The 144,179-nt window shown below is 40.6% G+C and overlaps 6 protein-coding genes and 1 pseudogene across 11 annotated transcripts; 3 read left to right on the forward strand and 4 right to left on the reverse strand.

Moving 5' to 3' along the window:
• Positions 1 to 19,368: 19,368 nt before the first annotated feature.
• On the reverse strand, positions 19,369 to 44,657 carry LOC306882405 (E3 SUMO-protein ligase RanBP2-like). The gene is made up of 9 exons (XM_079437002.1): positions 44,021 to 44,657; positions 39,420 to 39,515; positions 39,106 to 39,339; positions 38,387 to 38,546; positions 33,936 to 34,022; positions 33,282 to 33,415; positions 32,932 to 33,205; positions 32,520 to 32,851; positions 19,369 to 20,375 (listed from the first exon to the last, which is right to left on the reverse strand). Exons 1-9 carry the CDS (start codon positions 44,588 to 44,590, stop codon positions 20,067 to 20,069), a joined length of 2,196 nt encoding a protein of 731 aa, XP_079293128.1. The 5' UTR covers positions 44,591 to 44,657; the 3' UTR covers positions 19,369 to 20,066.
• A 16,949-nt stretch (positions 44,658 to 61,606) lies between these two features.
• LOC306882766 (heat shock protein 30-like) lies at positions 61,607 to 62,176 on the reverse strand (the record flags this gene model as incomplete). The annotated part of the gene is made up of 1 exon (XM_079437639.1): positions 61,607 to 62,176. The coding sequence occupies one exon, from the start codon at positions 62,174 to 62,176 to the stop codon at positions 61,607 to 61,609; it is 570 nt and encodes a 189-aa protein (XP_079293765.1).
• A 2,327-nt stretch (positions 62,177 to 64,503) lies between these two features.
• LOC306882701 (transmembrane protein 14A-like) lies at positions 64,504 to 66,424 on the forward strand. Of its 2 annotated transcripts, XR_013785282.1 has the most exons (6): positions 64,504 to 64,570; positions 64,651 to 64,740; positions 65,041 to 65,142; positions 65,227 to 65,314; positions 65,464 to 65,614; positions 65,727 to 66,424. XR_013785282.1 is itself a non-coding variant. In XM_079437533.1 (5 exons), the coding sequence occupies exons 2-5, from the start codon at positions 64,665 to 64,667 to the stop codon at positions 65,758 to 65,760; spliced, it is 300 nt and encodes a 99-aa protein (XP_079293659.1). In that variant the 5' UTR covers positions 64,504 to 64,570; positions 64,651 to 64,664; the 3' UTR covers positions 65,761 to 66,424. The 2 variants fall into 2 exon arrangements, 1 of the variants encoding a protein (XP_079293659.1); XM_079437533.1 differs by lacking the exon at positions 65,464 to 65,614.
• LOC306882700 (glutathione S-transferase 3-like) lies at positions 65,552 to 68,539 on the reverse strand. 2 transcript variants are annotated; one of them, XM_079437532.1, is made up of 7 exons: positions 68,283 to 68,539; positions 67,443 to 67,681; positions 67,183 to 67,234; positions 66,967 to 67,099; positions 66,721 to 66,862; positions 66,476 to 66,601; positions 65,552 to 66,116 (listed from the first exon to the last, which is right to left on the reverse strand). In XM_079437532.1, the coding sequence occupies exons 2-7, from the start codon at positions 67,527 to 67,529 to the stop codon at positions 65,985 to 65,987; spliced, it is 672 nt and encodes a 223-aa protein (XP_079293658.1). In that variant the 5' UTR covers positions 67,530 to 67,681; positions 68,283 to 68,539; the 3' UTR covers positions 65,552 to 65,984. The 2 variants fall into 2 exon arrangements, with proteins under 2 accessions (XP_079293658.1, XP_079293657.1); XM_079437531.1 differs by having other exon boundaries at positions 65,567 to 66,116; positions 67,443 to 67,697; positions 68,283 to 68,535.
• A 596-nt stretch (positions 68,540 to 69,135) lies between these two features.
• On the forward strand, positions 69,136 to 74,754 carry LOC306882142 (DNA polymerase eta-like; annotated as a pseudogene). The gene is made up of 5 exons (XR_013785902.1): positions 69,136 to 69,323; positions 69,731 to 69,953; positions 71,900 to 71,965; positions 72,770 to 72,933; positions 73,615 to 74,754. The product of XR_013785902.1 is annotated as a DNA polymerase eta-like (transcript).
• Positions 74,755 to 81,881: 7,127 nt separating this feature from the next.
• LOC306882061 (GTP-binding protein 2-like) lies at positions 81,882 to 107,357 on the reverse strand. 2 transcript variants are annotated; one of them, XM_079436506.1, is made up of 13 exons: positions 107,018 to 107,343; positions 103,963 to 104,042; positions 103,380 to 103,406; positions 102,849 to 103,033; positions 101,728 to 101,836; positions 101,443 to 101,640; positions 100,304 to 100,478; positions 87,850 to 88,069; positions 86,899 to 87,034; positions 85,854 to 85,912; positions 84,695 to 84,866; positions 84,387 to 84,551; positions 81,882 to 82,958 (listed from the first exon to the last, which is right to left on the reverse strand). In XM_079436506.1, exons 4-13 carry the CDS (start codon positions 102,980 to 102,982, stop codon positions 82,776 to 82,778), a joined length of 1,551 nt encoding a protein of 516 aa, XP_079292632.1. In that variant the 5' UTR covers positions 102,983 to 103,033; positions 103,380 to 103,406; positions 103,963 to 104,042; positions 107,018 to 107,343; the 3' UTR covers positions 81,882 to 82,775. The 2 variants fall into 2 exon arrangements, with proteins under 2 accessions (XP_079292632.1, XP_079292631.1); XM_079436505.1 differs by lacking the exon at positions 103,963 to 104,042 and having other exon boundaries at positions 107,018 to 107,357.
• Positions 107,358 to 107,363: 6 nt separating this feature from the next.
• Positions 107,364 to 115,434, forward strand: LOC306882065 (otoraplin-like). Of its 2 annotated transcripts, XM_079436510.1 has the most exons (7): positions 107,364 to 107,581; positions 109,160 to 109,589; positions 109,860 to 110,092; positions 112,145 to 112,278; positions 113,866 to 114,005; positions 114,088 to 114,198; positions 114,283 to 115,434. In XM_079436510.1, exons 4-7 carry the CDS (start codon positions 112,149 to 112,151, stop codon positions 114,304 to 114,306), a joined length of 405 nt encoding a protein of 134 aa, XP_079292636.1. In that variant the 5' UTR covers positions 107,364 to 107,581; positions 109,160 to 109,589; positions 109,860 to 110,092; positions 112,145 to 112,148; the 3' UTR covers positions 114,307 to 115,434. The 2 variants fall into 2 exon arrangements, with proteins under 2 accessions (XP_079292636.1, XP_079292637.1); XM_079436511.1 differs by lacking the exons at positions 107,364 to 107,581; positions 109,160 to 109,589; positions 109,860 to 110,092 and having other exon boundaries at positions 112,099 to 112,278.
• Positions 115,435 to 144,179: the final 28,745 nt, after the last annotated feature.

The following is a 144,179-nucleotide window of genomic DNA, read 5'->3' on the forward strand; positions in this document are numbered from 1 at the left end:
CATCCACCAAAGAGACCCGCAACCCGGATAGGAGGAAACGCCAGGGGGGCTGGCGCCACCTACTCAAGAACACCTAGACTGGTGTCGGATTCCACATCTCTCTAGTGTTCCCATAGATTCCTTCGGCAGACTAGTGCCTGTGTGGGAGGGCCTAGTTTTATCTAACTTATTACAAAGACATTTTAAGACACGCATTTTAGAGGATACCCACTACATGGACAATGGCGGACAGTACCTTTAAGTCAAGTCACCTTTATTTATATAGCGCTTTTAACAATACAGATTGTGTCAAAGCACTTAACAGTATCAAACTGGAGTGTCAGTAATGTATAAAAATAAGATTAAACACTCAATTTTCAGTTAAAGGCATTTCATTATTGAATTCAGAGATGTCATTGTCTAGATCAGTTTAGTTTAAATAGTATCTGCTAAATCAAATTGACGATAATCACTAGAAATGAAGTGTCCCCAACTGAGCAAGCCAGAGGCGACAGCGGGAAGGAACCAAAACTCCCTCTGTGACAGAATGGAGAAACATAAACCTTGGGAGAAACCAGGCTCAGTCGGGGGGCCAGTTCTCCTCTGGCCAGGAGATAATTGTTTATTTATTGTTTACATATTGTTTTAATTAAAAATTTAAATGTATAAATGTATTTATTTATTTCTATTTTATATTGTTGCAATTTCTAACAATAATAGTATTATGTAGTTAGATATTTTATGAAATTTTTAGTTATTTTGTTTTATTTTTAGTTTTATTGTATTTAAGTCGAGGTCTTCACTGGGGATATGTCCCCGGGGCTCATCTAGGTGTCCCGGCCTCCGCAGACAATCAGGGAGACATCATCTCCTGGCACCGATCCACCATCTGATCCGGATATGGACTGAGAAACAGAATAAGAAAGAAACAGACAAACATTAGCGTAGATGCCATTCTTCTTACAATGTAATGATTATATCGTGTGTTATGGGGAATGTTCCCGGTTCCAGTTGATCTAATTAATGCAGCCTAACAATCCTTTAATGGATTTGAGTAATAGAAGCGTATTAGTGTGTTATGTGTAAGCCAGGTTAAAGAAATGTGTCTTTAATCTAGATTTAAACTGACAGAGTGTGTCTACCTCCCGAACAGTGTTAGGTAGATTGTTCCAGAGTTTGGGTGCTAAATAGGAAAAGGATCTGCCGCCCGCAGTCGATTTTAATATTCTAGGCATTATGAAACGGCCAGAGTTTTGAGAAGTTTTAAGGGACAAGTCTCTTCCCCGGGAGCCGTAGGCTAAGGGGGGCGACTATATGACACTGTCACACAGGACACATGTTTTAACCTGCTCAGTATATTATAATGAGTTTATGTATATTTGAGTTTAAATAGGTTTTCATGTTGTCTTAGCTATTTTATTCCTCTTAACCATTTTAATGTGTGTATGTCTTTAAATGAGTTTGGGTCTTTAGGAAATTGACAGCATAAAGGAGGCAGCATGTAAAACGATCATGGTCATTTGCTTATGACCATTTGGGTGATCACTTGCATTCTGGAAGAGTGGAGTTACCTTTGTGGACTTTCCTTTCCAACACTTTTGGATTATCACTTCTCTGGACTTTTCTATATACACCAGTGGACACTTAGCACATTCATATTGGGACTTACAGGACGCTAGGATTCTTAAGGACTGTTTTATGGTATGGAACTAAAAGGCTAAAAGTGCTTTTAACAGTCTAAGTTTTATTGTGTTGTTTTAAGTCTCTTGTGAATATTGTAAATACATATTTGATTTTCACTTTTAACGTTGTTGTCTGTCTCATCTATTTAAACTCAAAACTCTCACACAGTTTAATCTAACCCCATTTTAAATATATGTAATTCGGCCAATAAGGCCAATCGTTACAACATGTGAATAATCAGATAACCCACTACCCCTGCCAAAATAAGTAGTGTACAACAGAGTTTACAGTTCTTCTCAAGCATTCCTGTCATTCCTGTATCTCAAACAGTAAAGCATAGCGGTAGCAGGACCTGGGTCATGGGTTCAAGTCCCAGAGAATGCATGAACTGATAAAATATATACCTTCAATGTAATATATGTTGCTTTGAATAAAAGCATCTGCCAAATTCATACATTTAAATTGAATAATATGTCCTTTATTTTCCAGGAAATAAACTTCCTGAGATGATAAATATATCCGAATGCATCCGAATAGTAAATACAATAAGCAGTATACAGTGTACACTGTACAGTATTAATTAAGTAGTCAATTAAAAGAATTAACAAAATAGACACAACCATTGCTTTTGGAATGATAAGAGTTATTATAAATGTATTTTAATACTTTTAATTAAATATGACAACAGTTATAATTATTATCTTTTATAAAACAATGCAGACAATAAAACATTTAATATCACTTAAATGCATGTCATTTGGATATACTTTATATTCTGTTCTCAAAATTTTAGTTTTGCCACAATGATAGGATGATGCAAAGCAGGAATCATATGAACACTGGTCATCTCAGAAACACATTTTTCTGAGATGACTTTCTAGATTGATAAAAACACATTTGAGGTCCGTACTATCAAGTTTACATGTATTTATACACACAAATCTTTAGTGATACAATAATTTAAAATAATGTGTGTACAGTTTATTATTGATCAATATATTAAGATAAGTTTCTTGCTAATTGTTTTCTTTCATCAGCTCCTGTGATTCTGGATCCAAACACTGCTCATCCATGGCACAGCCTGTCTGCTGATCTGACCAGTGTGCGGGGCAGCTGGAACTGTCAACTGCTTCCTGACAATCCAGAGAGATTTGACATCTATCCCTCTGTTCTGGGTTCAGACGGTTTTAACTCAGGAACACACTGCTGGGATGTGGAGGTTAATGAGTGTCCATACTGGTGTCTTGGAATAAGTACTGCATCAAACCAAAGAAAGGGATTTGTTTTCTTTAGGACTGGTGTCTGGAGTGTGTGTAGTGGTTACAAATTAGAAAAAAAAGAAATTAAATGTCATTAATGTGTGACCTATGTTGTGTATTAACTAAGTCTGATCTTTGTGGATAAAGATTAATATTTCCTGCCAAGATTGGTATGGACAATCGATTACTTCTGTCTTTGGGATTCGTTCACCTGCTGGGGGAGGGGGCGCGCTGCTCAAACAATACAGACTCAGAAGATGAAGCAGCAGCTCCGTGCCCTGTGTCTTGATTAATTGTAATATTTTCCCTCACCAGGTATGAAGTGTATAAACTGTCGTTGAAATTCGTTTTATGTATGTCAGTGCTGTGAAGATGGCAAATGTCATACACTAAAGAGTGTAAATAGTCCGTAAATAGATGTTTAAAAAGTTCGGGTCAACCAAATGAGTACCACGCGCTCCATGTGCTAATGGCGGATTACGTGATTACAGAAATGTGAAAATGGAGTGAATTTACGGATATATAATGTGTTTTGACAGTTAATATAAAATATAAGAGTTATAAGTTTCAAGTGAATGTGTTAAAAATATAAATCAGTTGTTTCATGAGAAAGTGTAATGAATGTGTTTGTGCAAATAGTATGCAAACAGATATAATTCATTTTGCTAACATATGCTACAATTCCAGAGCTCATATAAGTAGTTTAAGAGAGTTGAAGACATGGAACATGGTACATACATTAAAATGTTAAACAGAGTTTCATATATGGGTATTGTATGCCATAAATGCATTAGTATTCATAATGTACATTGCATTCCAAGTGTTTACTACAATTATATGTTTAATTGGTTGAAAACATAACCTGATGAGAATATGTATTTGAGTAATTTCAGATTGTTCTGTAGATTGGGACTTCTGTTAAGGCAATGTTCCTGTGTTTTATGTTCATTGATACATGAATATGCAGAACTAATTGCATTAATGAAAAAAAACAATACAGACTCAGAAGATGAAGCAGCAGCTCCGTGCCCTGTGTCTTTATTAATTGTAATATTTTCCCTCACCAGGCGGTGAGGGTGCTACATTTTGGAGGCCCCAGCGAGGATGAATGCAGTGCGAGTTGGCTTCAAGTGACGACAGCCCGCTTCCAGTGCCATTCAGCCTACTACTCAGCCCAGGTGACCAGTGGAGTGAAGACGTTCTGTGTCCGTGTCGAGCCGGGAAAGAAAGTGCAAGCAATCTGAGGTTGATCTTCAATACCAGGAGTGCTGCAGGTTTCCAGCCAGCTAAGGACATTTCCTCTATCACTTTGCACACATCAAGAGACTGAGTAATTCATGGATCACATTGAGGATTTGACGATTGAGGTGATTGGAGCAGTATATGCTCTCTCACAAGAAAAATTGACTGAACTTTGTACATTCCTAGGGATCGAGTGTGAACATGCCAGTAGCAAAAGCCGGTCATTTCTTGTTTCTGTAATTGTGAGATATATAGAACGAGAGGCATTGGGGGAATTGGAAGATGCCGGTATGTCTGAGCTCTTGTGTCTAAAAGGCAAAATCTGTGAAATGCAGGAGGTTAATGAAAACAGTGATTCAGAACAACACATAACACAGACCACTAAGGAAGTGAATGTAAATCCAGTAGTAGAAAGTACAGAACAGGATAAACTGCAAGAAGAAATTGATGCTTTACAGTTAACTTTGCAGAAGTTAATAGAGCAAAAACAGAGAGCAGTTAACTACACACCATCACACATAGTCACACAACAGAACCTAAGCACTATACAAAGTCCTTCCCCTTTGCAGAGTGTAAATGTACTGCCAGATACTAGCTCCCAGTTGCAGTTAGTGACACACAGACCAGTTGTGCCCCCCTGGAACAGAGAATTCAAGATATCAGGACAGATAGGTGAACCTGGACAAAGAGATAAGCTCACCTTCTCAAGTTTGGCACATCAGATCGAACATGGATTGAGTAGGGGAGTTTCAGAGCTTGAAATAGTGGACGCAGTGATAAGGGCAATCGCACCTGGCATGCAACTGCGTAGTTACTTGGAGGGGAAACCAAATCTGACCCTGCCTGTGCTGAGACGAATATTGAGAGCGCATTACCAAGAAAGAGGTGCAACTGAATTGTACAAACAGCTTACCTCTGAGGCTCAAAGTAGTAAAGAGACCCCACAAAGTTTCCTTGTTCGGTGTCTTGACTTGCGGCAAAATATCCTGTTTGCATCCCAGGAGGTGGAATCCAACTTGAAGTACGACCCAGTTTTAGTCCAGAGCATGTTTCTTCACACTGTCCTCACTGGCCTACAAAATGACAATATCAGAAGTGATCTGCAACCGTACTTGACTAAAATCGATGTGAGTGATGAACTTCTCTTTGATAAATTTAATATTGCTTGTGCCAATGAAACAGAGCGGCAAAGCAAGAAGAAGCTCCAGGCTCAACAGCAACATCCCAAGCTGCATTCAGTACAGGTCAGTGAAGTCGCTGTTGAAAAGAAGGAAAAGATGTCTTGCCATAAAAGCACACAGAAACGTGAGCCTGACATTTTGAGTGAGTTAAAGGAAATGCGAACAGAAATGGCCTTACTGAAGGATCTTAGTGTAGAGGTTTCTCAAATTAAGGAGTCCATTAGACAACCACAGATCCTGCCTACACAGTGCTCTACTCATGTGAGAGATCAGACCGTCATGTCACCACCCCAATCTGCATGCTCACCTCAAAGTTATGTGCAGCCGTATGGCAGAAGAGGGGAAGCATTCCAGTGGCAACAATGGTTTCCGGCGCAGCGCTACCACCCACAATCAACGCGTGTGAGGAAATGTTTGGCATGTCAGCAAAGTGGGTTGGATGTGTACTGTACTCACTGTTATCAGTGTGGCAGTAGCGACCATTTTCTGGCTGGCTGTAGAGCACGGGGTCCAGCTATGTACAGGGAGCAGTCGTTAAACGAGACAGGGTCACGACTGCGGGACGAGGAGTGACCAGTTATGCCATGATGTCCCCACCCAGCTGCGCACAGTGTGGTATCACAGGTTCCGGCCGTAGACTACGACAATGTGCCGCCTGTAAACAAAAACTCTATTGTTCGAAAGCATGTCAAGCTAATCACTGGACAGTCCATAAGAAACAATGTAACCAGACAGCAAGACACAGAGAGAAATGGGAATCAGATAATTCTGCACGCGCTGCCTTTGTAGGAAAACAATGTCTAGTGCCGTGTTACATCCATGGGCTCCTAGTCCATGCATTATGGGATACAGGATCTCAGGTTTGTATAGTGGATGAAATGTGGAAGAAGGAGCACTTACCGAATATCAGACTGAGAAATGTGGCTGATGTAATTGATGCGCCTGAAGGACTCCGTTTAGTGGCGGCAAATGGACAGGATATACCTTATACGGGGTGGATGGAAGTGAGTTTCGGTTTGGCATTAGAAGAAAAGGAAATGAAAGAACTTGTCATACCTGTGTTGGTGATGAAGGGCAGGCAGCTTTGTCATCCTATTATCGGATACAATGTGATTGAGCGAATGCTAAATGACAATGAATCATCTCGGCCAGTCACCAGTGAATTTCTGAGAACAGTTCTCCCTAGTGAGGAACGAGAGAAGGTGCATGCTTTTATTGATCGAATTCATGCAGAAACCCCATGTGAATATCTGGTCAAAACGACAAAGGGAAATGTCCAAGTGCCGAAACACATCGGTACAAATTGAATGCAGAGTGCAGTCTCGCCGACCAAAGGAAGATATATTGCTTATCTTTGAGCCTGATGTTAACCCACAATGGACAGAGGGGTTGGAGTTTTGTGAGACAATAGTGACCCTGCAGAAGCATACTTCTCCACACATAATTGTCAGTGTACAAAACCCCACAGATCATGACCTAATGTTAGTGGGCAAGACGGTCATAGGGACAGTACAACCAGTACAGTCTGTGTATCCAACAGCTGCTTTTGAGAATCATGGCTTACCTTCTCTGAGGATCAGTCAAATAAAAGCTGAAGCCAACCATACCTCTGATACTACATGGGTTCCGCCAGTCAACTTGAGCCATCTCAGAGAGCCTGAGAGACAAATTGTTCAACAAATGTTAAAAGAGGAAGCAGCTTCATTTTCCAAATCTGAGACTGACATCGGTTGCATTGAAAGGCTGCAACTAGCTATCTCACTGAAAGACACTACTCTTGTTGCACGCACTTACCAGTCAGTACCTAAACCCCTCTACCAAGAAATGAAAGATTATTTGCATGATCTCATTGCACAAGGATGGATACAAAAATCAAACTCACCTGTAGTATGTGTCAGGAAGAAGGATGGCACCTTACGCCTGTGTATTGATTACAGAGAATTGAACCGGAAAACACATCCTGACAGACAACCCATCCCCCGTGTACAAGACATAATGGACAGTCTGGGAGGGAACTCCTGGTTTTCACTTCTTGACCAAGGAAAAGCGTAGCATCAGGGCTTCATGACCAAGGAAAGTAGACCATTAACAGCCTTTGTAACACCATGGGGTTTGTACGAGTGGATCCGGGTACCTTTCGGCCTGATGAATGCTCCTTCAGCTTTTCAGCACTGCATGGAAGAATGCCTGGGTGAGCTAAGGGATACTATCTGCGTTCCCTATCTAGATGACACATTAGTTTTCAGCAAAACCTTTGAAAGTCATGTAGAGGATGTGAGAAAAGTTTTGCAAAGATTAAGGCAGTATGGGATAAAGTTAAAGCCTAGTAAATGTGAGATGTTTAAGTGTGAAGTGCAGTACCTTGGAAGGATTGTGTCTGAGGAAGGAAGTAAGATGGATCCAGCCGACACAGCTGCTGTGAGAGACCTGAAAGAGAAAAGACCTAGTACAGTCGGGCAACTGAGATCAGTCATGGGCCTGCTGAGCTACTATCGACAGTATATAAAAGATTTCTCAAAAATCGCAGGACCTTTGTACAACCTGCTGAAACAAACTGAGACTAACAAAGAGGAGTACAAAGAGACAAGGAATCAAAAGTGGAAGGGAAAAAATAGGGGATTGCCCTCTCAAACGCCAATTGTGTGGACAGACAAGCACCAAGAGATACTGGAGGGTCTGATCGACTGTCTGGTTGAGCCTCCTGTTCTCGCATTTCCCCATTTCTTACAGCCATTCGTACTTCATACTGATGCATCCAATCAGGGACTTGGAGCTGTTTTGTATCAAAAACAAGACGGAAAGCTTAGAGTCATCGCTTATGGGTCCCGAACTTTGACAGCTGCAGAAAAGAAGTACCACCTCCACTCAGGCAAGCTGGAGTTCCTGGCCCTAAAGTGGGCTGTCACTGAAAAGTTCAAGGATTATTTGTATTATGCACCCACATTTACTGTGTACAGTGATAATAATCCGCTCACCTACGTCTTGACTAGTGCAAAGCTAAACGCAACGGGATACAGATGGGTGGCAGAACTTGCGGATTTCCATTTTAACATCAAATACAGGCCAGGCAAAGAAAATGTGGATGCAGACAGCCTATCTAGAATGCCCCTGGATATTGAGACAATAATGAAAGAATGCACAGAAGAATTACCATCTGATTGTGTCAAGGCAGCCATCCAATCGGTAGAAGCACCACATGCCAACCTCTCCTGGATTGCAATGATTTCTCTTGATGACACTTTGACATCCGAGCATGTATGTGAGCCAATGCCTGTGGATGAGATCAGACAAGCACAGCGCAATGATGACCACATTGGACCCGTTTTACAGTTTAAATTGTCCAACAACAAGCCAACGGGACATCTGCTTAAGACCTTGAGTGAACAAAGTAAATGCTTACTGCGCAGTTGGGACAAACTTATCCTGGGAAATGATGATATCCTTCGTAGAAAGACGAACACCCAGACACAGCTGGTATTACCTGCGAAGTACAAGCAACAAGTGCTAAAAGAATTGCATGACAACATGGGACACCAAGGCCTAGATCGGACAATGTCTTTGATCAGAGAAAGGTTCTATTGGCCGAAAATGCACCATGATGTTGATCAGTACGTGACCAAATGTTGTACTTGCCTGAAACAAAAGAAACCATGTAAAGAGACCAGAGCACCACTTCAAAATATTGTCACTACTCACCCATTCAAACTGGTTTCCATTGATTTCTTACATTTGGACAAATGTAATGGGGGGTATGAATATATATTGATCATAGTTGATCACTTCACAAGATTCTCGCAAGCATATGCCACCACTTCTAAATCTGCCAAAACAGTTGTTGATCGGTTATTTAATGACTATGCTCTCAAATTTGGGTTTCCTCAAAGAATCCATCATGATCAGGGAGCAGAGTTTGAAAACCAACTGGTTGCTCAGTTGAAGAAGAGCTGTGGTGTTGTGGGATCGAGGACCACCCCGTATCACCCCCAAGGAAACGGTCAGGTTGAACGTTTCAACCGAACGTTACTCCAGATGTTGAAGACCTTGACCGAAAAGCAGAAAACCAACTGGAAAGAGTCACTAAGCAAACTTATATTTGCGTACAACAGCACACGATGTGAAGTAACTGGATTTTCACCATTTTACTTGCTGTTTGGAAGGTCCCCAAGGTTACCTGTGGATCTGCTGTTTGGCTTGACCTCAGAGACAGAAACTGTGGACTACAAGGAGTACGTAAAGAGATGGAGACAAGAAATGCAAGAAGCCTTTGAAATTACCAGACAGACAGCGAAAAAGTCAGCAGAAAGGAATAAGAAGAATTATGATGGGAAGGTGAGGAGTTCCATATTGTGTCCTGGAGATCGTGTCCTTTAAAAGGGACAAAAATTTGACACCAAGAGGTGGGACTGGGAAACTTCGCAACCACTGGGAGGATGTTGTACACACAGTAGTGCGTCAAGTGGGAAAAGAAGGTCCGATTTACGAAGTGAAACCGGAACAAGGAAAGGGAAGATCCCGTGTTCTTCACCGTAATCTCTTATTGCCTTGTGATTACCTACCATTGGAGGTTGAACTCAGGAAGGAGTCAAAATCAAAGAAAACAGTGAACGAACCAAGGCTAGAAGACCAAGATGAATCTAACCCAGAAGAAGAAGAGGATGAAGAGGATGATTATTACTACATACCTACGGTTCAGCATCAGCAACCTGTGGAAGAAAACAACGAGTTAGATAACTCATACCTACCTGATGTCCAGCCCAGTGAACCTAAAAAGGAAAGAAGAGAAGTTGATCAAGAGAAGACAAATGAATATGAACCAACAGTCCAAATTGAAAATGAAAACTTAACTCGACAGGAAGTAGATGCGATGAATACACAACAACCTGAAGTAGGACCTGATGATGTAACAGATGCTCATACAGCTCCAAACGAAAGGAACAGTGAAGGAGAACAGGGGTACCGATGGCCTAGAAGAGAAAGGAGACCACCAAAAACATTTACATATGACTACTTAGGTACTCCAGCATGCTAGTGTAGTGCATCCAAACACAATATCATTTCACCCCACACCATATGAAATGCAGAACCTCACACCATGGACTTACCCAGTGCCACGGTATCAGCCAGTATATTTAAGTGCATACTGAAAAGACTCAAAAAGGGGTCATAGTTGTAAGAAGACAAAAGGCTATGCAATATCCAGTATGTTCCTTTAGTGAAGAGCTGTAAATACAGCTAACATACAGGGTATACATAAATTAGAAGTTACATATTACACAGCTTCAACTTGAACAAGTAAGAAAAAAAATCAAAGAGTAATGTCGGGACGACATTTATTTTGACGGGGAGAGTGTAGTGGTTACAAATTAGAAAAAAAAGAAATTAAATGTCATTAATGTGTGACCTATGTTGTGTATTAACTAGGGGTGGCACGGTTCGCGGAAAAAAACCGAACCGCACGGTTCTCCACACACGGTTCGGCACGCGCTAGGACCGCGGTTCAACTGAATTCTGACAACGCATGTGGTTTGTTATAAATAACACGTACAACAAATAGGGTTCGGCTAATGTATGTTTCTGTTAATGGATGCGCATTCTGGCTTCCCAGTACATTATAACAACAGCGATGAGAAAGAAAAAAAAAAAAAATAAGTGGACAAATCATTCACTCTTGTTCAATGCGAGTGCGTATGCTGGAATATGAGCATTTATTCCGTCATCACCCGGGTGCTGATAGCGCGCGCACAGGTGAGACCTGAACAGCACACGTTGATATCGGTGTTTAGACTAAAGTCATGTAAGCTTTGCCAGCTCAAATATTTAAGAGCCAGAGGACGCGAGCTCGCGCGCGCAGTGAGAAGATTTGTGCGTGCGCTCATCAGAAGCGCACAAACCTGCGCCTCAGAACGTGCGCAAATATGAAGCTCTCTCTGAAGTATTGTGTTTTAATGGATAAATTCACACAAAATTCTGTCAAAATGCCCGTCTTGGTAAGTATCCTATAGCAGACATAGCCGGCTGGGCGTACAGTATCAGTGCTTTCTCTTAAAGTGACAGTTAATATTAAATAAACAGCAACAACAAAGAAATCACTCACTGCTCTTGATTGAATCGCTTTTGTAACTTTAATAAAGAGTAATCTTTAATTTATACAGTCAAATATGCAATGCTGTTTTACCTTTGATTACTTTAATCATACTTCAATTTCTGTACCTAAAAAACCCCCTGAAAATCACTGATTATTTTATTTGTATCTTTACTCTATTGTATTTTTATTTGTGCTGTTGCTTGTAGTTAAAGGTCTGCTTTTATTTGTGTACACTCACAATGAAAACAAAACAGATTTTATATATATAACATGTAATAATATTTAGCATTTTCACATCAAAATAAAAGAAACTGAGCAAAGTAGATGTCTTTTTTTTCCCTGTTGTACCGAAATTGTATCGAACCGTGACCCCCGAACCGAGGTACGTACCGAACCGTGACATCTGTGTACCGTGCCACCCCTAGTATTAACTAAGTCTGATCTTTGTGGATAACGATTAATATTTCCTGCCAAGATTGGTATGGACAATCGATTACTTCTGTCTTTGGGATTCGTTCACCTGCTGGGGGAGGGGGCGCGCTGCTCAAACAATACAGACTCAGAAGATGAAGCAGCAGCTCCGTGCCCTGTGTCTTTATTAATTGTAATATTTTCCCTCACCAGGTATGAAGTGTATAAACTGTCGTTGAAATTCGTTTTATGTATGCCAGTGCTGTGAAGATGGCAAATGTCATACACTAAAGAGTGTAAATAGTCCGTAAATAGATGTTTAAAAAGTTTGGGTCAACCAAATGAGTACCACGCGCTCCATGTGCTAATGGCGGATTACGTGATTACAGAAATGTGAAAATGGAATGAATTTACGGATATATAATGTGTTTTGACAGTTAATATAAAATATAAGAGTTATAAGTTTCAAGTGAATGTGTTAAAAATATAAATCAGTTGTTTCATGAGAAAGTGTAATGAATGTGTTTGTGCAAATAGTATGCAAACAGATATAATTCATTTTGCTAACATATGCTACAATTCCAGAGCTCATATAAGTAGTTTAAGAGAGTTGAAGACATGGAACATGGTACATACATTAAAATGTTAAACAGAGTTTCATATATGGGTATTGTATGCCATAAATGCATTAGTATTCATAATGTACATTGCATTCCAAGTGTTTACTACAATTATATTTTTAATTGGTTGAAAACATAACCTGATGAGAATATGTATTTGAGTAATTTCAGATTGTTCTGTAGATTGTGACTTCTGCTAAGGCGATGTTCCTGTGTTTTATGTTCATTGATACATGAATATGCAGAACTAATTGCATTAATGAAAAAAAACAATACAGACTCAGAAGATGAAGCAGCAGCTCCGTGCCCTGTGTCTTTATTAATTGTAATATTTTCCCTCACCAGGCGGTGAGGGTGCTACATGTGCAGTACAGGCTCTTTGAAGCAGCTGGTTTTCCTGTAGAGCAAAGGATTGAGCGTGTTAGAGTTGATCTGGACTATGACAGAGGAAATGTGTCATTCTCTGATCCTGTAACTAACACAAATCTACATACAGTCAGGTCCATAAATATTGGGACATCGACACAATTCTAACATTTTTGGCTCTATACCCCACCACAATGGATTTCAAATGAAACGAACAAGATGTGCTTTAACTGCAGACTGTCAGCTTTAATTTGAGGGTATTTACATCCAAATCAGGTGAACGGTGTAGGAATTACAACAGTTTGCATATGTGCCTCCCACTTGTTAAGGGACCAAAAGTAATGGGACAGAATAATAATCATAAATCAAACTTTCACTTTTTAATACTTGGTTGCAAATCCTTTGCAGTCAATTACAGCCTGAAGTCTGGAACGCATAGACATCACCAGACGCTGGGTTTCATCCCTGGTGATGCTCTGCCAGGCCTCTACTGCAACCATCTTCACTTCCTGCTTGTTCTTGGGGCATTTTCCCCTCAGTTTTGTCTTCAGCAAGTGAAATGCATGCTCAATCGGATTCAGGTCAGGTGATTGACTTGGCCATTGCATAACAGTCTACTTCTTTCCCTTCAAAAACTCTTTGGTTGCTTTTGCAGTATGCTCTGGGTCATTGTCCATCTGCACTGTGAAGCACCGTCCAGTGAGTTCTGAAGCATTTGGCTGAATATGAGCAGATAATATTGCCCGAAACACTTCAAAATTCACCCTGCTGCTTTTGTCAGCAGTCACATCATCAATAAATACAAGAGAACCAGTTCCACTGGCAGCCATACATGCCCACACCATGACACTACCACCACCATGCTTCACTGATGAGGTGGTATGCTTAGGATCATGAGCAGTTCCTTTCCTTCTCCATACTCTTCTCTTCCCATCACTCTGGTACAAGTTGATCTTGGTCTCATCTGTCCATAGGATGTTGTTCCAGAACTGTGAAGGCTTTTTTAGATGTCGTTTGGCAAACTCTAATCTGGCCTTCCTGTTTTTGAGGCTCACCAATGGTTTACATCTTGTGGTGAAGCCTCTGTATTCACTCTGGTGAAGTCTTCTCTTGATTGTTGACTTTGACACACATACACCTACCTCCTGGAGAGTGTTCTTGATCTGGCCAACTGTTGTGAAGGGTGTTTTCTTCACCAGGGAAAGAATTCTTCGGTCATCCACCACAGTTGTTTTCTGTGGTCTTCCGGGTCTTTTGGTGTTGCTGAGCTCACCGGTGCGTTCCTTCTTTTTAAGAATGTTCCAAACAGTTGTTTTGGCCACGCCTAATGTTTTTGCTATCTCTCTGATGGGTTTGTTTTGTTTTTTCAGCCTAATGACGGCTTGCTTCACTGATAGTGACAGCTCTTTGGATCTCATCTTGACAGTTGACAGCAACAGTTTCCAAATGCAAATAGCACACTTGAAATGAACTCTGGACCTTTTATCTGCTCATTGTAATTGGGATAATGAGGGAATAACACACACCTGGCCATGGAACAGCTGAGAAGCCATTTGTCCCATTACTTTTGGTCCCTTAACAAGTGGGAGGCACATATGCAAACTGTTGTAATTCCTACACCGTTCACCTGATTTGGATGTATTATTAAATTAAAGCTGACAGTCTGCAGTTAAAGCACATCTTGTTCCTTTCATTTGAAATCCATTGTGGTGGTGTATAGAGCCAAAAATGTTAGAATTGTGTCGATGTCCCAATATTTATGGACCTGACTGTACATTCACAACCACCTTAACTGACACTGTCTTTCCGTTCTTCTGTTGTTACAGAATTTTTCCTCTGAGGATCTTACCATCCAATAGTTTGTAATTGTTACACCTGTAAGTCTGTATCTTCCTGTGTTCACTGGAAGTGCAGTTAAAAACTCAAGGGGGTGAGGAATGGGTCAATTGTTACAGTCAGAAATAAGAAATAAAGTAAAAACAAAGAACTGTAATAACCTTGCCCTGCAATATAATAACTGCACCAGCTTCCTCTTCATGTTCAGCTAGCAGCTGCAACTTCTATCAGCCAGATAACCACTGCATGTTCATTGAAATATTACTTTTGGACATTCATTTTATACTTGAGGTGGATATGCTTCCTTGCTGAGTCTACTTCTGCTCAAGGGTTTTCTTTCCTCATGCTGTAATTATCTTTTTTTTTTTTTTACCTTGTCACTGGGGACTCACATTTAATTTCTTTAAATCTGTGACATTAACACAAACATCACTGCAGCTGATGATCTGCTAAAAAAATAATAATTATATATATATATATATATATATATACGGGTACGGAAAGTATTCAGACCCCCTTAAATTTTTCACTCTTTGTTATATTGCAGCCATTTGCTAAAATCATTTAAGTTCATTTTTTTTCCTCATTAATGTACACACAGCACCCCATATTGACAGAAAAACAAAGAATTGTTGACATTTTTGAAGATTTATTAAAAAAGAAAAACTGAAATATCACATGGTCCTAAGTATTCAGACCCTTTGCTGTGACACTCATATATTTAACTCAGGTGCTGTCCATTTCTTCGGATCATCCTTGAGATGGTTCTACACCTTCATTTGAGTCCAGTTGTGTTTGATTATACTGACTGGACTTGATTAGGAAAGCCACACACCTGTCTATATAAGACCTTACAGCTCACAGTGCATGTCAGAGCAAATGAGAATCATGAGGTCAAAGAAACTGCCTGAAGAGCTCAGAGACAGAATTGTGGCAAGGCACAGATCTGGCCAAGGTTACAAAAATATTTCTGCTGCACTTAAGGTTCCTAAGAGCACAGTGGCCTCCATAATCCTTAAATGGATGACGTTTGGGACGACCAGAACCCTTCTTAGAGCTGGCCGTCCGGCCAAACTGAGCTATCGATGAGCCTTGGTGAGAAAGGTAAAGAAGAACCCAAAGATCACTGTGGCTGAGCTCCAGAGATGCAGTCGGGAGATGGGAGAAAGTTGTAGAAAGTCAACCATCACTGCAGCCCTCCACCAGTCGGGGCTCTATGGCAGAGTGGCCCGACAGAAGCCTCTCCTCAGTGCAAGACACAAAAAAACACCTGAAGGACCACAAGATGGTGAGAAATAAGATTCTCTGGTCTGATGAGACCAAGATAGAACTTTTTGGCCTTAATTCTAAGCGGTATGTGTGGAGAAAACCAGGCACTGCTCATCACCTGTCCAATACAGTCCCAACAGTGAAGCATGGTGGTGGCAGCATCATGCTGTGGGGGTGTTTTTCAGCTGCAGGGACAGGACGACTGGTTACAATCGAGGGAAAGATGAATGCGGCCAAGTACAGGGATATCCTGGAAGAAAACCTTCTCCAGAGTGCTCAGGACCTCATACTGGGCCGAAGGTTTACCTTCCAACAAGACAATGACCCTAAGCACACAGCTAAAATAACGAAGGAGTGGCTTCACAACAACTCCGTGACTGTTCTTGAATGGCCCAGCCAGAGCCCTGACTTAAACCCAATTGAGTATCTCCGGAGAGACCTAAAAATGGCTGTCCACCAACGTTTACCATCCAACCTGACAGAACTGGAGAGGATCTGCAAGGAGGAATGGCAGAGGATCCCCAAATCCAGGTGTGAAAAACTTGTTGCATCTTTCCCAAAAAGACTCATGGCTGTATTAGATCAAAAGGGTGCTTCTACTAAATACTGAGCAAAGGGTCTGAATACTTAGGACCATGTGATATTTCAGTTTTTCTTTTTTAATAAATCTCCAAAAATGTCAACAATTCTGTGTTTTTCTGTCAATATGGGGTGCTGTGTGTACATTAATGAGGAAAAAAAAATGAACTTAAATGATTTTAGCAAATGGCTGCAATATAACAAAGAGTGAAAACTTTAAGGGGGTCTGAATACTTTCCGTACCCACTGTATATATATATATATATACTATATATATATATATATATATCTACATCAGTAGAACCCATGTGCACTTTTATTAGAGAAAATGTTATTAGAGAAAATATTTTATTAAATATTAATTAATAAAATAAATACAAATTAAAGATTGACTTGACTAGAAATGAGCATGGACAAGGGAACAACTCATCAACAGCAGTTACACAGAACAAAGCAAGACAGGAAGCAGTGGGAACAAGAGGGCTATTTAGATAAAAACATACTAATGATTAACCAGGTATACAATCAAGACAATAAACCAATCACCGAACAGAACATGAGGAACATGACAAAATCAACCAATGAAAAAACAACAACACATGAAACAAAGGAAGCATATGACAGGATCACATACGAGCATGGGAAACACATACCTAACAGGAAACATGACCATGACCATGAGTAGTGAACACCCAGAGCAGTGGGCAGCCATTTTTGCTGTGGAGCTTGTGGGGTAAGTGGGTTAGGTTAGCAACTGGGGGTTTGGTGCCTTGCTCAAGGGAACCTCAGTTGTGGGTATTGAGGGTTGGAGATCATGCTGTTGAATATCAAGAAAATCATGCTTTCATTTTTATTGATTATATGTCTATATAATATTATATGATTATATGTATACCAATATTAATTTGGTCCTTTTTTGTCTTCCACACTGCAAAAAAAGCTTTTCTTACTTAGATTTATTGTGTTATTTCCAGCTAAAATATAAACAAATCTTAAATTAAGAAGGATTTTCTAGAAAAGTAGAAATGATTGTCTTGTTTTCAGAAAAAAATAAGTCAAAATTAAGTGAGTTTACTTGAAACAAGCAAAATAATCCATCAAAGGGGTAAGCAAAATAATCTTGTTTTGACAAGTTAATCTTGTTTTATTTAATTTCTTTATTTTCTTAAATATGTGGGTATATTGTATTTATAAAGTTGTAACTTTTAGTTTTTGTTACTTTTTCTTATTTGTAAGTCGCTTTGGACAAAAGCGTCTGCTAAATGACAAAAGTAAAAAAGTAAAGAGTGTAAAGACCATCGACTCTACCGTGCGACTCCACCGGGCAGGGACACCGGCAAGGGATAGAGGTATCGCTTTTTATTTAATTTTTTTCATTTATATGTTTATTATTGAAATGTTGTTATATGCATGTGTCAATTTTATTTAATTTCTTTATTTTCTTAAATATGTGGGTAGATAGTATTTATAGAGTTGTAACTTTTAGTTTTAGTTACTTTTTCTTATTTGTAAGTCGCTTTGGACAAAAGCATCTGCTAAATGACAAAAATAAAGTAAGTAAGTAAGCAAACCAGACAGAAGAGTAGATTAATGTCAGTGGTGGTTGAAACAAGATACCTTCTTATGTGCATTCATGTCTATTTCATGCTATAAGTAGTAAAATGGAAGAGATGATCGGTTCACGTACCGCTTGAACTGAGGTGCTACAGCAATTTGTCACGCTTCAGTGACTGACTCACCCCCTCCATTGTGTTTGTTTGGGAGTGATACACAGTCGTGAGTCTTTGTTTAGTCCCCAGGGTGGTGACTGCAACATCTGCAAAATCCTTCCCGTAAGTGGATCATTGAATTACATTTGCCAGGGGTTATTACACTGTCCTATGGACAACGTCAAAGTAAAACTCTTGTAATCAGAAACACCGCCTAGGCAAAGAGGTTTGGGCGAGACTTTAACCATTTCAAACTAAGCTCAAACTGCTGTGGTCTGAAAAGATTGTCACATGAAGACCCTTTATATATGGCCTGAAGTATTTAAAGGCCAGATGATGGTCCTTTTCTGGAGTGGAATATGATCTTTCTGACTTATGCAGGGCACGACTTTCAATGGCCACCACAACGTCTGTACCATTTTCATCTCTTTGCATGAGGGCAGCACCAAGTCCAACATCGCATGCATCTGTATGGATAAAGAAGGAAAGTGAAAAGTCTCTGAATCTCAAAACAGGCGTCGAAGTCAGCTTGTCTTTGAGAAAATCCATGGCAGTCTAACCTTCACTCAACTTTAGCCTCTTTCACAGATACTGTATATAAGCAGCAGTCATTGTGCTGTCCCAGCAACAATTCTTCTGCCATCCCTCCACCTCCTCATCATATAGTACCACAACGGGGGGTTGAACTCAGAGCTCAAGTCGAGCCTCGGGTTCGAGCCACTGTCCAGGACAGCAAGACAAAGTTTGTTTGCAATTATCCATCAGGACTGGATGGGCAGGTGAAGTCATGAAACATTTGTCAAAACAATAGGAGAAATAAAGCACCTTCATTTCATTTGATTCAGAAGCATTTTTCACACTTAACTTTGTGAGATTGAAAACTGCAAGCAACATGGCTGTGTTTGTGTGGGACGTGATCTTTCAACCAAATACACACATTCATCAAAGAAAGTATTCAAAAGATTTACATTCCCTTCAGTTAAGCCCCTGTAAAACTGTGTATCATAGCAAATTGATAGGATTTTACCATCTTTGATTTTACCGTTTTGATCCACAGTCCTCAAGCACCATTTCGACTGTTTATTTCCGTGCTTTACCGCTCATCAGTCGTCGCTCAATGTTGTGAGAAAAACACACTCCAGTCAGTTTCAAAAATCTCTATCCTTTTTGCTTTGATTAGTTTTTTTCTATTTTTCACACATATTCCTGTCATGAGCACTACAAACATGATAGACTCGTCTCAAGCAAGTCCACCACATTCCTAACCCAGCACCGTTGGGTTACATATTACTATTATCAACCCAAATTGGGACAAATCATGCCAGCTTCCTCATCTCAACCAAGCATTAGGATTGAAACAATAACCCAGCAATTTATGTGAGTATTAAAAGGTACACAGTGTATGTTTTTGCTAAATCGCTTGCCAATATAAAACTTCTGTTTAGCATAGTAGGTCATACATATCACTTAATATTAGAATAGGTACCCCTTAGTTTCAAAATACTTACAGTATAGTTCATTTGTAATGTTCCAGGTTGTATTCCCCAAACTTCACATTTTATTCCCTTATACCTACACAAATGTACTCTATAGGTACACTAAAATTACCAACAAAAGTTACGCTGTAAATTCTGTTTACTTGCACTGTAAATTGTGGGCTGTAATCTAAAGCGGTACCTTTTTGTCTTCTTTATTTGCAAAGCATGAGCTTCATTGTCAACTACTGTGCATTTTATAACACACCAACAGGACAAATATAATACCACTGCATATACAAGTCCTGAATTACACAAGAGTTCAGGGAACACAATCTCAAACATGATGAACAGTTGTTTGCATAGAAAAGTTCACTTAATCTGTCCACAGTCTGAGATGGTGATAGTTTTCGTGGGTTTCCCATCTTTAGTGCCCAGCTCTCCGATTCTCCTCACCACATCCATGCCCCCTTTGATGAAGCCGAAGGCCACGTGCTTGAAGTCCAAGTGCTCTGCTTTCTTGAGGGTGATGAAGAACTGTGAGTTGTTGGTATCTCTGCCACGGTTGGCCATGGACAGCAGCCCCGGCCCTGTATGCCTCACCTCAAAGCTCTCGTCTTCAAACATCTTTCCGTAGATGGATTTTCCTCCCATCCCATCCTTGTTGGTGATATCACCACCCTGAGTAATAGCAGGACAAAACACAAACACTTATTTATATAGCCATAAAAAAAACAAAGCTAGAAGCAGAAACACTCCAGATATTTCAGACCGTCGCCATGAACGTCTCTGTTTATATCTAGTGTTAGATATATTTAGTTCGTAATGTTCAATATTGACTCGTCTTGCTCCAGACATTCAGCAGATCTAGTTTCTTTGATTACTTTTTGTTAATATTTAGAATAACAGCTTTTATATTTTCTGAAAGATGTTCTTTAAAAAAAAAATTAGTTAAAGAGTAAAATGTGAGGTTTATCATTTCATAATTTTTTTTTTTTTTTTTTTTTTTTGAGCATGTAGTGCATGTTAGTAGATAACATGTTATGTTGTAGGCCTAAATCACCCAACCAAGATTTTTTGTTTGTTTAAAACCCGGCCATCATTTTAATTAATATTTTAATGTTTATGCAAACAAAAAGTCCAAAGTGCTGCTAATTTCATTTGTTGTTTGTTGGTTTTCGATATAAAACTCAACATTTCACTGAGTACTTTTTGAACATTTCCAACACATTTTAACTAGGGATGTTCATTTTGGTTATTTTTCCTAACCGACAGCCGATGTTCATTAACCGATTATTAACCGGTAACCGAAAAGATTATTTTAAATTAGAATTTAATTAAATTAGAAAGGATAAGTGTCTGTGACCGGCTAAAAATAGGCTACTATAACATTTGTTTTCCGGGGATTAATTTTACATGCGCAAAAAGCTGCAAAGAGAACATGAGGATTCACATGGTCAAATCACATTTCACACCTGTAGCGCTTCTGCGAGCAGAGAGGCTATATATATATATAAAATGAATAAAAAGGCCTAAACGAGAAATATATCTTTACTTAATAAATTAAGAAAACGAATGAAAAAAACTGCAACAAGTAGCCAAGTATGCAGAGTTTCAGTTCATTTTTGTGTTGCGCGAAAGGAAACGGCAGACAGCAGCATCTTTTTCTTTAGGCCAATTTTACAAAAGCACAAAGATTGATTTGTGTTGTGAATGTACACAAATAAAAGCAAAACTTTTACAATTCCGATTATCTTTATGACTAAAAGGAGTAGTTGCTTCCATTGTTAGAAGGAAAAAATTCTAATGATTGCACAGTTAAGCTTTGCTACCTTTTATAATAATGCAGCCTGTTCATTATCATAATAAAATACAGTCAGTCAAACATGGATAAAACACACTGCTCAGTTTAAAGTCCTATGTAGTAAAATCTGTGCCATTAAGCGTTATCACCATACCGCCGTGATGTAATGCAAAACGTTTTGTTTTACGTGGATGTTGGAAGTAGCTACATAATAAATTGCCTTATACAGTACTTTGGCATTCAAATACATCGCGAATATGGAAATATTTGATTTTGCCGAATGAGAGACCCAACTTTGGTGTCAGTTTTGTTTTGGCCTAAATGAATTCGTTTTGGCTTGTCGTTTATAGGCTATAGCTTCTTATATTTTTTTATTCTTGTTCTTTTCTAAATACTGTTAAATTGAAAGGATTTGTTGTGGAGTGAGGGGAACTAAAATAGCCTAGCTATGTTGACAGTGTTTATTATAATGTTTGTAAACATTTTGTGTCGGCATTAGGCCTATTTCTAAAGGAAATAATAAAATGCAACATATGCAACTTGTTTTTTTGTTTTTTTTTCTAAAAAAAACGTTTTCTTTTTTTATACGCGTAGCGTATTTTAACCATGCAGCAAACCTTTTAAAATATTTTGATAAATTAGGCCTACTGAAAAGAATTATAATAATGACTTCTTAAACCGTTTAACTGATTGTAATAATCTGTCAAAATTCTATACGGTCGGTTAACGGTTAAACAGTTAAAATGAACATCCCTAATTTTAACATTACTGTGATAATATACAGTAGATAACCATGATCATGGTCATTTTTTTATTGTGTGACTGAGTTGCAAACTGAAGAAAAAATAGTGGCACTTTGTGACTTTTCTTACTTTATAAACCCCTGCAACACTTTATGTTATGTTTTAACTTTAATTGTTTTCACTGCGGATTATCAGTGCTGTTATCAATGCTGCTATTTTCAAAATGTACCATTGTCAAACCCTGCTAGACAAAGGAAGAACCACTGGAACTTGGGAAAGTAACTTTGAGAAGAGATCTATCATAGAACCACCCAGGTTTCCTATTCATTGCGTGGACAGCGATTGCAAACTCACAGGGAAAAGGGAAGGTGGTGGCATCTGTTTTATGATCAGTGAGTTGTGGTGTGACCATAAGAGCACTCACATCATCAAAGTTTTCAAACAGTGATTCAACATGTTCCATTGTTCAAAACAAGTATTAAACAATCCCAACAGACGCCAACAGGGGTAACACACTAATCAGACAAAACCCAACGAACGTGTCTGTTGCAGTTTGTCTGCGTCTGTCAGCGCAGTGTGAATTGGCCTCTACTGCAAGAGATTTGTTGTTTTGCACCACATCCCGTGCAGATGGGTTCTATAATTGTCTTAAGCTTTGTTGCGCTGCTCACATCATGTTACAGACACAGCGAAAGTAATAAAAAATGCAGGTGTTTTTACTGCAGGTTTTTTAATAAAAAAATAATAATAAAAAAAACCTTTTCATATTTTTTTTTTTTTTTTTTTAAACATTTTAAAAATAGATTTTAAATAGATCTGACCAAAAATGTTTCAGAATCATTGTGTTAAATGGACAAAATATGCAGCAAAATATGGAGTAAACTGTGTTATCGAAAAAGTCCTGAGCGCTTTTTTAAACGTCTTTTTCTGCAGCTCAGAGCATCTTTTCAAGTTACAACTTTTCTAAAAAAAAAAAAAACAACAAAAAAACCGCCCTACGGCTTTTTGACAGCTGACAAGGGCTGCACAATATATGGTTTCAGCAGATGTGCACATCCGCGATAGTCACAACGCAGGATGTGCGATGTTTAGTATACTGATCGTCTTCGCGACAGCTGTCATGTTCCGCACCACACCAGCTAGAGGCTGTCTACACTGGACACGACAAAGCGACCATTGCAAATCAAGTGAACTTTAAGTATGTCATAAAAAGAGCAAAGGATTTACTCGCGGATTTATTTGTTGTGCGCGCCGCATCCACTGTAGACAGCATCACTGAATGATGTTTTATTAACAAGGTTCGGGAGGAGCGCGTCAGATACTTAGCCTAATTAACACAGGAGGTTCCCTCTCCAGTTAATCAATGTCCGGCTATAAATACAGCTGACTTACCTCTGTTCACTCGACGGATAATCAGCATTCGGTTTGCACCTTTGACCACGACATCTCAGACTCAACGCGTCCCGTCCAAACAACGAGACTTATACTGAGGATTTTTCGGATCCTACGGCCAATCTGCCGGCCCCATGATCGGTCTTTCTCCTCCAGACACGGCCGCCGAGCTCCAGTGCTTTGCTGCGGCCGCTGCTCTCTGCTTGACGCCGAGGCTACCTCGCCTCCACTGGCGTTGCTTCCGTCCTCTTGTCATTCGGATGCAAATATGTGGCAATCGTTGATTAATTCCGACGCAACGTCCTCGCGGAGAGTAAACAAGCGGATTTTACACGATCTACTCTTCACCGCACAAACCAGCCTCACTCCTAAATCCACTCCAGCCGTCAAGGCGGCAATAGATCGAGAAAAGCTGCGAACTCGCCTTTCTCGGCACCACCGTCGTTTCCACGAGCGTCGTGTCGCAGCAGCAGGCCTTCAACGAGCCTGGGCCGCGCCCCCAGTTCTCACCGCAATAAAGCTCACTCGCTTCCCGCTTCGGCTCAGCCTTCCCCACGGCTCTCCTGACCGCAGCGCCGTATGCAGCCGGGCCACTAGCTTCTGCCTCCAGATGCTGGCGCGAGGCGGCTTCCGCTAGCGGCCCAACCACCAGTATTGCAAAATAATTCTCAGGTAAAATCGCTAAAGGCAAGTAATTTGTTGATCAAAGTTGTTAAAAGACGTCGCGACATCATTAGATGTTAATGCCACTATGTAACATGACACAAGTGCTCAGAATACACACTGGAATTACTCAAACTTTCCTTATTTTTCACCAGCATTTTTACCCATAATTAATTTACACATTGCATTTCAATAAATGGACATAAGATGGATAAGATTCATTTGTTTTATGGTTAAAATCAACAGTGGAAAAGAGAGAATTTCTCACAGTGGACCAACAGTAAATGATTAACAATCATAGGTACAAACCAAAATTAAGGCAACAAGTACAACTGCATCTTAATTCATATGTGAAGTGTGTACTGCTAGGCACCTCTCCCAAAGAGTAAGTTACCAGCCGATGTGCCACTTGGCTGGCTAGCGGTTCCAATATTTTTCCATGTGTGATTTAAAAAAAAAAAAAAAAACAACTTATTGCTTTACCAAATAATTTTTAAATCACCACATTTGTTGCTTGGTAAACAAGTTACTAGGCTAGTGCAACAAATGGCTAAATCGGCACCACTGCAGGCTACCTGGACATTCCAGCATGTCCAGCTAAAAGTCTCAAACCACTTTCGTGGCTGCTCCCGCAGGAGCCCTATCTGTATTTCCCCACTGCCGCTGCAGTGACTGCTACCGCAGGAGCCTTTTCTATTTTTCCCCACTGCTACTGCAGTGACCGCTCCCGCAGGAGCCTTTTCTATAGAAACTAATAACTAATAACTAAAAACTTTTGTTTTTTCAGTGGCCTCCAGCTCACGAAGCAGACACTAGCGTGAGGCTACCTCCGCTAGCAGAGCAGGTTTCTCAAATTATTCAGGACTCTCTTCCCATGGCTTATAGCTATGGCAGGTGAAGCAAGCACCATATGACGCGTGAGGCTGCCTCTAATTGAAATTTGGGCCCCCGCTTCTCTTCCTCTCAGCTCTTTATTTCATTTAAAGTCACAATATCCTCTTTTACAGCAACATCACTGCCCGTCCCACCAAATGCTGTTGCCTCGGAGCCACCGCTAGTGGCTTACAACATCCGAGTACGGATCCAGGCAGGTGCGGGCATAGACCCCTCATCCAAGGCCATCACTAACAAGTAATTGGGTAACAGATGCATTGCAGGCCACAATAGGCCATAATCGTTTTGAATAAAGTATCAAAAGTAAGTAACTTATGGTTCCGTTGAACTAACTTAATAAAATATCAAACAATATCATCAAACATGCATACGCATTTCATCAAAGCCTACAGAGGACTCAAATAGCCCGACAATCGTCACTGTGTTGTCTAATTGTCACTGTGTGATCTAATCCCCATTCGGCTAAACAACTCTTAATTCAAATGTCCACTTAATTTTTAATATTGGCCATTTCTTTATGATAGAAATGCCGTAACAATCATAAGTCATTGAATGTGGACATCAAAAGTGGCAATTTTTTTTCTGAGTTTTTCATTACGTTCAGCTGTTTCACCATTATAATCTGGTCAGCTTTTCCTCTATAGGCGGAGCAATTAAACAAGGGTTCATGATCAGCCTTTTCAATGATCACCTTCTCAGCATTAGCCCATCGGTGTGGCTGCTAGGAAAATTTCAGGGGTAAGAAATGCATTCTAATCGATCTATCAGCTCTGCATAACTCCCCGTTTCAAGCATAAATGCCTCGATTTCCTCTCGACGATTCTCTCGCAATAGTAGGACATTGATCAGGCAATCCATTTGATAAATCATGGGTCAGCGCCTGGCTGTTAAAAGTTGACATCACCTCCGCTTCCAAAGCCATGCCTATCCATCCATGGCATTTATTTGGGCTACGCTAGCACAGGAAGTCCTATTTTGTCGTATGCTTAACTTCGAAGGCAAGTAGCACCAAGATTTGACGTCATCAGAAGTAGCTTATTGGATTTGTCTACATTTGCGCAAGTAATCCTCATAGCGTCTCCCCTTTTAGTTGACTCAAATTATCCTGAGTATCAAACTCTCCGTCAGATGCTCCAAGAGCGCTCCCGGTGGAGCATATACGTTTCTCTGTCGACTACCGGCAAGGCTCACCCATCTGACGCTTTAATTATTGAATTCCTATCAAATGCCGGCGAGACCCTCCCGGCCGAGCGCTTATCCGTCCAATGCTGCGAGTATTGATCTCCCATCGAACGTGGCAAGAACCTTCCGAATATGTTTGTCTTTCAACAACCGGCGATGCCTACCCGCTCGTGCCATGAGTATTGAACTCCCGTCAAACGCTACAACAGCCTCTCGGTCAAGCAACCTGTGCCCTTTAGTCGGTCTACCGGCGAGGCTCAACCATCCGACGCAGTGAGTATTGATCTCCCGTCGGATGCCGCAAGAACCTCCCGGCCAGACAATCCTAACCTTTTCCATCCCACGGTCGGCGAGGCTTACCCGTCCGACGCCGCGAGTCTTGATCTCCAGTCGGACGTCAGCGAGAGCCTCCCGACCACACAACTTCACCCTTCTATCCTACGTTTCGGCGAGGCTTGCCCATCCAACGCCGTGAGTATTGAACTCCTGTCGAATGTGTCAAGAACGTTCCGAAGATGGTTTTCTTTCAACTACCGGCGAGGCTTACCTATCCGACGCTCAACCATCCGACGAGTATTGACCTCCTGTCGGATGCTGGCTCGAGCCTCCCGGTCGAGCAAACCCGCCCGGCGCCGCGAGTATCGAACCCCCATCAAACGCTTCAACAGCCGTCCAGTCAAGCAATCTTGGCTTTTCAGTCAGCCTACGAGCGAGGCTTAACCATCCGATGCAGCGAGTATTGATCTCCCATCGGATGCCGCGAGAGCCTCCCGACCACATAAACTTTGCCTTTCGCTCTGCGACGTATTCCCGACCGACGCCGCGGGTCTTGATCTCCCGTCAAATACGACAAGAGCTTTCAGAATACGTTTCTCTTTCAATACCGGTGACGTTTTGCCTACTTGCGCCGTGAGTATCGAACCACCGTCAAAACGCTAAAGCAGCTTTCCGGCCAAGCAATCTTGGCTTTCAGTCTGCCACCGGCGAGGCCTAACCATCCGATGCAGTGAATATTGATCTCCCATCGGATGCCGCGAGAGCCTCCGGGTCAGACAACCCTAACTTTTTCCATTTTTACGTTCGGCGAGACTTACCCGTCCGACGCAGCGAGTATTGACCTCCAATCGGACGTCGGCGAGAGCCTCCCGATCACATAACTTTGCCCTACCGACCTTCGCTCGGTAACTCTTTTCCGACTGACACCGTGAGTCTTGATCTCCCGTCAAATACAAGAGCTTTCAGAATTTGTTTTTCTTGCAATACTGGTGACGTTTGGCCTACTTGGGCCGTGAGTATCAAACCACCGTCAAAAATTCTAAAACAGCTTTGCGGCCAAGCAATCTTGGCCTTCAGTCTGCCACCGGTGAGGCTTAACCATTCCGACGCAGTGAGTATTGATCTCCCATCGGAGATCAATACTCACTGTACCTTTTCCATCCTAGGGCTGGCGAGGCTTACCCATCCGACACAGCGAGTCTTGATCTCCCGTCGGATGTCGGCAACAGCCTCCCGGCCACTCATCTTTACCTTTCTGTCTTACCTGTCCGATGCCGTGAGTCTTGATCTCCCATCAGACGCCGGCGAGAGCCTCCCGGCCAAACAACCTTACCTTTTCAAGTCCCACACTCGGCGAGGCCTACCCGTCCGACATAGCGAGTCTTGCTCTCCCGTCGGACGTCGGCAAGAGTCTCCCGACCACATAACTCTGCCCTTCCATCCTTCGCGCGGCGACACATTCCCGACCGACGCCGCGAGTCTCGATCTCCCGTCAAACGCAACAAGAGCCTTCAGAATACGTTTCTCTTTCAACTACTGGTGACGTTTGCCTTTCGTGCCGTGAGTATCGAACCACGTCGAACGCTAAAACAGCCTCCGGCCAGGCAATCTTGGCTTCCAGTCTGCCACCGGCGAGGCTTAACCATTCCGATGCAGCGAGTCTTGATCTCCCGTCGGACGTCAGTAAGAGCCTCCCGACCACTCATCTTTACCTTTCTGTCTTACCTGTCCGATGCGTGAGTCTTGATCTCCCATCAGACGCCGGCGAGAGCCTCCCGGCCAGACAACCTTACCTTTTCAAGTCCCACGCTCGGCGAAGCTTACCCGTCCGACACAGCGAGTCTTGATCTCCCGCTCGGACGTCGGCGAGAGCTTCCCAGCTAGACTAAACTATCCATTTACGGTCGGCGAGACTTACCCGTCCGACACAGCAAGTCTTGATCTCCCGTCGGATGTCGGCAAGAGTCTCCCGACCACATAACTCTGCCCTCCCGTCCTTCGCGCGGCGATGCATTTCCGACCGACGCCGCGAGTCTCGATCTCCCGTCAAACGCAACAAGAGCCTTCAGAATACGTTTCTCTTTCAACTACTGGTGACGTTTGCCTTTCGTGCCGCGAGTATCGTACCAAGGTGAACGCTAAAACAGCCTCCGGCCAGGCAACCTTGGCTTTCAGTCTGCCACTGGTGAGGCTCAACCATTCCGATGCAGCGAGTATTGATCTCCCATCGGATGAAGCAGAGCCTCCCGGCCAGACAACCTTATGGTGCGTTCACACCAGACGCGAATGAAGCGTTAAGCGCGAGTGATTTACATGTTAAGTTAATGCAAAGACGCGAATAGACATCCTGCGGCGCGAATTGAGCGATTCCCGCGAATCGCGCAAGTTCAAAAATCTGAACTTTGGCGGATATTCGCGCCGCGCTAACCAATCAGGAGCTTGCTCTAGTAGTGACGTGATTACGAGGCAGAAATCAAAACAACAATAGAGGACTAAATCATCGTAGCTGTATCCGGAGCTGTACTATAGACCAAAGATTATCTGTTAGATTTACCCAAAACAAATTATATCTTATGTTTATCCACTACAGAGACATCAGAGCCAGCGGCAAATGTCAGAAGGACTAGCCGAGGTTATGCTCCTCTCTTCGGGATACATGAGCACGAGTGCCCGGTGATCGCCTGGAGCTCACGGCTCCGAAATCGGCGAAGCACATTTTCAAATAGGGGCGGTTTTTATAAATAAATCGCAGATTTGAGTTTTAAACAACTACATTCTCGGCTGAAATACACGCGTCCAGTGTTTCCATAGCACATAAAGGGCTGATTTTATTTGCCAAATTCTATACATATGCTCTCTGTGGCAGTCATTGTGCCCCCTGGCAGAAGCCCCGCCCATGACGCGAATTCGCGTCTGTTGTGCAGTGAATTTCACGCGCGAATGAAGCGAATTTCACGCGCGAATGAAGCGAGTAAACCCAAAATGTTCACGCGTCCAACTACGCGCGAATAGCGCGATTTATTCGCGCAAGTCGCGTCCGGTGTGAATGCACCATTACCTTTTCCATCCTATGGCCGGCGAGGCTTACCCGTCCGACACAACGAGTCTTGATCTCCCGTCGGACGTCAGTAAAAGCCTCCCGACCACTCATCTTTACCTTTCTGTCTTACCTGTCTGATGCGTGAGTCTTGATCTCCTGTCAGACGTCGGCGAGAGCCTCCCGGCCAGACAACCTTACCTTTTCAAGTCCCACGCTCGGCGAAGCTTACCCGTCCGACACAGCGAGTCTTGATCTCCCGTCGGACGACGGCAAGAGCTTCCCAGCTAGACTAAACTACTCTATCCTTTGACGGTCGGCGAGACTTACCCGTCCGACACAGCGAGTCTTGATCTCCCGTCGGACGTCGGCAAGACCCATCCTATGCCAAACCGCTCCCACGGAGCACGCAAATTTGGCCTATCATACAAGCGATTCTCAAAACTAGCTCCTGCCAGACCTCAGTGCGTATTTGGGGGGTTCTTAGTCTGGCGGTTGTCTATTACAATTGCTTTTTGGGGGGTACTCTGGGTTCGGGCCATTCCTGAGCCCGGAGCCCTTCCCCAGGACAGCACGCCAACTATGCATTACTATACACGCCAAATACGCATTACCTTACTCGTGCTAAATATATGTAAGTGTGAACTCGTGAAATGATGTTTTATTAACAAGGTTCGGGAGGAGCACATCAGATACTTAGCCTAATTAACACAGGAGGTTCCCACTCCAGTTAATCAATGTCCGGCTATAAATACAGCTGACATACCTCTGTTCACTCGACGGATAATCAGCATCCCTCCTCCACCCCTTCTCCACTCAAAGAAGGTATCACTAGAGTTCTCACCACACTATGGGGGGAGGTACTCTGGGTTCGGGCCATTCCTGAGCCCGGAGCCCTTCCCCAGGACAGCACGCCAACTACGCATTACTATACACGCCCAATACGCATTACCTTACTCGTGCTAAATATATGTAAGTGTGAACTCGTGAATTACAGTATAATGGGTTTTGTCAAATCACGCCACGCTACTCACGTCCGGCAGATGCAAGTGAACACTGAATTCCGTTCATCTCCGCATCTATTTGTGTCTGAAATGACACATTCGCGCGAAACTGTCAAAAGGCAAGAGACATGCAAAATGTCTCTGCAAGTAGGCTATTCTTGTAAACACAGTTGCTTATGGCTTAGGTGAAGGTAAACAATGGATAGTATTGGTTGACAGCAGTTTAATGTGCCTGAGTCTTTCTGTGTCATGAATGTTAAAGGACGGATTCTGCCCCAATTAAGGCCAGAATCGACGTAATACAGCCTCAAATTAGAAATGTAATCGCATACCTGCTGCCACTGCCAGACAAAAAACCCATGACAGCTGTGGTTAAACACAATAAAACGAGCGGACTGGACGGAAACGCCTGCTGATATTGAAATGTATTTACATCTTCATCATGACTAGATAGACATGGTGAGTTTGTCTTTACTATACATGTTAGATGTGACATTCTTTGATTGAGAGTGTAACGTTACAGGTCGGCCGATCTGGTTTCGTCCATTAAAGTTAACCTTTTCGACATGTTTCCGTGTTGTTGTTGCTCAGCCATGGCATGGACGTGATGATATCTGGGGGTTTGGCCAAAGGACGGTGGGCGGTGCTCGGGATGGTGACTGAGTAGTTCGGACATCACATTTTTATGGAAGTCACAAGGGCTCATGAAAAAGCACAGCTACTTTATGCAGGCTGTGTGCACTTTACTGTGGATTGACTGTTTTGAAACTTATATGATAGTTACATAGGCCCTAGACCTCTGTTATCATGAAAAAAGCCAGGAAATTTCAGCTTTGACAATATGGGACCTTTAAACAAACAACAAAAAATCACTTTTGTAGCTTTAACACAGATTTATTAGATTTAATTTATACAGTGAAGACTATGCAGTTTTATTTTACATTTGATTATTACATTTCTGTACCTGAATACTGTTAGACTTACCTGAAGAATATAAAGCACTGTTTATTTCATTTGTATCATTTTTCTATTATATTTATCTATGCTTGTAATTTGTTTATTTTCTATGCTGATTTATTCACCTACAAAATCACCGCAATCATTGATTTAAATTTTTTTTTTCCAAATAGAGCTGTTCAAATCATCTGGTGATTTTTTTTTTTCATATCGCAATATATATTGCAGGAAAAAAAAATATTGCAATGTGAGTTTTTTTCCAATTTGTGCAGCCCTACAGCTGACCAATGACAAGCATAACAAAAAAAAAAAAAAAAAAAAATGGAGATAGCCGGTAGACAGACCGTACTAGTTTCGGAGCACAAGGAGTTGTATGATATGAACAGAAAACTCTATCCAGTCTATAATATGCTGCAAACGGTGCGTCATCCAACCAGAGCTGCTGGACTAAATTAAGCACCATACGGTTTGCTTCCCCGTATAATGACACGCACCCACAAACGCCATTTGAACCGACATTCTCCTCCCCGTTAACTTGAAAAGTCACCTCAAGAGCCATCTTTCTTGACATTTCTGCACCACACACTGGTTGCAGCTGTTGTTATGGCAACAAAAGACAGCCTCGGCTGCTATTTGTAACCAAAACACTGCAAGCTTTTTATTTTACTACAAAAGCATTCTTGTCAACTTTTTCTTGTCAAAAAAGACTCCAAGTGTGAACACGCCCTAACTTGACCATTACTGACAGATGTGCATTATTTGATGATTTTATAAATAACAATTGCAATAATGATTGTTTTGACACTGAGAATCTAATTCAATTTCTGATGCATGCAGTGTTTTCATAATAACATAATAACAGTGGACTCTCACCTGACACATGAAGCCCGGAACGATCCTGTGGAAGACAGACTGGCGGTAACCGAATCCCTTCTCTCTCGTACACAGAGCCCGGAAGTTCTCCACTGTTCTGGGCACGATGTGAGCGAAGAGCCCCATGACGATTCTCCCAGCATCCTCACCATCTATGGCGATGTTGAAGAACACCACAGGGTTGGACTCTCGTGAAAGCACCTCAGCGGCAGATGTCTGAGTGGTGTCAGCCTGCAACAGCCTCTGGCAGTCGGTGAACACTCGTCTGAAGGACTCGGCCAGCTCTGGAGTCTTGAACTTGGCCGCCAGCTGCTCGACTTTCCCGTCTGCCTCTGTGTGTGTGAACAAACATACAGATGTGAAGACACTGGCAGGAGAGATATGTGTATGAGGAGAGGAGTGAGACTTGTACCGGAGTAGTCAGTGGCAGTCCACACCAGCGCGTTAGCCGAGGTGTTCATGGGCTTGAGCTCGATACTCTGGCTGATGGTGTGGTTGGCGCAGACTTTTAGCACCTGCTCGCGTCTCATCACTACACGGTAGCGCTTTTTCACGGGGTGGTAGAGGATCTTGATGTCTCCCACGCCACGCTCCTTCCACTGATTGAGCTCACGATCCCAACGGTATAGTTTGGCTCTTTCTTTGTACAGGATCTCTTCGTCCTCCTCACCGGACCTCACCTCCATCTGCAGGAGACACGTTATATCACACTTCTCTAGAGACGTGAAGAACACAGCTAACAGCATCACAGCAAACGCTCACCTCAGGAAGAGACATGATCGGCTCGAAGTCGATCTCGTCATGATCATCATCACCGCCCTCCTCTTTTTCTTCATTTTGTGTCGCTGTACTTCCAAAAACTTTGGCTCCGGCATGTGACCATGTAAAATTAGGATCTGTAGAGGAAAAAAAAATTAGCTGAAAACATCACACTGCCAACATTAATTCTGACAGCAGCAGTATACTAACTTATACTAGCACTTTTATAATACTAATTCATATTAATACTTCTAATGATGTCAGACACATAAAAAAAATAACATTATGAATAGCTTATAAAACAAGATGTTTGAAAAGTTTGATCTTGTTCACAGACTTTAGACAACAGGCCTGAGCACTAGCATGACATCAGAAAACACAGCCTGTCAGGAAAATACATTATTATAAAATAGAGAAATGTACATCATTCAATCTTCAGGTCATGAAAATTGAATGATGATATATGTAGAACTTTAAAAACAACCAAAAAAGACCTTATGATCTGCTTAAGGACATCAAATTCCAAAGTCAAACAAAGATTAAATTAGATTAGAATACAAATAACATTGACCTGTGTGTTTTAGGCATCATTAACTGCATTTACTGTATGCAATAAAAACACAATTTATTGCCAGAAGACAATTATTAGGCACTGACCTTTTTTGCCAAATGCAAATTCCCCTGTACTCTTTGTCAAGTCTGCAAATGAAAACAAATTTGCAGATGCAAATCCGAAAGAAATACCTGCTGGAGCAGAGCAAACACACGTCACAGACTAAACAATATTCAGCAGGCAAATGATTTAAAGCTTGTTTGACTTTCCCTTTACTTTACTCTCAGACCCTGATCCTCACTCATCATGCTTTTTATCCTGTCATTGTACTTTTTATCCTGTCCTGTCTGAATAAGGCCAACAGCAGAATATATATATATATATATATATATTCCTGTCCTTGTCATAAGAATAAAATAAAAAAGTTTAGCACAGCAAAAATAGATGTAGCACAACCGTAATTTGCATCCATTGTTCTGGTTGCCATGGCAACCTCATATGTTTGCTGCTGATCTATGTAATCATAGTAAAATCACTTCAACATGGAGTAAGTTTGGCCCCCGGAGCTCCAAAGTCAAGCTACTCCTGTGCTTGAATGTTTAAACTGGCAAGACTGGAAAACATGTGCAAATGCTTATCATGCTTTTAGTGTACTAAATGACTGGAGAAATCTTGCATATGATTGACAGTTCACCAGAACTTCCAAATATGACATTGTTATCACTGCCTGGCTTGAATTTATATATTTGTAGTAATAAATAAAGACAAGTCCTGTCCTATAGTTTTTCACACTCTTAAAGCTGTTTCACTCAGAAATGTGTCAGAATACAGAAATCAAGTCAACCACAACTACTCTAATAGGACACTACTTATGAGAGGTGAAATCAAAAATCAAAATGGCAAGATGTAGTAGAGGTTTGCTTTTGTTACATTTAAATTTATGTTGCTTTTCAAACAAGCCTAAAGATATTGATTTAATAACAAAAGGAATGGCAAAGCTAAAGGATTTAGGCTTACCAGTATTGAGGGGACTATTATTGTGACCGCAAGCATCTACAAACTGATCTGAGGAACTTGGGGCTGCCTCTTTTTCTTCCTCTTTGTGAACTTCAGCAACATTTTTGAGGTGGTCTGATGTAGATCCATTTTGTGACTGTTTATCTGATGTATTTGCCTCAAAACAAAATGGCGCCGCTGTGTTCGGACGCCGTTCAGACTGCTCCGCTGAGATTTTGCTTTAACTTACTTTTTTACTTACTTTTACTTTCTCTTTTTACACATTTTACGTCGGTACTGATCACCTACAACATAGAAACGCTTTTGGACATTGGAAACCGCTACACCAACCTATTTCAGGACACTTTATCCAGGAATCCTTCATGGCCTCTGGAGATTCTTCGGAACGCGGAGATGAACAATAACCCCCCGAGGCGACGGATAAAGAAACACCGCGGGAAATGCGCTGGGATTCGAGATAGACTCAGGAAAAGGGCTCACAGTCCTCCTCTCCCGAGCATTCTGCTCGCGAATGTCCAATCCTTGGAAAATAAGATGGACGATCTTAGAGCCACGATTAGTTTCCAACGGGACATAAGGGACTGCAACATCCTTTGTTTGTCAGAAACGTGGCTTTCGTCCTCTGTCCCGGACACTGCTGTAATGCCCAGTGAGAACTTCTCTGTTTTTCGGACGGACAGAACAGCAGAGGCCGGCAAATCCAGGGGTGGAGGAGTGTATTTCATGATCAACAAGAAATGGTGTGATCCCAGGAATATCTCCATTCTGTCACGTTCCTGCTCGCCTCATCTGGAACATCTTTCCATTATTTGCCGCCCATTTTATCTGCCCCGGGAGTTTTCATCGATCATTGTTACTGCTGTGTACATTCCACCACAGGCGGACACCGGCTTGGCTTTGTCTAAGCTTCACGATGTGCTCAGCGGCTACATTAACAAACATCCTGACGCTGCCTTCATCATCGCGGGGGACTTTACCAAAGCCAACGTCAAACAGGTCATGCCAAACTTTTATCAACACGTATCCTGTCCAACTAGAGGACCGAACACACTGGATCATTGCTACACTCAGTTCAAGAATGCCTACAAAGCCCGCTCACTACCGGCTTTTGGCAAATCGGACCATGCCGCCATTTTTCTAACACCGGAATACACACAAAGGCTCGTTCAGGAACCTCCGGTGCATAGAGTAGTGACGCGCTGGTCCTCCCACTCAGAGGCTATGCTGCAGGCGGCTCTTGATGACGTCGACTGGGACATGTTCCGGGCGAGTTCATCTGACGTCAGCGAGTTCACGGAAGTAGCATTAAGCTTTGTAAGCACGCTAACCGAGCAAGCTACAGAAACAATAACGATAAGGACATTCTCCAATCAGAAACCGTGGGTGGACAGATCAATCCATGCTGCGGTTAACACACACACTGCCGCTTACAATGAGGCTCTTCTGACCAGGAATAGCGAGTACAAAGCATCGTGCTATGCTCTCCGACGCGCAGTAAGAGCCGCTAAACACAGATACAGAATTGAGTCTCATTTCCAGTTCAATGACTCTCGACGGATGTGGCACGGACTGAGGGACCATCTGTGCCTTTGGAAACAAATCCTCCGCGGAGGTGAGAGCAGATCCGTTGCTGGCCGACGAGTTAAACACCTTCTTCGGCCGCTTCGATTGCAATGGCGGCAGCGCGTCTCTGCCGACCAGCGCGTCAGGAAGCAGCAGGCAGTGCAGCGATGATCCTGCAATCACCGTGTCGGAGGATAAGGTTCGGAGGGCGCTAAAGAAAGTGAACGTCAGGAAAGCAGCCGGACCTGATGGGATAACCGGCCGTGTTCTGAGGTCCTGCGCCGATCAGCTCACTGGTTTGTTCACTTCCATCTTTAATGAGTCCCTTGCTATCTCCGTGGTTCCCACCTCATTCAAAAAATCTGTCATTATCCCTGTGCCAAAGAACAATAAACCCTCTTGCCTGAATGACTATCGCCCAGTTGCCCTCACATCTATAGTCACGAAGGTTTTTGAGAGACTTGAAAAGAGCCACATCTGCCCCTCCATACCTAATACTTTGGACCCTCTTCAGTTTGCCTATCGCCCAAACAGATCCACGGACGATGCCATTTCTCACGTCCTCCACTCTTCCCTCACACACATGGACAGCAACAATGGGAATTATATAAGGCTGCTATTCATTGACTATAGCTCAGCTTTCAACACTATAGTCCCCATCAAGCTAGCTTCTAAACTCACAGACCTCGGCCTATACTCCTCACTCTGTGACTGGATTCAAGACTTCCTCACCAGCAGACCTCAAGTGGTGAAAGCTGGCCAGTTTACTTCAAACCCCATCACCCTGAACGTAGGAGCCCCACAGGGCTGTGTCCTGAGTCCCCTGCTCTACTCTCTCTACACGCATGACTGCGTGTCCTCTCACAGCTCCACATCTATTATCAAATTCGCTGATGATACTGTGGTTCTGGGCCTCATCTCCAACAACGACAAGACCGCTTACTTGGACGAGGTAGAGAGGCTCACATCATGGTGCCAGGACAACTGTCTCTCTCTGAATGTGAGCAAAACTAAAGAGCTGATCATGGACTTCAGAAAGAGACAGCAGCAGCCCTACACTCCTCTTATGATCAGTGGGACCCCTGTGGAGAGGGTGAGTAACTTCAAGTACCTCGGTGTGAACATCTCCGAGAACCTGACTTGGACTACACAGATCCAAACACAGGTTAAGAAAGCCAGGCAAAGACTGTACCATCTGCGACAGCTGAGAAAATTCAGGGTCTTACCAGCAATCCTGAAAACTTTCTATTCAGGGACCATAGAAAGTGTATTGACTCAGTGCATCTCAGTGTGGTATGGAAACAGCTCAAATCAGGACTGCAAAGCACTACAGAGAGTTGTGCGCTTAGCTGAGCGCATCTCAGGGTCTGCTCTCCCCTCTCTGCAGGACATCTACCTCAAACGCTGCAAAAATAGAGCTATCAAAATCATCAAGGACTCAAAGCACCCTGGTAACCGTCTATTCACTTTGCTTCCATCTGGTAAGCGCTTCCCCCAGGCCATCAGGCTCCTAAACTCTAACTCTGTGTCATAACATTACATGACTCCATGTAAATATCACCATATCAATAGCTATTCATCATTTTTCTCTCATATTGCTGCTATTTAAACACCCTGGACAACTTTTTGCACTGGCACGGAAAATAAAAATTTTTAACTGCTTGATGACTTTTCAGCCTCAGTTGTAGAGGACTCAATCTTGAAGCTTTCTAAGGATGCTTTATCAGTTCTTGCACCGAGCTGAAAAGCATTGCCTGTAAATGCTGTCATAGCAGGTTGGAAGACCGAACTACCAAAACTGGAGGTAAAAAAAGATATACATTTTAAAAATGTATAAGAATTAAAATAATAGGAAACGTATACGAAAACTGTGTAATAAATACAAATATATTATGTGAAGTCATTTCTTAGATTTTTAACACGCTATGAGATGATGGAGGACTCATTTCTGAAAGATGTATCTCCAGGACTTTACCTCTGTCTGAGATCTTCTTGAGCTCCTCTTTACAGAAATCCTCCAGTTTGACTCTCAGCTGATGGACATTTTCTCTCAGTTCATCAAAAGAGATAAGAGAACTGAAGAGATCATAATTTACCTCTGTAGGTTTAGGAGGTGCTGAGAGAGACTGGAAACTCTACAGAAAACGGAAATCAAAACTTATCAGCTCCACACTTCACCCAATAACCTGCACCAACATCAGATTTGACTGATCTTTACTAACTGAGTCCAGCACTTTCACAGCATCAGCTTCATTCTTCTCATATTCATTAAATCACATCAGAGCTACAGACTCTAGTATTTGCCGCTTACACTATATGTGAACTTAGACAATCGTTTGGATGATGAAACATCTACTAAGAATATAACTGCCCATCTAACAACTCAAGTACATCATTGGAGTCTCATTGAAGTGTTGAGTTGATTTGCTCAGCAAAAGTAGCTCAAAGGCTGAGTATACAGACCATTATTTATTACTTTGAAGCTGTTAGTGACACTGAAAATTCACAAGGACCCTTAAGACATAGTCAGGTTTTGTTTGGTTTCAAAATCAGAAAGAAATATTAGTTAAAAAGGTGAAATGTTTGTGAAGTTTTCTCACATTCTGCTCTAATTAAATGTTTCTCTGTAAGTCTCGTGTCACAGCAGGATCTGCTCAAGTCCACTATGATCCAGTTCTTCTAGATCTGTGTTACCTGCAGGAACTGGATGTGATCCTGTGTGTGTGAAAGCTGCTCCAGCTCAGAGTCTCTCCTCCTCAGATCATTGATCTCCTGCTCCAGTCGCTCCAGTCGTCTTTCAGCTCGACTCACTGCTTGCTTTTCCTGATCTCTGATCAGCCGTATCAGCTCAGAGCGGCTTCTCTCAATGGAGCGGATGAGCTCAGTAAAGATCCTCTCACTGTCCTCCACTGCTGTCTGTGCAGAGCGCTGTTAGGACACACAGTGATTCAGGCTTCAGTGAGTCTGAACTGAGACGGAGACAAACTTCTCTTCTTCTCCAGACTCACCTTATGACACTCCACAGCCTCTCTCAGCTGCTGAAGATCTTTCTCTCTCTGCTGGATTCTCTGCTGGAGCGTCTTCTGCATCTCCTTCAGCTGGTGCTGGAGAAACGGTAAATTTCACAGAAAACTACTATGAACAATTGAATTCAGAAAAAGTAGGGTGAGGCAGTTTATCTGAACTGATAACCAGTGGCTGTAGGTTCAAACTCCAGTAGGGATGATTGGTTACAATCATCATACATGAATTAACATGGAGCATAAGGACTGTTTCACACTGCAAGCATAAGTATTATAAAAAGGAAACTGACACAGACTTAGAACTTCACAGAGACCGTGTTCCTGCTGTTTAACAGACCTGCAGCTCAACACAGGAAATAAACTGAAGTGAAGCTATAAATAAATGAAATCTGGATTCAGTCAGATATAGAAAGTCAACTATCACTGCATTTAACTTGCATTTTGACTAATAGAAGTATATATGTTGTCAAACAATGGTTGAATATTTTATTCCACTATTTTATGTTGGATAGTCAAGGCCAATTTTATGAAAGATTTTATTGACAATTTACAATGCATTTTCAGACTTGGCAGTGAAACTCTTCTTGCAACTGCTGTTCATTTCTTCTGACATGTGCAGTGTGTATAGTTTGACTACGTCAGACTTCGTACTTCCGCTCAATTTCAGTTCCCTTCTGTACTCAGTCTGATATAGAAAACCAGCTCCCAGATTATCTCCGGCTCCGCACCAGCCGTCCAACCAACGAACAGAGGGCGGGCTGAGAGCCGTGACGTAGACGCTAAGCGCCGAATTTAAGATTGTAGTTTAGGTTAGGTAAATCTAATACGACAGCGGACATGGAGATACGGGATGCCATTCGCTCTGTTGTGGAGAATATTCCCGGCATTTGCCAACTGAAGCCCGAACAAGAAGAGTGCATGGTTCACATTTTGAATGGAGGTGATTTTGTGGCCCTACTTCCGACAGGTTTTGGGAAAAGTTTAATTTATCAACTGTTACCGATCGTCAGCGAGAAACTGGGGAGTCTCTACTGTCAAATATTAGTTTAGATGCACTAATTGTACTGTGGATGCGTAGATTTACTTCACATAATCTGCAAAAGTCGCTCACAGCCATCTTCACTCCGGTATTTCGCTCAATGGTTTTGTTTTCGCCGCATACCTGTGTTTATAGCGGAAGTTCGAGGTGGCTGAGCCAGCGCATAACATACGTTACACCAATGATTTTAAACTTCAGACAAGTTTAAACTGCGCCCCCCCCCCCCCCCCCACACAAGAAAATAAACGCTTGTCAATTATGCCCTTCCAGACTCGGTCTACGAAGTGCAGCAAATTAGCTCAAAGTGAGATGAACATAATTTATCATAACGGGTTGTTATCAATTATAATTTCATCTTCAGGAATTAACTGTAGCATTAACAGTACAATAAAATTATTTGTTCGTCCGCAGTACGGACAGTTTCAATCGTCTATTGACTCTAAGGAAAATTATTTCTCTGGTCACTGAGAATAATCTCCTTCTTAACACGTCGCTCATAGAGCATGTAACAAAACCGGAACGTTAAAGTGACCTCGTTCTGTGAGCTGCAGACACAGACGCCCAAGTGTGAATACATATGGATGTTTATTAAACTACACTACAGGGGTACATGTAACATTGAACTAAACACAACATACATACATTAAACACAGATGCCAACGCAAGGAAAGCATGGAGAGAGTGAGAGAGAGAGAGAGGGAGAGAGAGCGCTTGCGCGCGTGCGCAAGGGAGAGAGAGAGAGAGCATAATGGCAGGATTTGCACATCAGCTGACACAACCTGTTAGAAGCATCAAAGAATTACATCACCTTAATCAAAAGTGGTCGAAGCCTAGAAGCGCGTCTAAATGTTATCAAGCGGTTGCTTGCACTGGTTTGTTGCAATGTGTTTCTTAATTCTTAATGAATTCCTTTAGGAGCGAAAGCTTTGTCATTCCAGCCACGGGTTGATTGGTCCGAAGTTAAGTCGCCAAAGTTACTGATCTCAAAGCTGCCAGGAGCTCGGACTCCCCCCGAAGGGGAGTCGCTAAGTTTCCACTGTGATATGCGTGTCTCTAGGGCACCCAAGGTAAAGAGAAGAGAGGGTCTTTTGGGTGTGGAAGAAGTTTTATCTGGATCCAGCAACGCCCGTTTCTGGTCAGTTCGACCAGTAACAACGCGCATTGTTTCGGCGGGAGAGTGTTCCTTTGTCTCACTTACACCTCATTTGCATGTTTTATGACTTCTGCTGGATCAGTGTACTTCTTCCCACAGTACTGTAGGAATATTATGATGCATTTCACGAGGTCACAGTGTACATCATTGTTTGAGAAATGAAGAGCAGATCATTTTGATATCAACAAAGAAACATCTAGCATATATTAAACCAGAGATACATTCATACACCTGAATATAGGCGTTTAGAGTCTAACTAATACAAGTAAAGGGTTGTAACTAGGTTAATATAATAGGGGAATATACATACAACACATGCATATATCAGATACATTTACAGTTGTGGTCAGAATTATTGGAACCCTTGGTAAATATGATCAAAGAAGACTGTGAAAATTAACCTGCTTTGTTAATCCTTTTGATCTTTTATTTAAAAAATTCACAAAAAGCTAACCTTTCATTGGATAATAAGAATTTAAAATGGGGGGAAATATCATTATGAAATAAATGTTTTTCTCTGATACACATTGGTCACAATTAACGACACCTTTTTATTCAATACTTTTTGAAACCTCCATTTGTCAGTTTAACAGCTCTAAATCTTCTCCTATAATGCCTGATGAGGTTAGAGAACACCTGACAAGAGATCAGAGACCATTCCTTCATCCAGAATCACTCCAGATCCTTTAGATTCACAGCTCCATGACGGTGCTTCTTCTCTTCAGTTCACCTCACTCATTTTCTACAGGGTTCAGGTCAGAGGACTGGAATGGCCAGCAGAAGCTTGGTTTTGTGCTCAGTGACCCATTTTTGTGTTGTTTTTGAGGTTTGTGTTTGGATTATTGTACGGTTGGAAGATCCAAACATGGCCCATTATAAGATTTCTAATAGAATCAGTCACTTATTGATTTTTTATCTGTTGGTATTTGATAGAATCCATGATGCCATGTGTCTGAACAAGATGTCCAGGACCTCCAGCAGAAATATAGGCCCACAACATCACAAATACAGCAGTATATTTCATTGTACACATGGGGTACTTTTTATCCCTGTGTTCACCAAACCCATTTTTTAGTTTCATCTGACCATAGAAGCCAGTCCCATTTGAAGTGCCAGTCCTGTCTGATAACTGAATATGCTGGAGATTGTTTTTGGATGAGTGAGGAGAATTTTTCTTGAAATCCTCCCAAACAACATGTGGTGATGTAGGGGCTGTTTGACAATTTTTTTTTAAGGTTTTCTGACCCCGAGACTCAACTATTTTCTGCAATTCTCCAGCTGTGATCCTTGAAGAGTCTTTAGCCACTCAAACGCTCCTTCTCACCGTGCATTAGGACGATATAGACACACGTCCTCTTCCAGGCAGTTTCATTACATTTTCTGTTGATTGGAAATTCTTAATTATTGCCCTGATGGTGGAAATGGGGATTTTCACTGCTCTAGCTCTTTTCTTAAAGCCACTTCACTAATTTGTGAAGCTCAATTATCTTTTGCTGCACATCAGAAATATATTCTTTGTTTTTTCTCATTGTGATGGATGATTAAGGGAATTTGGGCTTTGTTTTCCCTCCTATTTATATTTCTGTGAAACAGGAAGCCATGGCTGGATAATTTCATGTTCATAATCACCCTAGAGTGCTCAAAATTGTGAATATGAATGGGAGTATACTTCAGAGATATTTTACTCTTAAGAATTTCTAGGGGTGCCAATAATTGTGTCCAACGTGTGTTTGAGAAAAACATTTATTTCATAATGATACCCCCCCCCCCCCATTTTAAATTCTTATTATCCAATAAAAGGTTAGCTTTTTGTGAATTTTTTTAATAAAAGATCAAAAGGATTAACAAAGCAGGTTAATTTTCACAGTCTTCTTTGATCATATTTACCAAGGGTTCCAATAATTCTGACCACAACTGTATAACTGCTTAATTATAGCCTAAATAAAGCAAATGTCTTTATGTATGTGTGTGTGATGTGTATTTGAAATTGTGGAGACCACTGGTCTAGTCAGGCCGTTGGTGCCTGGTACAGGGGGGGTCATTCACTCCTTTTCGGAATGTGTTTGAAGTCCGATGGAGAGAACAGATAGTCAATTCTGCTTAGCATCTGACAGTGGGGGGGAACAACCACTGGCAATTACGCACCATATAAATGTAGAATTTGGGGCCAGGTCTGTGAGTTATTTAGCTAATGTCACAGGTTAAAAGGGGTCTCTAAGACATAAAACCACAATGACCATCAAGGATCATAAGCAGACGCTACAGAAGCAAAGCAAAGTAGTAGAGTTTGGTATTACCAGGCTACAGTGCGTATGCTGTAAGCTGTTAATATGGGTGCCAATATAAACAAGCCAACGTGTTAACAATATTTCATCAGTGTCTAGTTCTAAATACCTGTGTCTCTGTCATCTGTGCTGCAGCTGATACAGTGCCATGGTTTTTATGGTCATCCATACACAGCACACATATACATTTTTGATCAGTGCGACAGAAAACCTCAAGCAGCTTCTCATGTTTCTGGCAGATCATCTCCTGCAGTCGTCCAGTGGCATCAGTCACTTTGTGTTTCTTTCCTTTAAAGAAACTCTCATGTTGTTCGAGGTGATTCTGACAGTAAGAGTTCAGACACATCAGACAGGACTTGAAGGCTTTGTATTTTCTTCCAGTACAGATGTCACACTGAACATCTCCAGCTCCAGCGTAACAGTCAGCAGGAAGTCTGGTCTTCTTCAGTTTCTCCACCAGTTCAGCCAGCACAGTGATTTTAACTAAAGCAGGTCTTGGACTGAAGGTCTGTCTGCACTGAGGGCAGCTGTAGACTCCCTTCTGATCCTCCTGATCCCAGCAGCCTGTAATACAGCTCTTACAGTAACTGTGTCCACAGGGAATGGCCACTGGATGCTTCAGGAGATCCTGACACAGTGGACATGTGAACTCAGCCTGAGAAATTCTGGCTTCTGCCATTTTACTGCATGAATACAGAGACACAAATACACAACAGCTCAACTGCACTTCAGTTTCTCTTTCCCTGAACTCTGTTTCCTGCTTCTGTGTTTGAGTGACGTGTGTAAAACAGGTTTGTCTGCGAGTATGAAAAGCAGGTTCCTCATACTCGGCACACCTAGCTGTTATTAAAGTAAATACAAAGACCTTGGCTTGTTGATTCAGGTGTCTTTAATTAAAGATCAAACTAAACTCTGTGGAAAAGTGACTCTCCTGGACTAGAATAGGGAACACTAATAATTTATTGTTTACTAAATGTCAGTCTCAGACAAACAATCCAAGATTGTAAATTACAAGGAAGCAGAAACACAGCCTAATAAACTGCAGTAAAAACTGCATCCTAATTATTAGACTTTTTTTTTGTAGGACTGAAAACTGTCCAGATTTTATAAAAGGTATGCAATGTTGTAATAAATGCTACTTCAATAGTTCACACTGTATATGAAGAGTTTATTTGCAAAAACATACAACATATATTGTTTCAAAACTCATGTTTTTTATTATGTTATCATGTTTGTATTGTGTTTTATTGTGTTAGTTAGCTGTATTCTTTTGTTATTATTTTACCTAATCAAAATAACCCAACTGCAGTTTGATTGAGATTAATTGGAATGCACAATGACAAAACATAATTTTCGAAAATTGTTAGAAAACGGAGTTATCTGTTTTTGCAAATGAATTCTTCATATGAATTTGCAGAGGTGGGCAGTCAAGTCAAGTCACCTTTATTTATATAGTGCTCTTTCCGATACAATATTGTGTCAAAGCAGCTTTACAGTATTAAACAGGAAAACAGTGTGTCGAAGGAAAACTCCATCACTCTCCTCTGGCCAGATGTTGCGTGTATGTGCAGTGCTGTGTGTTTCTTTCTGTCTTTGCTTTTCTTGTCACTTTCACTCTCTTAGATATCGGTCATTGCCATTGTCAGGTTTTTCTAAAAATTTGACTTTCTTTGGGTTTTTGTTATTTTCTTTTCTTTAGCACTGCCCATGTTCTTCCACCTCCAGTTTTGTGTGTTTGTTTCATGTGATCGCTTTAAATTTTGTAAATACCTTTTGTATTATCTCACGTAATTTATCATTGCTTTATCTTCTTTTTTTCCATTACCCCTCAATAAATAACTTGTTTGTAGCTTGTAGATATTTGGCTTTTTGGTTCTTTACACAGAACACAACTTGTACGTGTTTCTCTTGTATTGTCCATTTTAAATGTTGAACCCCTGCACCCTATTGGAGTTGTGACACCAGACGAAACCAGCAGTTTTATACCAGGCTGCAACAAAGTCAGATTGTGTAAAGGACTCATCTGGTTCCTGTGGTCTTGTCCCAATGGCCGTCTAGGAGACAGGGTCTTCACTGGAGAACAGTCTCTCGGGCTCATCTAGTTGTCCTGGTCTCCGCTGATGTTCAGGGCTGTAGAGGTCATTTCTAGGTCGTGATCCACCATCTGATCTGGATACGGACAGGATCCGGGTGACTGCAGTGACCATCTGATCTGGATACAGTCTGGATCTGGGTGGCTACAGTGACCTTGGAATAAGAACAAAACAGACCGTTATTATAATAATATTAGCGTAGATTGCCATTCTTCTTATGATGTAGCGAGTACATCGAGTGTTGTGGGAAGTGTTCCCAGTTCTGGTTGACCTAATTAAAATACTTTGTAAAAGTGACCACACTTATCAATTTTTTGTTTTTGGTGGCATATTTACATTCTTGCTTACCCCACCACTAACTCCAGGCCATCTACTTCCTGTGACAAAGCAGCCCCAATCCCCACATAACTTGTATTCGTATCCAAGAAGAAAGGGCATTGGGGATCTAGATAAAGTAAGATTGGAGCTGTAATAAGATAAGGTTTCAACTTCTCAAAACCTGTCGACAATAATCCCACTGAAATGCTCCCTTTTTCTGTCAGTCTATGCGGCGGTCTAGCTGATTCTGCAAAGCCCTTTACAAATAACCTATAATATGATGCTAAGCCCATAAAGCTTCTTACCTCTGTCACAATTAACCCATCCAAAGTGCACACACACAGCAGTGAACACACACCCGGAGCAGCCATTTATGCAGTTGGGGGTTCGGTGCCTTGCTCAAGGGCACCTCAGCCGTGGTATTGAGTATTGAGGGTGGAGAGAGCGCCGTACATTCACTCCCCCCACCTACAATTCCTGCCAGACCTGAGACTAAAACTCGCAACCTTTAGGGTACGAGTCTGACTCTCTAACTATTTGGCCACGACCCATGATACGCATCCTTTCTAGTGACGTCATTTAACTTACAATAGTCAACACACAACCTCAACTTTCCATCTTTCTTTCTTACAGGAATAGCAGGAGCAGCCCACGTGGTACCCGGTGAGAAACTATTTTAATGGGCTTGGCATCCCCAGTGTCAATTTCATCAATTCATAATTTCTTACATTAATGACCCTGAATGTCAACACACCCTTTTCCATCCTACATAACACACAAGCCACTAAGACATCAGTAACAAATCTATCAGAAGGTTCAAATATCCCTTCCAACATTGCGATCAAGTCAATTACTATACCAAACTTCATCAGGAAATCAGTACCTAAGATTATCTCTTGCAAGAGTAAATCAGTTGCTAAAAAATCTGTGGCCAGAGCCAACATCTCTGTCCGACACACTGTCGACCACTTCCCCACAATGTTCTTTTTTCATTACAGACACCTTCCCCAAATATGGCACTAATTCAGTACCCTCATTAGTAGCTTGTCCCCAAAATTATTTTGATACTACAGAAACGTGTGCACCTGTATCCAATAACAATTCTTTACTCACCTCCTCTATTTTCCCTGTACATAAGGACACTCCTTTCTCAAATGATGGTCACAGCCACACTCCCAGCACACATCAAGGCTTCACGGTCCCCGGCTGGGGAACCTTCAAAGGAGGATATGTTATTAGCTTGGGGTTTAGTACAATTTTGGACAGTCACCGTCGCAAGCTCTCCACAGTTTTAAGCAATATAGCCATTTGTATGTCATTAGAAGTGATATTAGACACTCCCTGCATCTTAGCTTCTGGTTTCATTTAACTACACTCTAATTCTTGAATACGTTTGAGCTCTGAGGACAAATTAATGAAGCTGATGTTGGCTGATAGCAAATGATTAATCCAACCTCTTGTAACACCAAACACCAGACTCTTCCTATCCAGGAACAATCAAAAATAGTCCAGACTATGGTCTCATAAAAGAACTTTAAATCCATATTCAAACTGGACCATGATGTGGTGACCTCACCAATAAAGAGTCCTTCTAAAATGCATACAAATACACTGTCTTAAACTCTTAGCATCAATCCAAACATAGGCCATACATATATGTAACATCTCTGCAAAAACATCAACTCTTTACTTTAGACTGGGCTTAATATGACACATTTCCCAACCAGGACACAACACAACGTGTTCAACAGGTGAGCAATGCTGGCTACTGTTGCTTGCTATTGTTAACTCCCTCTACCACATGGCTTTACTTAAGGAAACTAAAGAAAACTGGCCGCAAAATTCTTATTAACAGGCTCATGTCTGTTACACCTCAAATATGACTCATGAGACACACTTTCCTGCAGAGTTTAGCTCCAAGTTTGATCAAACTCACCCACCCGTGATTTTCTAATGATCCTGAAGACATGCTCAGATATGTTTGATTAAGGATATGACTAAACTCTGCAGGAAAGTGGATCTTGAGAGCCAGATTTGAGGATCCCTGGGCTATATGAAACAACAGGTTCTGAAAAGGTCTCTTTTGGTTTGAGCCATTCCAGTTCAATTGAGTGACCAAAGAATGGCCAGTCAATGCTAGCATTCTCCTAGTTGCATTACATGGCTGCCTACACAAAACCTGCGTGGGCCCAAAGGTACAAAAGTTGCTCTGGGCCCAAACGGGCTGGCCCACACTGGGCCACTATGGGATTAATGTGGACTGTCCCATAGTGTGGGCTGCTCACAGAGAGCCTGCAGTGAGCCAAAAGCGGTGGGCCTCGCCTGGGCAAGCCTGCACTGGGCCTGTTTAGGTTTGGTGTGGGCTGGCCCTAGCCCACTGTGCCTGCAAAAACCCAGCATGGGCCCTGCAGGAGCATGTTTGCAGGGTAAAAGCGACATAAACTTAGCTTCAGTTCCCCATTATTTACATCTGCCGCTACCTTTAATTCTAGCCCATTAAGGTCAAGGGGAGCACTAAATCCACACTCAAAAGCAAGAGCACACTCCAGAGAATAAGTAAAATTATTTTGGACTCTGTGTGTGCCCAACAGCACCCTGTCACTGTTAAGACAAAACCTTCCCCTCCGCAGGAATGTTAGAGGAAGTTTTTCGAGAGACCTGCTAGTGTTCACCTATGCCCCCTTTCCTCTCTATTTAAATTTTCCCCACTATCGAACTCCGTGCCAATAAGTGGTACCCCACGATTTCTTCAGCACTGGTGGTGCTAGCCAGCCATGAATGCCACAAAACAATCCCCTCTTTCCCTGTGAACCCAGGCTTGAACACAGCTTCTTAGTGTCTTCAGTAGTCAATTGACTCCCCCTCATTTTTTAAAAACATAAAATTATTTATTGTTCACAGGTATGCTCACCAGAATTGTTGCTCATTCTGTGCTTGTCGGTATCGATGACTTCACACACAGCCCATCAGATTATAATCATTACAATATGCCAATTCATCTGTACTTGAACATTCTACTAAGATAACGCTATACAATTAAACAGTAGTGTTGCTGTAATCTTTAGTCAGCAAGAAATTAGGAGGAAGAAGGTCACATCAATCTTACATCATACCAAACAACTATCTATCTATGAAGCCAATAGGTGGTAAAGGCAATGAAAATTGGAACTTAATATAATTGCTTCCATTTCTAAAAGGAGACTTGTTACCAAAGGATGAGTTTGCTTGGCGAGTAATATTGGACCTGAAGGCAATTGTAAAATTAGCCATGGCACCTGTTCACACTGACCAGGACGATAGAATATCTTTGTCAAAGTGTCTGAACACAGAGACTACTTGATCTTAACCCAGAGATAACGCCTTTATCGAAACCCCACTATCTTGAGCATTGCGTGCATCTGATTAGGTCTTATAGGATTCTTGTTGGTGTATGTACAGTGCAGTTTCAAGCTAAACATAGATTTTGTTTTTTTAAACAAGTTAGCCTACACACTAATAATGTCAGGAATATTGCACTCACACAGGCAGCCAAACACCAGGAATTTAGCTTCAGAGTCCAATTTGGAGATGAAGATGGTGCAAGAAAACTAACAATTACATCTGGAATGCCAGCATCTGTGGACCTTCTTTGGAGTGACAGAGCAGTTTAGACTTCACTATAAAATGTAGAGTTAGGAAATTCATTTATGAACCTCTTGTCAATTTTAGACATTCAAGATCGCAGTACTTTGAAAGCGGTATACGTACCTTGTAAGGTTACAAACTCTGTAATATCCTTAGCTCCACCCACTGAAGATACCTGCTCCACAATCCCTCCAATGCATCTGTTAGCTCCTCCTCGCAAGAACCAAATGATTATTCATTTGTTGACTCCTATAGCAGCAATGAAACTGTCATATTGTCATCTCCATTGTAGTGCCATTCTTTTCATATTGTGCCTAGATGCAGCTCCAGAAGGAAAATTCAGATTTTAATGCAAATGGAACTGTCCTATCTCTTCTCCTGAAACTCAGATCTGATATACTTGAGGGCTTTGCAGAAGACATTATTAAGTACACTGCATCCAAGTTATGATCAGTTTTAAAAAGTTGCTGTGGCCTTGATGAAGTGCAGTGACATACTGCCAAGTACGGTGACCCATACTCAGAATTCATGCTCTGCATTTAACCCATCCAACGTGCACATACACAGTAGTGAACACACACACACACACTGTGAACACACACCCGGAGCAGTGGACAGCCATTTATGCTGCGGCGCCCGGGGAGCAGTTCGGGTTTCGGTGCCATGAACTGTCACAGTCATCAGCTCTTTGTATTGGACTTCATTTCCCATTAGAGCGATCGGGGGAAAAGCATACAGTAGGAGGTTGGGCCATTCGTGGGCCAACGCATCCTCGCTCTTCGAAAAGTAAGTTTGGCAGTGAGTTTTCTTTGGAGGCGAAGAGGTCGACCTCTGCCCTGCCAAAGATCTGCCAGATTTTCTGAACCGTCTGTGGGTGGAGCATCCACTCCTCTGAGGGGACGTTGTTCCGAGAGAGCATATCTGCTCCTTGGTTCAGTATGCCGGGCACATGAGCTGCTCTCAATAAACGCAGGTTGACATGTGAACATACCAATAGGTGCTCTACCATCTCGAAAAGGCATTTCGAGGTGAGCCCGCCCTGGCGATTTATGTATGACCCCACTGTCATGCTGTCTGAACGGACTAGTACATGGTGTCCCTTCAGGACAGTCAGGAAGACCTGAAGAGCTCGGCATATTACCGTCATTTCGAGGCAGTTGATGTGTAGCTGGCCTTCCGCGGTCGTCCAGGAGCCAAAGGTCTGTCTGCCATCGCACAGAGCCCCCCAACCTGTGTTGGAGGCATCTGTCGTAACAACCTTTCTTCTGTAAACCAAACCCATTGTCACGCCTTGTTCGAACCACTGTAGGTCCTTCCAGGCCTGATCCAACCTGATGCGGATGCGTCCATGACGTCACGCATGGGGCTGAATTAGAGGTTTCAGCCAGTGCTGAAGGGGTCTCATTTTGAGAAGGCCCAACCGAAGAACTGGCGATGCGGAGGCCATGGGTAGGAGGCTCCAATTCTGAAGGAAGCCGCGAGCTGCCGTATAGCCAGAGCACAATCTGGCACGACTTTCGCCCTCGTACGGGCTGAGTCGAAAACTGTTCCCAGGAACGAAGCTCGTTGGCTGGGGACAGGGAGCTCTTGGCCAAATTGAGGCGCTCCAGGCGCTCCAAGTGACTGAGGAGGAGGGACCTGTGGGCTATTAGCTCAGCCTTCGACTGTGCTAGAATGAGCCAGTCATCGAGGTAATTCAGGACACGGACTCCCATCTGTCTCAGAGGGGAGAGAGCCGCGTCTATGCAATTCGTAAAAGTGCGGGGAGCCAGAGCCATCCCCAAGGGCAGGACCGTGTATTGATAAGCCACTCCCTCGAAGGCGAATCTCAAGAATCATCTGTGACGGGGGGCTATCTGGATGTGAAAGTAAGCGTCTTTCAGATCCAGCGAAAAGAACCAGTCCTCTGGGCAAATTTGTGAGAGGATCTGCTTCAGTGTAGTCATTCTGAACGGCCGTTTCATGAGGGCACGGTTCAGACGTCTGAGATCGAGGATGGGCCAGAGGCCGCCATCGTTTTTGGGGACGAGGAAATTTGCCAGGAAATTCTTTACCTCGGCTCGCAGAACGTGAGCGTTGCTGCTCTGCACTGAGGTGGAGACCATGCCACTGAACCGCGGGGGTCTTCGAGCAAATTGAAGTGTATAACCTCATTCTATAATCCCCAGAACCCAATGAGACACTCCGAGGATGGCCTGCCAGGCCTCGGCCCGTGTGGCAAGGGGTTGGATTAGTTCGGATGGTGAGTCGCTCGACACACTTGGTAACTGGAAGAGGAAATTTGCTCTCTTTTTGAAAATGTTTGTTTTTTATTTTTCTCGCTATAACAGCGGCTGTGTGTAAGGGCGCTTGTGGAAAGGGCCCGTGATTCACAACAGTTCTTGTGACAAACAAACCGTCCTTGGCCCCTGGAACCAAATGGGGTGCTTGAAGGCAAAACAGAGGGCGTTTCGGGGGTTGGTCCGACATTTGCGAGACTTTGCCCCCTCCTCTTCCTTTCCGGTGGATCAGGATGACGCCAGGGGTGCAGGGTCCAAGGTCAGCTTGGGCCGGGGTCCTTGACGCTTCGGAAACGGGTAGCGCTTGGCAGAGCGGGAGTGCTGTCAAGACTCAGGCTACTGAGCAGGCTGAGTGGGCGACGGCGCAGGTTTAGCTGGCTGCTGCGCTGGAGCAGGCTTGGGGCGACTAGCGGCCGTTGTAGAGCTGGACCCCTTTGGCAGGAAGTGTCGCATGGCCTGGGACGACTTCTGAGCTGCAGTGAATCGCGCCGCAAATCCCTCGACGGCAGGTCCAAAGAGCCCCGTAGGGGAGACCGGGGAGTCGAGGAAAGGGACCTTGTCAGCTTCCTTGATTTCGGTGAGGTTTAGCCATAAGTGGCGCTCCAACACCACTAGGTTGGCCTTTGACCTCCGTATGGCCTGTGATGTGGCTTTGGTGGCCCTCAGAGCCAGGTCGGTGGTGCTGAGCAGCTCTCTGAAAGCCGCAGCATCAGTTCCTGACTCATCCATGGTCTGGAGGAGTTTGGCCTGAAAGACCTGGAGCACAGCCATGGAATGAAGCGCTGAGGCGGCCTGCCCGGCGGAGGAATAAGCTTGTCCAGTGAGGGCAGAAGTCGTCCTGCAGGGCTTGGAGGGGTGAGCGACCTTTGCTTTCCATCCGATAGCGGAGGGCGGGAAAAGGAGCGCAGCCACTGCCTCGTCGAGAGGGGGCATCCTCTCGTAGCCCTTCTCTTCAGCGCCGTCCACTGAGGAGAGAGCAGAAGAAGAGTTAGAATGAAGGCGAGCCGAGTACGGAGCGCGCCATGACTTCGTCAGTTCGTCATGGACCTCCGGGAAAAACGGAGAGGCTCGCTGACGAGGGGCCGAAAGGCGCTCCGGCAGGAACCATTCGTCCAGATGGCTACGAGTGGGCTCCTTCGGCGTAGACCATTCCAAACCCAGCTCATTGACTGCCTTAGAGAGGATGCGGAAAAGTTCAGCATCCATCCCTAGTTGCTGGGCTCGGCAGACGATGAAGGGGCGGGGTTAACCATAGAGACCACGTCACTCGCACCAGCTGAGGGACGTTTATCAGCGGGCTCGAAGAGGACGGGAGAATCATCTCTGCTTGGCGGGGATGAGGCATGCGGGGTCTGAGCCGGCGTGAGCTCGCTTGCCGCTGAGCGCTTAATCACTTTGCCCCACCGTTTTTTCCCCACAGGTCCCTGGGAGGAAGAAAACGGGAGGGCGCAAGGAGTGGCTTCGCTCTCTGAAAAGAAAGCTATCCGAGCGCGCAGAGTGACGAGACTCATGTTCACGCAATGTGAACATTCCATCTCGGTCAGTGCGGCTTCTGCGTGAGGTTTACCCAAGCAGGAAACACACTCTGAGTGGCCATCACCATCGTGCAGAGAGATTCTGTACGACGTGCAATGATGGCGCGGCATTTGGAACAACGCTGCAAGCTGTTTTAGATAGAAATAGCTCTTTTTTTAGGCTCGCCGGATGGCAGCAGTACGAGTGAAGTATCGATAGGGAACTAACAGCTTCACTAAACTTGTAGTGACCCAACTGTCTAACACTAAAGATCAGACATCAGGGCTACGTTCAGCCCCGAAAAACGGTGCAAAACGTTTATTAAACGGAAACGGTGATGCGTTGAACACGCTGTTCTGATGACGCAAGTGTTGCAACTATGGCAGCTGAGAAGGCCACTCTGAGTGTTCTTTTTGACGAATTTTCGGAGCCTGATGAAATCGGTATAAATACATTTTTAATACTGCAAAATACGCTCGATGTTACAGTCACTGCCCTTGCCATCCAGAATAAAAGAGAACATCCCAATTGAGTGAAGGGATTTGTGGAAACTGTGGTTCCTAATTATTGTGTCCCAACATTTGCCTCTCATTTCAGGATGAAAAGAAATTTCAGGTGAAGGATAATCCACTTCTTACCTCCGAGACTGTGTTATGATCTATATGACCTTATTATTTTTATTGTGAGTATTAGGCTTATCATTATTGCTGATCACTGATGTTGTGCTATGATATTGGAATATTTACCATTATATAATCAGAGGAGCATAGAAAAGTTTATGAAAGTGTCACTCCACAATACAATAGCAAAATATATAAATATGTATAGTATTTTATGTTACATTAATCAATGTCTAGCACACCTTCCTGAGGAAAGGATATGGACCAGAAGACATTGCAATTACTATGATATTTAGACAGACTTAAAGAAGGTCCTGATCTATGCTTGTGCTCTTATTATTTCAGTTATTTTGCCTTTAATGTAAATAAACAATATACTTGTTCTTGTGAATTTATTTTGATGTTAATTACATTTACTTACAAATTCATCATCATTATGTTTATATGACCTCCGTGAAGTTGGCCCCCCACCCAAAGCAAAACGTCGCAAAAATAGTCTCATTCGTTTGTGCTCCGTTTGTGCTGTAAAAAAAATGTTTTTGTGCTGCTTTGGTTTGTTAGATATAAAACATTTATTCAAAGGTCATTCTGAGGTCACTCAGCCCCCCACATGCTCCAAATTCACCCCAAATATCCTTGTTTGTTTGTGCTTCGTTTGTGCCACTGAAAGTTTCGTTTGTGCTGCTTTGGTTTTTTACATATTAGACATTATATTATAGGCGATGACCCCCTACATGCTCCAAATTCACCCAAAATAGGCTCAAACGTTAGTGCTTCGTTTGTGCTGGTTTGTGCCGTAACGATTTTTGTTTGTGCTGCCTCAGTTTTTAAAATATTAGATACTGAATTTTTGGGTCGATGACGTCACCAGCCCACCAACACGCTCCAAATTCACCCAAAATACTCGTGTTTGTTTGTGCTTCGTTTGTGCCATAAAAAAAAAAGTTTGTGCTGCTTCGGTTTTTTAGATATTAAAATAATATTTAATGGTCATTCTGAGGTCACTCAGCCCCCCACATGCGCCAAATTCACCCCAAATAGCCTCGTTTGTTTGTGCTTCGTTTGTGCTGGTTTGTGCCGCTGAAAGTTTCGTTTGTGCTGCTTTGCTTTTTTGCTTTGATTTAGCATTTTATTTTGGGTTCCTCACTTATTCACTTTCTTGCCAAGTTATTATATTCTAGTTATGTTTTAATACAACAGCAAGTCTTTATCAAGGTTATTTTTTATTTTTTTGTAGTTTCGTTGTGTTTATTAAAAGCAGCTCAATATTCATCTGCTGTCGGACTCTTTTTCAATCACTTTCTCTCACTTAAAATGGTTTTGTGCATGGGCGAGCGCCATCAAGTCGTAGCTTTATGTAACTTCAGCGCTTTTATTCTCACCTTTTTGACCTTATTTACAAGGAGTATCATCTGATACACTTCACTCCCACCACGAGGTCACACTTCTGTTCAAGATGCTCTTATGGAAAATGAGTTAGTAGAGTTAGTGGAGAAAAGTTGATACAGTTACAAACTCAAATTTCTGGCCAATGTAAAGTATGTTTAAATGTCAGTTCACAATGTTATTAGTTACCCTTACAAAAATTAACCATGGTGTTAGTACAAATAAAACCATGGTTACTATAGTTACACCATGGTAACCATAAATTAACCATGATTTTTGCTAACCATAGTTTAACCATGGTATTTGTAGTAAAATTGTAATATAAGATATAACATCCTTATATATTATTACTATATTATCCTTATATTCAGGACAATACAGTAATATAGGTTTATACTATACATTACATTTTTGGAGTCAGGATTATTTAAGTGGGTTATGTTTTGCTTATGCCAGATGCCCAAGAAACCAGCAGTCGACAGGGATTCCATTTTCACAGTCCTGTGTTCATCAAAAGAGGACATAGTCAAAAATGGCAACATAGCTACTCCTAATCAGAGCATCTGGACAGAGCTTAGTAAGCAGCTAGAGAACAAGATCACCGCAAAGGCTCTATACACGTTTGTTAAATTAAACAGACACAACATCTGGACTGCTTTAGGGTTTACTCATGAAAGTGTTAATGAAACAGTGCACCTTACAGTGGTAGCATTAAAGACATTGGACTAGACAAGTTTTTCTGTCACTATTGGAGTCAAACACAAATGTATATGTACAAGTCATTATCAAAGACATCTACTAAGCCCACTGTGAGTTTTGATGCAACTGGCTCAGTAGTGAGGAAACTACAGAGACCAAACGGCATGTCTGGCCATGTCTTCTTATATCAGGGTGTTCTGGCAGGTGATGAGAGCTCAAGTGTTCCAGTCGTGCAAACGCTGTCAGAGAGACATGATCTTAATGCAATAACACATTGGCTGAAAGAATGGATACGTGCAGGTGCACCAACTCCAAAAGAGGTTGTAAGTGACTTTTCACTGGCTTTGCTCGGAGCTTTGTTCAAGGCTTTTACTCCACATCCTGATTTGAAGACCTACATCAATGTGTGTTGTGGCGTCTTACTTGGTAAACAGTCTGCAAAAGTGCCACCTTGTTTTGTCCGGGTTGATGTTGCACACTGCATCAAGATGATCTGCCAGTGGGACTGCTTGAAGAAAAAAACATATCGCATTCAAGATTTCTTTGTGAGGTCAATGGCACAGCTTCTTAAATCACAATCCATGGACGATGCTAAAGAGCTACTACGGAGCATTACTATTGTGGCTCTCAGTGAAGCAGAGGGCAATGACAGCTCGGGAGTCCCCCTCATATCAGAAAGTTGCAAGAAATACCTGAAAGCCCGAATTGCAGAAGAGAATGTCGTCATTCATTCCAGATGTAGAGGGTGAGCACCTGGAAAAAGCGGATCAAAGGCAGTGGGTGGGTGACCAAACACAGACAGACCTACGGCAGTGGGTGACAGACATATGTGAGGAAAGCAGGTCTCTTGCCGTGGCTAATGGAGATCATGATAATATGCACTTCCTCCCTGAGATCATTCCCAATATAATCTGGCTTGCAAGCTACTTACCACTCTGGACAGGGGTAATGATCCCTCACTTCCGAAGCACCAACACCATCGCAAGTTCAGCCAATGTTGAAGCCGAGTTCAAAAACATTAAACGTGGCCTTTTCAAGCATGAAAACTTGCCAATTCGAGTGGATCGATTCATTGCTTGACATCTGTCCTTCGTTGAAGGCAACATGCGCATTTGTTCTGCAAAACAAAAAAGTAAAGAAAAAAAAGGTGAAGAAGATGCAGCTGTTGCAACAGTGATCGTCAAAGAAGCCAATCCACTACCACCTATAACTTGCAGTGTAGATGTAAAACCAGAAATGGATGCTTCCTGTTCTGGGAAGTCTGATTTTGTGACCAACATCCATCCAACAGAGGAAGACCCTGTTGAAAACTGGAGAGGCCTAGCTCTTCCACCCAAAAAGAGAAAGAGGAATTCCTACCTCTATCCTTGTCCTGAATGGCTCAATGCAGATCCATCTGTGAGGGGGAAAAGACTGAAAGTGGAACTGTTGAAAAATGGAAATAATCAACAGCCTGTTAAACTCAGGAAATCAAGAATCTCTGTGATGAACACGTGCATTTGATGCTTTTTGTCAATGCTTATGTTGTGCTTTCTGTGATAGTGTCACCTTTGCTAATTTTGTTTGTGGTGAGGACTCCAACAGCCTCCTCCAGCTAGTGAAAACCATCAGCACAAAGGGTCTGAATGCACAGGCCTACATACAGAGGGCAGAGCTGCTGAATGAAATATTCAAACCTGTCCAACTGAAGTCTGGTGCTCTCCAAATAGATGCACAGTGCCACATCTCCACTATCATTGAAAAATCAATGTCAAAACATGCATGTGTGTACTTCACAAAACAGTGCTCCTCACAGCATTGCAGTCTCAGCACACAAGTCACAAGGGAAATACCATTTGTTTGTACTTCTGTTGCTGTACTGCAGGCTTCTGGCATCGCTCATCTTCAGACAGCAGTGGAAGAAGGCCTTAACCTTCCGGAGTCCCCCTGCCTCAGGCCAATCCAAAGTCCATCACAGTGTCCCTCTGCATTCAAGACAGACTCTACATCAGGAAAAGAGCTCTGTGCAGGGAAAGTTTCTCACAGTTACAGTCTGGGAGAACTTCTGTGGATTGACACTGACCTGGGAAGCAACTCCACAGAATTTCCTTTGAGTGAATTTCCCTCCAATCTGATGCTCCAAGGAGAGAGATTTACTTTAAGGGCAGTCATCGCTTTCAAAGGAGGCTTAACCCCGGAGGCTCTTGGACATTATGTGGCCTACTGCAGGAGGTCTCCATGTGTCTGGGAGATGTATGATGACCTGAGAAGTGGAGTGACAGGAGTGTCAGAAAAAAAAACACAAAATATGCCCACATGCAGTGTTATACACAAAAGATTGATTGCACTGTTAAAATTGAACCTCACAAGTATTTTTTAGTATGCCACACATCCCTGTTTTCCCACTCCGGTTTCGGGAAGTTGTTTCTGGTCTTCTGGAAGTCAGGCTTGATGGAGTTTGTGCTTAAGTCTATTATTCTGTGTGGCACTTTTGGTTTGAAGACAGATAGTACTTGTCAGTAATAAGTGTTTTTAAGTTGAAGTTTTTAAAGGTCCATTATTTGTGTTAATGGATGTTCAATAGTACACTTTATTTCAGTTTCACAAGTAAAATAATTTTGGCTTAATTAATTGAGTCATGTGTTTCCACATACATGCATGCATATGCTGTGCACTATCACACACTTCCATGTGGGAAGTCGTGGCCTAATGGTTAGCGAGTCGGACTCGTAATCCGAAGGTTGTGGGTTCGAGTCTCGGGCCGGCAGGGATTGTAGGTGGGGGGAGTGAATGTCCAGCGCTCTCTCCACCCTCAATACCACGACTGAGGTGCCCTTGAGCAAGACACCGAACCCCCAACAGCATAAATGGTTGCCCACAGCTGTGTGTGTTAACTGCTGTGTGTGTGCACGTTGGATGGGTTAAACGCAGAGCACGAATTCTGAGTATGGGTCACCACACTTGGCCGTATGTCACTTCACTATAATACATATAATAATAGGGGCGCCTGCAGAATTTTTTCCGAGAGTATGCACAATTTTTTTGTACATTTATAAAAACGTTTGGAGCACTTTTTGTTCGTTAAATGTATTTTTTTTAAGTAACGACCAAGCGGCCAGCAGCAGACAATGAGCTGATCATAGCCTATGTTTGATCAATTTAGCCTTCTCAAATCATCATGACTTGCCTAAAATAAAATCTATAGATATAAACAGTTCAAGTATATCACAATGTTAGTTTTAATATGTGGACTATATAAATGTGCGCTAGGTGCATATCTAATCATTTGTGAGAAGTGTGGAAGCTGAAGCGCACTTTGCAGGACATGGAGGCGCCAGAGTGGTCACTTGCATTTTTTCCTTGATAGTGGACACAACTTACACAAAATACGACGTAATTTTTGCTCATAAAGGTAAGTCGACAGCATACGGGATGCACAGCCTATAATTTACTGCTGAAATGTTTGCGGGGCAGATCTCAGGTCAGTCTGAGCGCTCACAGCACAGCCGTACACCTGCAGGCGCCACTGCACACACGTAGCTTGTATAAGCACGGAGATACAGCAACATATTATGGTGTGTGTATTTATGACATACTATTTTATTCACATAAAGACATACAGTAACAAGTAAAAACATTTACCTTGGAGTTGGTGTTACATTCCACACATCTGGTGATCCGTTGGAAACACACAGTCTATCGGTAAGTTAGGGTCTTACTTCAACTGTATTGTTAAAAAAAACAGAACCAAAGCAGCACAAATGAAACTTCTATCAGCACAAACCAGCACAAACGAAGCACAAACAAACGAGGATATTTGGGGTGAATTTGGCGCATATGGGGGGCTGAGTGACCTCAGAATGACCATTAAATATTATTTTAATATCTAAAAAACCGAAGCAGCACAAACTATTTTTTTAAGGCACAAACCAGCACAAACAAACACGAGTATTTTGGGTGAATTTGGAGCGTGTTGGTGGGCTGGTGACGTCATCGACCCCAAAATTCAGTATCTAATATTTTAAAAACTGAGGCAGCACAAACAAAAATTGTTACGGTACAAACGAAGCACTAACGTTTGAGCCTATTTTGGGTGAATTTGGAGCGTGTAGGGGGGCTGATGACGTCATCGCCTATAATATAATGTCTTACAAAAAACCAAAGCAGCACAAACAAAACTTTCAGCGGCACAAACGAAGCACAAACAAACGAGGATATTTGGGGTGAATTTGGAGCATGTGGGGGGCTGAGTGACCTCAGAATGACCTTTGAATAAATGTTTTATATCTAACAAACCAAAGCAGCACAAACACATTTTTTTACAGCACAAACGGAGCACAAACGAATGAGACTATTTTTGCAACGTTTTGCTTTGGGTGGGGGGCCAACTTCACGGAGGTGTTGATATGCTATGTTACTATAGAACTCTTACGACAAACATGTCTTCTAATATCTTCAATTGTTGCATATACCGAGCTGCAGTGGACACATATTAAATATAATATGTGTATATTTAATGACTTCACTTGGACCCATTGTGCGATCATACCGTGTGGTTTATATAGACCTTGCTGCTGATTGGGCTGACATTTCTGACACACCCACCAAACAAGAGAAAACCCATTGTACACCGTTACACACCGTTTCCAGGAAACATGTCGTTCAACCTGGAAACCGGAGCAAAACGTTGGACACCGGTGTGAGCCTGAACGTCCCTCAGCACTGACTAAATGTTCCATCTGGTTCATCTGTAGTAAAATATTTATTTTAAATATTTTCCTAATTTTTATAAATAAAATATTTATTATAAATATTTTTAATATACACTTATTTTGTTTAATATTTCAATTTAGATGTTTGTCATTTACCACTGTAACTTCATAAGAAAATGTCAGCGTTGAAATTTTAATGTCATTTTATTCATTACTGTAAATATTTTCTAGCATTTGTTTTTGTAGACGAGTGTTTACAAAGATCATGTCTATTTTGGACAAAATGACAAAGAGAAGAGAAGAACAAATCAATGGAAGACGCAATTTTTGAGTCATTATATTTATATTGTTCAATAGAAAATCATATAATTTTTTTATTTTCTTAAAGTAGCAACAACCAAAAACACAAGGTTTATATAGATATCATCATGTAATATAGCAGAGTTGAGCAGGTCTTGTCCTCAGGTGTTTCAGCTCTTCTGTGTGGCGCTGGAGTCGTGTTGTGTCTCGGCTGTCTCTGGCTGCGTTGTCTTCACAGTTTGACAGTCAATGGGCAGCATCCTCTCAGCTGCTTCAGATGGCTGATTTACTGGTGCCTGTATGTAGAGCTTTCCATCAGCCATGGAGCAGGTCACCGCCTCAGGATTCACTCCTTGAGGCAGATCAAACACCCGTCTGAACTCTTGACTTCTGGAAGAGTACGAGTCCTTCCCATCCTCCTGCTTCTTCTCGCTCTTTCCGCTGACATGCAGCCTCCTGCCCACCTGTCTGACTGACAGTTCTTCTGGGGAAAAGTCTTTAGTGTCCAGCGCCAAAGCAAAGCTGCTTCCCTCGTTCTCCATGGTGCAGGCGACAGGGTAGATCTGCGAGGGTGGCATCTGCTGGATCTCCTCAAAGATCTTGTGCTGAAGTTTCTCCAGCTCCTGCAGTTGCTCTCCGTGTCTGAAAAGAGATGTGACCTCCGGCCAGAGACTGCGCACCGGCCAGTCCATTCCCATGAATGAGCTGAGGGAAGGCTGGAATCCATGCAGGCTCAACATTTTCAGTGGCTTTTGTGGTCTACTTTTGCTCCTCAGTCGAGTTGTCTCTCTGGTGGCGTCGTAAGGCTTTTAGCTTTGACTCCAGTTCAGTGAGTGTCTTAGCTTTATACTGTGTGTTCATCAGCACCAGCAAGTTCATGAACTTTCCAGCTAGTTCTGGATTCGTCCATTGGGGGCAGCATAGAGAGAACTGATGACAAATAAACATCTGCTAAACTGGATTCATGTATGTATGTGGTTTTTGCTGATGAATACAGAATCTTTTTTTATTATTGTTTAATAAATGTTGAAAACTGAATACTGAGGGGCTCCAGTTGATCAATGTAGCCTTCAGTTTACAGATATTTATCTTATTTGTTTAAAGAGCATCAAGTTGAAAACACGGGAGACAGATTTGGGGACAATTATCAAGGAATGACAATTTGTACGGCTTTACAGAAACTTTGTAAAGGGTCTTTTGCACAGACAACACATAAAATGGTAAAGGAACATTATTTCACTATTTCTGGGCCTCTTCCTCTACCCACATCACTTTGTCTCCTTCTTCTCAAGTCTTGTTCCTTCTATACTTTTATTTATGCTTGTTTGCTCTGGGAATTGACAGGTTTATGGTTTATACTTGGTATATACTCTTTAAATTTCAATTGTGAACTATTTAAAGCACTCCATTTCCGATGCCGTGTGTATTACAGACCCAGCATTTCAGGGTAATTCAGAGCATGCAATATATGACAAATTATGTTTTGTTTTGGGAAAATTATGCATGCAATTTAAATGTAAACATATGCCTGCAATCTGTTTAGGCAGTGGCTGTGTTAATTGTTTTAACTGTAAAATGTGGCGTTTTGTTCTTGATCAAATCAGTGACTGAAGACAGCCACCTACTGGTTTAAAGATGCAACTGCAGAAAGAGTCATTGAAAATCACTTCCCAGCGCTCAAAATATATTATATCAAGGGTCTTATGGCTTACATAGGCCTACCTGAACAATCATTTATCTGATAAGGTAGATTACAGTAGATACGGCTGAAATATGCTTTCCTGTTCATTATTTAAATCATGAAGGCCAGCAAGTGTATTTTAACAATAATGATGTAGGCACGTACGGCAAAGCATCAAGTACGTAAACTTGCTCTTTAATGTTAGTTAATATATTGTTAATTGTAATTGTTACCATGACTAGCGTAGGGCCTGTAGATAGGACGTACATGTTATAAATAATAATTATATTTTCAGAATGACAGAATTTTATTTTCAAACCTAGTCTGTGGGGTAAAACGCCCCCAGGAGTCATGGCTTAATTACAGTAGTTACTCTGTTCTGAGCATCAAATCCTTTGGTTCTCCATCAAATGTATTCTAACTATTTGGTTGAATAAAAATATTTGGACTCTTTTATATATGTATATGTTTAATAATGTTTGTTGAGCAGTAAATCAGTATATCAGAATGATTTCTGAAGATCATGTGACACTGAAGACTGGAGTAATGATGCTGACAATACAGCTGCAGATCACAGAAATACATTACACTTAACATGTATTCAAATAGAAATCAGTTATTTTAAATAATAAAAATATTTCACTGCATTGCTGTTTTTGCTGTATTTTGGACTAAATAAAGAGCAGAACAGACTTCTTTAAAAAAAATAAAATAAATAAATAAAAACCCTGATCGAAACCTTTTGACTGTGGTGTATTAAAACATGTTTTCTGAAGAGCCTAAATGTCAAAGTTAGTACAATATATTTGTTGAATAAGTGTAATACAGTATTGAATTATTAGGCTGTCACTCATATTATTTTTGTGTTGCTGTCTGCTCGAGATCCATCCCTGCAGGCTACAATAACTCCATGTGAATATCTTTTATGAATAGCATTTTAACTAGTAAAAATTGAATTGATGATATCAAGAACTCATATCATGTGAAGGAATAAAATTCAAAACGGCCTGAGTACAACTATAACACCTGCTCTATAACAGAACAAACAACAACAAAACACTTTCCCCCACTACCACTATTACCAGGAATTAAACTACAGATCCAAAAAGATTTTTAAAGCTCGGAAATGCATTATTTTTCAAAGTTATATAGTACATTAAACTGTAAAATTGAATAAATGGAAAGATCTGCGCAGGTATTTTAATATAATTTGGTATCCTTTTCTTAACCACACACAAATCACGTGGTAATGCGCTCGCACACACGTACAGTACAAAAGAAAAGAAAACACTGTTTTCATAAATCTATGCTCATGTAAGACTTCAGTATGTCTCGGAGTGGAGTGGTGCGCTTTCTGATTTGGCGCCAAAAGCACGTCATCATGTCGTCACTTCCTTGTTATGAACTTCAGCGCAAGATCAGATGAGAGTCAGACTGTCCGCTCTTGTGTCTGGTAATGGCATTGCTGAATGTGTTGGTTTGTAGTAATAAGGTGTTGTTGTGTTTGTACTGCAGTATGTGTTTGTTATCCAGGTTTCTAGCTCAGAATGGCAGTGGACTGGTGGGGCTTCGCCTATGCTGCGGCTCTGGCTCTGGGCGGCTTTATGGGCTACAAAACAAAAGGTATTTCTTCACTGTGGTGTGCAGATGATAAAATAGCTTTAGAAATCTAAAATGTAAGTTTGTTTTTTTGTCCACTTTTCATGGTTCAAATAGAGATTTAAGCATTACGCACCTTCCAAATCTGCATGTATAGCTAACGAAAAGTACTATGCTATTGCTATATTTTCGAACATGCTACCATGGTAACATAATTGCAAAATCATAATATTTAAAGGCTTTGGTGTGCTGTGTCTGTAATCTGTATTCATCCCATAAGATCTTATTGCTGGAGATGTTTAATGTGATTCCTGACTTCTGCAGGGAGTGTGGTGTCATTAATGGCTGGACTCTTCTTTGGAAGTGTGTCTGCGTATGGAGCTTATAGAATAACAAATGATCCACACGATTACTGGACCTCTCTGAGTGAGTATACAAATTAAACCACTAATGGCCATCCTTTAGAAATGCAGCATATATCGTACTTTTTCATGACTTTCTTCACTCTAGTCTCCGCCGGTGTTCTGACTGCTGTGATGGGAATGAGATTCAGGAAATCTGGGAAATTAATGCCTGCAGGAATCATGGCAGGACTGAGGTAAAACTTTAGCTCAGACCATCACAGTTGTAAAATATATCAATTCTTGTGTTAAGTTTTATAAAGATATGTTCAGACTTGATGATATTCAATGTTTATGTATTTGTTCTGGGAGCGTTTAATGGGAGTGATTTCTTAATCAAAATCAGACGAACATCATTTCACCTAATAGCCAAGAGCCATGTCTGATGCAAGACGTCAAACGCAGTCAAAGTCACACATTGCTTTTCACTACATGAGCACAAGGAGGGTTATATTAAATCATTTTATTGATCTGCTCCAATAAAGCAATTCACAGAAGTAAGCTGGAGTATTATTACTGTATCACATACATGGTAATTCACATTGACCGGTGCAGATGTGGCAAAGCACTGACAGCTGATTATTCTGCTGGTTTGTCTTCTGTTTTCAGCCTCCTCATGGTTTTGCGAATTTTGATCTTCTAAGAGTTCGTGGACGGACCTTTCTCACAGCATCTACTGGACCGTTGCAGTGTTCATTTCACTGTTTATCACCAAATTGTATCTTGTACATTCCAAATAAATCTGTCCATTTTAGAGTCTCAGCTTTAATCTTGTAACACAAAGGAATCTAATGCATCTACAGCATCTAATGGTTTTGAATTGACTGTTAATTAATTCAAATTAATGTAAAACCATGGGTCTTCTATCTATATGAAAAGGTGGCTCAACACCTCCTTCACGGTTTTCACATATGCTTCATCGGGTGGAGGTTTTCTTGCACCGCCCGGCTGGAGGAACTTGCTGATTGTTGGCAAGGCCTTCATTTTCTCCTGAAACGCCTGCAAAACAAATGAAAGGTTATACAGGATTTATAATCACAATGCTTATTAGATAAACGACAGATACAATGTGTTTGCTGTACCGCTACTTTAGATCACAGGAATTATTTCTTTGAATCGTAGGAAAACTCACTCCTTCACTAAACCAGACCACACTACTCTCTATTACTGTGTTTCTGACTACAGTACAGTTTTATTTTTTTTAATCATTTGTATGATCAGTGAAACTTGACATGACTCCATGGCTGTTTTGTCATATGCCAATGTTTAAGGATGTTATTGTAATAAACTAACTACAGCATCATGTTGAAAAATGGTTTCATTAAGCAATTTTGGGGTTGTGTGTGTGTGGGAAGCACCTGGATTTTGGGAAAGGTTGAAAGTATTGTAGGGAGTAACTCCTGCAGCATCAGAGTGACTTCAAGAAGGTGAACGTCAGCACGGCTCAACTGGTTTCCCACAAGGAACTGAGATTGTGCAAGACCCTACAAACCAGAAACACAATCCGTAGTTGCAGTTTTATGTGTCCAATGTTGGATAATCATGCTTCAAAATGGGAAAGTGAAGTGTTTCTTTCAGAGGGCATCGTCAGAGCTGTCAGTACCTTTTCAAACACTGGAAGAAAGCGATCTTTGGCCTTTTGCTCCATATTACTGAGGTGTTTCTGTTTGTTTTCAGGCGGTGTGAAAGGATACATTATAACCAGTTCCATGAGATCACTGACCCCCTCTGAATACATGTCGATCCTTCGGGACAAAAACACATGCTTTCAGTTATAACTGCTTAGGTGTGGTGGAAACGCAAGGCCACTTGGAATCATAACACTTTTCATAAAAAGGATGACGCTTACATAGCCCGTTCTTTAAGGTCTTTTCCATATAGATTGTGTTTTCCAGCGATGTAATTCAAGATAGCCTTTGACTGCACGAGCTGCATCCCATCTATTTCAACCAAAGGCACTTGCTGAAACATCAGGGCTCCATCTACATTAAAAAATACAAATATTATTATTATATAGGACTATAAAACAATAAGAGATGAGGAATTTACTGAATAGTTAACATACCATTGAGCAGTTTTTCATACTGCTCCCTTTTGGTCAAAAACACTTCCTCAAACTGTAAAGACAACACAATACCACAATAAATCAAACCCATTTATCTCGAGATTGCATTATGATGAACACATTCAATTACTAAAGTGTCTACAGTAAGTTCTCATGCATACTATTTGCAATGCACGCATGCATCTTTATAAAGAAGTTACATGTAAATCCTATTTAATTGTATCGACGTGAACAACTTTTCCAGGTTTTATGCCACAAACCTCGACTCCAGCTGCAGCCAGCAGCCATCGGACAGACTCCATCTTCCCTCTGCCATTGAAGTAATGCAACACAACTTTCCCAGACATTTCCACCAACTTCAAAACTTGTTCTGGCTGTGAAAGACTAAGTGTGCAGCAGGGAGTTATGTTTTCGGGTGTTGCGTAACTCGTGGGTGGTGCTAAAGGCCAACAGCTTCGAGATGAATAACACAGCCCAGTCCCACACCTGCTCCGACAAACTACAGCAAGACAGAGCTGAGATCAAAGAGGGATTACATGGACATGACATTTTTTTAAAAACATGGAAATTTTGACATAAATTAATATATTTAACAGCTTTATTCAGATTATGAATATATTTGAGGTATTGCTTAATTTAGAAATAATGGTTTCACCGTACATTTATTTATACTAAACTTTGCCAGCAAAAGTAGCAAATTAATCACATAATATTCCTTATGGAATGACATGTCATAAGTGTAAAAAATATATATATATATTTGGAAAACAAAGTTAAAAGCTGGGCATGATATGACAAACGATCAGAAATCTGAGCAAAAACTGTGGTTGAAATAAGGACAACTCCAAAACAAATAAATAAAATAAACCTTTCTGTATGTAGACCACAAAATGCCTTCAGTTTACGTCACTATTACGTAAGCCAATGGCAGCGCTGCGAATGGCAGCAAAGCATTGTGGTAAATACCAACTGTTTAAGTTTTAAAAGAGTATAATAAACGAATTAATACACAATTCGTATTCGTGTCGTGTTTCGTACATCCATATTCGATCGCTTAAATATAGCCAGCGCGTGAAAGCAGTGAGTGAATATGAGGTTACCGTCAAGAGAAGCAACGCTGGAGTCCGAGGTTTATAAGCCGCATGAACGCACAGTGAAAACTGGATGTGAGGGCGATCTGGCTGCGACATCTGTCACCCCATTGATCGCTAGGGTTGATTCGGCTGATCTGGCTGGCTAGGCGGGTGTCCCCTCCCTCCCTCACCGATCCATGTGTGTCCCTCCCGAAGCTCCGCGCTCGGTGGAAGAGGACGATCCCCGCGGACCGCCGTTGGTATAGAAGTAGCTGCGCTCCCCTGCTAGAACCTCCAAACAAGCTCAAGGCCCATTTGTAGGAGAAACGTAGGGAAGTCGAGCTCCAAGACTTCAGACACATCCAAATGAGGCACTGCATGTGGCAGTCTGCCTTTCTTTTGACATTAAAAACAAAAACAAAAAACAAAACAGCCCTTACAACTGCTGGTTCGTTTGGCCAGAGGCCAAATCTTGTCATTTTACATTATTGACACACTATTTTCCTTTTTTTTATATTGTGCAGTTGCTTTGACACAATTTACATTGTTAAAAGCGCTATATAAATAAAGGTGACTTGACTTAATAATAATAATAATAATAAAGAAATGCAGTACATGCATTTTGTATTTATTTTTTGCTTTTTTATTTTATCCTGTACACGTTCTAAATATTACATATATGCACATGTATATAACATAATAATATTATAAGTAAGCTAGTAAAACTGAAAAACAATTGATATCAAATAGGAGCCAAAGTCTTGGTTATTGAGCTGAAGTCCACTAGAGAGCAGTCCACAGACTCAGCGCGCGATCCCCAAAGAACAGAAGAAGAGCGCGCGGTTGTTTCGTGAGTTATTGAAGTGTTTGTGTCTTTCGTGAGTTATTGAAGTGTTTGTGTCTTTCCTGAGTTATTGAAGTGTTTGTGTCGATGGACTCTGGGAAGGAGAGAGTGGTAGCGCTGGTGGACATGGATTGCTTCTATGTGCAAGTGGAGCAGAGGATCAACCCCGAGCTCAGAAACAAACCCTGCGTGGTGGCGCAGTACAAGACATGGAAACGTGGAGGGTGAGACAACAGTTTGTTCATGCAAAATTATTTACAGAAATCTATATATTTTTTCAGTGTTTTCCCTTGAAATACCATTATTCATTTAACAATAACGCCATTATACACTTACAAAAATGCCACAAAACTAATGACAGTAAACAACTTGAAGGTGAATTGTGATTGCAGCTATTCATAGCCCATTAGTTGTGATTCCACAGAAAGAATAATGTGAGTCTTTCATGTTTGATTGCTAGAACTCTCATTGCGTGCTGTAATGTTAAGAAAATAGTCATAAACTGTCTTCCTTTATTAAAAATGAGCTGGACGTGTCTCCTGAAGTCCCCTGTTAAAGCGCAGAGGTGTGTGTTGTGTTGTCATCATCATGAGAAACCTGCCAGTGGAAGATGTGCCTGAGAAGGATTCAGGCCTGACAAATTGATCCAAATCAATACAATCCTAAAACGTCAAAGTTCTGTTGTAAATGTATCTCAGGTAGAGTTGCTTGTTTCATCTCTGTTCCTCAGGTCGTGGCTGTATGACTTGTGCCGAGGGATCGAGTTTGAGCCTGTGAAGCCTCGACAGCTCCCCAAATCCATCGGCTGCAGCAAGAACTTCCCAGGAAAAACCTGTCTGGCTACAAGACAGCAGGTACATGGTAGGGCCGTCAAAAAAAAAAATAGAATTTCAAATATTCATCGAATTAAAAATAAAACCACATTTGAATGCAAAAACGTTGCAATTGTAGGTGTGCGTTGGACAGCTTTATCAGTTGCGCACAAGATGTGATGACGATGCAGGTGTCATTGCTATTTTTAGCCTATGCCTCTAACCCACTGGATGCGGCGCTGCTACGCTGTTCATTCAAAATACTGCAGAAAAAGAGAACTTCGATGCGGAGATGATGTTGTTTACGTCAAATCTGTTCACACAGAACGCATATTTATCGCATTTTCTAGAGGGACATCTATCACTGTTGCACTCGCATCTCACAGAAGAGAGCTGCATGTTTAGAAAGCCATGTACAATGAACAAGTCCAACTTTTAAAAAACATATCTCGAGACTTTCTAGCAGTTTTTCCCCATCCCACTGCATCTCATGTTTTTAAACATCACTAGGTTCTGTCATTCAGAAACATGGCTTTTCATATCACTGCTATGCTGATGACACTCAACTCTACCTCTCATTCCATCCTGATGATCCGACGATAGCTGCTCGCATCTCAGCGTGTCTATCAGACATTTCTTGCTGGATGATGGACCATCACCTTCAACTCAACCTAGCTAAGACAGAACTGCTTGTAATTTCAGCTAACCCATCGCTTCATCACAATCTCACCTTCCAGTTAGGCTCATCTACCATAACTCCTTCAAAAACAGCCAGAAACCTTGGAGTTGTGATTGATGATAAGCTGAATTTCTCAGACCACATTGTTAAAACTGCCCGGTCCTGCAGATTTGCATTATATAATATTAAGAAGATCAGGCCCTTTCTCTCGGAACATGCAACGCAACTCCTTGTTCAGGCTCTTGTTCTGTCCAGACTTGACTATTGCAATGCTCTCTTGGCAGGTCTTCCAGCCAATTCTATTAAACCTCTACAATTAATCCAAAATGCCGCTGCAAGATTAATCTTTAATGAGCCGAAAAGAACGCACGTCACGCCTCTGTTCATCAATTTGCACTGGCTACCAATAGCTGCTCGCATTAAATTCAAGGCATTAATGTTTGCCTACAGAACCACCACTGGCTCTGCACCCCTTTACCTAAATTCTTTACTTCAGACTTATGTGCCCTCTAGAAGCTTGCGTTCTTCAAGTGAACAACGAATTATTGTACCATCCCAAAAACACAGAAAAACACTTTCAAGGACTTTTTCATTAACTGTTCCCATCTGGTGGAATGACCTGCCCAACTCGATCCGAGCAGCCGAATCCTTACCCATCTTCAAGAAACGGCTAAAAACTCATCTGTTCCATCTTTACTTGACCCTCTAACTCTAGCACTATCTATTCTAATTGTATTTTATCTATGTCTTTTTATTAAAAAATAACAACAATAATAATAATAATTATCTGTACTGCGTTAGGCTAACCAAGACTTGTAATAGCACTTGCACGTTGTTGCTCTTTTGTTGGTTTTGATTGCTTCTTATGTCCTCATTTGTAAGTCGCTTTGGATAAAAGCGTCTGCTAAATGACTAAATAAATAAAATAAATAAAAATAAATAAATAAATGGAAAAGTACACTTTGTGATTGGTTTTCAGGCCTTTGTATTAAACTACACGTAATTAATTATATATGGTTTATAAACATTATTTCAAACATTATGCACTTTTTTTCAAAGAAAGTGGTGTTATTTTATTGCTTTGAAGAAACATGCATTAGTAATATTTAGCTCGATGCGCCCTCTTGTGGCCTCAGGAGAGAAGCCAAAAGCTTTTGCCCCCTAGCTGAAATTATGCCTTTTAAATTAGAATATTGCTAATATTTTAGTACAAAATTCGAATGTAGTTTTTCAGCCATTTTGACAGCCCTAGTACATGGCAGATTTGAGACTGGTGTGCACTCTTGATGTAACCCGCTCTCTTGTGCAGGTGCAGCACTGGCTTCATCAGCTGGCCCTCGAGTTACAGGAACGACTGAACAAAGACAGAGATATGGTGAGTCCGTTATCAGTGAAGTAGTGCTGGTTTATAGTCAATGAATCATTCTGATGGACTGAGCCACATTCAGAGATTTGAAATGAAGTGAAATGCTGATAAATGCATACTTATGACCGCGCTTTCTCTATTAACACAGCAAATATCTGTTGCTTGAGCCGGAAGATTTGCTTATTCAGATTTTTACAGGAACCATCATTTACACCAAACATCCATGTTGCTTTGCAGTTTCAAGATGTTTATAGCAGAAAGTGCAATTCTAGATTAAAATACTGATATTACAGCCTTTGATGATGTCACATAATGATGGGAAGTCTGATTCTTTTCTGTGTTAGTTGTTTCTTTCAGACAGTTTGTTTCAATGAACTGGTTCAAATGACAGATTCACCTGTTTGTTTTCATAATACGTTACGTCATTGTGCAATTATCACAGCAATAATGATGTGAAACGTGGATGTTTTCCTTGTCTAAAGTGAATAAACTAGTCTTCACCAGCTTACCTTTGTACAATAGCAATACGAAACCATAAACGCGTTAATTTGTGTTTGTTTTGCATATCAGCGGCTCATCGGTCCGAGTTGACCTCAGTTCAGTGACTGTTGGAGGAACTGGAGCGCTGAATGAACATTATTATTTCGCAGTGACTGTCAGGCGTCTGGAAGTGAGATCAGATCAAGTAACCTGGAGATCTGTGCTGCTGGAGCTCGAGCTGTTTCTGACGATTCACTCCGGTTTGGTGAACTGGACATCACTAATGTGTTTCTTCTCTTCATATGTGATGCTTGTGTGTGGATTTGTCTGCAGAACGGGCGGGTGGCCAAACAGCTGACGGTGGGCGTCCGGCAGGCTGGAGGTCAGAGTTTTTCTTGCTGCTGTGCTCTTGTTCGTTATGATGCTGTGAAGATGACCTCCGACAGCCTGGCCATCATCAAGAGCCTCAATACCACAGGAAGCCACCAGGAGGCGTGGTGAGTGATAATGACCAACTGTAGCCAAAGTCTGATCTAGATCCAAATATTAAAGTCTGTATTTTGCCATTTACTTTTTTTTTTTCTTCTACAAATTTAACAAAATTTAACAAATTGTTTTATTTTTTGGATTCTGTTTCAAGATTCATACACATTTGTCATAAAAAATAGTGTCTAGTTAAGTGAGTTAATAAAGCTAATTTAATCAGTCTTTTAAGATCATAATCATAATAAAATTCAAATTTTCAACAAAACATTGCATCTTATTCTCAAACGAGATGCTACACAACAGCACTGTATACATTAATGAAGAAATACCTTGGTTGTTTGATATTCCTTAAAAATATTATTATTGTTATTATAACTTGAGAATTACATTTTAGTATACAATAGTAATATATGTCTGTCATAATTTCTTCAAGTTAAACGGAACTTTTATTTTGGCGAGTTGTCGTGAGGTCTTTCAGTTTGAGTGGGTTTCTTTTTCTCACAGTAAACGGTGTAAAGCATGTGAAGTGACTCTCAGAGCAGCTCTAGAGATGTTAATGTCTCATATATTGAGAAAAACCGCACCATTCGTTCACACAGAGGCACGCAGAACATGCAAGAGTTAGCCGGTTATTGACATGCATTTTTAGTCAAGCGAGTTATTTCTGTAAGGCTTGATTGTTTTTCTCTTAGGTCTCCTGCTTTGACTTGTCTTCATCTGTCGGCCAGTAAGTTCAGCGATGTTCCCTCATCCTCATCCGGAGGAATAGCAAGCTTCCTGTCCAGTGACGCACCTTCAACACAATAGCCTCGCCACAAACCCCCAGAACACAGCCGAGCCCCAAGCGCCCGGGGGCCATCCAGTCTCTGTTTGAGAAGGCCGCTGAGAAGAAGAAACAGCAAGAGGAGGAAGCTCATAAAGATGAACATGCCCCTGGCATCTCCTCCTCCTTCCAAAGAAAGGGTCTGGAGAAGACGCTCCAGCTGGCAGACTGTCTCTCCGCTCTGCCTGAGCACCGGAGCGCTGCGGCTGGATCGGAGTCGCTCAGCGGTGTTGCTCCGTCAGACGGGGAGGATCTCCATGCGTGTGAGCGCTGTGGACTGAAGGTGCTGGTCTGGGAAATGCCTGAGCACATGGACTATCACTTCGCTCTGGACTTGCAGAAGTCATTCTCCTCGGCGTCCAGCGCCGGGCCGGTGCAGTCGTCCCGCGGGAAGAGCCAGGCGAAGACTCAGAGGGGCCCGCAGGCCAAGAGAGCGCGAGTGCTGGGAAACAGCGGCACGCTGGACTCCTTCTTCAGAAAGACTTGACCGCAGTCCCAGACAGCTTTTCATATCGATGTGTTTTGATGAGAAATATGTGCCTTTCAAATTTTACTGTGTTTTATTTCAATAAGTTGTTTGACGGAATATTGTTCAAAAGCCATTTTCTTCTCTTAAATGGAGAGCTTGATCTACTAAACATGGAGACATTGACTAGTCATGATTACACACAAGCGGTCCTAACATGAACAATCTTTTTTTGCCAAAATAACATTCTCTGCCTACTCCACATTGTGATTTTGTGGATATTTGCAAATATATCAGTGTGTACTTTATCAATTCCATCGTCACCTGTAATCGTGATGTTCTGTTGATTTGTGCTATCCTGTCATATTTTTCTACCTCCCATTAAAACAGTCCAATTCGATAGCGAAAAATGCTACCTGTCAAATTATGGTTCATTAACATCTATAACTACCCTTGCGGTATTGCAAATACAGTAATTGTGTTATTTGCTGTTGTGGCTATAAGGGATACAGCTACGGCCAGAAACCAATAATAAATACATTTTTCTACCCCTTAGATTGTGCTTTATTAACATCTACACCTATCCAACCCTAAACCTACCCCTTACAGTAATGCAATTACAGTAATTGTTGTTCAGCATGAGAAAAAGGATGCAATATTGAGGTGCGCATGCGCAGAAAGCTCTGGTAGGACAATCTGAGGGGTGTGATGAAATATCAGGACACCGGTCATAACACTGGCAGAGGGTCAGAATGAGGGAGGAAAATCTGTTTTACAAATGTTTTTGTGCAGAAACCTTTGCTTTCATTTTAACTGAATCTCAACATTTCAAAATAATTGAAAACCCATAGCATGACCCATATTAGAAATATTATTCTGGTGCGACGTTTTTATGTAATACAGTGATATTATGAAATATGTGCTGTTAAATGCAGTTTCTAAGGTGTTTAGAATGGTTTCTTGGTTTGTGACAAGAGTCTCTTCTAGTTATGGCTTGCAGTGAATGGGTGCCGTCAGAATGAAAGTCCAAACAGCTGATAAAAAGGTTTTAAGATATGAAGATGGACTTTTTGGAGGAAGCATTTTTACAGATTATGGACTCGTATTTTGGCCAAAAGCAATGGTTTAAGGTTAAAAATGTCTTTTTTTTATTATTTTTTATAAACTGTTTTTAAGATGTTGACTGAAGTGGTGTGGATTATTGTGATGTTTTTATCAGCTGTTTGGACTCTCATTCTGACGGCACCCATTCACTGCAGAGCTTCCATTGCTGAGACAGTCATGCAGAGACACATTTATCCAAACCTGATGAAGAAACAAACTCATCTGCATCCTCTTGGTGTTATTATTTGCTTCACATCACTAGAGGGCAACAAAACTTTCCAGCGTGAAACTGGGATGTCATGACTTCTTTAAATGTTTTGACATTTTGAACTACAGATTAAATTCAAGATCTTTATCTGTTTTCCAGTCACTTTGATAATATTTGCCAATGGGAAATGAATGTATTAAAGATATCAGTTTCATACGGAATGTGTAATTCCAAGCATTTTTTGACTAATGCTGTATAATGTCTGTATTTCTTGAAGTGTGGGCTGTGCTGTTTTCTCACAGCAGTATTACATACAGTGACAGATGGACAGGTGAGCTCAGAAGTATTAGGCCCCTTGGTAAATGTGAGCAAAGCTTTTCAGTTTTATATTTATTAAAAAAATCATAGAAATCTAATATTTAATATTTATTACTATTTTTATTTTTTATTTAGTCATTTACAAGACGCTTTTATCCAAAGCGACTTACAAATGAGGACATAAGAAGCAATCAAAACCAACAAAAGAGCGACAACGTGCAAGTGCTATTACAGGTCTCAGTTAGCCTAACGCAGTACAGATAAATATTATTATTATTAATTATTATAAATGTTTTTATTTTTTTTTAATAAAAAGACATAGATAAAATAAAATTAGAATAGAGAGTGCTAGAGTTAGAGGGTCAAGTAAAGATTGAACAGATGAGTTTTTGGTTACACTTTATTTCGATAGTCCACTTTAGACATGCTACTAACTATAAGTAACTTTTTAACTACATGTCAAGTACATGTCAACTAATTCTCATTAAATTGCAACTACATGTCTACTAACTCAGATTAGACTTTTAGGGTAGGTTTAGGGTTAGTAGAATAAGTTGACGTATACTTGCAAAGTTTCTGATAGTCAGTATCTTGTATGTTGTGGACCCATCAAAATAAAGTGTTAGAAGATATTAAACAGACAGTCTACTAATCCTCTAATGACTGCTAGTCGACATGTAGTTGCAAAGTTACTTACTGTTAGTAGAATGTCTAAAGTGGACTATCGAAATAAAGTGTTACCGAGTTTTTAGCCGTTTCTTGAAGATGGGTAAGGATTCGGCTACACGGATTGAATTGGGCAGGCCATTCCACCAGATGGGAACAGTTCATGAAAAAGTCTGTGAAAGTGTTTTTGTGTGTCTTTGGGATGGTACAATAATGCGTCGTTCACTTGAAGAACGCAAGCTTCTAGAGGCATATAAGTCTGAAGTAATGAAGTTAGGTAAAGGGGTGCAGAGCCAGTGGTGGTTCTATAGGCAAACATTAATGCCTTGAATTTAATGCGAGCAGCTATTGGTAGCCAGTGCAAATTGATGAACAGAGGCGTGACGTGCGTTCATTTCGGCTCATTAAAGATTAATCTTGCAGTGGCATTTTGGATTAATTGTAGAGGTTTAATAGAATTGGCTGGAAGACCTGCCAAGAGAGCATTGTAATAGTCAAGTCTGGACAGAACAAGAGCCTGAACAAGGAGTTGTGTTGCATGTTCCGAGAGAAAGGGCCTGATCTTCTTAATATTGTATAATGCAAATCTGCAGGACCGGGCAGTTTTAGCAATGTGGTCTGAGAAATTCAGCTTATCATCAATTACATCTCCAAGGTTTCTGGCTGTTTTTGAAGGAGTTATGGTAGATGAGCCTAACTGGAAGGTGAGATTGTGATGAAGCGATGGGTTAGCTGAAACTACAAGCAGTTCTGTCTGAGCTAGGTTGAGTTGAAGGTGATGGTCCATCATCCAGCAAGAAATGTCTGTTAGACACGCTGAGATGCGAGCAGCTATCGTCGGATCATCAGGATGGAATGAGAGGTAGAGTTGAGTGTCATCAGCATAGCAGTGATATGAAAAGCCATGTTTCTGAATGACAGAACCTAGTGATGCCATGTAGACAGAAAAGAGAAGTGGTCCAAGAACTGAGCCCTGAGGCACCCCAGTAACTAGATGTTGCGACTTGGATGCCTCACCTCTCCAAGATACTTTGAAGGATCTATCAGAGAGGTAAGACTCAAACCACTGGAGTGCGGTTCCTGAGATGCCCTTTCTCAATAGGGTTGACAAGAGGATCTGATGGTTGACCATATCAAAAGCAGCAGACAGATCCAGCAAGATAAGTAAAGAAGATATGGAAGCCGCTTTTGCAAGTCTGAGGGCTTCAACAACAGAAAGCAAGGCAGTTTCGGTCGAATGTCCACTTCTGAAGCCAGATTGGTTACTGTCCAGGAGGTTGTTCTGTGTGAGAAAGACAGAGACTTGGTTGAACACAACTCGTTCAAGTGTTTTTGCAATGAAAGGAAGAAGGGAAACCGGTCTATAGTTCCCTAAAAGAGTTGGGTTAAGAGTGGGTTTTTTAAGAAGTGGAGTTATACGAGCCTGTTTAAATGCGGAGGGAAAAATTCCAATGTGAAGCGATGTATTAACGATGTGAGTGAGTGCAGGTACAACTGCAGGAGAAATTACTTGAAGGAGATGAGATGGAATAGGATCAAGCGGACAGGTAGTAGGATGACTGGAAAGGATGAGTTTAGAGACCTCTGCCTCAGAGAGTGGAGAGAAAGATGTGAACGAGTGTATGTTTGCTGGTAAGATATGTTTGATAGATTGTGGTGTGGAAAATTGTGCAGTGAGGTTTGTAATTTTATTAATGAAGAATGTGGCAAAGTCGTCAGCTGTTAGAGATGATGAAGGAGGAGGAGGAGGAGGACAAAGGAGGGAGGAAAATGTTTTAAAGAGCATGCGAGAGTTAGGTGAATTGTTAATTTTGTCATGATAGTATGTCCTTTTAGCAGTGGAAACATTAGCAGAGAAGTCAGAGAGGAGTGATCGATATAAATTAAGGTCAGAAGGATTTTGTGATTTGCGCCATACCCTTTCTGCGGCCCTGAGTTTAGAACGATGTTCGCGGAGAACATCAGATAGCCAAGGGGCAGAAGGGGTGGTACGGGTTGGCTTGGAAGATAAGGGGCAGAAAGTATTTAAACAAGATGTCAGAGTGGAACAGAAAGTATCAGTAGCACTGTTAGCATCAAGAGAGGATAACTGTTTATGGGGAGGAAGTGAAGATGAAACCATAGCAGATAGCCGGGAGGGTGAGAGTGAACGCAAGTTACGTCGAAAAGTGACATGTGGAGGGGTATGTGATGTGTCAGGAATCATGTTGAGGTTAAGAGGAGGAAGTGATCCGAGGTGTGTAGTGGAGTAACCAGCACATGATCAGTGGAGCAGTGTTGTGTGTAAATAAGGTCCAGTTGGTTCCCTGATTTGTGAGTAGCCGTAGTTAGCACTCTCTTGAGATCAAAAGACGCAAGCAGAGTGTGGAAGTCTGCAGCCTGAGGTTTATCTAGGTGGATGTCGAAGTCTCCAAGTAAGACAAAGGGAGTACCATCCTGAGGAAAGGTTGAGAGCAATAAATCTAATTCATCCACAAAGTTACCTAGTAATCCTGGAGGACGATAAACAACTACAAAATGGATTTTTAGAGGGTAGGTAATAGTAACCGAATGTGATTCAAAAGAGCCGTTGATACTCAGAGATGGTAAAGGAGTAACCTTCCAATTATTAGAGATGAGCAGACCAGTACCTCCACCTCTTCCAGTCAAACGGGGGGTGTGGGAAAAGGAGAAATTATTGGAGAGAGCTGCAGGTGTAACATTGTCCTCTGGTTTGATCCAGGTCTCCGTCAGGGCCATGAGGTTTAGCCTTGAATGACTAGTAATGGAAGTAATGAAATCAGCTTTGTTGACAGCAGACTGACAGTTCCAGAGACCAATAGAAAAAGAAAGTAATGTATTAGCAGACATAGGCAAAGTGCGCAGGTTGATAGGATTGCGCCGTCTACAGTGTGTGATGCGTGGTTTGCGAGTGGTAGTGATAGTATTGATCTGGAAACACATAGTATGAATAGGTTATATAAACTAAAACAGAAGTGAAACAAGTAGTAGGAATAATATAGGATAATCGAAAGTCGATACTTATGTCCTCTGCCGGTGTCCCTGTCCGGTGGAGTCATCCGGTAGAGTCGATGGTCTTTACACTAGGAGGGCTTTACACGAGGGCTGCCGCGGTAGAATAACCTATTTTATACCCCTTCTAACAAATCACTTTTACAATTCAGCTGAACCCACTTTCCTGTTTATCACTAAAAATGGCCAAGCAAGTGCAGACACTGACAAGATACGCGATACAGTACGAGACCAAACGCGATTTCCATATATAAGTAAAACCAATGTTTTTATCCAATATGCATAGGCCAAAATCATTGGCACGCTTTTTGCAACCTCATTTTGTCATGATAACAGCTCTGAGTCTCTCCTATAATGCCTGATGAGGTTAGAGAACACCTAACAAGAGATCAGAGACCATTCCTTCAGAAAATCTCTCCAAATCCTCTGGTTCAGATCCTCTTCGGTTCATCTTCTGTAGGATTCAGGGAACTGGGACGGCCGTGGCAGAAACTTGGATTTGTTCTCAGTGACATGATTTTTGTGATGATTGATCTTGTTTGTTTTGGATCACGATGGATCATGCCATCTATCTGAACAAGACGACCAGGACCTCCAGCAGAAAAATAGGAAGAGGTTGGTCACATGTTTAATGTTTTTGAAAGAAGTCTCTTCTGCTCACAAAAGCTGAATTTATTTGAAAATGTACATTTTTATATTTTCAGTATAAAAATAGTGAAAAAATATAGATTTTTAAATCAAAAGTAAAAACTGTAATATTGTGAAATATTCTTAAAGTAGCTGTTTTCTGTGTGAATATCTGTTAAAATGTAATTTATTTCTGTGATCAAAGCTGTATTTTCAGCATCATTACTCCAGTCTTCAGAGTCACATGAATAAGAATTAATAAGAAATTACTTAAATGTCCTAATTGAACTATTGCCTAATCCTAGTTTAACCTAAGCCCTGTCTGTGAAACCAGGCCGATAATGCTTACACATTTGTGATTATAACTTTTATGATTATGATTATTTATAACACAATGAACACCATATTAAATTACTTTTACATTTATAACGGACTATGTATCTTGACATTAAGATCTGCACAGTATCTTACTACATCTTGTGAGTGGTTATGTGTGGCGTGTTATTTGAGTGTTCCCTGTGAGGCTAATATTCATTTTGATGTGAGCTAGTTAATCATTTCAACAACAAAAAAAGAAAAAAAAAAGCAATTTTTATATGTTAGGTTACATTTTATTTTGATGGTCTCTTTGCAACTACATGTGAACTAACTCTCATTAGAGTATTATTAGGCTTAGGTTAAGGTCAGGGTATAGTCTTGCGTAGCCAGACCTTCTTGGGCATGACGTCTGAGGCTGAGACTAGGGTAGGTATAACGGTGACGTACTTGCAAAGTTGCTTATAGTCAGTTTGTCTGTTGGGGAACCATCAAAATAAAGTATTAGCATATATTCAGCATACATACTACTAATACTCCAATGACTGCTAGCTGACATGTAGTTGCAGAGTTACTTATCAACAGCTGTCTAAAGGGTACCATCAAAATAATCAAATTGATATTACAATAAAAATAGTCCAAAGCAAATGTGTTATATTACACATTCATCTGATCTGATATCTGATCTTATGACTGTTTGGGGAAAAAATAAAAAAAAGACTTATGCTACTTTACTTAAAGCAATCAATGACCACTTATAAGTATAGTAATAAGAAAGATGGCAAGATAAAAATACACTATAACTATGAGAAATATAATACATTGTAAAAAGTGGATGCAATGTGTTCACTGTGTTATAAATCATCATACTCTTAAAAGCTATAATCACAAATAACTAAATATAATACATTAAAACTTATGAATATTCATAAGTTATAACATTTTATAACATATATTTTTAATATAATGTATTATGCATTCACTGTAATGCCTTAAAAATACCCTTATAATGTATTATAAATATGGGCTTCATAGAAAGTGTTACTAAAAGATCTTGCTGATGAAAATAAAATGACTAGTTAAAAACACTTTTGGATGGATATTTTTATGAGAGCTTTGATCAGTATCAATACTTCAGGATTAATCTGCCCACCCTTACTACACACACACACACACACACACACACACACACACACACACACACACACACACATTGAATTCTTTTACTTCAAAGAAATGCTAGATTTTTGTCAATCATTTTTGTGAATGAAAGATCGAAAGAATAAACAAAGCTCATTTATTTTCACAGGCTTCTTTGCTCATATTGAAATAATTCTGAGGTGGCTGGATTGCATCATCCGTCAGGATACCGGCCAATCAGAGACCAGCTCAAATAACCAAATCACTGTCAGGCCAGGCGTAAACTGTAATAAACTTTTATTTATGTACATCACAATATACAAACAAATTTGTGCATAAATATTCCAATTCACCAAAAAAATAAGGCTAAAATATTTGTAAAAATCTCAAAAAAACATCTAGCATGTAAAGCCAGAAAAGAGACATTCGGTGTAAAATGAGACGTCACTCAAAACAATGCAATCGAGTAGAAATGATTACAAATCTAAGTAACTGCAACATCCAGAATTCTCTATAACATTCTATATAAATGTACTTTTTTTTTTTGGTTCAAATCAATTTTTTCTTCTAAAATTGCACACAGAACAGTGATGCAGTAGAAACTTGAGCGTGAACGTGTCCTCATATGTGATTCAGTACTGAGACCAACATGCATGCGATGGGTACAGGACAGCGCTAGCTAACAAACATCTACAAACAACCAATCAAAAGTCTTAGCACCAAACCAAGTGTTCAGAGAGACAGAGAGCAGGAATAAAGACTGCTTTGCATAATCAGTGACGTGTGAACATAATGCTTTCCTGAGCTACTAAAGCACTGGAGTGCAGGCAGAGACCGGTCAAGGCAGATCGACTTCTGAAGCGTCAGAAGGAACGCAGGAGCACTTGGTGACTTCTAGCAGAGATCTAAAGCCTGTGCTGGTAAAGCTTGAGAGTAAAACACCTCTTAGAAAACGCTAAAATAAATAAAAGACATCAGAGAGGCAGCTTGGTACAGCAGAGAGATGACTTCACTCACGACTGTAGCTGCCACGAGATTCTTCATTGACATCGCTCATAAAAACACAACCACCTACAGATAAATCTGATGTCTTGAAACAATCTCTGTCCTTTGGTGAGTGAATAGTGACTGAGTGTGTTATTCAGTGGCGTCTGAACGCTGAAGTGTTCAAGCCTCACAGCACTGAGTCTGGGGCGTGATGAGAAGAGCTGTGTTTGGATGGCTGTAGTTTGGTGACCTGGCCGATGCCTTTGGTGACTCCCTCTCTGAAGAGCAGCTTGGCGCCCACCTTCAGATACTCGGGGTGCTTGATGAACTTGAAGCGCACCACTGCTTTCTCGCCGGTGCGCAGCTCGTCCTGCAGGAGACAGATGGACACAGGACCTTTCACTGACAGACAGATAGACTGATCTTGCTTCTGTCTGGGGGCGGTACAGTCAGCTCAGAGCTGAGTACATTACTTACAAATTGTAATCCGTTACTGATTACAAATTACATGACAAAAATTGTAGTTAGTAATGTAATCATTAAATTACACTATTTTAAGTAATATAATCATATTGCTTTTAGATTATTTTTGATCTGGCTTAATCACATTGATTGAAATACCATATTGGAAAACAATACAAAGAGATTTCATTTGTTGTTGTTAACAGCATGAATTAGACATTATTAGCATTAAACATTATATAGTTTCCCAAACAGGGTTTGTGAAGCAACTGTTTGTGAGTTTAATGAAAAGCTAAAAATGTTCAATTAAAATCAATCAAAATAAAACTTACTAAAAATTCTATATTTTATTTGTTTACCTGCATGTCATGTGACCATAACCAACGTCAGAGAACCGTGAACATATAAATATTTAATTATTAAAATATTTATTTAAAAAACTTCTACAAATGATTTTAGGTGAAAGATGATCAGATGATAAAAATAATTCATGAATTGGTGCATTTTAATGTATTTGAAAGACAAAAGCCTTCCAAAGACAAAGTAATACATGGCATAATAACCTACTGACTGATCATATAAATAAAAAATGAGTGTGTTAATCAGTAGTTGATGTTGATACGCTTCTTAAAAGAGTCCAGTGGTCATACCAGTGATTCATACTAAAGCTACTAAAACGACTCGGTCAAAAGCAGTGAGTGATTTTGTTTGATTAACATTAAGGACACAGAAGTTTATTAGGCTGCTGTCACTTTAAGAACAGATCCAGCAAAGATTGCACACATGAATGTCACCACAAAGCCGTAATTACCCGTGAGAAACCCTGAACTTTCTTTAAGCCCTGAGTTTTCAATTTGGGGGCGAGTGAGTGAGAAAACACGTCTGATGCAATAGAAAACAAAAACAAGTGGCTGCATTAATGGTTCATTTGTTAAAAAGAATTAAATGATTTATTTTCTCTTACAGTAAACAATATACCGCGGAACAACTGCTACAGCATATTTAGGCCTAGTACATTTCCAGCACCTTGTTAAATTGAATAACATAAAAAAAAGTGAATTTTCTGTAGAAAAGGTACATCATCTTGCTCTGACCAAATGAAATACACCAGATATCATAAAAATGACTTCCTAACTCATTAAATGACTGGGACCAACTGTTTTTTTCAGAAGAGTTTGGACATAACCTTCTGTCTAGCAGGACAGACCAACAGACAGACAGCTAACGGGCTAGATACAGACACAGAAATATACACAAATCCATCCAGACCAACAGATGAACAGACATTAAGTGTTTATCCAGCCATCTATCAATCAGCCAGATGGAGAAGACTCACCTTTCCTTGCAGAGCCTCGACCGTGGCCGTCTGTCTAACGTTGCCCACATGCACCGTCACCTGGAAGCCCTTGTGGAAAGTTTTGGCGTGGAAGAGTAAAACGATCTCAGCCTCGAAGCGCCAGCAGATAGTGGGGTTCATCTCTGGGCTGACCATCACCATTCCCTGCCAGAAAACAATCGGCTTTATACGATTTATACAATTCTTTCTGTATGGACAATTAACAAAGATCCTAGTATAACAGCTCATTTTAAAACCTGGTCCATTTCAATGGCCGTTACACTGTAGGCACCGATAGACAAGCTCACCTTTCGCAATAGTGAGCGGTCGAAATCTCCCAGCGCCAGAGTAGCGGCCTGTCCGGCTCTCAGCACCCTGCACCCGGAGCGATTCCTCTGGATGCTGCACACCGTCAGCTCACGAAACTTCCCGTCGTCGGTGGGTCCGACCACCAGCTGCTCTCCCTCGCGGCAGATCCCACTGAACACACACACATTCATTAGACTCTAGAGGTGTAACGGTGCACGTATTCTGTCCGGCTCTTTCGGATTCGGTGCGCATGTGTACCGATCACATACAGCATTGTTTTAACCACTGCATGAGTGGAACTTCAGTAGAAACTTCCAGTTTTATACATATATTGTTACTTTTGATAAGAAAAAAAAGTCTCATCTTTCAAATTATGTGCATTTATTTGGGAAATTTAAGCAACAAATGCTGTTTTGACGCTCTTTGATGTGGCTCGACAGATTGCTGTATAGGCGCCTCAGTTAACGGCAGCGTGATCATCCCATCCTCTTTACTACTAGATTTAATGCGAAATAAACACGAATGAACATCTCATGCCTCATGTCATCACTCAATCAGTGTTTCAACCGAGGAAAGACGTCAAAACAAAATGTCATGTAGCGCTTAATTTTCCTCAGGCAAGTCATCAGTCAACGCTCGTTAGTTCGCTAGAGAAATTAAGTCTAGAGAAGAGCATTTGCAAGACTATTTACTCAATATATATTACTTTACCTGTTAGTGATGTCTCAATTATTTAATGTATTTTTAAATAAATCTGCTGTGAAACAAGTTATGACAGCAACTGTGTAAATGATTATATTTCAACAACAAACATAAATTTTATAATTTTAGAAGTTAATTTAAAAACTGCAATATGTGCACTTCACGTTTGCATACAACTTTTTAAGTTGAGTGTTGATAGTTAAAAATAAATAGTACATATTACTATTAATTAATAATTGAATTTTATTTAAAGAAAGAGCAATTGTTCAGTAAAACCACTGTTTAATAAAAAAACTATTTTATGTTTAGTTTTCTCCTGCTGTACCGAAACCGAACCATGACGTTAAAACCGAGGTGCATGCCAAAGCGTCGTTTTTGTGTACCTGTACACCCCTATTAGACACTAATGCCATCTTACTGGACGCCACAGACAAGAGGAAAAAGAGGACGACGCACCTGTAAAGAGTCCCACCAACCACTGTCCCCACATCCGGCACGGTGTAGATCACATCAACCTACAGGATCACAACACACAAACTCATGAACGAGACAACAAATAAAAAACGCTGTTTCTATTATTTTTTCAAACCAAATGCCGGTTTAAGACTTTATTTGGTAAGGACGCTGGGATGATTTTACCCAATTTGTGTTGATAATCATTCATAATCAGTAACACAATAGTGCTGGGTTAGAAACATGGAAATAAAATACTACGTTCTAGTAAATTCCAGCTATTATTTGAGTCCTGAAAATACTTTGCCCTTAGGAATGCACAGTATTATCAGAACGTCATCGGAATCAGCCATTAAAGGCTTAAAATATAAACATTGCTATAGGTCTGACTCTGATATGACAAATTACGCAAAGATGCCTTGCTGATAAGACACATAAAGAGATAAGATGATTCCTGAATTGAATGTTTGCCTGCATGGTGATTAGATTCACTGTTTTGGATCGGCACATAATACAAATAAAATGTCAAGGTTACATCAATAACTGATTTTATTACATTTTCAAAGCTTTCAATGTACTGTCATTATAAAAATAACTTTAATCATGTGCATTTAGTTCTAACAAGCAAGTTTTTGCTCAAAACTAACCAAAATTAACAAAAATCTATTTATAATCTCTGCAAAAGATAGACTTAGTGTTGTTTCCAAACAAAAGGAAAAATTTCATGGTATCAGGAACGGCTATTGGATCAAATTATATTGATATTGAAAAATATCAGCATATTGGCAAAATCCAATATCTTTGCCTATCCATGTTCATGACAGGAATATGTGTGGAGAGGAGAGAAATTTTAACCTGCCTGCAGTGGTTAAAATGTAAGTTATTTTATATTTAATCAACCATGTTTAGAATACTGTTAAAGAGCAACTTCGTTGATCTGTTGATTTGTTATTTTTCTCCACACCTTTTCACATCCACATTCATGCCAATCCTTTCAGAACAACTCAAGATCGTTAATGAGGGCCTTGCATGAAGAGCACAGCTGTACCTGAAACTCGGTGAGCTGCTGCATGAGCTCCTCCTGCTCTTTGCTGTTGCTGAGGGGAGGTAGAATATTAAAGAAGACCTTCAGCAAATCCATACTCTCCCCAGTCACGCTGGACAGGGTGAAGATAGGGGTGATGCTGCAGGAGAACAAGGAAGACAACAGATTCTGATGAAGCGCTTTAGAGCCAAAATCATGAAAACTTGGGCTGCACATAAAATCGCATGCAATATTCAAGCGCATCTTGTCAGTAAAGCCAGTTCTGTGATTAGTAGTAAATCTCCATCACGTGCTGTCAGATGGAGCAGTATTTACTACACAGAGCCATAGTTCACTGACAAGCTACGCAAAACCACATTAATAATTGCAGACGATATCATCGATATTATACATCAATATTATGAAACCGTGCTGTTTGAGTAGCTTCTCAGTGAACTACGGCTCTGTGTAGTAAGTGCTGCTCAATCTGAAAATACCACATTTAATAACATGTTTTAGTCCAAACTCGCTTCATAACATCAGTCCAGTGTTTGAAATAAATCCTTCTGTGAGATGATGTGGCTTCTTACACAGAATAAGGCACGCAACATATTTAATAGTATTCTAAGCAGTGATAAAGGCATTGCATTATTATATACTTTATTATAATGAAAATTATAATGAGAACTCAGATAAACCATATATTGTCTCAGTCCTGTGTTTATTAGTCAAGTTGAATCAATGAAAGCAGTTAAATCTTCTGTTTATTCAGCTAACGCTATAGGGATTTGGAGTTTCTCTGGCCTTCGGATGGAGATTTACTACTGATCACAGAACCTGCTTCACTGACAAGATGCGCACATTAATATCGCAGCTTTTGCCTAATTGTGATTGCTATATCATTGCGGTTTATCGTGCAGCCTAAGAAACATCACGGCTACAACTTCTGATCACTCTGCATCTGGGTGGGTGTACCTGGGTGACTGTGCAAACTTCTGGGCGGCAGTGACGGCGTCGTCAGTGGAGGACACCAGCATGGGCACTTTGTTGCAGCCCGGCTGCTTGAGGATGCGCTCGAGCTGTCGGACGGTGCGCTCCACGGTGCCTTTGGTGCACAGGTCCACCTTACTCACCACAATGAAGATGGGCACCTTCAGCGCCATGGCCAGACCCAAGTGCTCTCGCGTCGTCCCCGCTGAGAGAACAGAGAGAGTATGCATCTTACATGGAGAAATGGGGCGTACCAAAGAGAAGAAAAAACATCCAAAGAGCAAGCAACCAGGTCACATGTTTTCAGCCGTAAACTGTGATCTGGTCAGTGTTGCATGTTTACATACTTTAATCTCAAGCTCAGATGGTACACTGGACACACACACACACACACACACACACAAAACTTTAAAGGAATCAGTGAAAATTAAAGGGTTAGTTCACCTAAAAATGAAAATGATCCTGTTATTTACTCACCCTCAAGCCATCCTAAGTGTATATGACTTTCTTCTTTCAGACGAATCCAATCGGCGTTACATTAAAAACTGTCCTGGCTCTTCTAAGCTCTATCATTGCAGTGGGCAGGTGTTTCTGTTCAACAGTCCAAAACACGTCAAAAAAAGTGCGTGCATCCATAATATAATGTGCCTCACATGGCTCCGGGGGATGAATAAAGGCCTCCTGTAGCAAATCCATGCGTTTTTGTAAAAATATCCATATTTCAAACATAATAAACACCTCTCTCTCACTTCATCTCACTGTGGTACGCGGAAGTCGTTCTGGTGGATGACGGAGGATGTATGCGTTGAGTGATTAAGTGACGAGCACAGAGAGAGAACAAAACAAAAACGACAGATACCGGAAGTGAGAGAGAAGTGTTTATGTTTGAAATATGGAGATTTTGAGTAATTTATTAATGATTATTTTTACAAAAACGCATGGAGGCCTTTATTCACGCCATGTGCACGCTTTATTTGACGTGTTTTGGACAGTGTAACAGAAACACCCGCTGACTGCAATGAGCCAGGACTATGTTTAATAGGGATGGGACGATACACCTACCTCCTGATTCGATACTTGGGTGCCGATACGATATGTATTGCGATTCTTTTAAGAATTTCAATTCTACAAGTATTGCGATTTTTATTCTTTGTTTTTAACTCTAGACCATGGGAAAAAGTTGAATGATACACTTAATATACAGACTGTCACAATAATAAAAAAAACAAAACATCTTAGTTACTATTGCGACTCAATATTACAATTTATTGTGATTTTTGTTTGCTTATTAAAGACTAGACAATGAAAAATAGGGTAAACATACCTATCAAGCTCACCAAAATCTACACTGAGACATTTTTAGTGCACAAGATATTGGTTTCAGTGCAAAAAGTAATGTTAAAATAAAATATTAATCTCTCACACAAAAATATTTAATTTTATTTTAAATGACAAAAGCATTTCAATTAAGATATACATCACTAAATTCAAAAAGTCTGGCTGTGCTTAATGGGTACATTTCTGTGTTCTTTAAGCACAGCGCTGTTCCCATCATGTTTATTAACAATTCTTGTTTATTTTAAGGACATTTTTTGAAGATTAATTGTAAGAATATATTTTTTGAAGCACAGTCAATCACAGAAAAAGCAGAACACTAAAATCAAGCATCAAGGCCTTCAAGTGGATCAGTTATATATTATAATGAAGTATCATCTAAACACAATCAACATCTAGACTAGTCCACATGCAGCTAAATAAGAAACTAGCCTCATTGTGAAGTTAAACGGATGTAATCTTATCTGGAGTCTCTTAAGGCTGGAATACACATGATTTTCCTCAGATGTACAGTCTGGAGAAGATGATGCTAGTTACCAAAGATCAGAGCCAGTCTGCAGATTTGAGTCACAGAATCCATAGAAAACCAATTCACTTAAAGTGACAACCATCAGTTAATATTTAAAGTCTGTTTATGAAGTATTTATATAGATGTTCAATGTAGAAGAGCTTAAAGAGAGCACACAGATTAATTGGAGCAGCAACCATTTTTAATACATTTCATGTAATATTTATTAAATTAACAGGATTTGTGCTAAATAAATAGTCTAGGTCATGTATTACGTTCATACATATTTTATTATGAACAACTATTATTAACAATATCTATGAAATGATACTTTTTCTTATTGATGTCACGCTGAAGCTGTGATTTTCACAGTAGTGCACCCTTTAAGCTCACCTTAAAATAATATGAAATCTTTCAATATTACAGCACTGTAAAACCACAGACCAGCAATAAACTGTAGATTTATAATATTATGGATGTAAAAGTACAATCCAGTAATATGTTAGCGTAGCACACAATCTTATCCAGCTAGTCAGCTAACTGTGTTCTGGAGCTTCTGTTGCTAAAACTATCTTCTGGATCTCATGTAATTATTTCCCTCATCCAAGCTCTAGGTTATAATATGCAAAAGTCTGAACATGAATCTCTTCATTTTACAAAAAGTAGTTAAACTTACCCAAAATAAAGGCTTAAACATCTAAAACCACACATTTAAGGGGTTCCTCTTTTGGTGAAAGTTTTTAGACATCTTTTAAATCATCCGCCAGACAGAGAGAACACATGGAGACTCATATCTCAGCGTGTGATGATCTGACTGACTTCACATTACAGGAGGTGGACATATCAATTGGTTAAGACATCAAGTAGGATAATACATTATTTTTTCTTTTTATAATCTGATCTCAAACATGGAAGTGAGCTTAATAGGAACGTTTACCCTAGTTGATTATACCCTTAAAAGAGACTGTTTTTGTTAATATGACTGATAATATACAATGCAGCACATCTTTCTGAACTTTATTTCAGGAGTATACACGGTGTATATTTAAACTACCAAAACCCTGAACTTGCACATGAATATAATAGTCAGGTGAGCAGAAAAAATACTTTTATGAAATGAAATAAAGTGCTGTTACTTTGCACACCGCTCCAGTCATGTTTAGTCATGTTTTCCCGGCAGTTGGGATTCAAAACGTGAAGGTGCTGAAATAATTCTGGAAGAGGTTTGATCCTCTGCCTCCGTCACGGTTCTGCTTTCTCGCGCCGGCTTGGAGCGTATATGACGTCATGTAATGCAGCGGCCCCGCGCACGCAGAACGATCAGTGAATGACATCAAAGCACCGTGAGAGCTACAGAGAGCAGACGCTCCGCATGCTTTCGAATCGCTCTCGCGGTGCTTTGATGTCATTCACTGATCGTCTGCGCGGTGCTGCTTCAAGTCGAACACACACCTATACATTTCGCCCTCTGTTGGAATTACAAAGCGCTAACCTCTCCCTATCGTCTCTTGGGGAAAAAATAAAATAATGACATAAAAATGGATTCTGAGGTAAACCAATCGATTTTTAAATCGTTTTAAAAAGAATCGCGATAGTAAAGTAAAAAAGTCGTGACGTATTGTCAAGTATGGTGACCCATACTCGAAATTGGTGCTCTGCGTTTAACCCATCCAAGTGCACACACACAGCAGTGAGTAGTGAACAAATGCACACACACACACACACACCGTGAACACACACACACCCGGAGCAGTGGGCAGCCATGCTGCAGCGCCCGGGGAGCAGTTGGGGGTTCGGTGCCTTGCTCAAGGGCACCTCAGTCGTGGTATTGAGGGTGGAGAGAGCGCTGGACATTCACTCCCCCCACCTACAATTCCTGCCGGCCGGGGACTCGAACCCGCAACCTTTCGATTACGAGTCTGACTCTCTAACCATTAGGCCACGACTTCCCCGATAGTTAGGTGAATCGATTTTTTCTCCCACCCCAAATTGTTAATGTAACTCCGATTGGATTCGTCTTAAAGAAGAAAGTCATATACACCTAGGATGGCTTGAGGGTGAGTTTAAAACACAGGCTAATTTTCATTTTTGGGTGAACTAACCCTTTAACTTCAAGATATCAAAATGTACACTTTTTAACAGGTTTGTAGCATCAGTTCTAAAGAAGCATTACACTATCACGACAAGATGCATGTCGTTTGCGCAGTGAGATTTTCACGTTTGAAACTGATACAAAGTTCGTTTTACCGGCTAAGCTCAGTTTTCTACTGCAGTACTTACATATCCCATATTCCTCCTCGTCATACAAAAGCCCATCAAAATCTGACAGCCACTGAGTCTGGAACTTTCGCTTTTCCAATACACTTTTTGATTCAGAAGGCATAATCTTTTCTGTCACATTTGATGTGCTTGGCTGGGGTTCGCATTGAAATTTTCGCTTTTTTGCATCCACAGTAAAGGAAGAACACGATCTAGTGCGTCAATTCTCTTTACACAGCATGTGTAGCCTCTCTCTTTCTCTCATGTTGAGTGCGCGTGTGAGAGAAAACGACAGAGGGTGCTCTCAGCCAAGTAACAGTGTTTAATGCGGACTGAGCGGGCTTTGAAATTATATCTGCGCTAAATTTATTCTTTGCATTAACTCAATCACAGGTGAGTAAAATCTGAAAATTTACTAGCTATTGGCTAATTAAAATACATATTTTGCAGGAAATCGCATAGCAGGAAATTTACTCGCATTGTAGAGGGTTGTAGTTTCTGAATGTCAGAGCCAGTCTGCAGAGAAAATCACAGTGTATGATCCACACGGACCAGAATGTTAATTTTTTTTTTTGTGTGTGTTGCTTTAGAACAGGGGTGTCAAACTCCGTTCCTAGAGGGCCGTAGCCCTGCAGAGTTTAGTTCCAACATACAAACCATCTACCCTGCGTCCCAATGTGCATACTATCCACCCTGTTTACCCTAAATAGTATTGAAAATTACTAATATCACATAGAATTTAGGATGGATAGTATGCACATTGTGACGCAGGCCTAGTTTCCAAACAAGCCTGAAGGACCTGATTAGCTGGATCAGGTGTGTTTAATTAGGGTTGGAACTAAACCCTGCAGGGCTATGGCCCTCCAGGAACTGAGTTTGACAGCCCTGCTTTAGAATATGATTCCATGCAGTCAGAGAAAATCAGACAATATTTGATATTTTGAGGCAATGTTTAGGGCCCGAGCACCAATGGTGTGAGGACCCTATTGGAATTGCTCCGGTTCTTATTATATAACATTGTTTTCAGTTGTGTGTCTCTTTCTGTGCAAGTTTGTTGTGTTCGGTGTGATCCTCAATCTATTAGTAAAGTAAGTAATTTTATTTGTCACATACATAATCATACAGAGTATAACCAGCAGTGAAATGTAGGTATTATAGGAAGAGATACAGCTTGATATGAGGAGAAAAAAAACAATTCACAGACTATATTCTTATGAGAGTACAGTGTGAAAACAGAAAAAACACCCCAGCAACAAAAAGCACATCAACAACATAGTCACACGACTGCAACAGGGGAGTAATCCAGTTCCGGCAAGCAGCCATCCGGTCCTGCAGCCATTCTCGGCGCCGGTCGGACACGCTTGTCAGGCTGGTGGAACAAAGCGGCGAAGGCGAGGGATCGGGGGTAGGAGGTGAATGCATATCTGTGTATGTGCGTATCTGTCGGTGTATGTGCCTGTGGAGCCGCCACGCTGGCATACAAATCAAGTTGTCTCAGTCCGCAGAATGTGATAGCGACACAATCACGTTGCTATGGAGACAGCCTTGATCAGGACCCAGACAGAGTCAACAATCCGCAGGTGTCTGTGGAAGGGAAGAAGGAATGCAAGAGCGTCACACTGCAGTGCTCTTCCCGGGTTGTTTCCCAACACGAACTTGTCCGAGGCCGTGCTGTTTTGAGAGCGCCGAAAGAAGATAAGATTGTTTAGTCTCTCTTTGTCCATTCTGGTCTCCAAATCCATAAATTTTTCTTTTCAAATCCGAAAGCTTCTCCGTGATAGACTCCATATTGCGGTTAATAGTCTCAGTCTCAGAGCTGACCGCTCTGCCCACTGCTTCAATCATATGATATATGGTATATGATAACTGTTTACAAACTCGGCAAGTACATGATGCCTAGTTTTAAAATGGTGTTTCCTGTACAAACTTCTGTGGATCACCAATATCTTTTTTCAAGCCAGTTTTATTTATTTATTCATTTGTACTGTGGTTTGATTAATTCCAAATTTCCCCGACCCTGAAAAGTACGTAAACAGAACAAACTAGCGATGTCTAAAGCCGATCTGAGAAGCAGGGATATTTAAGACCGTAAATCTCTATGGTGGCTAGTTATGATGTCCCTAAGCTAGCTATGTTTTGTGAAAGATTAAGCGCCATTCAGGTTGATTGTCTTATTCTCTCTTTGTGACACACACACGCACACTCCCCATAGAGTTATGCATAAAAATACCACAGAAAGAAAGTTAGTCAATATCACACGAAGAGTGCCAGTTTTCACCTCTAAAAATCAGCATGATTACAAATGTGATACTGATTTTATGCAACAGTTTAGTAAACAACAAGTTAATATTAAAGGGGTGGTTGATTGCGATTTCACTTTTTTAACGTTGGAATGGAATTTTGTTTGAGCATAAACAATATCTGCAAAATTACAGCGCTGAAAGTTCAATGCAAACGGAGATATCGTCTTTTAAAATTATGGCAGTTTAATGCCTACAAAAATGACTGGTCGCTAGGACGAGTTACTTCCCGGGTCCGATACATCATGGACCCAGATAAACCCCGCCCCCGGGAACACGCAATGAAGCCGGGGGCGAGGCCATGGCTGCTTTAGAGAAGAGGAAGAGAAAACAAGGGGTGCACGTAAAAATCGATTCATATATGAATCGTGATTCTGTCTTCTAACGATTCTGATGGATTCACAAGTTTCAAAATCAGTTTTCTGAAACAGCGGTTCTGTTCTGTACTGTTGCTTGCGTCTCCCTGTTCTGCATACGCTCTACATCTCTCTCTCTCTCTCTCTCTCTCTCTCTCTCTCTCTCATTCAGATCGTCAGATTAGCTCCAACAAACTGTTCCAATTATTCACTTATTTTCACATAACTATGAGAAGCGTTATACATGGATGCGCATGCAGTTGCTGTGCTGTATTAAAGCTTTAATCAGAATAAAACCGTATATTAAAAGCTAACAAAAGCAGTAGCATTTACAAACAACAGTGTATCTAAATGTATAAGACAACAACAAACAAACATACCATTAAGAGCCGTGCTTGCACAGGTTCTGCGCTATCCTCTTCATTAATATCCTCTGCGTCTCATTCGGGCTCAAATTGATAAGCAATATTGACGACGCCATTGTTTACAATACAACTGGAGCACATGCCGTTGAGCTGAGGAGTGTGACATTTAGACGCACACTAGAGGCAATTTAGCGAATCACAGCACCCTGAGCCAGCTAACAAAGCTGAGCCCATTGCGTATTTCTGAGGAAGAGGCTTCATAAAACCAGGAAATCATCAGTTCGTTCAAAGGAGAAGGGACAGAAATGTGCAGAATAAAAGGTAAATTATGTGAAAAATAATGCGTTTTTAAAAAAAACGAAGCATGAACACATGTTAGACTGCACCCCATAAACACAATCAAGCCTAGAAAAAAAAAAAAAAAAAAAAAAAAAAAAAAAGTCAACCACCCCTTTAAGAGACTTACGTTTTAATGTTTCGTTCCTGAATGAATCAACCATTTAAATGATTCGGTTCAGTCGCAATGACTCACTTATTAACAGTGACTTGCTGCCACCTACTAGCAGTTTTAAATTCACATTTAAAGTATCTTCAGAATCAGAATGAGCTTTATTGCCACGTATGTTTGCACATTTGAGGAATTTGTTTTGGTGACAGAAGCTCCACAGCGCGACAGAATGACAGCGAGAGGACAGGACACAGATAATAAAAAAAATGTACAAATATACAAAATGGACAATGCGCAAAATAGCACAAACACAATATACAAAATAGACAATTTAGTATGTACAGGTATGTTAGGTGCAAATTTGAAATGTAATAAGTATGTGTTAAATAAAAAAATAAAAGTAAAACGTATGATAGTGTTGTGTGTTTCATGTTTCTTGTTAAGAGTTCAAGTGTTCATGAGATGAGATGGGAAGAAACTGTTCCTGTGTCTGGTCGTTCTGGTTCTCAGAGCTCTGTAGCGTCGACCAGACGGTAACAGTTCAAAGAGGGAGTGTGCTGGATGTGAGGGGTACAGAGTGATTTTTTAACAGCCCTTTTGCTCACTCTGGATAAGTACAGTTCTTGGAGAGTGAGGAGGGTTGTACCAATGATTCGCTCAGCAGTCCGGACTACCCTCCGTAGTCTTCTGAGGTCAGATTTGATAGCTGAGCTGAACCAGACAGTTATTGAGGTGCAGAGGATGGATTCAATGATGGCAGAGTAGAACTGTTTCAGTAAGTCCTGTGGCAGGTTGAACTTCCTCAGCTGGCGAAGGAAGTACAACCTCTGCTGGGCCTTTCTGACAATAGAGTCTGTGTGAATGTCCAACTTCAGGTCTTGGGAGATGGTGGTGCCCAGGATCCTGAATGACTCCACTGTTGTTACAGTGCTGTTCATGATGGTGAGTGGGGGGAGAGCAGGGGGGTTTCTCCTGAAGTCTATGATCATCTCCACAGTTTTGAGCGTGTTGAGCCCCAGGTTGTTAAGACTGAACCAGACATCCAGCTCTTTATCCTCCTGTCTGTAGGCAGACTCGTCTCCATCTTGGTGTGGTGTCATCTGCAAACTTCAGGAGCTTGACAGAGGTGTCTTTACAGGTGCAGTCATTGGTGTAGAGGGAGAAGAGCAGTGGGGAGAGAACGCAGCCCTGAGGAGCTCAAGTGCTAATGGTGCGGGTGCTGGATGTCTATTTTCCCAGCCTCAGTAGCTGCTGCCTGTCTGTCAGGAAGCTGGTGATCCACTGACAGACGGAGGTGTGGACGGAGAGCTGAGTTAGCTTGGGCAGGAGGAGGTCTGGAATGATAGTGTTAAAGGCCGAGCTGAAATCCACAAACAGGATCCTCACATAAGCAATGTTGCCAACTTTTTCGATGGAAAGTAGCTAAACCCAGTTTGAAAAGTCGCTAAATGTCGCCAGATGACGTCATGCGCTAATTACCATATTCATGACGTCAACACGTATATTTGCATGTAAAATTAGAGAAGCAACATAATATCTATTTGAACTGAACGCGCTGCTCCTCTCAGCCGCTCACTGAACAGAGAAAGAGGTTTTGTGCGCGCTGACCTCGCGCCGTTGCGGCAGTACCAGCGATCACAGAGACTCGCTAAGGTTTGTCAAAGAAGTCGCTAGATTTGTCGCTAGTCGCTTTTTGGGAAAAAAGTCGCTAGGGGGGTCTGAAAAGTCGCTAAATCTAGCGACAAAGTCGCTAAGTTGGCAACACTGCACATAAGTCCCTGGTCTGTCCAGGTGTTGCAAGATGTAATGCAGTCCCATGTTGACTGCATCATCCACAGACCTGTTTGCTCAGTAGGCAAACTGCAGGGGGTCCAGTGATGTCCTTCAGATAAGCCAAAACCAGTTTTTCAAATGACTTCATGACCACAGACGTTAGAGCCACAGGTCTTGAATTAAATAGTGTGTAAATAGGCCTACATCTAAATGCCTCTTCAGATGCAGCTTCTGTTTCCCCTCTGCATTGCAAAGATGAATTTAGTTGATTCTGATGTAACAGCTCAACTGTCTTATTATCCTAATTGACTGATTAATTGTAAGCATTTAACTCAAAAGGTGATGCACACTTTTAGAAAAAAAAACACTTTATATAAAAGGTATAAAATGCCCATAAAATGTAAAAATCAATTTAAACTTATTGGAACAGATTAATTTCTATCACTGCTGTGAACTGACAGTACACAGAATATGAACGATATCAAAAACAAGATTTACACACACACACACGCCAATACGTAGAGAGACATTTAAGAGGGTTTATTCAGCAAATAACTCTAATTTCATGTTGCAGAAAAATGTGTTTAGAAATTGTGTATGGAGGAGTCTTGTTCCAAGTTACCTTCCTGTCCACTGATTTTTGCCCATTACAAAATCCACAAAGCCTTCCAAGGAGACAGTGCTTAGGTCATGCTTGAGCTTTAGTTAGACTGAAACTTGAAAGTTAAGTTGCACGACATAAATGCAATGTTTAGGTATTATTATTTTTATTACTATTCTCTTGATTTATGCCATAGTTTTAGTTTGTACGGTTTACATTTTTTAAAGTAATGTGAAGTTGATTTTTGTATTTCTTGATTTATGCCTTAATTTTAGGTTGTAATGTTGAACTTTTTTTAAATAATGTGAAATTTATTTTTGGATTTTTATTTATTTATATTTTTATTGATATTTGTATTTGCATTTTGAATGTAATTTGGCAATTAAATGCATTAAATGGGTTTAGTTTTAACGGTTATTAATGCATGCAGTTTCAGCATTAAAAATATTTATTTTTCTAAAAAGGAAACAAATTAGTTTTTTATTTTAAGAGATCAATCTTATTTGCTCTTGTATATCAAGTATTGCTCTTTAATATAGAAAAATGACTTCTTATTCGATTAATCGATGGAATGATTGGCAGAATACTCGGTTACTAAAATAATCGATAGCTACAGCCCTAATTAAGTGCTATAGAAATAAAGGAGACTTGACTACTTACTATTGCTATTACTAGGTAATATCTATGTATTACCCGCCTGAACCTACTCCTAGTTGCCTTCTATTCCTCAGTACTTTAAGTACACTGTTAAGTGCATGTACTGTAAAATCAAATGCTACCAATATTTTAATTCTGTTTTAGAATTTACACCTTTATACAAACGACAAAACATCTAAGTGTAATTAATCATCCTTCACTGAGCCAGGAATCCCAGCGATACAGTGAAAGTGAAACACTCATATCTGAGATAATAGCTTCACAGATAAGGATTGCATCCATAGTGTGCAGTTCTGAACAGAAAATGTTTGTCTGATCAGCCTGACTGCACACGACACAGCATCAGCTCAATCAGCGGTGTTGGTTTGTGATGGACTCAAAGTCAGTGAGGGAGTGGTTCTGTTTGCTTCCAGCTGATGGCTACGGCCGGCGAAACCCTTATCAGAATGTGACTTATGTAGGCGTGTGATAAGCTTTAGCAGGTCATCTGACAGCCAAAGGCATTGAGCGTCACTGAAATGCCTTCCTCAAACTCCCAGCTGATTCACACAGTCCAGAGCATGGAAATAACAGCAGGTCACATCCAGTTGCCTTTGTGGCAGGCCAGTAAAATCTGTCCAAAGTCCAGCCGGTTAATGATTGGAAAACTGGATGTGCCTGTGCTTGCATGGATTTGCTTATGGAAAGTCAAACTCAGAGAGGTGCAGCAGATACTGTACACCACCGCCTCCGTCTGCTCTTGCATAATTTAAGCGCGCTGGTGTAGCGTTGCAGACAGGGCATCGTGTTCTCCTTCAAAGACATGCATGACCCGCTCGCCCAAATATCAGCTCCTATTTCTGACACTACTTCCCAAAACCAAAACAACATAGTGGTATGTCAGCATATGTTGTTCCAGGACCAGGAGGCACACCTCCTGTACACAATCTAGCAAGATTTTTAGCAAGAAATTTGCAAACTATCACTCATAAAAACGAACAAGTCTGCAGGTTATGGTTATTATACGGTTAATGGCAGCAGGATAAATGCTTTACATCACGTTTCTGTCCACACTGCACATGAAATTGCTCCAAGGGACTAATCACAGCCAAACTGAAGATATTTGAGATTTAACACAGAATTAACAGAGTTTAGGTGATTGATTTGTTTCAAACGCACAGCTTTTGTCTTCTCTAGATGTTAACCGATGAACTGGAGTGGTGAGGATCACTTGTGGATTATTGTGATGCTTTTATCAGCTGTTTAGACCCATTCAATGCAGAGCATCCACTGCTGAGACAGTGATGCAATGCTACATTTCTCCAAATATAAAGAAACAAACTCATTCTAATCTTGAATGGCCTGAGGGTGAGCACATTTTTTAGGTGATATGTTCCTTCAAGGGTAATTAACCTACAAATGGCTTGCTTACAGCTTCATATTAAACCAGGATAGGAGTAAATTACAGGCTGTGGATGGGCGGACCTGTGGTCTGCAGTCACAACTAGACTGCCACGTTTCAAGTTTCCCTAGACTTTCATTCAAGACCCACTTTGGTCCAGGACCAGAGCAGTCCTGAGGTATTCTGGGGCATGGAAGACAGAAGGAATGGGGGCGACACTTAAGAGTGACGCTCTGCATTACATAAGATCATATGCTAAGATTACTGAGTATCCAGGAGAACAGCTGATTTATCACTCCATGCCAAAAATGGATTGACATGTCCAAACATTATGAGGTCTATTTGTGTCACCCGCCCTGCGTTATTTGACATTTATCAGACCGTGCTTCACCGGTAAACACGTTCAAGCAAACAGCAGCCTGATGGCACAACGTCAGCCGTGCTGTAAATGCTTACCGATGCCGGTGTTGGCGCTGACCACGAGCATGGCAAAGTCTGGACAGTAGCTGGTTAAGCCAAAGATGGTGGTCTTGAGATACTTGTGGTGGCCTGCCAGGTCTATGAAGGTGATCATTTTTGAGGCACTCTCGCAGATTTCTTCTGCTGTTCGAGACTCGCTGTAGTTCACCACCTAGATAAGAACAGACACTGATGCAAATCAACATACACATGCAAAGTTCATCTTTAATGCTGAGGATAATCTAGAGCTGCATGAAAATGGTTAAAAATCTAACATTTAATCAGAATTATTGCAATTTCACATTAGCACAAATTAAGAGATGGTCAACTCGCATGGTTTGCCTGCAGATTTAGTAAACAACTGCATGACAGAAAACATACTGCCTGTATTACATGTATTATTTTATATTCCAGCTTGCATGTTTTACAGGTATTTTCAGCTCATGAGTGCTTTTTCCATAATGTAGAGTGAGTGTGTGTGTGTGTGTGTGTGTGTGTGTGTGCATGGTTACCAGGTTGGGAAGAATAAGTAAACCAATTTGCAAAAAAATGTATTGATTTATGAAAACCGCTCCGATTGAGGGATTTGAACCCTTGATATCTGGCAACCGCAACTGTGAACTCTTGTGGAGGCTTGGTACCAATGCCGAATAACACAAATGTCAAAGTAAAATGAAATGTTGTCAGGATAAGTAACCAGCAGGCAAATATCGCAGAGGATTATGATTATTAAATCGAGAGACGCAGAAATCGTGATCGCGATTAAAATGCGATTTATTGTGCAGCTCTATGATAATCCATAATACACCTTTAGGATGACGTTACGGCTGGGCAGTACGTAACAGTAGAAATGTGTAAACCATGATGCAACAGTAAATATATTTGTGTGGCTATTAGTGGGCAGTTATTAGTAAAAGAATACTGCAAAAACACAAATTGGGACACATCCCAAACAAGTCCAGGCAAGCCAGAACTTGTTATATAACGGGTTTAGGCACATTTTGAGCTTCGTTTGTTTACAGCTGCCAAGCAACAATTAAACTTGACATCCTATCACAGAAATAAAGTGATCTGTGATGCTCTTCAGTCAGTCTGCGGCTGCGCTGGTCTGAGGCACACAGTGCAGCAGTTCTCACCTCTCCTTTGCTGTCGAAGCCCAGGATCTCAATGCTGATACTGGAGGTCCGTCCGGTCTGGATTTCATGAAGGTGTCTGAAGAGGTTGAGTCGCGCTCTCCCTCTCCCGTTGTCCAACTCTCCTTGTGTGAGTACACCAAGCAGAGTGGACTTCCCTGAGTCCACGTTACCCAGCACCGCTACCCGCAGGTCCAAGAACTGCAGAAGCGTCACATAATGCCATTAACACAGGCCTGAGAGCATCAAACACATCAGATGAACATGACACAAACACCAGACGATTACCTGCTGATCATCTGGTACTTTCCTGACCAGCACCTCAGCGATTCTGTGAGGCTCGTCCGAGTCGTAATCCACCTCCCTCTCTCTGAGAACTGTGATGTCTGCACCCACCCTGAACACACACACACACACACAACACTGTGGCCGTCACCCTCACCAGACCGGCCAAGAACACAGCAGCCCTTCTCGTGACAACAAGCACACCTTTAGCATACTTAAGAGTGCTAATGACTGAAATAATACACTTTAAAAGAATATACTTCAGTGAAAACTGAATATAACGTTTTCTGACACTTAAATGCAATTAAATGCATATCAAATGCAATTAGCTGAACTTGAGTGCTTTTTTGACACACTTAAGTACATCTTTTATATAATTTCATGTATATTTGAAATATGGTTAAAGTACTGCTGAAAGTACTGACAGGCATTTATGATAATATACTTTAATATAATTCTATTGAAACAAGCATATTGTGTATTTAAATATATTTGTAATGATGAATTTGCAATTTAGTACATTTAAAATATATTAATTTCAATGAAAAATAACATAATATTAATTTTAACTATAGTAAGTACTTTACATGCGTTTTTACGTTAGTCAACACAAGTGTACTTCTTTAAAGAAGAACAAAAGATGATTCAAACAAAGCCTTAAAATGTACTTTATATAGAAAAATATTGATATTTGTGTCAAGTGCACTTTTTAAATGTGTATTAAGTGTGTTAAGACAGTCACAAAGTGACCTTTTATTTCATTAATATTTTCTGCAGGAGGGGTTTTTTTACTTTTAAGATTTTACGTATGCTACTAGTGCACAATTAATAGAATGAAGTGCACTATTATTTTCACAAGTTAATTCATATTTCAATCTCTTTGAAATTTTAAAATATATATATATGTATCAGAAAGTACAAAAAAACAGCACAAGTAATACTACCAATATGAACACACATTTTACAAGTATATTATTATGATTGCATGAGAGCTTTCTCGTTACTGTTTTGAGGTGAGTATGACCTATGCATACTCCTGTGATATTTGATTTGATATAACTATGAGACAAGATGAGTTTAGATGAGCGTGTAAAGCTGAGGCCGGTGTCTGTGTGTGTTCGTACTTCTCAGCCATCCTGCGCAGTGTTTTGAGAGAGGCTTTCATGTCCTCCTCCATCAGGCCCACCAGCAGCCCGTTGTCCTCCACGCCGATCTGATACACGGCCTCCCCGCGGCCCTCCTGCAGGCGCCACTTCATCTGCGTGGCCAGGTGCTCGAAGCGGTACTGCGTGGGGTTCACCAGCTTCAGCTAAAACACACACACAACAATAACAACAACAGTCCGGCTGAATGCAGAAATGAGCATGTTTAGCTGAGATTTGGGCAGTAATGATGGGAGCGTCAGCACGGTTTTGTTTGCCGGCGGCAGCTGTAGTGTATAAAAAGCTAATCTACTGATGCATGCATTTACACAGGAGACGCTCAGACTGCTAGCTACTTACAGTGCATTGTGGGTAACTATGCATGAATAAAAGCAATGCAAAACATTATGTATTCTTTCAACAAACATTAATGTCCAAATCTGAGGCGCTCTGTAGAGTTCGGTGATATATTTGGTGAATATCTGTGCAGATGTTAGCGTGCGGAGAGTTTACCTTGTACTCAATGTTTCCCTCTTCAGCCTGAAACAAAAGACAGGACAGAGTTAATGCTGAACCGAGCTCAAAGTCACAGGTCAGGATTCAAAAGCACAAAGAAGAGAAAGAGCCGCGCTGACACCGCTAACAAAGTCAACAGATCTGAATAGCCTCTTACTATACGCATCTTACTACTTTAACCGTCGTTTGAGATCAGACACACTGCATTAAATCACATTTCAACTGCATGTCAGGTAAGTTGAAGCAAGCTTTGCTATTGCCAATGTAAACAAGTCACAATTTAAGTACAGACAAAATGAAGGAAAACAAGCAAAAACGTGGTGTTGAACATTGAACAACCCTAGATAGAATTAATTTGCTTTTATGAAAATTCTAACAATCTAGTTCAACAAGTCCCACTAACGACTACAGTAATCAATCATCTGACTGACTCTACTAGTGTAAAAGAAACAGCACTGAATCAGCATTCATCAGTTCACAAACAGCTGTTGCAGTGTGTCAGCGTCACATTACAGGCACTTCACTATGATGATGCAGTAAAACAACACGGACACAATAATGATTCATGAAACGGCCCAACCTCTCATTACACTCCTTCTCTCTCATCTTTATTGATCGTTTGATGTCCACGTCTTGTTTTTTCTTTCTACTGAAGCTCTCCTTTATTGCCAGCCAAACAAAAAGTGAAAACCATGAATTCTCTCAAATATTCTGCAGTGTAATATGCTGTAATCCAATTTTTAGTGCTGCCAAACGATTAATCGCATATAAATAAACGTTTTCGTTTACATATTGTGTACTGTGTTACATTTATTATGAATATAAATGAACAAACATGTGTGTGTATATTTAAGAAAATATGTTACATTTATATGTGACCCTGGAGCACAGAAGCAGTCTTTAGTCGCTGGAGTATATTTGTAGCAATAGCCAACAATACATTGTATGGGTCAAAATGATAGATTATTTCTTTTATGCCAAAAATCATTAGGATATAAAGTAAAACTCATGTTCCATATAGATATCTTGTAAACTTCCTACAGTAAATATATCGAAACTTAATTTATGATTAGTAATATGTATTGCTAAGAACTTCATTTGGACAACTTTAAAGGTGATTTTCTCAATATTTAGATGATTTCTTTTTTTTTTTGCACCCTCAGATTGTAGATTTTCAAATAGTTGTATCTCAGCTAAATAGTGTCCTAACAAATCATACATCAACGGAAAGCTTATTTATCCAGCTTTCAGATTATTTATAAATCTCAATTTTGAAAAATTGACCCGGACTGGTTTTGTGGTCCAGGGTCACATATATTAAATACAGTGCCCTCCAAAAGTATTGGAACAGTAAAGACAAAATTGCTCTGTTGTCTGTGGAGTCACGACATTTACAAATATGATTAAAATATGAATATGAGACAAAACTACAGAATGTCACATTTTATTATTGGGTGATTCAACACACAGATGTTTTAGCAGCTAAGAAGATCAGCACTTTTAGAGTTCATCCCTCTATCTGATGTGAGCATAAGTATTGGGACAGTTGCCTCACAGGCCTTTCTAAGTGATCAGCTGTGTCCTGTTGCATTAATTCTTCAGATATTAAAAGCAGGGAATGTGTCGTATCAGTTTTATTACTTCTGTATTCTGAATCTTGCATTCGATGATGAGACACACAAACCAGGATGAAGATGAGGGAGCTGACTTTGAGAGAAAAGCAAGCAATTTGGATGCTAAAAGAAAAGAGGAAGTCAGTTAGAGCTCTAGCAAAAACAAAGGACATGGAGAAATCAAGAGTTTGGAAACCACCAGCAACCAACAACGACCTGATCGGCTGAGAAAACAACAGTAGTTGATGACAGACAAATCATAAAAGCTGTGAAAATGAACCCTAAAAGACGTGTCTGTAAAATCACCAACAACTTCCAGAAAGCTGGGGTTATCAAAGTGATGGGAAAGCAAAAATGTGGAGAAAAAAGGGAACTGCAATGATCCCAAGCATACAGCCTCATCTGTAAAGCATGGTGGAGGTGGTGTCATGGCATGGGCATGCATGGCTGTCTCTGGAACAGGCCCTCTCAACTTTACTGATGACTTAATGTATGATGACAGTAGCAGAATGAATTTGGAAGGGTTCAAAACCATCTTGCCTACCAATATTCAAGAAAATCAGATTCATTGGGAAGTGCTTCATATTGCATCAGGACAATGACCCAAAACACCCTGCCAGTTCACTCAAGGAATTTATAAGAGCAAAGAAATGGAAAGTCTTAGATTGCCCAAGTCAATCTCCAGATTTAAATCAGATTGAACATGAATTTCAGCAGCTGAAGAGGAGAGTAAAGGCAGAAACTCCCCAAAACAAGCAATAATTGGAATTGGCTGCATTAAAGGCTGAGAAAAGTATTTCAAAGGATGAGAGCAAGAGTCTGGTGATGTCTATGGGTCACAGACTCACTGCTGTGATTGTGAGCAAGGGATCTGCAACTAAATAATAGCTTTTAATCTTTTATATCTGCCTTATGTTCAACTGTCCCAATACTTATGCTCACATCAATGAGTGGATGAACTCTCAAAGTGCTGTTCTTTTTATTTTGTAAAACATATATGTGTTGAAACGGCTAATAATAAAATGTGACATTCTGTAGTTTTGTCTCATATTCATCTTTTAATCATATTTGCAAATGTCTTGACTCCACAGCCAACAGAGCAATTTTGTCTTTACTGTTACAATACTTATGGAGGGCACTGCATATATATAGAATTATATTCATATAACTTATACAAGTTATATGAATATAAATATATACATGTAAATATTTGCAAAATACAAAGTATGTGTGTGTATTTATATATTCATAATAAATATAAACAGTATGCACACACATATATTATGTAAGCAATTTTATTTATTTTTGGATGCGATTAGAGTTCGTTTGACAGCACAATTCTTACGCAATTATCAAGAAGTTTTATAAGCTCAAATTAATAGGACAGGTTTTGTGGAATATATTTTCTTTAAAATGTATATGCCACAACAATACAAAAATTCTATTATATATATATGTTTTAATTATAATATATTTTAAAAGACATGAAGTTCTACTGTAAAATACTGTAAATATGGGCTATATTTTATAAGTAAATAATATGACTATTTATAGGGAAAGGTGCATTTCCAAAATTTTTGTGTGTTACATTTCTTTATATTTGATTTAAAAAGCATGTTTTTATGCTATCAAAGATGTTTTATGCTGCATTTCACATTATTCAGTTCGTGTTGATTATAATGTTTACAACGCTAGTTTTGAGCTTCTAGAGAGGCTAATTATCATGTTCCACCTGTTTTATTATTAGCACACTTTACAGTAATGACCCTAACATCTTCATTCCTTCAAGAGATTGGTATATTGACATTATACAATGCAATGTATACTTTACAGCTTCATCTATGTATGTTATGAAGATTCATCACGCAATGCTCAGAAGCCCGGAGATATACAAACATATAAGTTAGTCTTGCCAGGAGGAAATATAAATATATAATAAAAGCAGTAACCGGAAGCGGAGTGGACAGCTCGCTGTAAAACAGACAGATGTGTTTGAGCTCAGCTCAACCAGAGCAAACTCACCTCTGGAGGTAGATAAGGCGGATTATTGCTTGTTTTGGGATATCGGGCTGAGCGGTGTTTGCACTTTTTGCTGCCGTTTTTGGCGGTTTTTCTGCCGGCAGCTCCGGACTTTAGCGCGGTCCCAAAGAGCGAGTCCATCCCGGCCCAAACCCTCAAATAACACCGACATGCGACTGAAAACCACCGCGTCTGACTACGCCATTCAGCCCGCCGCTTCAGACAGATATAAACACAAACAGAGCGAGCCGAGCATCCTAAATAACTCGAGCCGGCAGGGATCAACCCCCACAACAACAACACAACTTCCGCTCCAAGTTTGCGGAAGTGCGTCATGCAAACTTTCTACGCATTACGTCAGGCGAAAGGGAACGAAATATATTTTCTTATTTGGTACTGTTTTGTATAATGTTACTGCTCTTTGAGACGTTGTCATAACGGGCGAATAGAATAGAATAGAATAGAATAGAATAGAATAGAATAGAATAGATCCCGTGAGAACACTAGAATAAAAGAAGACGGAAGTATTGTAATAATTTGAGTGACTGATGAATATTCATAATCTCGGTATGCTGCAATCACCACGTAACCTTACAGCACACAACAAAACATTGCACTGCTTTTACATCAGTTTTCTTATTTAAAAAACTATGATCAATAACACACACGAAGACAAAACTTTTCTCTAGGAATTGTTGGCTTTCTTTTACTTTGATGACGGAAGATAATTTATACACTGTGTGCATTAGCATTTCTTTATTTCACTTTCTGAGAACATTTTGTGGCATAATTCGTTCGAGAACCTTTAAAGTTGTTAAAAATGTTAAGAATGTGAACAGACGCCTAGCATGATAATTGAAATGAAAAACTGTGTTGTGAGATGATATATTCTAGTATATTCAGAGTATATTCGAGTATATTCAGAGTATATTCAGAGTATATTCGAGTATATTCAGAGTATATTCAGAGTATATTCAAGTACATTCAGAGTATATTCAGAGTATATTCGAGTATATTCAGAGTATATTCGAGTATATTCAGAGTATATTCAGAGTATATTCGAGTATATTCAGAGTATATTCGAGTATATTCAGAGTATATTCAGAGTATATTCAAGTACATTCAGAGTATATTCAGAGTATATTCAGAGTATATTCGAGTATATTCAGAGTATATTCGAGTATATTCAGAGTATATTCAAGTATATTCAGAGTACATTCAGAGTATATTCAGAGTATTTTCAGAGTATATTCAGAGTATATTCAGAGTATATTCAGAGTATATTCGAGTATATTCAGAGTATATTCAGAGTATATTCGAGTATATTCGAGTATATTCAGAGTATATTCAGAGTATATTCGAGTATATTCGAGTATATTCAGAGTATATTCAGAGTATATTCGAGTATATTCAGAGTATATTTGAGTATATTCAGAGTATATTCTAGTATATTCAGAGTATATTCAGAGTATATTCTAGTATATTCAGAGTATATTCAGAGTATATTCGAGTATATTCAGAGTATATTCAGAGTATATTTGAGTATATTCAGAGTATATTCTAGTATATTCAGAGTATATTCAGAGTATATTCTAGTATATTCAGAGTATATTCAGAGTATATTCTAGTATATTCAGAGTATATTCAGAGTATAATCAGAGTATATTCAGAGTATATTCAGAGTATATTTGAGTATATTTGAGTATATTCGAGTATATTCAGAGTATATTCAGAGTATGCACTGATTCATGTTGACCTTTCACCTGGTATTTAGAACACTTTTGAGGTAAATTGATCTAATTTTCTGATATTTGAAAAAGATGAACTGTGTGTTTATATTACATTGAAAATCAAAAGTTTACATATTTGTTCACTCTAAAAAACGCTGGGTTATTTTTTCAACCCAAACGCTGGGCTGAGGCCGCTGGGTAGGACGTGGGGTTGTTTTAACCCAGTTTCAGCCCTGTTTTTTTGTAGATGTTGAAAGCCAGAGGCATCATTCTTTTGAGATTGATGCAAGTTATTTTTTAGAAAATAAATGTTTCTGTTGTCTCCTGCCTGTTTATTTCACATTTTGATGCAACAACAGTGTGTTTACGTGTTCATATTTTATGTAAACATTGATGTCTGTGTTTTTCATTGCAGAACTCAAACAAACTTTGGAGATGTCTGATTTGGAGAGTCATCATTCTTGGTCTTCCTTTCTTAAAGGAATAGTTCATACAAAAAAATAATTTACTTGCCCTCATGTCATTCCAAACCTATAAGACTTTTGTCTGTATTTTCAAGCTTCATAAATAGTTATTGTTGAAGTAATCCATTCCAATATTTATATATAAATAAACCTTAAATTATATGATAGCGAATGTCTGTTCAGAAGAAAATATTGGTCTCCCAGACTTGCAATGGAGGACAAAACTTAAGAGAATATTAAATATATTTATTTGTGTTCCAAAAATTATCAGAGTTTGTATGGGTCTGGAACAACATGGGGGAGAGTAAATATGACCATTTTCATTTTTTGGTGAACTAACCCTTTAAAGAGCAGCCCTCCACGTACATGGAAGATTGTGAGGTATGTGAATGTCATGTCTGTTTTAATGTGTCAGTAAAGAAGTAGCTTTCTGAAAGCAATATATTTATTTAAACAATATTTCATGCCCTCACACTAGTGCTGCCATTATAGCATTCTAGAGCGCTGTGGTAGACAGACATTAAACAACCACACAAAGCCGATTAAATTATAAAACAGACTATTTACCTATCCTTACTGATGTGCACTTCTATCTGAAAATGGATAGTTTAATTAAATGTTTTCTTTTTTCAAATGTTTTTCTGTTTTTAGGCCACTGATGGAGAACAGGCGGTGACTGGGATGATTGCTGGTCAAAGAGGAGAATGTCATTTCCCCCAAACTGATGCAACAGTGGTTTTAAAGGAGGACGCTGCCCTGGATGTTGTAAAAGATGTCACATGCTGTGCTGATGGGGCTTCTTCATGACTACATCAATTATGCTAAAGAGATCATGAAAATTGACAGTGATGCATGATCTGTATTCATGGACTATGAAACAAACTGTAAGTGTATAATTTGTAAAAACAAAATGTTAAATGTGTTGTTTAGTAGAAGTGGAGTTTACACGCTGTCATTCATACACATGCTCACATTCTTTCACACACATGCATCTGTTGCATGTTATAATATCAGTGTTAATGTTGTGGTTTGTCTGGTGGTGAGTGTTTGTCTTGCGGGTCAGTGTTTGTCTGGTAGGTCAGTGTTTGTCTGGCGGGCGAGTGTTTGTCTGGCGGGCGAGTGTTTGTCTGGCGGGTGAGTGTTTGTCTGGCAGGTAAGTGTTTGTCTGGCAGGTGAGTGTTTTGCTGGCGGGTGAGTGTTTTTCTGGCGGGTGAGTGTGAGTCCGGAAGCTGCTGTTTTTCCCTGAAGCTGAAATGTATGGCTGGACTCTCAGAGCTGCTCTTCACAGAGAGTGTGGCACTGAGAAGTGATTCCTGCTTTACAGTTATACAGCTTTTCTGGCGGGTGAGTGTTTGTCTGACAGGTCAATGTTTGTCAGGCGGGTGAGTGTTTGTCTGGCAGGTGAGTGTTTGTCTGGCGGTTCAGTGTTTGTCTGGCAGGTGACGGTTTGTGTGGTGGTGAGTGTTTGTCTGGCGGGTGAGTGTTTGTCTGGCGGGCGAGTGTTTGTCTGGCGTGCTAGTGTTTGTCTTGCGGGTGAGTGTTTGTCTGGCAGGTGAGTGTTTTTCTGGCGGGTGAGTGTTTGTCTGGCGGGTGAGTGTTTGTCTGACAGGTCAATGTTTGTCAGGCGGGTGAGTGTTTGTCTGGCAGGTGAGTGTTTGTCTGGCGGTTCAGTGTTTGTCTGGCAGGTGACGGTTTGTGTGGTGGTGAGTGTTTGTCTGGCGGGTGAGTGTTTGTCTGGCAGGTGAGTGTTTGTCTGGCGGTTCAGTGTTTGTCTGGCAGGTGACGGTTTGTGTGGTGGTGAGTGTTTGTCTGGTGGGCGAGTGTTTGTCTGGCGGGCGAGTGTTTGTCTGGCGTGCTAGTGTTTGTCTGGCGTGCTAGTGTTTGTCTTGCGGGTGAGTGTTTGTCTGGCAGGTGAGTGTTTTTCTGGCGGGTGAGTGTTTGTCTGGCGGGTGAGTGTTTGTCTGACAGGTCAATGTTTGTCAGGCGGGTGAGTGTTTGTCTGGCAGGTGAGTGTTTGTCTGGCGGTTCAGTGTTTGTCTGGCAGGTGACGGTTTGTGTGGTGGTGAGTGTTTGTCTGGCGGGTGAGTGTTTGTCTGGCAGGTGAGTGTTTGTCTGGCGGTTCAGTGTTTGTCTGGCAGGTGACGGTTTGTGTGGTGGTGAGTGTTTGTCTGGTGGGCGAGTGTTTGTCTGGCGGGCGAGTGTTTGTCTGGCGTGCTAGTGTTTGTCTGGCGTGCTAGTGTTTGTCTTGCGGGTGAGTGTTTGTCTGGCAGGTGAGTGTTTTTCTGGCGGGTGAGTGTTTGTCTGGCGTGCTAGTGTTTGTCTGGCGGGTGAGTGTTTGTCTGGCGTGCTAGTGTTTGTCTGGTGGGTGAGTGTTTGTCTGGCGGGCGAGTGTTTGTCTGGCGGGTGAGTGTTTGTCTGGCGTGTTAGTGTTTGTCTGGCGGGTGAGTGTTTGTCTGGCGTGCTAGTGTTTGTCTGGCAGGTGAGTGTTTGTCTGGCGGGTGAGTGTTTGTCTGGCGTGCTAGTGTTTGTCTGGCGGGTGAGTGTTTGTCTGGCATGCTAGTGTTTGTCTGGCAGGTGAGTGTTTTTCTGGCGGGTGAGTGTTTGTCTGGCGTGCTAGTGTTTGTCTGGCGGGTGAGTGTTTGTCTGGCATGCTAGTGTTTGTCTGGCAGGTGAGTGTTTTTCTGGCGGGTGAGTGTTTGTCTGGCGGGTGAGTGTTTGTCTGGCGTGCTAGTGTTTGTCTGGCGGGTGAGTGTCTGTCTGGCGTGCTAGTATTTGTCTGGCGGGTGAGTGTTTGTCTGGCGGGCGAGTGTTTGTCTGGCCGGTGAGTGTGAGTCCGGAAGCTGCTGTTTTTCCCTGAAGCTGAAATGTATGGGCTGGACTCTCAGAGCTGCTCTTCACAGAGAGTGTGGCACTGAGAAGCGATTCCTGCTTTACAGTTATATGAAGATGGACAAATCACTCTGCCTGATCTTCCTGTGGATCTGTGTGGGGTTTTTGTGTTACGGGACACACGCTGCTCTCATGGAGAAACTGGCAGACTTCAAGATCTGTGCAGACAAGGACTGTTCATGTGAGTTGCACTATTCATCACAGTACACAACTAATACGGCATAGCAATTTTTAATGACTTGAAAACTAAGTTATTAATTATGATTAAGCCGTTACTTTCTTTCATAGATGTTTTTAGCTTACATGTTGTTGAGAAGCAGTTTTCAACAAACTGCATTTTCTTTCTGGGCAATAGTGGTGGGAATATTCATTTATTGTTTTGTTTTTTGTATTGTAATATTTTTTTATTAAGCTAAAGTGTACAATACATACAATCAAATACGATACTATATGCATATAATGTAGAAATATAAATCATACATCCTGTACATACATCAACAGACATGAGCAATACTATACCACACGTGCTAAACACATAACAAAACAAAAACTAAAAACTAAAGAAAAACAGATACAATTATAAAAAACAGCTTAAATGCAAGTTGTTGTTTTTTTCTTCATTGTTGTATGTCTGTATTTATGTAGCACCGTGGTCCTGCGAGGCACAACATTTCGTTCCACTGTATGTCCCCACATGTAGCGGAATGACAATAAAGCTCAACTTTTAAAAAAAAATTATGCCTTGTTTCATGTTTCGAACTCAACTGTCTAGGAACTTTAATAGAGGACGCCATGTTTTTTCAAAAGCAGTCATTTTATTTCTACGTGAGGAAGTCATTTTCTCAAGTGTTGTTACGGAGTTGACGAGACGTGAGACGTGCGGATCCATTCGCAAGGCTTTATTAGAAAACGTGGTCAAATTCAGGCAGGGTCAGTACACAGCAAACAGGTATGGCAAGGGCAAAACACAAGAGCAATCCTAGAGCAAGCGTGGGTCGGTGATCAGCAAACAGTATCCAAACAGGGCAAGACAGAGAGAATAATCCAGGAGAACGGGCAGGAATCAGAACACAGGAAATCAACATGGAAAACAAGGACCGCTTGGTAAGATAGCTGTGCTAATCAATACTCGGCCATGAGCCAGAGGAAGTCCCGAGCTTAAATAGTGTGTGTGTGTGTGTGTGTGTGTGTGTGTGATTGTGATTGTGAGATGGTACTCAGGTGTGGGCGTGATCAGTGTGAACAGCTGTGAGTGATTAGTGAGTGCAATGGATGGTGGGAAATGGAGTCCAATGTGCTGTGTAGTGTGAAAGTCCATGTGGTGAGCGGGTGACCTCTGGTGGTGAGTAAACGGAAGTGCATGGCCAGGATTCGTAACAAGTGTTAAAGTGTCTATTAATAAGTTGAACCATTGTGTAATATATATTTTAGTTCTATCCTTCCAGTTTAATGGTACTTTTTTTGCTAGTATGGATGAGGTAAAGATACATGTTTTTGTTTCTTTTGAAGAATTAATGGAAGAAAGCTCTCCCAACAGAAACACTGAGGGTGATAACGGAAGATCAACATCTAGAAGTTTATATTTAACTTCTGACCAGAATTTCTTTATGTATATATAATTACAGAAGGAATGGATATATAATCATATGATCTATTTTAGCAGTATTTACATGTATTAGTTGCTTTTGTAGTCAAGATAAAGGTGTTATAACTACCCCTATTATCTGTACTTGTTCTTTGTTTCTGAAGTCTTGTTTCTGCCTCACAGATGTGCTTTCAATGGCTAAAGCTCTTGAAGACTACGTCGCTTCAGACTGCAGATACATAAACCTGAGGCGAGGCCAGATGATCTATGTGTTTTCTAAACTCAAGCCTGCAGAGGGAGCCGGAGTCTTCTGGTCTGGAAGCGTGCGTGTCTTTATATTTGACATTTCTCTCCGCTGTTCTGACTGCAAACCCAGAAATCACAGCAGCAGCTTTGCTTTTGCAGGTCTACGGGGAGCGCTATGTAGACCAGATGGGTGTGATTGGATATTTCCCCAGTAACCTTGTCAATGAGACTCACGTTTTTCAGAAGAAAACGGTTGAGATCCCAACCACTGTAAGTATTTAGTCTACTGCTCTTCACATTGTATTTTTTTATTTTGAAAATGCATTACAGGTTTTGTTTTCTCTCTCTCTGTAGGACATGGACTTCTTTTGCGCTTAAAGACAGCAACTTACGCCAGCGCTTCTCAACCATTTGGACTCTAAGGCCATTGTCCATAGTTCACAACAATATTTAAAGACCTCTGTACGCCTAGATTTGTCTAGGGTGATAGACTTAATTTTTGAGGGGGAGAAATTTTAATCTCAGTTGTTTTAGCTTATTTTAGTGCCTTTTTGGCATCTTTTAAACCACTGTATGTCATCTTGAGGGCCATTTGGAGGTTTGTTGAAGCCCTCTTGTGGACCCCAGAACCCTGGTTGCTTTATGTAAGTAAGATTTTTTTTGTGTGTGTGCATTTCAACAAAATATTTTACTTTGCATCTGAAACTAGCTAAGGACTGTTGCCTCTCTGAACCTTTAACTGTCTATTCTGAACCTGTCAAATTGCTGTTGGCTAAATGACATTGGCTGGAATAGAAAGGTACTGGAAAGTATTTCAATATAGTATATGGTGTACTTTTTGGCTGTATATACACAACCTCTTGCCACAGTAAACAGGATGCATGAAAACTCGAGTAGATCTGAATGACTTCTTTAACAGACTGCTTATGTAAAGTCCCCAGAGCTTCAAACTTGTTCAAACTCATGTGACACATTTTATAAACTTAACTTACTGCTGCAACCTCAAAAAAGACACATACCAGACAAATTCATCCTTATTGTTTCTAAATGCTGGCCTCGTGTATTCCCGTTTCAAGTTATTCAGTAGTTTGTTAGCTCATAGATGTCTGTGTGAATAAATATGAGTAAATAAAGGTTGTTCCCGCGCGGTGGAGGCCAGTGCTCTCTGTGTGTGCGGATTCATCTCTGATATGCGCTCTGTCCGTTCTGATGGAGTTCAATAGCAGAAAATTGAAGGTAATTACCTTAAAGAGCATTCTCTCGCTCTCCCTCTTGCTGTAGTGACATTAATGGATATTACCAAATTCAATTTGCAGTCTTGAATGGAGCTTTTTTTTTCCAGTGTCAAGCCTTTCAATTACTTACCGCTGTGTAGGCAACCATAACCTTATTTCGTGTTTTGTATGTGGATCATAATTTGTCTGTAGCAAAAGGAACAGAGATAAAGACCAAAAGTGACCTCTGTTCCTTTGATGCACTGTATCTGACAAATGAAATGTAAATTTGCCATCATTTACTCATCCTCATGTTACTGATGTCGCTAACACGTTACATTAAGGTTCCCTTTGTAAGGGGTTTATTATAAAGGTGTTCAATCATAAATGAGACATAGTCTTGAGTAACAGTGTTGTGCTGTAGTAAGCGCTCAACGCTGGAGAATTCAAAGCTGATAGTCTTTAATAATGACTCCAACAGAATACAGGAGAAAACACGACAAAAACTGAAACACAAACAATACCGGACAATAGGAACACAGAGCTTTACATCAAGACTTTACATTACAAACTTTGCATTAAGGGTCACTTTCACAGGTTATTAACGTTAGCTCATGAATAAATGCTTCACAGGTGTTCACTTTACATTAAGGTTCACAGCTATATAATATTGGATCCCCACTCCCCCGCCCCAAAATAAAGATTGTCATTTCTTCTTGTTGGGAGTAACACATTACAAAATACTTTTTGCTGTAATGCAATAATATAACGCATTACTAATAAAATTTGGGTAATATTATTACTCGTTCCAATCTCAGTAACGCAAGTTACAACAACATATTTTAACTCCAAATTAATTGGTGAATTTACCAACACCACAAAACAGCACCAGAGAAAAAAAAGATCTGTATGACCAAAAGTGACGGAGTTGATAAACCAAATATATCAGTTTCTAGTCGTTGCTGGGGATAGGCATCACAAACTTTTGCTGAGTGAGCTTCTGGGAAGAAACATGTTATGAAGGCAGAATTGTGAGATGTAAACTTGGAATTATGAGAAAGAATGTCAGAAATCTGAGTTTATGTATCACAATTATGAGAAAAACAGAATTATGAGAGAAAAAAAAATCACAATTGCCTTTTTTTTAAATTCTGTGGTCGAAACAGGCTTCCAAACTATTCACAGTTATTATATGCAAAAAGCAACCAGGATATTCCTAAAACAGGTACCTTGAGGGTAAGGAAATGATGGCAGAATGTGAGCTGTAGAGACACGGATCACATTGATCTGAAGTGCTGCATATGGATGAGCGATGGAGGAGCGGAGCTGTGTGTGAGGCCTGAAAGAGTTCATGGAGAGGTATGGTAATGACCCATCTGTCAACAAGGACATGTCACCCTTGAAGCTATGCAAATCATCTCCCGCGATGAATTAAACAGTTTAATTGAATATCAAAACTCACAAAGCCTTATTCCAGTATAAAGTGGTAAATCCATTACGGTATCACACATCTTTCCATGATTTGTCTAGTCATTTGTGATTACCAGATGAGGATTTTTCAAAATAATATTGATAATACTGACATTTACAGAATTTTCATGAAAAAGAACCACATGAAACAAATAATAATGTTTCTTTAAGAATCCTGATAAATATAAATCCTATTATCGGGTTCCCTGTCTGACAAATAAACATCCCTTTTTTATTTTCATCATGTGCCTCTGCAAACACAGCCAGGCTTTGTGTGAGCGGAAGAAACGTGGTGACGTGGTTTGTAAAAGCAATACGTTTTTCGGTAGCTGATTTTATGGGTGTCAAGTGACTAAAGATATGAGTCAGAAGCCGTTGGTTTCACACACAGACACGTATAGTCTGCCCTCTGGGCTGGTTATACATGGCCTGACATTTCCTGCTTCATCTAGGAGAGCAACTGCAGGAGCGCACTGATCATTACAGCTCCCCTCATGTTGATTAACGTTCATATTCAATTTCCCTCCCGTATGATGGGATTCATGATGGGATGTCGCTGATGTCAGATCTATGTCCGCTCGGTGCATATCATTATTAACATTGTCTTAATCTGCCAGAAGTCATATTCCACTGTGTCAGTGTCATGAGGATTGTGTGGCGCACAAGGCTTTTTTGTTAAATCTTTGAGATTCCAACACCTTGTTTTTATGATGCTATAGTGAGAAAATTACTTATTATGTACTGAGTAACTAAATTACATTCTCTATCATTTTAGGACCACTAGATGTGTGTCTTTTTACTTCAAATCAGTGTTGTACTTGAGATCAGTCTTGGTCTCAAGACCGGTCTTAAGACCATTTTTTTCTGTCTCAACCTCATTTGTCTCGGTCTCAGTCTAAAAGGACTTGGGATTTTATTTCAAGACTTGTAAAGATTACAACTGTGGGAATATCACTAAATTGTTGGTGCATTGTCTGATTTATTTGTTAAAATCATTAATGTGATCAAATGCAATTAAGAACTTATTTCTAACTTTAGCTATTTCTTTTGATACTGCAGGGCCGAGTCCAAATTTATTGGGGAATTGTGTGCCCCAGAACAAATGCCCAGAAATTCAAGATATGATTGCAAAAATACTTGTATGAGATCTTTTTTCATGTTATAACATATAAAATTAAGCAATATCACAAGAGCAAGAGAGCAGTTTTCATGAATATGAGCATGATTGCAAAATGTGATATGATTTTATACAAATGTTCAACAAACAAGTTAATATTAAGTGAATGACATTTTAGACATTTTTTTTCCCCCCGAGTGAAAATAGTTACAGACATATCCATAACAGAACTGTTGTGTGTTTCTGAGCAACACACAGTGGTGATTATTACTGAATGAAACAGATGCTTTGAACGAATCCGCTGAATAAATTATTCTGTGACTCACTCATTAAGTGATTTGCCGTTTTAGTTTGATTTTCGTATGAATTTTATATTCCCATCATATTTCCATTATTCAAATGTGTATTTATAAAACATTAATCTCAACCATATTTATGCAGGTGTAATTGTACCAATTCAGATGCAGCTTCTGTGCCGTCTCTGCAGTGCACAGATGAATTTTGCTGTTAGTGATTGCATTTGATTGGTAACAGTTCTTTATGGTGTCTTATTATTCTAATTGTATTTATAGATTGAATTTCCAGCAGTAAATGTGGATCTTTCAGATAAATTGCTGGTCTTGGTCTTGACTCGGTCTCAACACACTCTGGTCTTGGTCTCGGTTTAGGTGGTCTTGACTACAACACTCTCATTAGAGTAGTAGCCTGTTAGGTTAGGATTAAAAGTAGCAGATTAAGTTCACATTTAGTTGCAATGTTACTTAGTAGAATGTATAAAGTGTTGCCCATTAAAATATACGGTTTGTTTGAGTTTGCACAATTGTCTTGAACACATAATTAGTTGACAGAAGGTTTAAAACCTTGTTAAAAGCACTTCCCTTTTCAACATGGCACCACAGAATGACCCAGCTGTGTTGTTTTGTTTTCTCTTCAGCCTCTAGAGGGAGCTAACTTGTCTAGTATGTTTAATAGTTTGCACATCCACATGAGAAAGCAACTCTTTAAAAAAAAAGCTTTAAAGGGCTTTGCAGTAACACTTTTGCATAAATACATCATTTTTGAAGTATATAATTGAATAGTCATAACATGACAGAATTGCTGCCACAATTGTAAGTTACACATGTTTGGTATGTGGTGCAGATGCATTGCTTCTTGTCATTTGAGAGCATATCTGCCTCTTGTTTTTTTTTGTGGATTTCTCTGAAATGCCAGCCGTACCCTGTTCTCTTTCCGTGCTCCACAGCCCTGTGCGTCCATGCATCCGAGATGATTTAGCCAATATCCCATCACAGCATGCCACATCTCCTCCAAGCCAAAGTCGATCACCAGTTCGCCAGCATCAGCATTGGAGCGTTTCCATGGATACGGCGAGCCCGTCGGAGTGACAGAGTGACAGCGTGTGAAAATGAGGCCTTCAACCTGCACAGTCCACAACTGAGGAGCTCACAAAGAAAATCAATCTCAATCTCATCAGAAAGCATATGAATCCATTACAGTGGGCCTTATGTAAATATGCTGTTCACCAGGCTCGGCTCTTTGAGTCTTTGATTGTTTGTGTGCCGGGAAAATGCTTAAAAAGCAAATCCCCCGCACTGTAGTGAACGTTATCCTCGGATTCACAGCTGCAAGCACATTTCCCTTTCTGTCTTAGCGTGCATACATTCTGATCTTGCATGTATACACACCAAAGTCTGACTGACATTAACACTAATGATTAAATGGGTCGATATTTGGCCATTTTGAAATGATTGCACTGGCTAATATCCATATCCACTTGGCTGATTAACACGAGTGTCCGCTTGCTTCTGTGCCACTTTCTAAATGTACTGACTTCCTGTCTGCAACTGAAGAGTTTTTATGAGAGAAACCCTTAGTCAAACCCATTTCCACAAAACATCTCATTATTTTTCAAAGTAAGCAGTGTGAAGATATATATCTGTCTGTGGTTGGTAAGTAATCACCAGTAGTTTCTAGAGCCAGAGAGTTTCTGTGGAGGTCTGGCTTAATCTGAAGAGCTTCTGTGTTTGAGGTGAGCAGATGTCGCTGATAACCGTGGCCTAGCGGGAGTCTGGTTTGTAGATAACACAGAGAAACAGAAGGTCAGAAATAGGGTCGTAAATCCTGTTCCGGCAGGCATGGGAATCCAGTGAAATGTGATGTGAATCTCTCTGGAGAACAGAGGTCACTAGTGTCATGCAGCATTGCAGATCTTGAGACCAGACCTGGTCTTGAGTCCAAGACCATCTTTTCATTTGGACTAGGCCTCGATTAGGACTCGACCGTCCTCTGATCTCAGCATGTTGGCACACCTGCCAATGGAGATGTCAGATAATTTACAGCACATTTGCTTCATTAAAAACAAGCAGAACAAACTGGGGCAACACATCTAGAGTGGACTTGTACTTAAACTTTACACCAGTGGTGGACTGGCTATCTGGAGTACCGGGAGTTTTCCCGGTGGGTCGCTGTACAATATGGGCCGGCCCCTTGCGTAAATATACATAAAAAATGAATTGTAGTAAATGTACGTATAGGCTATCCTTCCATTGGCCCAGAAGAATGGCCCGCGTGGCCCACATGATTAAAAAATTGTCATTAATTTAGTGTGCTCCGGCTCAGTGCAGCGGCTCAAAAACGCTGTCAAAATGTTTGAAATAGCCAATCAAATCGAAGGCGGCGGGATTTACCGTTCACAGACGCTGAGCTGCACGTGACTTGAATGCGAGCTGAGGAAAGATGTAAGCAGCTAAACATGACGAGACAATTCAGCAGTATTTGCAATTAAAAAAAAATCAAAATAATGTTAAACGAAAGACGTTAATTTTCAGGAATGCAAACTACTACTGGCCTTTTCAAATTTCTCAGATTTGAATGCCATTTACGTTATTCGTCACAATGTAGACTAGGTACATAACATAGCAGTTTTCAACAGACATGAGATAAGAGCTAATGTATATCTCTGGCTTTCTTCCGTGATTTCACGTGTCTAAGAAAGTGTTCTCAATCTTACTCTAGAACATTGTAAATCTGAAGACTTTTGCTTTCGAGTGCTGTGCATTGGAAAGTGATTTATATTATAGGTTTAATAAAAATATAATTTGCTTATTAATTCACACATGCATTATTTTAGGTGGTTAAACGTATGGAATAATTAAGGCTTTTTATTGATTTATTTGAAAGAAGATTTAATTAATTTGATCAAAAATACAGTAAAAACAATAATATTATGAAATATTACACTTAAAGTAGTGGTTTTCTATTTAGGATATTTTAAACTGTAATTTATTTCTGTGATCAAAGCTGAATTTTCAGCATCATTACTCCAGTCTTCAGTGTCCCTTCAGAAATAATTTTAATGCTGCTTAATTAATATCAGTTATTATTTGTGATCAATTATTAATAGCCACAGTCGTGGTCTAATGGATAGAGAGTTGGACTTGTAACCTGAAGGTCATGGGTTCGAGTCTCAGGTCCGGCAGAGATTGTAGGTGGGGGGAGTGAATGTGCAGTGCTCTCTCCACCCTCAATACCACGACTGAGGTGAGACCCTTGAGCAAGGCACCGAACCCCCAACTGCTCCCTGGGTGCTGCAGCATTGGCTGCCCACTGCTCCGGGTGTGTGTTCACTACTGGTGTATGTTCACTACTGAGTGTACACTTGGATGGATTAAATGCAGAACACAAATTCAGAGTATGGGTCACCACACACCACTTCCCTCCCTTCCCCTTAATAATGTTTTTTATTAATGGTATAATGGTTCTCAGTTAAACAACAGCATTAATTTGAAATATACTTTGTAATAAGTGTAAATATCTTTACCGTCACTTAAATCAATTTAATGCAACCTTGTTGAAGAAAAATATTAATATTTTTTAATCTTACCCAAGACTGAATGGTATCACATTTTCCACAAAAAAATATTGTGCAGCACAACAGTTTTCAGCATTGATAATAATCAGAAATGTTTCTTGAGCAGTAAATCAGTATATTATTATGATTTCTGAAGATCATGTGACATTGAAGACTGGAGTAATGATGCTGAAAATACAGCTGCAGATCACAGAAATAAATTATTTTACTATACATTCACATAAAAGACAGCTATTTTAAATTGTAACATTGTATATTTCACAGTACTGTTTACTGTATTTTTCATCATCAAAATAATTTGTGTACTCTTTTCCACAATTGGAGCTCTATTCCTTAAAATGATAGATGTCAAGCTCCTGCAAAAGGACAAATACTGTATATGACCAATAGAAAGGCCCATAAAAACAGTCCACATTCTACACTATTCAAGTCTTAGACAATACCAGAGCATTGTGTCATATGGACTGATAATATTGGTATTTCACTTTAGTGATATTAAACTGTCCCTCGTAAAAATTCTTTAAAAAAATATTTACTATTTGCCATATACACCAAGACAAATTTAAATGTAAAGAAGTATGCCAGTCATTTATTAAGTGGTGTGGTGTGTTGCAGACCGGGCTTGGTGGGCCGCTCTGTGGCCCCAGTCCGTCCCTGCTTTACACAGACTTTACACAGATATTTTGGATTTTTTTTTTACAGAGTACAGTCGAATCATTTCATGTGTAACATGAAAGATAAAAATATAAACATAATGAAATTAAAATGATAAACCATTCATAAACGTCTCCCTCAAACTCTGTTGGTTAAGGACTTGGACTCGACTCGAAATAGAACTTATTTAAAATAAATAAAGAAATTATACATTATATAATAGTTTATATAATAATAATAATAACAATAGTAGTAGTATTTTATAACAACTGTACAATTAGTACAATTTATATAATAAAATGAATAATAATAGTAAGTATTATTATTATTATTATCATTATTTTATAACAAAAGTTCAATATTATTTAGTTTTCTTTGTTTTTGAAAAGTTAAACAATAGAGCTTTTATTTGGTGGAAAACCTCAGGTAAACTTCTCTTACGAAATTCTTCTCTTGTGTTGACAACAGATAAAACCTTTCTCATTACAAACTTGGGAAGATGTTTAGTGCATGTTGCATTTTCAAATGATTTATGAGTGACTCGAACTAGTTTGTGTGGAGTATTTACTATGAAACATGCAGCACATCAGATTACATATTTATACAGTTACAATGCAGTCTATGGCTGTGTCCAAATTCAGGGTCTGCATCCTCCTTAGGATCCTTCCTACCCGGTTGAAGGAGGAGTGATCCTCCGACGTCCGCAAAACCCGGAAGTCGGTGTTTGTGAATTTGGACAGCCTACCCTTCTTTCAGTTCCCTCCCTTACCCGTTGCTCATATCCTGTCGCCTAGCAACCGTGACAGCGCCAAGCAAGAAGCGGGAAAATGGACAAACAAAGAGTTATTCTCCTCATTTTAATTCTTTTGGAAGAAATAAAGCAATTAAATAAATTAAATACTTTCTTTGCTCGTTGTCGGAGAGTTTTTTATATCAGACTACAAGACAGTCACATCCAGGTAAGCCATTATAGCCTATTTTTATTTGTTTTTAAGTATTCTACTAATTTCTCCTACAAATTCATTGAGCCGAAGCATAAACTTTAGCTTGTTTTGTCAGAGAAACTCCGCTACCGCTCGCTTCGTCCGCCATTACGCTCTGCCGAAAAGAATTATGGGATAGGTAGGACGGGAAAGGATCCACCACACCCATCCTTCCAATTCGGGGAAAAGGAGGACGTATTTGTGGGCCGCATTTGAAGGATCCTACGAATTTGGACAGCCTTCGTCGCGGCGCTGTGACGTAACATCCTTCAAATGAGTACTCCGAAGGATGCAGACCCTGAATTTGGACACAGCCTATGTGTATCACAGATCGGTCAGGCTCACTCACCCAATCACAATGCACTCCACCCGAGTATTAACCGCACGCACCTGCAAGTCATCAACTTCCTCATCAGCTAGCATTTATAAGGACACACCTCACTTCGCTCGATGTCCGATCTCATTCAGATATAGTGGACTCTCTCCATGATATCCTACCGGTACATTGAGATACCTGCCTAGTATACTTACCTGTTGTGTCTTCTCCAGAGTTACCTTCTGCTCCTAGCTCCAACATCCTCTCCAGTCTCCATCGCATTGTGGATCATCTCCATACTCATCATCCGAGGTGTGTGCTTACTTCCATCTCCGTCCCATGATCTCCTGCGAAACAGGAAAAGTCAGTTGTTTTATTAATGAAAACCCCAGTTCAATTCAAGCTCAAGAACATTCAGCTGATACACCCCTGAAATTTTTTCCCAATTAAATCCAGTTGACCGACAGCTCTGGAAGACATGTTGTGAAAATTACTACAAGTTTTTGAAAAGTACTACATGGTTTTAAATGGGCACACGCCCTACTGAATAAACACTATTCTGATCCTTCACACCTTTATTTTCAATTATGAACATTTAAATGCCTTTCCACACAAGTCTTAATTTTATGATTTGTTGTGACATATACTAACACTTTTTTTGATGCATTTAGAAAAAGGAGGCTGACCAGGTGCAGAAGACAGCAGTCCCCATCACTGCTGTTGAGGAGGAAGAGGAAATGTCACGAGGAACCCACTGGATGTTTTGATCGTCTTTTGAAGACAAAGAGATGATGTCAACCAAGTGTAGTGTCAGTGCACTGCTCCTGTTTATGCACTTTATGCACTTTATAGCACACTAACTTCTCAAAGCAGCTTTACAGAACAGGCATGTGTCTACATTACAATTGAGCCTGATCTGTTCTATAAATACAATACTTTTCAACTTGAATAGTGTTGTATCATGATTTATAGTGATGCTACATGGGTGAACTCACTTCTGTTGTATACTGTATGTTTGACTAATTCACTGGAAGCAATACTGATGTGACATACTGATACAATTCCTCACTGCTAATCATGATGTTCATTCTATTAAGTAGTATGTTTAATACAGGATATTTACAGTCTGATGTAGTAAAAAGAGAAAGTTGTATGAACATGCGCTGACCTTATTACCTCTTTTACTTTAACGAATGCTGTTTTTGTGGAGTGTCAGTATATCTGATGTGTGAGCGGCCATCAGGCGCAAATGTAACAGAGCAATTCTTTATAAAATTACAAGATTTTTTTTGGACATGTATTTAAAATAGTTTTTGCTTTGTTTTATTGTATTTTTTACATGTTTGAAAGGTTTTGTTTGTTTTTTTTTAAACATGGTTGGTGCATTTTATGTTTTGCAATGCTAAAACCATTTGAGGTTTAAATAAACACTGTTTGAATTGTTAATAATCGGTCTCTGTCATTGAATTTATGTATTTATCGTTATGACCTTAAAAAGTGGATTCAGCATTGGGGGGAAAATTAATATATTTTTACTCAAAAATAATACATTTATAGTATATTGCTTGTGTGTTTCAAAGACACTCTTAATTAATTTGTAATGTACTCGTAATACAAAAAAAAATAAACTTTAATATCACTTATCAAGCATGAAAATAGACATGTACTTAAAGTGTACTAAGTATACTTGAAATTGTCTCAATTTAGCATCAAAAAGTACGCTAAATACACTTTAAGTTATACTTTAGTATAATTTAATTACAACTAAAATGCACTTAGTACAAAAAAAGGTTTATCCAAAATAGCACACTTCAAGTTAACTAATTATTAACACACTTGAAGTATACTGACAATTAGTCTGGCTGCAAGTATACTTGGCATACTTTTTTTTTCACTAGTGTAAGCACACAGCTAAAATAACGAAGGAGTGGCTTCACAACAACTCCGTGACTGTTCTTGAGTGGCCCAGCCAGAGCCCTGACTTAAACCCAATTGAGCATCTCTGGAGAGACCTAAAAATGGCTGTCCACCAAGGTTTACCATCCAACCTGACAGAACTGGAGAGGATCTGCAAGGAGGAATGGCAGAGGATCCCCAAATCCAGGTGTGAAAAACTTGTTGCATCTTTCCCAAAAAGACTCATGGCTGTATTAGATCACCTACCCTAACCCTACCTGATACTCTTATTTTCAAGTGTTTGATTATTTCCTTCATTTTTATTTAAAATAAATTCCTTTCTGATGCAATATGAGATTTGAAAAGGGAGAAAAAAAGTTCGGCAAAACGCGGGCTCGAACTCTGGTTGATAGCGTCAAAAAGCACGTGTCTTGCCACCTGCGCCACTAAAACTGATACTGATCCAGCATCTTTTTTTAGTGTTGACTAACTCAATCATAGGTTAGTGGGCGGAGGTAGTGTAAATAGACACTTGAAGCAACTCAACGTTCCTTCGTTTTAAAGTGACGTTTTGGAATTAGTTAAAAAACTGTCAACTTTAGATTTGAATCCAAGGCGAAAGGAAGTAGTTCTGCACAAAAAGTGCTTTTAAAGACATGCTGTTGTAATTTTAATGTATTTACACACTCATGCCTTCGAACTGTTGTATAAACGCAATATCACACTTGTAGCTGTGAGGCTGTATATCAGCACACAGTGATTATTACCTGCAGCCTCACACGGCCGAATCACAGCCGTGCCGATATACAGTCATATCTCACGTCTACTTGTGTGATATTGCCCATATACAGTGCCCTCCAAAAGTATTGGAACAGTGAGGCCAATTCCTTTATTTCTGCTGTAGACTGTAAACATTTGAGTTTGACATCAAAAGATGAATATGAGATGAGAGATTAACATTTCAGCTTTTATTTACAGGTATTTTCATCTGGATCTGATACACAACTTAGAAGATAGCACCTTTTGTTTGAACCCACTAATTTTTCATGTTACCAAACGTATTGGAACAGATAGAATTAACATAGATTAAAGTGAAAAAGACTTAATATTTAGTTGCAAATCCTTTGCTTTCAATAACTGCATCAAGCCTGTGACCCATTAACATCACCAAACTTTAGCATTCTTCTTTTGTGATGCTTTTCCAGGCTTTCACCGCAGCCTCTTTCAGTTTTGGGGGGCTACTCCCTTCTTTAGCAGGTAAAATGCATACTCTACAGGGTTTAAGTGTGGAGATTGACTTGGCCAGTCTAAAACCTTCCACTTCCTGCCCCTGATGGACTCCTGTGTTGTTTTGGCACTATATTTTGGGTCATTATCTTGCTGCATGATGAAGGATCTCCCAGTCAGTTTGGTTGCATCTTTCTGTAAATTTTCAGACAAAATATTTCTGTAGACTTCTGAGTTAATTTTGCTGCTACCATCATGTGTTACATCATTAATGAAGATTAATGAGCCTGTCCCAGAAGAAGCGATGAAAGCCCAAGCCATGACATTACTTGTGTAATGTGTACTATAATGTACACCTGTGTACACTGTGTTTCAGATGAGCTTGTGTGTTTGGGATCATGAGCAGATCCTTTCTTTCTCCAAACTTTAGCCTTTCCATCACTTTGGTCCATAAAATCAGTCCATAAAACCGTGTCCCAGAATTTCTGAGGCTCGTCTCCTATTCTTCTTGCTAATGAGTGGTTTGCATCTTCTGGTGTAGCCTCTGTACTTGTGATCATGAAGTCTTCAGCGAACAGTAGATTGTGATACCTTCACTCCTGCCCTCTGGAGGTTGTTGCTGATGTCACTAACAGTTGTTTTAGGGTCTTTCTTTACAGCTGTCACAATGTTTCTGTCATCAACTGCAGATGTTTTCCTTGATCTACCCGTTTGAGGTGTTACTTAGTACACCAGTGGTTTCTTTCTTCCTCAGGAGATTCCAAATGGTTGTACGTGCTATTGCCAGTGTTTGTGCAATTGTTTGATCTTTCATCTTCTCTCATCTTTTCACCCATAGACACCTCTCTGGTTTTCATGTTGGTTACACGTCTAACTAACTATAAATGCAGTCTGCACGGATCTGAAACTGAGCGCAGACATTCAGTGCTATTTATTGTTTGAATAATCAACTAATAGGACACACCAGAGCAACAAAACACACCTGTCAGTCACATGTTCCAATACTTTTGGTAACATGAAAAATGGGTGGGTTCAAACAAAAGGTGCTATCTTCTAAGTTGTGTATCAGATCCAGATGAAAATACAGAATAAAAGATGTATTTCTGCATTTAGCAGAAATGTCAATCTCTCATCTCATATTCATCTTTTGATGTCAATCTCAAATGTTTACAGTCTACAGCAAAAATAAAGGAATTGGCCTCACTGTTCCAATACTTTTGGAGGGCACTGTATATACCTCCTCAGCTTGTGATGAGCTTTGGTTTATCATGTGACTTTCACATTAACACCTATTTTTTGTTTTTGTTTTTTTTGTTTTTTGGTGGTTGTCATTGTATTACAAAAGTTTTAAAAATATATTTAAAAAGGTACAAAATTATAAAGTTATAAATAATATTTTGGTATTCTAACGTTTCATGTTAAGTTCTAACTGTTTGGTATATTGTAACATTTAGTATGATTTAGCATTCTAACATTTTATCAGTTAATGAAATATATACTTTATTTACATTAAATTTAAGTGCAATCCATAAAACCCTAAAATTTTGCTACCATATTTTTTTCTACCCATATATTTCACAGATCCTTTTTCTTTTTTTACAATGTAGAGTTTCACTTCAACCACCTTATCAGGCTTAATGTGTGCTGCTGCTGTTCACATGCCTTTTTAGGCCACAAAATACATTAAACACATTTATGGTATGCTTGCTGTGAATAATACATAGGTGAAATCAGAAAAAAGAAAAACAACCATCAGCACTCAAATAATTATATGAGCACAAGCTTCAAATGAGCCAGCCATCACCATTAAAAAAAGAAACAACAACGTTTTGGGTTTTGTGAAAGCCCACTAAAGCTTTTTATGACAGGAACAGGGATACAAAATGAGTGTGTGTTTCTAGCACAGACAGATATGGACATGGAGAAAAGGTTTTATTGGATGTATTAGGGGTGTTATTTTCTAAAACAATGTTACTTACACCTGATAAAATCCTGCCCTCATGACCATGGACTGGTGGTCACTATAGTGACGGCCGTGTTTGAGGAAGCGTCACGGTCTAAATGCACTGTGCTCATTGCTTTTCCCCTTGAGAGAAATGGGCCAGAAACAGGTAATGGCAGGCTTCAGTATTTCCGAGACGGTGCCGCAACGCCACTTAACTGCTTTCCTCCACCAATTCAAAACAGCACGGTCGTCAAGGTAAAGTCATTACAGGCAGTTTTGCGAGTGAAATAATTCCTTCCGATTCGTTAAGTCACACGTTGTTTAGCTTTTGCCAAAATAAAGCATGTGTCCAGTGTGCATGTGGCAGGACCTGTGAAATCTGACAGGACTGCAAAACAGTTCACGCGCCACCTCAGTATTGATTTGGGGGTTTTGCCAGAGATCTACATTGCAAACAGGGTTTGTTTGTTTCTCAGTGACATTAACTAAAGGCCAAAACAACCATTGTGACAAGACTGATATCTCACACTGCTAATGACATCACTTGTGTCTGGCATGTGAATAGACTCTTCATAAAAGCATTCAATCTTTCACCATTGCTTCATTTTTGTTGCAGTTAGATCACGATGCAGTACAACATTTAAAAACATATTTTAGAGACCATACCTACAGCCAACATGCAACTGATTACATGCAATCTGAATTACATAATCAGATTCCAGAAACTCGTAACTGGATTATATTACATTTAAAATGCTCATAATCTGTTACTTTTCTATGGATTACATGACTACATATTATTCATAAAATGGCAGTAAATCATTCAAACTTTATTGATTTTCCCTTTTTTTCTTCTTTTTTTCTCTTTTAAAAGTTTTCTTTGCAAAAATCTTACTGTGTGTCATAGCATATAACTTTGACTATATTCACGAATCGCAATATAGAATAGCCATGCAATTGTCATGCAAACAATGCTTCTGAATTTGTGTGAAAAAAACCTTTGACATAAAATATTAATATCCCTGATTAAGTTAAGAATTTAATAATTTAACAAGGCATTTTGTTCACAATTCTCTGATGCTGGTTAATGGTCACATTGGCAAGCAGGTAAACAAATTAAATATTCGGAGTGTCTATTTACACTAAGTGCAAATAGCCCATCTTGTTGGCAAAGGCTATTTACACTACAAGAAGTTTGTTCAACATCAGTTTCAGTGGCGTAGATGGTAAGGGGCATGCTTTTTGACGCGATCGACCCGAGTTCGAGCCCACCTTTTGCACTTAGTGTAAATATCATATCGTTAAAAAATACTGCTATTTTCACTTGGTGTAAATAGAATCCATTGCTATTTGCACTTAGTGTAAATAGCATCTGTCACTAAAAAAATATGCTATTTGCACTTGGTGTAAATAGCATCTAATTGCTATTTACACCATCTAATTGCTATTTACACCGAGTGTAAATAGCATCTATTGCTATTTGCACTTAGTGTAAATAGCGTCTATCACTATTTACACTTAGTGCAAATAGCCGCTGCCTTAAATATTTCTATCTTTAGTGTTCAGGGCCCGTATTCCTAAAGATTCTAAGAATCCTTTTAAAGAGCTCCTAATTTAGCTTAAAAATTTCTAACTAGGAGTCTTAGCTTAAAAGTGATTCAGGACCAATCTGAGAGCAACTCTGAGCGAGGAAAAGACAAAAACTTTTATCTTAGTGAGGAGGTGGGGCCGACCCTGTTGCTAGGAATGACACAGTCTTTTGAAGACTGTGATTGGTTGGTTGTCCAAGAAGGAAATAAGAGCGCTTTCAAGAGTAGGGTTTATTATAAGCCTTCTCTTGTCATTTTTCCTGTTTTACCGTACTCTCTCTCTCTCTCTCTCTCACACACACACACACACATTATATATGTATATATATTATTTAATTTTTTATTTACCATGCTGTCATACTTAATGTATTTTGTAGGAAATGAACAGAGACCTAATAAGTGCTGTAACAGACCCAAATCATCACTGCTGAATAGTTGCATTTTTCCAGTTGGCAAATATGTTAATGTAGTGATTACGTCCATTTCTGGCGCTATGGCATCTCAGCGCGGTGTCGGAGATGTTAGCGTGTCTCTAATAAGTTCGCTCACAAACATGATCCCTGCACGATCTAATGTGTAGAGTCTTATTAACTCACTGTCATGCATTGTGTGCAATGCATTTATTCTCCCTCTTCGTGTTTCGTCCATTTTCTCCGCGTCTAAAGAAACTCTTAAGCCCCTTAAAAGTCCTTGTCCGTACTGCTAACAATTTTGGACCTTAAGATCTCTTTTACGGGTTTAGATGCTTTCTGAATGACTTTTTTCTTTACTAGGGTCTTTTCTTTAATTTTAAGAGGAAACACCCACATTTCGAATAATTTTCTTAGAATTTTGTTACTAGGAGCAACTCTTAGCACTAAGATATTTCATGAATACGGGCCCAGGGCCCGTATTCATAAAGATTCTAAGAATCCACACAGAAAACTCTTAATTTAGCTTAAAAACTTTTACGTAGGAGTCTTAGCTTAAGAGCGATTCGGGACCGATCTGAGAGCAACTCTGAGTAAGGAAAAGACAAAAACTTTCATCTTAGTAAGGAGGCGGGGTTGACCCCGTTGCTATGTATGACACAATCTTTTGAAGACTGTGATTGGTTGGTTGTCAAGAAGGAAATAAAAGAGTGCTTTTAAGAGTAGGGTATATTATAAGCCTTCACTTTGAAATTACAGGCGGAATTTTTCCTCTCGCTCTTTCTCACACACACACACACACATTATATATGTATATATATTCTATATTTTTTATTTACCATGCTGTCATACTTACAGAGCCGGCGCCAGGGCACCTCCATCAGGGGGCATTTAAATTTCTTGGGGGGGGGCACAAATCACGTTGTGTGTGTGTGTGTGTCGGGAGGGTGGTGGGGCTGCAATCTGTGATCTCGTGCAGTTGCTGACGCTCGCTAAAGCGTGCAATCGCATTATGTGCGCTGTTTTATCAGTACTTTCGCTTTCAAAATCTATCGCGTTCAGCAAGGAGGGGAGAGGATGGAAAGTGGGGGGGCACAGTAGTTTGGGTGCCTTTGCGCCGGCCCTGCATATTTACTGTGTTTTATAGGAAATTAACAGAGACATATAACATATAAGCCTAATAAGTGCTGTAACAGACCCAAATCATCACTGCTGCATAGTTGCTTTTTTCCAGTTGCCAAATATTTTAATGTAACTGTTAGTGATTTCTGGCACTATGGCAATTCTGCGCGGTGTCTGAGATGTTAGCATGTCTTTAATAAGATCAGTCACAAACATGATCCCTGCACGAACTAATGTGTAGTGTCTTATTAACTCACTGTCATGCATTGTGTGCAACACATTTCTTCTCCCTCTTCATTTTCGTCCATTTTCTCCGCTGTTAAAGAAACTCTTAAGCCCCTTAAAAGTCCTTGTCGGTACTCCTAACAAGTTTGACCTTAAGACCTCTTTTAAGGGTTAAGATGCTTTCTGAATTAATTTTTTCTTTACTAGGATTTTTTCTTTAATTTTAAGAGTAAACGCCCACATTTCTAAGAATTTTCTTAGAATTTTGTCACTAGGAGCTACTTTTTGCATTAAAATTCTTCATGAATACGGGCCCAGGTGTTTTATTTAGATTTTTAAGACTGAATTAATTAATAGCTTTTTATTAACTCATAAACCCACTGTATGTCTTACATTGACCCAAGTTATAGAAACTCTGGTGTAATGTCATGTTTAATGCTCATCATGATTTTAATATCAAATAATGGGATATATGGGTTAAATATGGACAAACTCAGTTATTGGGTTGTTTTGACCCAGTGGTTGGGTTAAACATTTAACCCAACCGCTGGGTTGTCCATATTTCACCCAGCGCTGGGTTGTATTTAACCCAGCATTTTTTAGAGTGTATTTTTCTTTATTTTTAAAAATCTCAATACGGTATATTTAATGGTACATTTAAAACAAGTTGGGTAAAAAAGTAATCTAAAAAGTAGCCAGAATACACTACCTACAATAAGTAACCTAGATTACATTACTAAACACAAATTTCGTCATGTAATACGTAATCATTAATGGACTACAATTTTTAAGTAATCTACCCAGCACTGCCCATAGCTATAACAAATAATGTAACTAAAGTAGAAGGTCCAGTTTATATATTTAATTTATCAAGAATGAATGCTTTGAGAAAAGTTAGATTTTATTTGCAAACATCAAAAGGGGGGCAGTCATGGCCTAATGGATAGAGCATCGAACTTGTAACCCGAGGTTGTGGGTTCGAGTCTCGGGTCCTGCAGGAATTGTAGGTGGGGGGTGAATAACAAGCGCTCTCTCCACCTTCAATACCACGACTGACCCTTGAGCAAGGCACCGAACCCCCAACTGCACCCCAAAACCAGACCAAGCTGCACCATTTGTTTAATCGATAATCTGTATATTTAATTAGACTAAATTTGATTGGGAAGTAATATAAGAAAAATAACATTTACTTTGATCTCTATATCTCACTAATACTTCAGTTTATTGGTAGACACTTTACTAGAAAAGAATAATAATAACGAATAAATAAAACTATTTTATAGTCGAAACTTTTTTTTTTTTTTTTAATGTTGCAATGGGATATGCTTACAATGTTTCTGCAACAATAAAATAGTTATTATGTTAGAGTACATCTATCTGTCACACCCCAGAAATGTTTTTATCGTGTTTTTATTCCTCCTGTGTTCATTGACCCAGTTTCTGTCTCTCTTTGATTAGTTAGTTCACCTGGGTCTTGTTAATCATCCACACTTGTCAGTCCCTCGTTAGCAACCCTACTTTAGTTCTAGCCTGTTCTATTCTCCTTGGTCCGGTATTGTGCATGTTGCCCTCTACGTGTGTCTCCTGCCTGCCTTCTGTGAATATTCTGTGATATTCATCTTTATGTGTGTTTTATAGACCACGTTATGTGACAGAATACTGAAATATAATACAGAATAAAGAATTCCCCTATCGTTGGCGCTCCAGGTGCTGGAAGTGGCCTTGTGGTGTGTGTGGGCAGTCCCACTGATCATCCTGACTCCACCTCTTTACCAGTCCTCACCATCACCACCGCTGTCCCCTGTCAGCCCATCTGCTCACCCTCAGTCCACCATCTGTGTGGTGGGATCACAGCGGGTCTGCCAGTCTCCATCGGCATCATGGCTGGAGGATCCCTTGTCTCCGCCTCTAGCCTCTGAGTCCTGGACTCCGCATCGGCCCGTCAACCCAGCGGCTCCACCATGGCTCCTAGCTCCCTCCTCTCCGCCGTGGCCCATCAGTCCACCAGCTCCCCCGGGCTCCCGCGTTCCTCCAGCTCAGCCTTGGTCAGTCGTTGACCATTCTCCGCCTTAGGAATCCATTTCTCCGGCTGCGCCTCGTCCCTCTGTCCCTCTGGCTCTGTCAGACTCCTCCTTCACTCCAGCTCCACCTTGGTCCTCAGTTGCTCCGGCTCCGCTGCCGCCTTCAGGATCCCCGCCTTCGCCTCGGTCGCCGGAGTCATCTGCTCCGCCTTGGCCTTCCAGATCCTCGCCATCACCCTGGCTCGTCGGCTCTCGGTCTCTGCCTCTGCCTCCACCACCAGCTGCTCCGCCACTGTCGGTTGGCCCCCTGGAGTCGGCAGCCCTTCCTCCACCATGGCTCCTCCCTCCGTCGGCTCAACCGTGGACCACCATCATGGCTGGGATCTGGGTCCCGCCTGGATTCTCCTGCTCCAAGTCCCTCCTGTCTTCTCCCTGGCTCCTCCCTCCATCTGATCCGCCTTGGCTCCTCCTGTCTCCATCTTGGACTCTGGTTGTCGTCCTCCTCCCGGGTGTCCGTCCTCCGCCCGAACCTCCACCAGTATTGTCTGCCAAACCTTCCTGCCAGCCCCTTGCCATCCGCTGTCACCATCCCATATCCACTCCTGTGTCCTCCTCCTAAGTCCCCCTCCGTCCCTCCCTTTGTCTCTAAAGCGCGAGGTCACACCTTCCGGGAGGGGGTTGAACTGTCACACCCCAGAACTGTTTTTGTTGTGTTTTCATTCCTCATGTGTTCATTGACCCAGTTTCTTGTTATTCAACCTCACCTGTCAGTCCCTTGTTAGCAACCCTCCTTTAATTCCAGCCTCTTCAGTTCTCCTTTGTCCGGAATTGTTGATGTTTCCTATGTGTATCACCTGCCTGCCTGCCTTGTATTACCCTCTGTGTGGATTCATAAAAGGGACCCTGCAAACAAGCCTGCGGTGGCCCTTTACGGGCCCACTTAGGGCTAGTCTAAGAGCCCCCAGTGGGCTGCCAGCGCAGGGCCCCTGAGAATTTGATCATTGGCAAAACGTTGGCCCCTTAGTGCTGGCCCTGCATGGGCAGCCCTCATTTAGCCCCCAGGAAGCACTCACAGGGCCCGCACTATTAATCTACAACAGTACATATGTTTCACTATCAATACTTTTCAGCTACTATAACTTAAGTCTTTGGGAAAACAGTTACTATACATCTGAAATGGATAACTAATGTCTGTATTGTCACAAATGTACAGTAGTTAAAGGGATTTCAAATCAATTTATTAAATACAAAATAGAAAACATTCAGTTCAGGTTAAAACTACATTTAGGCAAAAATGTAAATACACAAAAGTACAAAAAGAAAAGAAGAAAGCAAACAAAGCAATGTAAGATTGTAGGATTTAGTCATTTGAAAGTTGGTGTTTGTAAAAGTCCATTTTGATTCTGAAGTTGGTCCATCTTTTAACATTTTGCTGCCAACACAGTGGGAAAAAAAGTGTCACAGAGAAAATAAAATTGTACAAAAATTGTATTTCTTATTTTTATAAATCTTGTCAGGATACAATTAATTTAACATTTACAACACAATAGGAAAAAGTGTTGCAGAGAAGAAAAAACAGTAGGTTGTTCAAAAATAGCCTATTATCTATTTTATTAGTCATCTAAAAATACTAAATTCGTTTAACATTTTGCTGTTAACACAGTAGGAAAAGTGTTGCAGAGAAAAATAAATAAATAAATAAATACAACATCTGTTATTTAAAATTATAGGCTAAGCAAAATATAAACAAAACTGAGTTGAACGTTCAAGGACAGCGCATCCACACTTTGCTCCATCCTTATTCTGCTCTGTCACTCATCGACAACCTGCCTGTTCTCTCTGAGGGCCGTATATTCACCACCGGTGCAGTCTGCTCTGAGGACCGTTATGCACATGCTGCGCGCACAGACTCCGTAAATGAAATGCGGGACGCAGAAAGCACTGGTTCATGCGTGCAGCGTGTGCATAACAGTCCTGAGTGCAGGCTGAACCAGTGGTCAATAAGATAGGCCAATAAGTGCAGTTACTTACAGCCGTGGATATATGCAGACCTCTAATATAAGTCTCAGGTGTCCGCAGAATGCATCTGTGAAGTTGCAGCTCAAAATATCCCACGGATCATTTATTACATAATTTTGAAAATGCCTACTTTGAGTGGAAGCAGAAACACGCTGTTTTTGTGCATGTCTCTTTAAATGCAAATGAGCTGCTGCTCCTCGTCCCCTTTTGCAGAACAGGGATGTGCTATTACAGTTGGTATCTCAGATCTCTGCCAAAAAACGTCTTTTTGGTTTTGATTGTCATGTCTATCATTCTGTAATCATGCGTTTTAAACCATATCAGTTTAAACTTCTGGGCCCGTATTCATGGAAAATTTTAGTGCTAAGAGTTGCTCCTAGTAACAAAATTCTAAGAAAATTCTTAGAAATGTGGGTGTTTCTTCTTAAGATTAAAGAAAAGATCCTTGTAAAGAAAAAAGTAATTCAGAAAGCATCTTAATCCTTAATAGAGGTCTTAAGGTCCAAAATGGTAAGAGTACGGACGAGGACTTTTAAGGGGCTTAAGAGTTTCTTTAGCAGCGGAGAAAATGGACAAAACATGAAGAGGGAGAAGAAATGTGTTGCACACAATGCATGGCAGTGAGTTTATAAGACGCTACACATAAGATCGTGCAAGGATCATGTTTGTGACCAATCTTATTAAAGATATGCTAACATCTCCGACACCACGCTGAAATGCCATAGTGCCAGAAATGGAAGTAATCACTACATTAACATATTTGGCAACTGGAAAAATGCAACTATGCAGCAGTGATGATTTGGGTCTGTTACAGCACTTATGTCGCTGTTCATTTCCTATAAAATACGTTAAGTATGACAGCATGGTAAATAAAAAATAAAGAATATATATATACATGTATAATGTGTGTGTGTGTGTGTGTGTGTGTGTGTGAGAGAGAGAGAGCGAGAGAGAGAGAGAGAGAGAGTACGGTAAAACAGGAAAAATTACGCCTGTAATTTCAAAAGTGAAGGCTTATAATAAACCCTACTCTTAAAAGCGCTCTTTTATTACCTTCTTGGACAACCAACCAAACACAGTCTTCAAAAGACTGTCAAGTCAATATTATTTGTATAGCGCTTTTAACAATGCAAATTGTGTCAAAGCAGCTTTACATCGGCTTGATATAAAGCTGGGCAGCTTTATGTCAGCTTTACAGTATTTAGACGGGGAAATAGTTTGTCGAAATACTGTCATTCTCCTCAGCAGTTTAAATCTAGGCTAAAGCAGAATCAGATTGTGCAAAGGACTTATATGGTTCCTGTGGCCGTCTTGGAGACAGGGTCTTCACTGGGGATCAATCTCTGGGGCTCATCTAGGTGTCCTGGCTGTAGAGGTCATCTGTAGGTGCTGATTCACCATCTGATCTGGATACAGTCTGGATCTGGGTGGCTACGGTGACCTCGGAATAGAAAGAAACAAACTAATATTAGCATAGATGCCATTCTTTTAACAATGTAACAAGTACATCAGGTGTTTTGGGAAGTGTTCCCGGTTCCGGTTGACCTAAATAACGCAGCCTAACAATCCTTTAACGGATTTGAATTATAGAAATGCTATAGTGTATTACGTGTAAGCCAGGTTAAAGAGATGGGTCTTTAATCTTGATTTAAACTGACAGAGTGTGTCTGCCTCCCGAACAGTGTTAGGTAGACTGTTCCAGAGTTTGGGCGCTAAATAGGAAAACGATCTCCCGCCCGCTGTTGATTTTGATATTCTAGGTATTATCAAATGGCCAGAGTTTTGAGATCGCAGCGGACATGAAGGACTATAATGCGATAAGAGCTCACTCAAATACTGAGGTGCCAAACCATTCAGGGCTTTATAGGTAATTAGCAAGATCAGAAAATATATACGATGTTTAATAGGGAGCCAGTGCAGTGTTGACAGAACTGGGCTAATGTGGTCATACTTCCTGATTCTAGTAAGAACTCTAGCTGTTGTATTTTGAACCAGCTTGAGTTTGTTTATTAAACGTGCAGAGCAACTACCCAATAAAGCATTACAATAATCTAGCCTCGAGGTCATGAATGCATGAATTAATGTTTCTGCATTTGACATTGAGAGCATAGGTTGTAATTTAGATATATTTTTAAGATGGAAAAATGCAGTTTTACAAATGCTAGAAACATGTTTTTCGAAGGAAAGATTGCTATCAAAAAGTACGCCTAGGTTCCTAACTGATGACGAAGAATTTACAGAGCAGCCATCAAGTATTAGACAGTGATCTAGGTTATTACATGCAAAAGTTTTTGGTCCAATAATTAACACCTGTTTTTTCAGAATTTAGCAATAAGAAATTGCTCATCATCCAGTTTTTGATATCAACTATACATTCCATTAGTTTTGCAAATTGGGAAGTTTCATCAGGTCGCGAAGAAATATAGAGCTGGGTATCATCAGCATAACAGTGAAAGCTAACACCATGTTTCCTAATGATATCTCCCAAGGGTAACATATAAAGCATGAAAAGTAAGGGGCCAAGTACTGAGCCTTGAGGTACTCCATACTGCACTTGTGATTGGTATGATACCTCTTCATTTACTGCCACAAACTGATGGCGGTCAGATAAGTACGATTCGAACCATGCCAGTGGACTTCCTCTAATGCCAACATAATTTTCTAGTCTATTTAAAAGAATGTTGTGGTCAATAGTGTCAAACGCGGCGCTAAGATCCAGTAGCACTAATAGAGAGATACAACCACGATCAGATGATAAAAGCAGGTATCGTAACTCTAATGAGAGCAGTCTCAGTACTATGATATGGTCTAAAACCTGACTGGAAATCCTCACATAAATAATTTTTCTCTAAGAAGGAACATAGTTGTGATGATACTACCTTTTCTAATATCTTTGACAGAAAAGGGAGATTCGAGATCGGTCTGTAATTAATTAATAAAGTTGTGTTTTTTTAATGAGAGGCTTATTAAGAGCCAGTTTGAAGGTTTTTGGGACATATCCTAATGACATTGATGAGTTAATAATATTCAGAAGAGGATCTGTTACTTCTGGAAGCACCTCTTTTAGGAGCTTAAATGGAACAGGGTCTAAAATACAGGTTGTTGGTTTAGATGATTTAACAAGTTTATACAATTCTTAATTTCCAATAGAAGAGAATGAGTGGTATTGTTCCTCAAGGGATCTATAGTGCTCTGTCTGATGCGATACTGTGGCTGACAGCTGCATGGTTAAAATTTTGTCTAATAGTTTCGGTCTTGGAAGTAAAGTAGTTCATAAAGTCATTACTACTGTGCTGCTGGGTAATGTCTGCACCTGCTGATGTTATATTTTTTGTTAATGTAGCCACTGTATTAAATAAATACTTGGGGTTGTGTTTGTTTTCTTCTAAAAGAGATGTAAAGTAAGCAGATCTAGCAGTTTTGAATGCTTTTCTGTAGGATAGGGTACTTTCCCGTCTAGCAATACAAAATACCTCTAATTTTGTTTTTCTCCAGCTGCACTCCATTTTCCGGGCTGCTCTCTTTAGAGCCCGAGTGTGCTCATTATACCACGGTGTTGGACTCTTTCCCTTAATCTTCCTTAAGCGTAAAGGAGCAACCGCATCTAAAGTTCTAGAAACGTGAGAGTCAATAGTTTCTGTTACATCATCAAGTTGTTCTGAGCTATTGGATATGCTGAGGAATTGAGATAATTCAGGAAGATTATTTATAAAGTAGTATTTTGTGGTAGAAGTGATGGTTCTACCATATTTGTAACAAGGAGTTGGCTTTACAGCTTTAGCTATATGGAATATACACGAAACTAGATAATGATCTGATACAGTTAGGTCCATAAATATTGGGACATCGACACAATTCTAACATTTTTGGCTCTATACACCACCACAATGGATTTCAAATGAAACGAACAAGATGTGCTTTAACTGCAGACTGTCAGCTTTAATTTGAGGGTATTTACATCCAAATCAAGTGAACGGTGTAGGAATTACAACAGTTTGCATATGTGCCTCCCACTTGTTAAGGGACCAAAAGTAATGAGAAAAGTAAAAGGTCCAGAGTTCATTTCAAGTGTGCTATTTGCATTTGGAATCTGTTGCTGTCAACTGTCAAGATGAGATCCAGAGAGCTGTCACTATCAGTGAAGCAAGCCATCATTAGACTGAAAAAACAAAACAAACCCATCAGAGAGATAGCAAAAACATTAGGCGTGGCCAAAACAACTGTTTGGAACATTCTTAAAAAGAAGGAACGCACCGGTGAGCTCAGCAACACCAAAAGACCCAGAAGACCACAGAAAACAACTGTGGTGGATGACCGAAGAATTCTTTCCCTGGTGAAGAAAACACCCTTCACAACAGTTGGCCAGATTAGAGTTTGCCAAACGACATCTAAAAAAGCCTTCACAGTTCTGGAACAACATCCTATGGACAGATGAGACCAAGATCAACTTGTACCAGAGTGATGGGAAGAGAAGAGTATGGAGAAGGAAAGGAACTGCTCATGATCCTAAGCATACCACCTCATCAGTGAAGCATGGTGGTGGTAGTGTCATGGTGTGGGCATGTATGGCTGCCAATGGAACTGGTTCTCTTGTATTTATTGATGATGTGACTGCTGACAAAAGCAGCAGGATGAATTCTGAAGTGTTTTGGGCAATATTATCTGTTCATATTCAGCCAAATGCTTCAGAACTCACTGGACGGTGCTTCACAGCGCAGATGGACAATGACCCAAAGCATACTGCAAAAGCAACCAAAGAGTTTTTGAAGGGAAAGAAGTGGACTAACAAAAAGTTAATTCTCTTTCTGATGCCGCTGTGCTAGCGGATGAATTTATATTGACACATCGTTTAATACGTCCTGAGAGAACTAGTCATCCTGTAGTGAAGGTAGCGAAAGAAGAGAGCCTGGTACCTCCTCAAATTTGGAGGCCGGGGAAGAGTGTAAAGCCACCCCGTCAGTTTACCTCGGGGCGGACAACAGGGAATAGGGTCTGTTTTTTTTGTTTAGATCCAGGCCATTTAATTGCTGATTGCAAGGCCTGGAAACAGAAGGCAGCTGCTAAAACTAAAAGTGTGGCTTTTGCTCAGTCTGGATCTGAATCTGATTTTACTTATGGACCGTTTATGTTGCATGGCATTGTGTCATTTGCAAATGGTTCGGTAACTAAACCAGTTCTAATTTTGCGCGATACTGGGTCGGCTCAGTCCTTTGTGTGTAAGGATGTTTTGCCCTTTTCTGATCAGTCTTATACGGGTAGAAACGTGCTGGTGCGAGGTATTGAGATGGGCTGTGTTCATGTTCCACTCCATAATGTGTACTTAAAATCTGATCTCGTTACAGGGGTTGTTGAGTTGGGTGTGCGCCCTAAATTACCTGTGGATGGGGTTAGTATAATCCTTGGGAATGACCTTGCTGGTGCAAATGTTTTCCCTTGCCCTGTAGTGGCTAATAGACCTGATGCCTGCCTTCAGCCGGATTTGTCTGTGCAGTTTCCTTCAGTGTTCCCTGCCTGTGTGGTAACGAGGTCGCAATTAAAGAAGTTTAATGATGTGATTGACATCTCTGATTCTTTTCTTAGTATTGGTTCTGAACCCGAAAAGGATCACTTCTGTGTGGAGGCTGAGGTAAAGTCTAGTTTAGAAGATTTGACAGCTGAGGGAGTTAATTTACGGGTGGGTCGAGATCAGTTATCCCTAGCCCAAAGGTCTGATCCTACGTTACGAAATTGTTCTGAGATGGCGATTAATGTGAATGATATCTCTAATTTGAATACGACGTACTATTGGGATGAGGGGGTTCTCATGCGTAAATGGAAGCCTTCACATTCTGACATGGCAGATTGGCAGGTGAGATATCAAATTGTGCTACCAACTGGATATCGATTACAGGTCTTAAAATTGGCTCACGAACTTCCTCTGTCGGGACATTTGGGGGTCACTAAAACATTTCACCGTGTTTCTAAGTATTATTTTTGGCCTGGATTAAAATCCGCGGTATCAGATTTCTGCCGTTCTTGTGATGTTTGTCAGCGTGCAGGAAAACCGAATCAAAAGATTCCTTCGGCACCTTTGTATCCCATTCCTGTGATAAGTGAACCTTTTGAGAGATTGATTATTGACTGTGTGGGTCCACTGCCCAAATCGAAAGCCGGGCATCAGTACATTCTGACAGTTATGTGTTGTGCGACACGTTATGCAGAGGCTATTCCGCTGCGTTCGATTAAAGCTCCTCTGATTGTGAAAGAGTTGGTGAAGTTTTGTACTACTTTTGGTTTGCCTCGAGTAATTCAGACTGATCAGGGGTCAAATTTTACCTCAAAGGTATTTGCACAAACACTCACTGAGTTGGGAGTAACGCATAAAATGTCGAGCGCATACCACCCAGAGTCGCAGGGAGCTCTTGAGCGGTTCCATCAGACATTGAAGTCTATGCTCCGTGCTTTCTGTGTGGAGACTGGTAAAGATTGGGCAGACGGGTTGCCATTGTTGATGTTTGCCATACGTGAGTCAGTTCAGGAATCGTTGGGTTTTAGTCCTGTTGAGCTTGTGTTTGGTCACACGGTTCGTGGGCCGTTAAAGCTCTTTAGTGAGCAGTTGCTAAAGAAATCTATTTCACCTGTGTCCGTTCTTGAATACGTAAGTTCTTTTCGTGAACGTTTACATCAGGTGTGCATGTTCGCTAAAGCTCATTTGGCCAACGTGCAGTCTAAAATGAAGAAGCGCTTTGACCAAAAAAGTGTGTCGCGTAATTTTCAGGCTGGTGATTTGGTTCTTGTCTTACTTCCCATCCCTGAATCTATATTTCAAGCGAAATTCTTTGGGCCTTATGTGATAGAAAAGAAGCTTAGCCAAACGGATTATGTTGTGAGCACACCTGATCGAAAGCGTAAGAGTCGAGTTTGTCACATAAATATGCTTAAGGCATATTATGAGCGAGAGATGGAACGAATTCCCTCGTCATCAATGCTTGTTACCCCTATTCTTGTCGACTCTGAGCGGGCACAGGAGGATGATGTGGCGGAAGACTACCACGGTTGTGGGGTACGGCTGGAGAATTCAGTTGTTTTGAATAACTTGGATTCTCATCTAGAGCATTTGTCGGTGTGCCAACGAGAGGATGTAGTGCGACTCATACGAAAATATCCCTCTCTATTTTCTGATGTTCCTGGAAGAACTACAGTCTTGTGTCATGATATTGATGTGGGTACTTCTTTGCCCATGAAGCAACATCCGTACCGACTGAATCCAATGAAACGGGCAGCAATGAAAAATGAAGTGGAATATTTGCTGAAAAATGGATTGGCTGTCCATAGTCAAAGTCCGTGGAGTTCCCCATGTTTGTTAGTGCAGAAACCAGATTCTTCTTTTCGTTTTTGCACGGACTACCGAAAGGTTAATAGTGTGACTAAAGTGGATTCTTTTCCTTTACCCCGCATGGAGGATTGTGTCGATCGAATTGGCTCTGCCACTTACGTCACTAAATTAGATCTCCTTAAAGGGTATTGGCAAGTCCCTTTAACTGCCCGTGCCAGCGAAATATCTGCGTTTGTCACTCCTGATAGCTTTCTGCAATATAATGTAATGGCGTTCGGGATGCGGAACGCTCCAGCGACTTTCCAGCGACTGATGCAGAGGGTTTTGTCAGGAGTGATGAATTGCGAAGCATATCTGGATGATCTAGTCATTTACTCGAACAGTTGGGAGGATCATGTGAATCGTCTGGATCTAGTGTTCAGCCGTTTGGCTGAGGCTTCTTTGACTTTGAATCTTTCGAAGTGTGAGTTTGCAAAAGCAGTGATAACATATCTGGGTAAAATGGTAGGTCAGGGGCATGTGAAGCCCGTGATGGCCAAAGTGAGTGCAATCCTTGATTTTCCCGTTCCTGTAAATAAAAGAGAACTCCGAAGATTTCTGGGAATGGCAGGATACTACCGCGGCTTTTGTTACAATTTTGCAACGGTGGTGTCCCCGTTGACGGACCTTCTTAGCACTTCGAGAAAATTTGACTGGAATGCGATGTGTGATCATGCTTTCACTGCAGTGAAAGATTTATTGTGTAACGCGCCAGTTCTTTCAGCTCCTGATTTTTCTCGATCTTTTCAGCTGAATGTTGATGCGAGTGCTGTTGGAGCTGGTGGAGTGCTGATGCAGGAGGATGACTCGGGTATTGA

The sequence above is a fragment of the Barbus barbus genome (assembly GCF_936440315.1).
Source record: "Barbus barbus genome assembly, chromosome: 16".
NCBI lineage: Eukaryota > Metazoa > Chordata > Actinopteri > Cypriniformes > Cyprinidae > Barbus > Barbus barbus.

Excerpts from the sequence above, each read along its gene's own strand:
- LOC306882061 (XM_079436505.1), bottom strand. The coding sequence starts at position 107,350 with ATGACGCACTTCCGCAAACTTGGAGCGGAAGTTGTGTTGTTGTTGTGG. Across the intron at positions 103,407-107,017 it reads CGCCTTATCTACCTCCAGAG|GCTGAAGAGGGAAACATTGA; the intron begins GTGAGTTTGCTC and ends CTTTTGTTTCAG. Across the intron at positions 82,959-84,386 it reads TCGAGGCTCTGCAAGGAAAG|GACGAGCTGCGCACCGGCGA; the intron begins GTGAGTCTTCTC and ends TGTCTCCTGCAG.
- LOC306882065 (XM_079436510.1), top strand. The coding sequence starts at position 112,149 with ATGAAGATGGACAAATCACTCTGCCTGATCTTCCTGTGGATCTGTGTG. Across the intron at positions 114,006-114,087 it reads GAGTCTTCTGGTCTGGAAGC|GTCTACGGGGAGCGCTATGT; the intron begins GTGCGTGTCTTT and ends TTGCTTTTGCAG. Across the intron at positions 114,199-114,282 it reads CGGTTGAGATCCCAACCACT|GACATGGACTTCTTTTGCGC; the intron begins GTAAGTATTTAG and ends CTCTCTCTGTAG.
- LOC306882700 (XM_079437531.1), bottom strand. The coding sequence starts at position 68,372 with ATGTCGCAGCCAGATCGCCCTCACATCCAGTTTTCACTGTGCGTTCAT. Across the intron at positions 67,235-67,442 it reads TGGCTGCAGCTGGAGTCGAG|TTTGAGGAAGTGTTTTTGAC; the intron begins GTTTGTGGCATA and ends TTGTCTTTACAG. Across the intron at positions 66,117-66,475 it reads CAACCTTTCCCAAAATCCAG|GCGTTTCAGGAGAAAATGAA; the intron begins GTGCTTCCCACA and ends TTTGTTTTGCAG.
- LOC306882405 (XM_079437002.1), bottom strand. The coding sequence starts at position 44,590 with ATGGCAGAAGCCAGAATTTCTCAGGCTGAGTTCACATGTCCACTGTGT. Across the intron at positions 39,516-44,020 it reads CACAGATGACAGAGACACAG|CACCAGCTGAAGGAGATGCA; the intron begins GTATTTAGAACT and ends CCGTTTCTCCAG. Across the intron at positions 33,416-33,935 it reads ATTTGCATTTGGCAAAAAAG|ATCCTAATTTTACATGGTCA; the intron begins GTCAGTGCCTAA and ends TTTCCTCTACAG.
- LOC306882701 (XM_079437533.1), top strand. The coding sequence starts at position 64,665 with ATGGCAGTGGACTGGTGGGGCTTCGCCTATGCTGCGGCTCTGGCTCTG. Across the intron at positions 64,741-65,040 it reads TATGGGCTACAAAACAAAAG|GGAGTGTGGTGTCATTAATG; the intron begins GTATTTCTTCAC and ends TGACTTCTGCAG. Across the intron at positions 65,315-65,726 it reads GGAATCATGGCAGGACTGAG|CCTCCTCATGGTTTTGCGAA; the intron begins GTAAAACTTTAG and ends TTCTGTTTTCAG.